The sequence below is a fragment of the Macaca fascicularis genome, chromosome 9 (genome assembly GCF_037993035.2).
Source record: "Macaca fascicularis isolate 582-1 chromosome 9, T2T-MFA8v1.1".
NCBI lineage: Eukaryota > Metazoa > Chordata > Mammalia > Primates > Cercopithecidae > Macaca > Macaca fascicularis.
Genome location: NC_088383.1, coordinates 9402388 through 9546566, shown reverse-complemented (window position 1 = coordinate 9546566; position 144179 = coordinate 9402388). Strand labels below are relative to the sequence as shown.

The 144179-nt window shown below is 39.5% G+C and overlaps 1 long non-coding RNA gene and 1 pseudogene across 1 annotated transcript; one reads left to right on the top strand and one right to left on the bottom strand.

Annotated features, from left to right (window-relative positions):
* Positions 1 to 42605: 42605 nt before the first annotated feature.
* Positions 42606 to 66330, bottom strand: LOC102120182 (MICOS complex subunit MIC19-like; annotated as a pseudogene).
* Positions 66331 to 69068: 2738 nt separating this feature from the next.
* LOC135964927 (uncharacterized) lies at positions 69069 to 91706 on the top strand. The gene is made up of 2 exons (XR_010577670.1): positions 69069 to 69152; positions 91059 to 91706. It is a non-coding gene; the product is annotated as an uncharacterized lncRNA (long non-coding RNA).
* Positions 91707 to 144179: the final 52473 nt, after the last annotated feature.

Genomic DNA, 144179 nt, shown 5'->3' with positions numbered 1-144179 from the left:
TGCCATAGGTGTGGAAATCCATTTTGCTATGCTATCCAATTGCAGTCGTATTTTGTAATCAGTGCTTTTGGCCAAACTCACGGTGTAAATTATCTGGAAAAATGAGAAGACGTGTTCTGTCTCATGCTGTTGTCAGGTATGTTTCATATGTAGGTATAAACAGTGAGAGAAATTCAAATTTCACAACAGCTGAGTCATTTCTGCCACTAGGAACACTTGTAGTTTATTTGTAGTTTCTCATGATTTTTATTAATAGCAAAGCTGTTGTACGGTCTGGGATCATTTCTGCACTTACATTATTATGCTCTCACCAAGTTGCCGGCGCTTATTTCAGTCAGTACTAAGCAGTAATTCAACTGCTTTTCCCAGGGAGCAACTCGAACCTCACATGCTGATTGAATGACCATTCTGCACAAAGCAAGGAGTTACGCGGGGAAAATACCACAGTATAAGACATGATCACCAAGTTACTGATATCTTATGCATCTCACATCTAACATGAAAGTTTCCTGATTTTAATTAATATCTATAAGGTGTAAGAGTTTGATACCCTAAATGCTCCCAACTGAGACATCCTGATCAAAACTCTGTTGCAGAGGTGTCTAGAAACCTATCAGAAAGCCAAATGTTTCTCTTTGCTTTGTGATGACTTTATGGAGATGAAATCTTACAATGAATTTAGGATGATATCTAGCTAAGTGGAAAGAGTTTCTAACAGTCCAGCAGAATTTTCCAAGTGCCTACATTCATGTACTTGAACACATGGGACAGAAATGTCTACCACATGATAAATACAACATGGAGAAAATGTTTTAAGGTTATATTCAATTTGGCCATACCTATTTTTTCCAGCCGTTGTTTCCTACACTGATATATTGCTGTCTAAATCTTTGAGGAAAAGGCATTACATGAAATTAAAATTATTAATACCCATAAAATAATTATCAACAGTTTAATTCAGCATATCCAACTGAAGTTCCCATGTGTGTAAACACATCTTCTGAACACCATTATGGAAATAGTCAATCACGGGTGCTGATATAAAAGATTGACATTTTATATGGATTTTTCTCCTACTTTATTCTGCAGCTCTTTCTAGTCTAGAAAATGTATCTATTAATACACAATCTTTTAAATTGCATTCTTAGTTTAATAATAATCACAAATTAATGGTGTGTAGTCACGTGTCCACTCTCTTGGAGGGAAATAACCATATGCTTCAATAACTAAAACTTCTATTTCCACAAACTAATTAAAAGGCCTTGTGGCACAGTAATCAGAGAAACAGGTGTTTCATTTAGTTTCTCTCCCTTCAAGGTTGAATAGTTGCAATTCAAACTTCCCTGCGATTCCTTTAAAGTCAAAGGAAGTCACATAGTCCTATACTGCCTATCAGAGGACAACATCCTCCTGTCCCGCCCCAGGATTTGGCAGAATATAAATCAGGAAGAGAAAGAAAACAGTTTTACAGCACAATACGTTAAATTATGAGTGAGCTTTTTTGCCGCAGATTTTGGGAAATTTAGCTCCTCAAAAGAAAAAAAATTGGCCGGGCACGGTGTCTCATGCTTGTAATCCCAGCACTTTGGAAGGCTGAGGCGGGCGGATCACGAGGTCAGTAGACCGAGACCATCCTGGCTAACACGGTGAAACCCCGTCTCTACTAAAAATACAAAAAATTAGCCGGGCGAGGTGGTGGGCGCCTGTAGTCCCAGCTACTCGGGAGGCTGAGGCAGGAGAATGGCGGGAACCCGGGAGGCGGAGCTTGCAGTGAGCTGAGATCCGGCCACTGCACTCCAGCCTGGGCGACAGAGGGAGACTCCGTCTCAAAAAAAAAAAAAAAAAAAAAAAGTTTCCAATCCTGTTTACTTTTCTCTTTGCTATATATTGTGTGTCTGTGTGTGTGTGTGTATGTGTGTATATGTATGTGTGTATGTATGTATGTGTGTCTATGTATATATGTGTGCGTGTGTGTACATATATACACACACATATGTGTAAATACACAGGTTGATTCCATATCTTTGCTATTGTGAATAGTGCTGCAATAAACATAGAAGAGCAGGTATCTTTTTGATGTAATGACTTATTTTCCTTTGGGTGTATGCCCAGGAGTGGGATTGCCAGATTTAACGGTGGTTCTATTTTTAGTTCTTTGAGAAATCTCCATACTGTTTTCCATAGAGGTTGAACTAATTTGCATTCTCTCCAACAATGTATAAGCCTTTCCTTTTCTCTACATCCTCACCAACATCTGTTGCTTTTGACTTTTTAGTAATAACCGCTCTGACTGGTGTAAGATGGTACCTCATTGTGATTTTAATTTATATATATATATAATTTACATGTACATGCATATGTACACAGACTCACACATATATATTAAAAACCTGAATACATATGTGTATATATGCATACACACACATATACATAGACAGACACACATACATACATATATACACACACATATATACATATATGAAAAGATGTGGCCCTCTCTAAGAGATAGAATCCATTCTTCTTCTCCCAAATGTAATTGGCTAATCAAAATCACACCTCCTGAGACCCCTTCTTGTGAGTACAGGGCGCATTACATACTTTTTTATAATACACGCAGTAACTTTGGAAGGCTTCAGCCTCATTCCTGCTATTATTTAAACTCTGACATACTGCAATAAAACATTTCATCAGGCACTCCAGTTCAGGGAACGATAGGCATCAACACTGTATTGGTAATGCAAAATAAATGGATCGGGGTTGAAAATAATGAGTTTGGTGGATTACATCTGTCACCATGAATTATTATCGTTGAACAGAATAGGGCAAAGCACTACAAAAATAAAGCTTGTCTTCTCTGGTTGAAGGTGAGACAACTACCTCTAATGAGATGCAGAAATTCAAGTGTGAGTTATTAATTATGCACACAAAAGGTTTATCTGCTTGCTCAATCTTACTTTTTTAATGTATATTACTACAGAACAAAAGGTCCCTGTTGCTAAAGCTGGTGATAGTTCATAGTGCTTCCTTGCCAGAAACCAGAAAAGACATTCCGTTTGGCCACATTAGACCATGAATAAAGAATAAAAAAATAAAAACTTGGATATGTGACTAGGCACCCGCAACAGCAGACCCCGATTCAGGCACTGATTCTTCCGCCAGCCTCCTCTGCCATAAAACCTTCCTTCTTTTGGAATTCAGGTTCATTGTCTGTAAAAGTAAGGCCTTGAACTAAACCGTCTTCAACTCCAGCTTCAAAACATTTCTGGACTCTACATAAAATGAATATGTGTATCATTGGGTTATAATTGGGATAACTTGGTAGCTTTTTCTTTTTGTAAGCCGAAAACTTGAAGGAGAACTTATCTGAGTAATAACCTAAGTTGCTTCTCTTAGTAAGGCCTCTGTTAGTGAGTAAAGAGGATATCCACTGCTCAAAAGAAAGTCCTCGGTAGAATATTTTATTTTTCTAGGCGATGTTGCCTAATCAGAGCAGGGAAAGTGCTGCTGGGTGTGACTATATCTTTTACAAAAATGTGATCACATTACTTTGTTTGCTTAGCAAATTGTTATAAACCTTACCATGTATTTAACTGTTCTGTAAAATGACTACAATATGAAATTTTATATCCCATGACATGGTTTGTCATCATTTGTTGAACATTTTTTATTGTTAGACATTCAAATTCTTTCCAGTTTTCTAAATGTCCCTAAAATGAATATCCTCGCACCTGCTTCTTTAAGCATATATCTGATTCTTCCATTGAAATGGAATTGTAGGATTAGAATGTAATATTTCGTAACTTGCAACAAGAAAATGTAATCGTTGTTTTCTCTCTGTATGAGAAGAGTTCCTGTGGTACCATGCAGTTCTAGTATATGAATCTGCTGTGTGCACCTACTCAGAGGTGCGTCAAAAAAGGTCAACAGCCATTGAGAAAGGAATGTGGTCCCTTTGAAATGAACCAGGTTGTGATGTTTATAAGGGAGCCAGAGATTATTTGAAGCATTTATGTACAAACTACGAATAACCAGGGTTGAGGAGTTGTCAGAATGGCAGAAGAAATGCACAGTGGTTCAAGCCTGTAATCTGAGCACTTTGGGAGGCTGAAGTGGGCAGATCACACTAGAGGTCAGGAGTTCGAGACCAGCCTGGCCAACATGGAGAAAACCTGTCTCTACCAAACATTCAACAATTAGCCGGACATGGTGGCACAAATCTGTAATCCCAGCTACTCAGGAGGCTGAGGCAGGAGAATCATTTCAACCCGGGAGGCGGAGGTTGCAAGCAGTGAGCTGAGACAGTGCCACTGCACTCCAACCTGGGTGACAGAGTGAGACTCTGTCTCAAGGAAAAAAAAAAAAAGACAGAAAAAAAAAAGAAAAGAAAAGAAAAGAAATACACATGGAGGAAAGTAGAGACAATCAGATAGAAAAGTAGAAATACTTGTACCCTGGTGGGAAATGTAAAATCGTGGAATCTACATCGCTTACATGGAATCTAATAATCTAACTTTTTCTTTCTGCTGCTTCTCATAGATGAAAAATCCTGAAAACAATGGAAACCAATGAGTCAGAATGAAGGTCAATGCCGTTGTTTTCAATAAGCCTCAGAAATCAAGCATGGAAAAGAGATTGCTGGTGATTATAAACCTGATGTAAAGAGGAACTACTGATAAAGTGTAAAAAGTTTTTTGGAAGAGTGTTTCACGCTAAGGTTCTCAGAAGCTTTGAAGCCTTCCATAGCTTTTTCTGCTTCCCAATATAGTGTGATCACTAGGTAACATGTGGAGTGACTTTTCTCAAATCGTAGAGAAAATCTGTGTTCCATTAAGGAGGTAATGAACAGTTATAAAGTAGCAAGTAAATAGTGTAATTTTATAATGAAACTAATTGTGTTTATGTCTTCAAATGGCAATCAAAATTATAACCTTACATAAGTATAACGTTTACATTAATTCTGCTTGTATTAAGTTATGCAAATTAAGTTGTAGTTTATAGGTGGAAAAGCATGTTGTAATTCATCACATGGAAAGGCGCACCTAACTGAAGACTTGCTGCTGGGCCAATGATCTCATCATATCTTGTGGTTGTACCATGGTAATACATGTGGATAAAACAACAACAATAACAATGTATTGGCTACGATAAAACAAATTGCATTTATATCATTAACATTTAGTTTTATTTATTATTTTTAACAAGAGAAACTTTCCTATTACAACAGAGGAAATGTTAAAAGATTCGGCAGGAATATTATTCCAATGCTGAAATGTAAGACATCCCCAGAAAAACTGTCTCTTCACGTTACTCAATGATATGGCTACAAGTTTCTTGTTTAGAGTTAAGTTTACAGGGATTTATTATTTTCAGTCTCATAGACCAAAGAAAAATAAAGTTCTAGCTGGAAGAAAGTCAAAGGATAGGACTTTTCTCTTGACTAACCTCGACTTCATTCGGTTTAAAAAAAAAAAAAAAAAAAAAAAGCATTAAACAATCTTCCTCCTCCTCTCTCTAAAAGAAAAAGAAACCCTCAAAACCATATCATTGCTATGAATTCACAGATAACCTCTGAAGCCAGAATAATACTCCTTGTCCACAATAAATCCTATATATTGTTTTCAATATACTCCCCTCATCACCCCACACCCCTCCACACACACAAACACAATCACAGCTATTATGTGCCATCATCCCATATTCCTAGCAAAAAAAAAAATGTCCGGAAAGAAAAAGCAAGTTGCCACAAGAATTATATGCTAGATGGGAGTAGGGGTCTGGGGAAAAGCTCAGATTCCCTTGACTCCAACTTTGCGCATCTTGAGACAATGGTGCAGCACTTAGGATGTTCTGAAGGAAAGAAAGTTTAAGGGAAAGGTAGAATTATCCAGCCAAATTGTCTTTTAAAAGTAAAGATAATAGCAGATATGCTTACGTAAGAATATGCCCAGGGGTGCCTTAGAGCCCTTTTGGACAAAAACTCAGTGATTAAACATTGCTAACCAAAAAAAAATCAAAACAAGAAATACAAAAACACAAAGCAAGAGAAGACTAGATATTTTAAAGTTAAAAAATAGTTTTTGAGACTAAACCCCTGGGGAAATTTTTATTCAGACCAAAATATAAATTTTATATATATATACACACATACACATACATATAAAATGTTTATATATATAACATTTATATATATCTGCATAAATATTGTACATATATCTATGCTTCTATGTATAATGTAACTCAATGTAGTAAAATAATGTAAGCAATGAAATTACAAAGTCATTTATAGAAGATGGACCATCAGTGTACTTTAAAACTGAAACAGATAATTTTAACATATCATGGTTCTTAATGTTTTCATATTTATTTTTCATTTTCAAATGACATTATGGGTACTAATATCCTTTCGTGTGATAGCCTTTGTGAAATGAATCTTATTTTTAGAAATTTCTTTATCCAATTTGATTAAAGTAAAATTAAATACTTAACTCTTTTGAAAATAGCGTGCATACTATAATCCATTGATATCATATTATTTCTCAGTGTCTACTGATCTACTTCTCCTTTGGCAAGGTTTATAATATTTACATTCTGTTCTGCAGCAATCATTTTCCTAGCTGCAGAGAGTGGCAAGACTTGTGGCAAACAGAAAGATCAGATATAGATGCTTTTCAATACAAGGAATTTACGTACCTCTTGACGTTAATGCTTGCAGGTAGTTATCATATTTATTTCAACTCTATTTATGCCAAAACATAAATAACATTATCCCTTTGTGGTAAATGCATTTAAATGTTCATGAAGTCATAAGCTATACAACTGCAGTAAGCTTTTCATCATACACTTCTCTTGAGTAATACATATGTTCCTGAACTTCTTTCCAAAGTTGTAGAAACAGAGCTAGACAGACTTGAGGCAAGTCTGAGCTGCTTGGTTTTATCCATTGGTAACATGCAGCGCTACCTAGTGTCATGCCTCCTTATATTTGGAGATAGTGTTACCTGATTGCCAGGAATAGACCTAAACTAAGGCTTTTCTCATTCACAGAGACAAGGCAGGTGAATTCTCTTCAAAGTAGGCCATCTAAAAAGGTATATGTGACTTCAATATTAATTTAATAACAACCTACCCACAATAATTTCCTCTTTAGTTTCACATAAGTAACTTTCCTTGTCTAGACTTGGGCCAATGAGTATATTAAATCTGCTACAAAGACAATCTACTCAGTGTGGTACTAAAGACAAGGTGGAAGGAAGGAGCTTTTCTAGATAGTTGTATCCTGAAAAGATCAGCACAGGAGTGTGGCACTGAGAGCACACTGTACCCTCGATGGAAAGACTATAATAACCAGTAATGTTATGCATTTATTTAGAACTATATATGTATCAAAGAGTTTTCACATACACCATTTCATTCAGTTCACTCATCAAAAGGCCAGAAGGCATCCAAATAACCCTCTAGGTGCATCACACAGCATTTATGTTCTGCCTTTGGAAAAAAAAAAAAAAGTCCTCATGAGTTTTGTCTGCCTTAACAAGGGAAGAGAACTAGCAAATGAAAAATACAAAATCATCCTCCTGCCAACTGCTACATAAAGGCACCATTTCCTTCAGTTATCTTACAAAATACCACAAAGGGACAATTCAACCCAATTATTTCCTTGGGATAAAGAAATAAAGTATTGACAAATAAATGCATTACTACTATTTTGACTACAAGGTATTTGAATTAGTCAGGGAATATGTAGAACCATTCTTCTTTGACTCAGTTCCATCAATGGGTTTAACATTTGCTAAAAGAAATCTTTATTGAGTCATGTTTGTGTAGTAGACAAAGCATTTCACAGAGACCATTTATACTCATCAAAGAGCGTGGCTGCCGTGATTCTCAGAATAAATCTCTTTGTCTTACCAAAACATCTAATCATAAATTTTTTTGAATAGGAAACCATTTGAGTATCAAATTCTAAGACTTTAGGGGAAGAAGTTTTCTAGATGACAATGTCTTTTTCAGAAAGTTCTCATTTGGCCAGGCTCATGTGGTGGTTTGGGTCTGTAGTCCTGGCACTTTGGGAGGATGAGGCAGGAGGATTGCTTGAGTCCCAAGTTTGAGCCTGGGCAACATAGCAACACCCTCTCTTGCTATTTTTCTTAAAAATAAAGAGAGAAACACAGTTCTTACTAGTGCCGCATCTGAAATGGAAAGCACCGTAGAAAGAAATGCCATAACAAATGCCCAGGCCAATCGTTCACGCTGTGAAGGAACACTATGTGGTTTGCTGCCTATTTGCAGAGAGCATTTCTTCACTAGCAATATAAAGACTAGATTGCAAAACTTGGCTCCAGATGTTGGGCTCAGCCTCCAGGTCTAATGTAGTGGGAACTTTATCAGTCAAATCCCTGTACCGAGCACAGGCACAAAGCCATAGCTATGTTGCATAGCTGAGGTATTCTCTAAAAACAAAACAAAAAAACTGTGAACATCAAGCCCCATGGGCACCTGGGCAATCTTCAGGTGCACTGTGCCCCTCCCCTGGGTGTGAGCCTCTGGTTTCATTCCTTCCTGAGGCATCTTTTTATCTCCAGCTCATCTTTCATCAGTGCCTGACAGTGGAATATCACAATTCCAGATTGGGAAAACAATTCTTTTGGAGCTAGGGAAATAAAAAAAGATTTTGGTCATGGAAATCCCCTCTACTTTAAACCAATATTTTATTCATGTTTGGAAAATACCACTTTGTTGTTGTTTCCATTCTAATCTGTTTCAGTATTTCCTGTTTTAATTCCGAAACCAAATGTATGACAAACCGGGAGGGTCTTGGGCCAATTCCAAATCAATAAAACCAGAAAGTAACCACCAAGTAACCAAATTACTGCATATGCTGGATTTTGTACAAAATTGTAAAAGGCGGACATAAATTGCGTAAGATAATCAAACTCAGAGTTTCAGATATGACGTGTATCAAAGTTAACCAGAGACAGCCCAGTCCTTTCTGTACAGTGGATGACATTTACATGTAATCTGAGGGAGGTGATGAATGTATCATAGGGAAATATTTTATTGATTATAGCATAAAAGAGAGAGAAGAAATTGCCTTTCTGACTTGCATGTCTACTTTTTCTTTCTTTGTTTCTTCCCCCTTTACTTTGCAACTGGAGAAAAGGTTGGTCAAGTTTGAATTGGCGGAGCCAAAAATTCATTCTAGCCCTGAGATTCCGTAAGTCTGTAATAACAATAATCATAGAATTAGAGAATTGTTTTATATTGAAGGAAACTGCACTCAACATTCATTTATTACACGTCTATTCTGGGGGAGGGGGACTAGGCCGACGCCATTTTCCAAACATAAGAAGTGATCTGTAGACTTGATGATTGCTCTGAGATCACTCAACCCAACGAGTGTCGGAGTCAGGCTTCTTGAATCTAAGTTAGATTTTTTCACTCTGGGCCAAGCCTATTACTCTCTCACAGTCTTCTAACCATATTACATTCAGGGTCAATGTGCAGACATGACCCAAAATCATCAATATACTATTTGATATTTTTGGAGGGATCATTTGTAAACAAACAAACAAATTGCTTAATTGCTAGCCTGGACTAGGGACAGACATAAATTTAAAAAAAGAAAGCTATGAACCACAAACACTGTTATTAAAATTGGAACCAGGAAACATGACCCATTAAACTGTCAATTAAATAAATTATCAAATCAAATACAGGATCTTTGTCTGCAGACCATGGTAGGGAAAAGGCTGAAAGGACAACTGGCAAATGCATGCTCTTCTTAAGGCAATTAAGAGCTAGGCCCTCCAATTATGAGAATTTGCAAGAACTGTCTAAGAGAAATAGGATGCTTGTAAACATACCGTTCTTTAGATTCATAATGATCTAATGCCTTATGGTGAATTACGATATCACCACTTAAACTTCGAATGTATTTCCTTAAAATGAATGTGTTATTAATTGTATTTAATTTTCCAGGAAGACTACAGAATATTATTATTAAATATCTTATGCATTTCACGTATTTCCTGTTTATAAATTACTCCCCAAATTAGGTATCATGTTTCCATTATTGTTCTCAAAATTCAGCATTACTATCTCACTTTTTCCTCATTTTCAGAAATTAAAGTTAAGAAAAATTAATAATCTGTGGCAGAAGTTCTGCAATTTATAGCTACTCACACAAGAGCCTGCTGAAATACATTACCACCCTTTAATATTCTGGTGAGCCCAGCAAGAAAAATAGAGTCAACACCCACCTTGCCACAATGGTTTAAATAATGTACCAGTGAACTAACAGCACATTTTTAATCCTACCCTTGTCTCTTAACATGCCAATTTTCCTCGTGTCAGTTTACATTTATTCAGAAAGGCAAACTCACTTTGAAATGCACCTAAGTATAAAGGTAAGTGAGCTACTAATATCTTCATACTGCATTTAAAATCTAACTAAAAAGTCTTTTAATTTTTCAAGAAGATGTTCCATCCATAGCCATGGCTATTGACAAATTTATTGAAACATCAGAATACTCAGAAACAACTCATTGAACATATCACAGATTACAGCAGTTTTGGGAAACATGGAGAATAGAGGCCATATTTGGACAGGTTTATCATGGGGTTCCATATTTGCATATCTAGATAGGGTAGGTTTCCACACATAGGTTTGAGGCACAGTAATAGGGAGAGAGGAATGAAGGTAAACAAATTTACCTACATTTTACAAATTTACTTTCATTTTACAAAATAGATGTTCCAGTTGTCAGCTTGAAGGCTTGAAGACCAATTCCAAAGCTTCCACTGGTCTTCAAGCCTTCAAGCTGGTGACTGGAACATCTATTTTGGACTCCAGAAACACTACTGCTAGTGACCCGTACAACCACACATTGAATTACACCATGCAGCCTCCCAGTTGTATGGCCTAATCCTTCCATGGGTCATAATAAAAATGCTACACTGCCTTTAACTTTAGTGAAGTTAATTAATTTGTATTAATAAAAATGCCTTGGCAAACCCAGATGAAAAGTTTCATATAGATGTAATCAACTACTTTTCTCCAGATAATTGCCACTTGGCCTGAGAAATTGAAAGCATGCCAGCCTAAAATGCTTTTAAAGACTTCAATCAACTTTCTCTCCCCAAATGAAGAACTAAAAGTCAGAGGACAGACTGTAGGCTGCAGACTCCGTTCTCAACATCGCCCAGCAACATGTATTTATATTACCAGCATTGGTCCTCCAAATTTGACCTGGAGTTGGCCTTTGAATTGGTACAGGGAAGGAAAAGGACAGGGGCTGTAGAGCCCAGGAAAGCTAGAAACAAACAGTCTTCTTAAATTACCCAGATTTGTAACCAAGCCTAAAATAACACAGCCCTGCCAGACTTCAGCCCTAAGATCTGAAGCTCACTCTGAGAAATAATAAAACAATACTGTTGTCTTGGCCTTATTTGTTTTATTTCATTGTCTCTATGTCCATTTCCAAAGAAATGGATAAAAGCCCCTATCCCCTTTCTTAATTTGCTATAGAATCTTGTTTTAAAGCGAATGTACACTTCCCAGAAGAAAAAAATAAAGATTTTCTTTCAAGAAGCAGTGTTTGAACAGTTTCTAGTAACTTACAGAATAATTTTGAGTTAGTTAAATTAAAAAAAAAAAAAAACTAAGCATGTATTTATTTAGAAAACTTTGAGTCCTTAAAGTTTTAAAACACAACAACACAGGTGTGGAGAAGTAAAGATATTTGATATGAGATTTTAGGTTTCTTTACTTTCACAGTAAGTAGCTTTGGGTTTCTGTCTATATTACTGCCTCATGCGTGACCAACTTATTTCAGTAGTCAAATTGTATTGGATCATTCTGTTAATCAACATACAAAATGTACATAGCTTGACCCATTTGGTTATTTCATGTAGATATATCTTAATCTGTTTATTTTTTAAAGATGTTACTTGATTTAGTTAAGATCTCTTATTACAAGGAGAATAAGATCAAAGCTACATAACACTGGAGGCTTTAAATTATTCTATCCTAAGTATGCATTGTGTAGGATCCCTTACATGGTGATGAGTACATTTAATTGTGGGGAAAAGAGAGATCAGACTGTTACTGTGTCTATATAGAAAGAAGTAGACATAAGAGGCTCCATTTTGCTCTGTATTTGAGATGCTGTTAATCTGTGACCCTACCCCCAACCTTGTCCTTGCAAGAGACATGTGCTGTGGTGACTCAAGGTTTTTTTTCGGATTTTGGGCTGTGCAGGGTGTCCTTTGTTAAACAAGTGCCTGAAAGCAGTATGCTTGTGAAAAGTCATCACCATTCTCTTAATCTCAAGTACCCAGGTACACGTACATTGCCAACGGTCGCAGGGACCTCTGCCTAGGAAAGCTAGGTATTGTCCAAGGTTTCTCTCTGTGTGATAGTCTGAAATATGGCCTCGTGGGCAGGGAAAGACCTGATTGTCCCCCAGCCTGACACCCGTGAAGGGTCTGTGCTGAGGAGGACTAGTATAAGAGGAAAGAAGGCCTCTTGGCAGTTGAGATAGAGAAAAGCATCTGTCTCCTGCCCGTCCCTGGGCAATGGAACATCTCGGTGTAAAACCCGATTGTATGTTCTGTTTACTGAGAGGAGAAAACCGCCTTAGGGCTGAAGGTGGGACGTGCTAGCGGCAATGCTGCTTTTCGTGCACTAAAAAGGTTTATGGAGATGTTTGCATATGCATATCAAGGCACAGCACTTTTCCTTAAACTTATTCATGTCACAGAGATCTTTATTCACATGTCTTACTGCTGACCTTCTCCCTACATTGATCCTATTATCCTGCCACTTCCGTTTTTCTAAGGTGGTAAAGATAATGATCAATAAATACTGAGGGAACTCAGAGACCTGGGCCGGCGTGGGTCCTCTGTATGCTGAGCGCCGGTCCCCTGGGCCCAGTTTTTCTTTCTCTGTACTTTGTCTCTGTGTCTCATTTCTTTTCTCAAGTCTCTCATTCTACCTAATGAGAAACGCCCACAGGTGTGGAGGGGCAAGCCACCCCTTCATTTAATGACATCATTTTTGTATTCAAGAACTAAAAAACTTTAGACAAGGTCCAGGCGAGATGAAACTTAAATCTCACTTTCTAAAAAGTATAATAAAAAGCATATTAGGGAAAAAAAGTTGAAGCTAAGAATGATATTAACGATACTAAATCATGAAGTGTTTTTGCTGAATTGCTTAATAATCACAAATTATCTTATTATCTTGTCATAATTTAATAATCAATAGAACTAGGTATTTCAAATTGTGATAACATTACTTGGCTCATAGGCAGGAAATTACCATTGAGTTAAAAAATCACCTTAAGACTTGGAACCAACCCAAATGTCCATCAATGATAGACTGGATTAAGAAAATGTGGCACGTATACACCGTGGAATACTATGCAGCCATAAAAAAGGATGAGTTCATGTCCTTTATAAGGACATGGATGCAGCTAGGAACCATCATTCTGGGCAAACTATCGCAACAACAGAAAACCAAACACCTCATGTTCTCACTTATAGGTGGGAACTGAACAATGAGAGCACATGGACACAGGGTGGGGAACATCACCAGGGGATAGGTTGTAGGGGGAACATCACCAGGGGATAGGGGGAGGAGGGACAGGGGAGGGATAGCATTAGGAGATATACCCAACGTAAATGAGTTAACGAGTACAGCACACCAACATGGCACATGTATACATATGTACCAAACCTGCACGTTGTGCATATGTAACCTAGAACTTAAAGTAAAATAACAATTAAAAAAAACCTTAAAACTATATTATAGCAACATTAATAAAACAGTTTTGGGCTTATAAAAAACAGGCTCTTCTCCTAAAGAGGCTGTGAAGAGAGGATTTTTCCCATTTTACAAATCCTGTGTTTAAGGAACCTGCTCAAGCTCACCCAGCTAAGAAGAAAGCCTTACCAAGTTATATCTCTGCCTCTACACTGTTGAGATCTGTTCCCATAGCTACTTTTAAGTTTGGGGATGATTTTTATTGATCCTAAACATTTCTCATTTCCATCTTCACACACCCATACATCCTGGAGATAGGCACTCACTAGAGGCTTTGCGAACTTGCTTACTTGGGGAAATTACCTAACCCGCCGTGTTTCCGATTTCTCCTCTGTAAATCAAAAATAATAATAAAACCTACCTCCTATGGTTGATAGGAAAATTTTTAAAAACCTTACATATGTCAAGATCTTAGTCAGTCAACCAGCATTAGCAATAGAGGAAAGAGCAAATCGCGGGAAAACATCACCCTTGTAACTTTCCAATTTCCACCATTTTTCTCCCTGGGTTTGGCATGCACCTCACAGAATCTGCCACGCATGCAGTGCTTGCAAAAAAAAAAAAGGAACCCTCGGTTGACCTTGAGCAAGGGGTCAACCATTAACTGATCCAGAAGTGATAACCTTATGTAGGGACAGCCAATCTTCAGAGTGGGTTGGTATCTACTGAGGCAGTTTTGCATAATAATAATGATCGTAATCATTAGACCAGTTGGTCTCTGTCATTTAAATGAGAAAACAGGGTGAGTATGCCAGTTAATGGACGAATAAACCATTGGGGATTAAAAGCATGGGTTTTTAAGTTGAAGAAACCTAGAATCAAATTTGGTTTTGCCTAGCTGGGGTCCTTTGGGATGAACAGACTCGTTCATCCAGCTGAGCCTCAGTTTCCTCCCACATTCCCACTACCCAGCCTTAATTCAAGCCACTCTCTGCCCACCTAATTGGGCTCCACGTTTCCTGCCTAGAGTCCCCTGAACCCATCGCTCACACTGCCCTGGAACGGTGTGGTCAGATAAAATACCGGAAGTCTGGGTAAATTTGAAATTCAGATAAATAACAAACAAGATTTAATACTGTATAGGTATGTTTCATGCTGAAACGTTACTCCTTATTTATCTAAAATTCAAACTTGGACAGGTACCATGGCTGACATCTGTAATCCCAGAACTTTGGGAAGCCAAAGCGGAAGGATGGCTTGAGACTGGGAGTTGGAGACCAGCCTGGGCAACACAGGAAGACCTTGTCTCTAAAAAAAGAAAAAAGAATTCAAACTTAACTGAGCATCCCATTCTTTTATATTTTACTATAAGAAAAATTTACATCTTATAGTAAAATATAAAAGATATAAAGAATTTTACACTTCATAATAAAAGCATATCACAGTTGTATACCAGAGTTACATTACATGCAGAAAATATAAATGTGGCCAGGGTATTCCTGTCTTAAATTATCAAATGGCATCCTATAAGTATTCAATTCAAATGGCATCCTGTAGGTATTCAATCCATGCTTTAATCTATAAGTACATTTCACAAATGTCTTCATGATACAACCATTTTCTGTCTCTCTGACATCATGTTCCATCTCTTTCTACTATCTCATTTTCCTACTTATGTGACTTTCTTTGCTTAAGTTTTTCACTTCATCCAGAAAGCCTTAACTAATTAATTTGTCTCTTACTTATCTCAAACACATATCAGACACTCCCAGCTGTTCACGAACCTGGCTGGATTAAGTGTCTCTTCTCTATACTCCTAGAATCATATATATATATATATATATATATATATATATATATATATATATATATTTGTACTAAACATATATGTGTGTGTATGTGTGTTTGTGTGTATTATGCTAGGAGTAATATATATATGTGTTATATATATTATATATCACTCTTTAGTGATATATGTGTGCATATATATACATATATATAATTTATATATATATCACTTTTTCTTCACCAATCTCCTTCATAAGAATATACATTTTTTGACTTATAAAAAACAGGCTCTGTCATGCCTCATCTGAAAACAAAGCAGCAGTTTCTTTCATGCATGCTGTGAACTCATTTCACGCCTTTCCATAATGACAATAGAAAATTTGCAGAAAAGATTTTTGCAACTTTCAACAAAAGGTCACCTATATTAATATACAAGAGTCCTTTTGCATTTAAAGATCTCCTTCTGTGATTCATTCATCCATTTAAGAAGCATCTGTAAAGGCCAGGCCCGATGCCTCATGCCTGTAATCCCAGCACTTTGTGAGGCCAATGTGGGTGGATTTCTTGAGCTCGGGAGGTCGAGACCAGCCTGGGTGACATGACGAAACCCCATCTCTACAAAAAAAATGCAAAAATTAGCCAGGCATGGTGTACCTGTAGTCCCAGCTACTCAGGAGGCTGAGGTGGGAGAATCGCTGAATCTGGGAGGCAGAGATTTCAGTGAGCCATGGTCACACCACTGCACTCCAGCCTGGATGAGAATGATACCCTGTCTTAAGAAAAAAAAAAAAAAAAAGAAGAGGGTGGGGGGAAGCACTCGTTCAGCAGATGTTAAAGTAGTACATTATCCAAAATGAATAGGGAGACGCAGTAGGAGTGTTATAGCAGAGATGAAGTGGTTTCCATAGTCAACAGGCCGAAAAACGAAGAGTAACAAAAGCCTCTTCTCTTCTTAAGTCAATTCTATTTTCCTAGTATACAAGGTACCTTGGAGGAACTATTCTTAGAGATCCACAGCAGCACACTTGAAGACTGCCACTGGACTGAATTTTATTGTAGCAACTACTGCTCATCACTACAGACTTATCGAAAAGGAGCACCATGAATGAAGTTCTTGTTGAACTGGAACTCGTTCAGTGAAAAGGGGAGGCTCCAAGACTGGTAGAAAAGCATCAATCAACAGTTCTGCACATTTTAATTCACAAACGAGACTGAACCTAAGACAACAGATGTGGACAGACCTACAATGAAAAGGATGGAGGCAGCAAGAGATAGTGGGCTCTTGGTCTAGGCTATGGAAAGATTTACGCAGGTCCAAAGCCGTTAGGAATGAAACTGGTTTGCCCTATCCGCCTCCTTGGGCACCATCTATGCGCTGTGAAAGTCAGTCACCCCAGGAAACTAGTGTCACCAGTGTGATTTTTTCAGGAAAGTAAAATAGTCTGTGCTTAAAGAGACCCCCTTTTAGAATTTCATTCTAAAACAGTCCCCCAGAGCGGTCCGTTACGGAACGCTTGACACTTCCCAAATCGACTAGCAGCACTTTCTCTTCCTCTGAGATTTGCATTATGACCTGGACATGTAGGATAAGTCAAGAGAGCTGGTTATGGCTACACGTTTCTTTTTCTAATGAATTTACAGCCAGCACATAACATTTTTTTGGATTGTTAACTAAAGGCCCACAGCCTCTCCCCAGCCTCATTTATGCTATAATTATAAATCCACTGACGTCATTCATCCCACATTGCTTCCCTGTAGCTACCTTGTCTTTCAACACCGCTGACTATTTCTGTTGTCTTCTGGTAGATCTTCCTGTCACTAGACCAATTACCACCATCTATTCAGCTTTTCCTTCCGACCCAATGGACTCCTTGTTCTCCCATCGATGACAGTCTTAGAAGGCAACAGCCAAACTGGCCGTTAGCTTCTGACCTCTCTATAGACAACCTTATTACGGTAATTGCAAGGCTGGAAACAGCAGACACTAGGCCAATTACACCTGTCCCTGTCCCAATTCAGCCTGGGTTTAAATTACTCAGATGGGGTGGAGAGCATAATTTGGCTCAGCTGCATAACAACTTTTTCTCTATTCTTGTGAAATTTGGAGACAGACATTTCTCATTAGGCTTGTCATTAGGACATAATGGCCCAGTATTTCTTTAAATGACATAATTCTTTATCAAACAAACCAATGCACTATATTCATAGATAACTTTACCATGGTATTTTAAAGCAAGCCAATCTTTAAAATGTTACTCCTCAAAATATAGCAAGACATAAACTGAAAACAACATACTCAATGTTTTCCTCTGCAGTCATTTTTATACGAATGATATACATAGATGTATGTATCTAAAATGAATAAGTCTTTATAAATGTTATATTTGTATATGCTTAAATTTTTAAAATTATACATAGTTAAATCTATAAATGGATAGCTGTGGCATACACGCATAATTATATTAAAAATATATATGTGCACATTATAGCTAAATGAATTCTTTTTTTAATTGCATTATATAAAACGTTAAGAGACGGAAGCTTTTACATTCATTGTAAAACTAAATGTTGTTCGTGTTGAGTATCCTAGTAATACCAAAGTCTTATAATATGCCCCTATTAATTTAAATTGAAATTAACGGAATATATTCCTGTATTAATTTTAGTTAATTCTTAATAGAATGTCTTTATTTGCTTTCAAGTCCTATATTTCCAGAAGGGTTTCCCTACTTAAATTATCCTTGAAAAGAAATTTGAGATGCAGAGATGTTAGAGTTCTGAATTGGTTCAGTAATCCCGTGAGTCTTATAGAGCTCTCTGAGGATGCTCCGAGTCCTGAAGCACATTCCTTCTAGACATAGGAATTCCTGGGACCCTAAATCAAAAAGCTTCTCCATTCTCGGTCCCGGAATCACTATTGGTTTTTCAGTCAGTCTTTTCTGCACTGAAAGTAGCCACTTAAGTTACGCTGAAAAGAACAGTACCATGCTGCATAAACCCTCTGCTATCTTGAGTGGAAAGGCTTAGTCTCCATCATCCCAATGAGATATTAAAGTCAGAGTCCTTTTCTGGGCTACAGAAATCTTTCCAGGATGAGCTAAGTAAGGTCTCCCCCAACCAAGAAATCAGAGCACAGCCTCATAATTTCACCATGGAGCATCTTTCCTCCGGGGCATGTGGTTCCCCCTTTACTGAGGTCCGCCATTGCTTTTACATCTACTGGAGCTCTCATTCCTCGACTAAATCAGAGGTGAAGGTGGAAGCCACAGGGCTCTGTTCCCCTAACTCCGTTACTGTTTCCTGGCTCTCAGGCTGTTTCCTAAATTGGGGGTGATAATCACGCCAAAAAGAGAGAGTCATTGTGAAATTGTGAGAAGTAAGTATTTACAATTCTTAGAGCTCCATGCCTCACTTATAATGGGAATCTGATACATTTTGGCATTCTACAGGGTTTGGAGTCAATCAGACCTAAGCTCGACTCGTGACTGCAAAATGGACAGATGGTAGAAACTTTGAGTCAGTCACCTAACTCTCTTTAGGAGTCAGTATTAAATGAGATACTGTATACAAAGTTGTTAGGACTCCCTTGATCCGCCCCAAGTTACCTCCCATTGGTTCCCACACTTTTATTTGTTTCCTCTTCCCTTTCATTCCTTCCTTAGATAATCAAGTCATAAACCTATCCATTGTGTAAGGACCACACATAGTCATATGGTTGCTGTATGATAAACGTGTCTGATAGCAATAGCTTAAGCATACCCTCAGAATGACCCTGAATATGTACGGCAGATGTACCTGAATGTGTGTTCCAAGCCAGGGAATCCTGGAGTGGCCAACCCTGAATGAAATGTTCTTCATTCCTTGTCTGTGAAGAACATTTGAGCCCTTCTGCCTATCCAGTGGAACATAGGCCATACAGGGGATTGAGGCCCTGAGTTTTGGGTTGGATGAAGGTTGCCAGGTGGAGGTCACTAAGGGGAGGATGTTAAATGAAAATGTTACATAGACTGCATGCTGTTTGCAAGTGGCGATGGTTTTCCTTCCCAGCCTGCTGCCACTGGACCGTACGCAAGGTGGTTCTCCTATGCAGCCCGCTGCCACTGGACTCTCTGCCCTGTGTGTTAGCCCCTGATAAAGCTCTATGTCTCATTTGTTGGCTCTGGGTCTCTTCTTTCGTGTCTTGAACCTGTGCCTTCTCTATGCAAGTTAGTAGAGACTCAAACAACAGTTGCATTTCCATTTCTTGGAGGAATGTCAGGTCTTCCTGCTCCCCTTGGTCGGTCTTTGATATGGTTTACCTGTGTCCCCACCCAAATCTCGTCTTGAATTGTAGCTCCCATAATTCCCATGTGTTGTGAGAGGAGCCCAGTGGGAGATCATTGAAACGTGGGGACAAGTCTTTCCCGTGCTGTTCTCATGATAGTGAGTAAGTCTCATGAGATCTGATGGTTTTATAAAGAGGAGTTCGCCTGCACACGCTCTCTCTCTTTGCCTGCTGCCATCCATGTAAGACACGACTTGCTCCTCCTTGCCTTCAGCAATGATTGTGAGGCCTCCCCAGCCATGTGGAACTGTGAGTCCATTAAACCTCTTTCTTTTGTAAATTGCCCAGTCTCAGGTATGTCTTTATCAGCAGCGTGAAAGTGGGCTAACAGTCTTGCTCTGTGCTGCCTTGGCCATCTCTTTTTCCACATCTAAGATGTCCAACTTTGCAACTCCTGGTACCAGGTCCTGGCAAGCAATCGTCTCCTACAGCCGAGGTAATTTTCACTCACAAGGTCATCACTGATGAATCATTAGGTCACTTGGGTGAACACACTGACAGTGGCTTTTGTACTTTACAAACTTCCAGTGGAACTAAAGACATCATAGAAGATCACAGGGACTTCTATCCCTGTATTCACTCTCAGATTCTTCCAGAGCAAACTGGGGTCCCCCTAGGAAACAAGACTCTTCCAAAGGCCTCTGGCCTCTCCCCCTTCTCACAAATTTCATTCAGTCCTTCCTTGTTAATGTCCTAAATCTGCTTGTTTTGAGTTTATGGAGATGCCTTTTCAACTCCAGTCAAACGACATTCTAGGAGCATGTCTGCTTTGGGATTTGTATACCAGTAGGCACCAAATAGGAGCAGTGACAGAGCTGTCTCAAAACCTCTGTGATTGTGGAGCATACAAAGCAGCGATTCTCAGTCACAGGGCACAAGCAGCTATTCTCAGCCAGAGAGCACCTCAGCATCACTGGCGGGGCTCTTCAAAGCCCAAGTGGTTGAGTCCCATTGCAAGTCCTGGTTCGGTCCATGTGAAGTGGGGCCTGAAGATGCACATTTCTAAAAGTTTCCAGATGGTGTCAGTGCTGTGGTTCAGGAGTTGTTGTTGGAGAACCACTGATATAAAGCATGAGGGATCTTTGTTACCCTCCCTTCGTTATATGGTTTCTCCTCTGAGTCTCTCTGCTGCTTTGGTGCTTCAGAACATAAGGAAGGCCAAAACCTTGTTGCTATGAAAAGGCTATTTCTTGGATACCACTTGTTTCTGCTTTGAGTGGCATTAAGTCCTGCTCAAGGCCTGGGGTGTACAAGAAGAAAGGAAGGGAGAGAACAGCAAAAATTATGAAATGTGCCTCGGACTTTATAAAGCAGTGGATAAGACTTCATGGATAGCAACATTTACGCAAATTCAAACTTATTTCCCTAAACCCAGACTGAAAATAAACACAAAGGATTGGAGGAGAGAAAAAGTCATTTTTCCTTTAACCCAACAAAGTACACTATGTTTTTTAAATCCTCTCTGTCTTTTAGATGAACAACACAGGATTGCCTGGCCAGAGCTTGTCATCTGTGCTTATCTCATCTGGGCTGTCTATAATTAGATTGCAAGCCCCTTTGGGCAGTAGCTGTGGAGCTATAATCAGATTTTGTACAGTGCCTGGCACAGTCTCTTAACCAGAAAGAGGGTGTTCAATAAATATTTATTGATGATGATTATCTTTACTTCTTCAGGAAACTCAGGCAATTCTAGGCCACTCTACTTAGTTGAATGATAATGGAATTGATAAACTATCATGGGAGGAGAAGCAGGTCTGGTAGATTTCTGAAAGCCAACCCACCATCAGATATTCAAAATAGGGAGGTATCATTTAGTACCCTAGGGGAATTAGAGGTTTAATGCACTACTTTATGCCAAATGTTTAAGAGTGACCTGAGCACTGGAAAAGAGGAAATACCATAAACCAGGACTTACAAATGACCTGTCCGGCACTTCCCTTTAGGGATGCTGAAGTTTCTAATATTAGAGATTTTTCTCTTCCTCTATCCAAATTTCCAGTAAGTTGAATAAATTGATCTACACGGTAAACATTACTTTGATTTTTGTCAACCATGGTCATCCACCAGATGACTTTTCTTTGTTAAAAATCATGCAACTGACATAACTTGAAACATGATACATGTTTGGCTGCCACAGTCAAAATCAAGGCTGACACAAGCAGTGAAGTAATTGGGGATTTTTTTTTTTTTACATTCAAAAAGAGAAAAAAAGTTTAAGGCCGGGCGCGGTGGCTCAAGCCTGTAATCCCAGCACTTTGGGAGGCCGAGGCGGGCGGATCACAAGGTCAGGAGATCGAGACCACAGTGAAACCCCGTCTCTACTAAAAATACAAAAAATTAGCCGGGCGCGGTGGCGGGCGCCTGTAGTCCTAGCTACTCAGGAGGCTGAGGCAGGAGAATGGCGTGAACCCAGGAGGCGGAGCTTGCAGTGAGCCGAGATCGCGCCACTGCACTCCAGCCTGGGCAACAGCGTGAGACTCCGTCTCAAAAAAAAAAAAAAAAAAGAAAAAAAGTTTAATGGCTCCTGAAATGCCTCCAAAAGACATGTGTCTAATTAAAAACACACGTACAACCAGTAAAAGAGCAGGTGCTATGTCACTTACTGGGGGAAGTGAGACAAGAAATTCCAGGATACAGAAAAACCTGGAAGACTTCTTTTTTCTAGGCATACTTAGGTGCAAAAGAAGGCTGCACCTAAAAGGTACACCCAGGAAAGATAACAACTGCATCGAGGCATACACTCTTGATTGTTAGGTCAGCTCAGCCACTGAGAATATTTGGCTGTCTTCCTGATACTCTATTGGCAAGACCTCCGGTAAGCAGCAGATTTTGTGAGCCTTTACCCTACTCTTCAATGCAAATATGGGGTTAAAGAAATACATTGTGTAAGAGGTAAAAGGGTGAGAGACAGAGAATAAGGAGTTCAATAAGAAAGCAGTTAGATTGCCCAACGTGAGCTTGTCTGTTCAATACATTGTTTGGAGAAGACATAATTCATTGTTTCTTGCAGATGATTCCTCTGGAATTCTTTTCTTGGCTTCTAAGCCTCCGTCACCTCATGACCTTAAATATTTCACTTACCGCCTCGTTCCTTTGCCTTTGTGCCTTGCTCCCCTCTTCCATACATGGAGCTTCTGTTGATTGAAAAATGGAGCTATGTGGCCATTCAGACAATGATGACACTTCACCTGGATCTGTCTCACCAGAGCTAAGGTTCAAGCGTCCGTTACCTTTCATCTATTTAGCACAAAGAAAGGTTTGCTCCCATAGTTAGGGACGTGGTGTTCTGGCGATTTTTCTCTTGTGTTTGATCTCTTCCTGTACATTTGGAACAAGAGAGTTAAAAGTCCATCCAATGACTTATATGGGAATGGAATTTTGGCTTTCATACACTGCCTTGAGTTTCTGGGAAGTGGAGTTTAACACCCTAGGGGCTAAACTTCTCTTTCTTTCTTTCTTTCTTTCTTTCTTTCTTTCTTTCTTTCTTTCTTTCTTTCTTTCTTTCTTTCTTTCTTTCTTTCCTTTCTTTTTCTTTCTTTCTTGTTTCTTTTTCTTCTTTCTTTCTTTTCTTTCTTTCTTTCTCTTTCTTTCTTTCTTTCTTTCTTTCTTTCTTTCTTTCTTTCTTTCTTTCTTTCCTTCTTTCCTTCCTTCCTTCCTTCCTTCCTTCCTTCCTTCCTTCCTTCTTTCTCTTTCTTTCTTTCTTTTTCAAAGCCCTGCCCTGTAGCCCAGGCTAGAGTGCAGTGGCATGATCTCAGCTCACTGCAACCTTCTGCCTCCCATTTTCAGGTGATTCTCCTGCCTCAGCCTCCCAAGTAGCTGGAATTACAGATAATCACCACTGCACCTGCTAATTGTTCATATTTTTTAGTAGAGACAGGGTTTCACCGTGTTGGCCATGCTGGTCTTGAACTCCCAACCTCAGATAATCCATCCACCTCGGCCTCCCGAAGTGCTAGGATTACAGGAGTGAGCCACTGCACCCAGCTGAACTGTACTTTTCCTAGATGAATTCCTAGCATGTGAAAAATAAAGGAAATATGAGAAGTTGTGTGTGTGTCATGGAGGATGATCCAAGAAAATGATGTAAGAAATGATGTAAAACTGTTCCTCTGAAAGAAATTGCCCAAGGTTCAGAAACTCCTTTCTGCTTCCTGCAACTGGAGCCCTGCTCAACTGAAGGAACCCCGTGCTGCTAGCCAGGAGATTTGGATGTTAGGCATGGCCGTCGACCGACTCTATTTCCTTTGGCAAATTGCTTGAGGTCTCTGATTCTCAATTGCCCCTTTTATAAAACAAGCAATTTGGAAAAGATGACTGCTAGGATCCCCTCTAACTCTAACAGTCCAGGAAAGCCGTAAATGTTCATTATGGTTCCCAAGAGTAAGGATTCTGCTCAAAAGATCTGTTCTGAATCCCAGCTGCCCTGCTCATGAGCTGTGTAAACTTGGCCTTGGGCAGGTTTATCACCTCTCTAAGTCCCAGTTTCCTCACCTAAGAAGCAGAGATAATCATAGTATCTTCCTCAAAGGATTATTAAGGGGATTAACTAGGATGACCCATGGTTGGTGCCTGGCACCTTGGTCATTTGCATTACGATTATTCTGGGATCCTAGAAGCACTCTTTCAGATACCGTCAGTTGGGAGCAGTGCCGCAAAGGATTAGGAGCACAGATGATGAACAGTCTGCCTGGGTTGGCATTCCATCTCGGTCACTGAGATGGCGACACGGTTTCTGGTATTACGTTGACAATGCCCTTTCCCTATTATCAGTCTCTTATCACTAAAGATACACTTGTCCTCGGAAGGGGCAGGATGGATTTGCAGATTTTTCATTTCCATCTTTGCACTTTGTATATTCCAAATTTTCTACAATTACTTTTAAAACAGAAAATAAGGCCCCTTTTGGTTGACTTTAAATATCATAATCAACTAGATCAGGGCCTCATCACTAATGCATGCATAAACTTCTATCTTATGGACACTAATCATTTCTTTGATTGAAGTAAAAGTTTGACGTCTCATTCAAATTCTTATCATGAGAGAAAGTCTGGCTTCATGAATCACTGCAGCAGGAATCAAACATCTGCTGTTTATGGAAATATTCTGAGGCCTCCAGGCCACACAGTATGTTTTCTCCCAGCAACATGAAATTTCTCCCCAGCACTTAATTGCTATGGGGTAAGAACTTGTCAGCAAACGATGACAAATAAATTTCCCCGGAGAGTCCATGGGGGAATCCTAACAATTGTGAGTTCAGTTAGAGGCTCTCGGAGCAGATACTGTGGCCTGCAAAACAGGGAGTCTCCTGTGTCTTCTGCCTGAGCTTATGACCAACTCTACTTGACACAGATGCAAGCGCATCTCCCCGCTACAGGCTGAGATAAAGGGCCTCACATAATACCTCTCAGCGCTCCAGATTATTCTCTACAGTGTTTTTTGTTTTTGGTTTTGGTTTTCTAATTTTTGAGACAGAGTCTCACTCCAGTCGCTCAGACTGGAGTGCAGTGGCGTGATCTCAGCTCACTGCAGCAAGGACCTCTCAGGCTCGGGCAACCATCCCACCTCAGCCCCTGGTAGCTGAAGTACAGGCAAGCACCGCCATTTTGTACTTTTAGTAGAGACGGGCTTTCACTGTGTTGCCCAGTTTGTACAACAAAGGATTCTTAAAGAAGAAGGGAGAAAAAACTTCTAGGAAGAAAGCCAGAAAGAGGAAGTGTCCCAGAGGATAAGGGAAGAGATGCCAGTGGGTGCGAGTGTGGAGTGACAGAGCACAGCAGAAAGACGGGGAGGAATTATTTACCCCAGGGAAGGACACTTTTCATTAAAACTTTCCTATTAATTTATATACATACAACTTGACAGTTTGTAAAAATACTAACCTATATCAATATTTTCCCCACCAAAGTGTTCCCAAGGGCAAAGGTAAGTGAATACGTGTTTCCATGCTTGTGTCGGGGGCGCACAGCAAGGGAAGACGGAATGGGCATGGCCTAGATTAGACCCTGGAAGCTTTCAAATTCCTTTTGAGACTCGGGACTGTATCTTAAAATAATATTGATTTTTTTTCCTCGATAATAAAAGAATGGAACGAAATTCTGGTTGTCTGATTCTTTGCCCAGTGCTCTTTCTTATGTCTAACACTGCCTCTTCTTATGAATAACTCCGACATTACAGAGAAAGACTATTATCTGTTCCATTCAACACTCAATTCCATAGGTACCAGCAATGATGAAAAAGGTTGTAAGTATCCAGCGGGGAAAGCAAAGGATCTGTAGGTGGTAACACTCTACCGAGAGCAGAGGGGGATGAATACATACAGTTTTGCAGAAGCACGTTGGGAATTCCACCATCTTCCCATAGCACCGACGCAAGCTACGGCAGACAACCTGCCAGGACTAATCAGACGATGATCACTACCCACCTCTGCTGATTCATGTAGGAACACATGATACAGTCATTAAAAATCTACCATGTATCTCTGGAGACTTTGAAGCTCAGGTCAAGAAACAGAGACCTGAGGGCACAAGTAATGTCTGAATTCCTCTTTCATCGTAAGACTTGATTTCAGAAAAGATGATAGAGTTTTTAACAATCAGTTCAGTCGATGGTAGAGTAATAATCAACATTTTTTTCCTAAATTAAGCCCTTGTGACTTATAGTCAATGAAAAAAAAGTACAGTATATATAGGGAGAGAATCCTTTCTCATGTTAGAGTTACGGTTTAATGGCAAGCATACTGACTGAGAAGAGGTATTTATTTTACAAAGAACGGGTGGGAAGTTTTTTGTCAGAGGCTCCGAGATGCCATCAAGAAAGGACACTGAATTCAAGGAACAGAGAGTAAGAAATCCAGAAAGAAAAAAAAACTAAAGATAAATTGTAGGGACAGTATGACTGCAACAAAGTGGATGAGCAGCTTCCAAAGCAGTGACTCACTTAGGAAACTTGTCAGGAACAATCTATGTATGCATATTATAAACAAAGTAAATACAGAATTTAGGTTTCTAAAATGGGAACTAAATGTTACTATTTGTTTAAAAGAAAAAGATCGACCAGGAAGCAAAGCATAGTGGGTACTAGCATGATGAACGTGTACACTTGTGTGGAATCTACCATTCTGAAAGTGAAAGACAATTGAGATTAGAATGAAAAATTAGAGACACACTGTCATGGTGGGAGAATAATCCAGGCAGCCCAGATTTATGAAGTCAATGCATCATGCTTACTTTAATTTTATTCTAAAATATGAGATCCTTGAAACATATATAAGTGTATCCCACCCCAGTAGGAGGCAGGGCTAAGATGTTCCTTCAGAGATGTCCTCAGCAGGGACAAGAGGTCAGATTCTGTCATCTCACATATTGGGGACAGGCCACCTCAGGAAGGGAGGGTAACTTCAGGTAAGGCAGCTGTCTGCAGACAGGTGATTCCCCAAAGCAGCTCAGAGTCTTAGGCCTACAGTACTCTCCACACCAGGAGGAGGGGATCCCTCTATCCTGCACACGGCCTGGGCAGTACATCACAGGGGCTGCTGCAATGGCTAAAATGATTTGCCAAGCATGATACATTTTCTCAACACTCCCATGGAGGAGTACTGTGATAAATGGTAATTTACAAAGGAAGAAACTGAGGCACAGAGTGATTAAGCAACTTACCTATCCAAGGTGACCCTGTCAGTGAGGTGGCAGCTCCAGGATTTGAATGGAGGCCATCTGACTCTGAGGCCTTTGCACTTCTCTATATGTGATGGTGCCTTCGGTCATGGCCTGCTGTCATCGTCAGTCCATGCAGGAGCTGTTATTATTATTTTACTTTATTAGTTTTTTTAGCCCAATCCCTATTCCTATTCTCTTCTTCTCTACATGGTTTTGTGCTAGAGGGTTCACATTCTTCTTCTTCTTTGTTGAATTCAGCACTCTTTTTAACACCTTTCCCTGTTAGCATATATGCCTCTACTTCATGGCTTCAAACTGCTTAATAATTCATCTCTTTAAAAAATGTTTATTTTATAGTCTCTTTCAGATTTGGTTTTACTATGCCAAGTTTTGGGGGTTAAGGGCAGTATTCTGATTTGTTGAATTATAGACTTTTGATTGTGAGGAATTTGTTCCTGGCATCTCTTTAAATGTTGGATTGTGAGCTCATCTTCAGTGGGATTTTGTTCTATGGTAAGTCCTAACTGCCTAGGTTGAGGGAAAGTCCCTCTGCAGCAACTTTGCGTGTGATGCTTCCAGATATCTCAGGAATAGCACTGGGTTTTGACCAAGTGTATGTTAATTTCTTAGCTAGAAATTCAGACTCCAAACCTACTTAAGGAACAAGACTTGGGTTCTGATTTCTTATAAGAAAATTTTGCTCTGCCTGGAAATCAGCAAGAAATAAGATTTTTTTAATTTTTTTTTTTTTTTTGTCTCTCTCAGGTGGCAAGTAGATTTTTTTCCATTTTCCATTTGCTGAGTGTGTAGCCCTCGCTGTAAGCTGGGGTTTCCATAACAGCTCCCTCTTCACAAGGTCTTGTCTGCCACTTGAGCATAGTTGGTAAAAAAGAAAAAGAAAAAAAAAACAGTCTCTTGCTTTGTATTGGAACCAACCTGTCGCCTCCCAATTTGTTCACCTACTTAAACAGTACTTGTAGTTCCAATATCTGACACCTATAAAACCCATCTTTCATGCAGGCTTAGGTGGTGTCTTAAACTTTTTTGTGATGTTTTACTCAGTATTTCTAGATATGGTTACTGGAATGTGTGTCTTAGTTTAGACAATCACATTGCCAAAAGCGAAGTCCTCTCGTCTGAATCATGCATTCTTCCTCGATGGGTTCAATGGGGCGGGAATGGAAAGGTTCACCTATGTGCCGATGGCCTTTTGCTTTCAACAGCTCTATCGAGAAATATTTCACATACCATAAAATTTACCCTTTAGAGGAAATAATTTCATGGGTTTTAGCCCATTTATAGAGTTGTACAACAATGACCACAGTCAATTTTAAAACATTTTTATCACCACAGAAAAGCCAAACCCATTAGTATTCACTCCCCACTTTTTCCTACCCAACCCAGCCTTAGGCAATCACTAATCTACTTTCTGTCTCTGAGTTGGCCTATGTGGGACATTTCATATAAATGGAATCATACCTTTTATGCCCAGCTTCTTTCACTTAGCACTGCGTTTCCAAGGTCCATCTATGTTGTAGAATATATCAGTACTTCATTCCCTTTTATTATTGAATAATATTCCAATATTCCAATATTGAATAATATTGAATAGCTAGACCACATTTTGTTTATCCATGTTCATGGACATGTGCATTGTTTTCACTTTTTTATTATGAATAATGTTGCTATCAACATTTGTGTGCAAGACTTCATGTAAATACATGTTTTCATTTCTCTTGGGGATACATGAGAAAGGGAACTTTTAGATCATATAGCAACCCTATTTTAACTTTCTGAGGAACTGGCAAACTGTTTTCCAAAATAGTGGCACCATTTTACATTCTCACCTGCCACGTAGTATGAAGGTTCCGGGCCTTTCTTTTGATGCTAAGATGAAACGCATCTTACAGAATCTTGTGTTAGGTTCATTCTATAGAGTCTTGTGTTAGGTAGAACATAAGTGTTCTGATGCTTAGATCCTCCCGCTTACTGGATCATTCTCCTTGGATGTTCTACAAACACCTCACATCCAACAAGTTCTAATAGAAATAATCATTTCTCCCTTTCTCTAAATGTGCTTCTCTTGTGTTCACTATCTCGCTCAGTACAGAAATCTGGGAATTATTCTAGATGCCCAAATTTCACTCATGCCCCCACTTTTAACTAGTTGGTAAGGCCTGCCTTTTCTTTCTTAAAAAAAAAGTTCACAAACTCATCATCCTTCCCTGTGTCACAACCTCAATTTTTTTTCTCACTTAAACCATTGCCATGACCAGTGTACACATCCCCCTGTCTGTCCTTACCTCCCGGCCACCCACCAACCAACCCATTGTGCATGTGGTCATTGTGCATTGCAGAATGCAAATCCAATCATATCTTTCCCCTGTTTAATCGTTTTCATGCTTCCCTCTAACTTACAAGATAATAAGCAAACTCCACAGTGGAGTATCCAGAGCACTTTGAGATCTGGCTTGCTTCCTTCTCTCCAATTGTACAGCTTGCCATTCCCATCACACAACCTCTGCCCCTAACACACCCAGCTCCTTCCACTCCCTAAGCTAACTCTGCTAACTCAGACTACAGTTTTTGGAGTACATTTACCCAACTTGATCACCATGTTTGAAGGACGGCCAACTTTTTTTCTTATTTTACCAATGATGAAAGAGGCTTGATGAAGAGGTCTGCCCAAAGTTATACAAATGCTAAAGAAAAAAACCTGGTGCTCATTTCCAGGTTTTCTGACTTTAAGGCATTTAGTGTTTCCCCACACTAAGCATACAGCAATCACTGAGCGTTGCTCCCTCCTGAATCTCACTGTGTTCTCTCTTACCTGGGGTGCTTTAACATGACACCCTCATTCCCTCCACCTGTGCCCTCTCTATATTCCCTTGACTACCACATCACCAGACTTTACCATGCTAGTTTATTTTTAATTATATGTTACTTCGTGCTTTTTCATAGTCCTATGCCATTATTCCCACCTAGTTGAGGCCTGGCCTTCGGTTTGTGCACAGTGCTAGGACTTGGTAGGAACTCAATTACTATTGTTTGACTGATTGTTAGCTTTTTCCCTGAGCAGGCTTCTAGCCTTTAGCTATAAGGGTTCCCTATAAAGCACAACACCATATGTCATCTCGTATTAGGACATTTCTACAGTTTCCACTCAACGTATTACAATATACTAGTACTTTATATTACTAAATATGTTGAGGTTTTAGGCCTTAATGCATACTACTAATTATTATTTTATTTATTTATGGACATCAAGAAGTATTTATTGATTCTTAATGCACACAATTTTTTAAAGGATGTCAAGGAATTACAGTGACAATTAAAGTGGACTTCCATACTTTGAGTGCACACACCATTTTAGCAACCCCAGAAGCAGATGGTTCTTGGTTTTCTTTAAAGAACTCTTGGCTTGGCATCCTCTGATAGTATCTTAAGCCTCACTGGGGTATAAGTCAGAGGCAAAACTTCTCATTTCATCAGTCACTGCTTTTCTGTTGTCTTGTATAGGACTTTTATTTGTGTCAATTGCTTTAATATTTTGGGGCTTTGTTCTCTTTACCAAAAGCTCCATGAAATAGCACAGTTTATCAATGTGTTATAGAAAAGAAAAATAATCATCTAGTCATCTACCATCAGACTGTGGATTAACATGGAGTCAGAATTAGAATCTGTAGCTCCCAAAAGCTTTACATGGCCCAGTACGTTATGATTTTATGTTATATATGTTTTCTCTTTTTTTATTTTTCTTGACATCCGTATCAAAGGTTTTAATCACTTTCCAGTTACTATAACTTCCGTTCAAAAAATATTGGGAAGTTTATGAAAAAAGGTCACTATTAAATCTCTAAACCGGGTACCAAATAAAAATTTATATTGGATTGTTTATTATTAAACTTCCGGAAATTCTATGGAATATAACTGAGCTGTAGCAGAATTTACTCAAGGGTATTTGAATGATGCAGAACAAAAGATCTTGACTAGTTTATTCTCTGCTTTGGTACATGAAAAGAAACTTGAACAATAAAGTCTGTACTAACCTAAAATCATTGTCATATCTTATACATTCTTGCCCATAATACAGGTCTGACATCATTTGATTGATTAGCACTCCAAATTTAGGTACTATGCATTAATTGCATCAATGTTGAAACTGTGGTTCTACAACCCAAATGTCCATCAATGATAGATTTGATTAAGAAAATGTGGCACATATACACCATGGAATACTATGCAGCCATAAAAAAGGATGAGTTCATGTCCTTTGTAGGGACATGGATGAAGCTGGAAACCATCATTCTGAGCAAATTTTGCAAGGACAGAAAACCAAACACTGCATGCTCTCACTCATAGGTGGGAACTGAACAATGAGAACACTTGGACACAGGAAGGGGAACATCACACACAGGGGCCTGTCGTGGGGTAGGGATGGGGGGAGGAATAGCATTAGGAGATATACCTAATGTAAATGATGAGTTAGTGGGTGCAGTACACCAACATGGTACATGTATACATATGTAACAAACCTGCATGTTGTGCACATGTACCCTAGAACTTAAAGTATAATAATAAAAAATTTAAAAGAAAGAAAGCATGGTTCTAGTTAGCTGCTCAACCTCTTGGTTATCTATTAGTTGAAGAGACAAATACGTGTTAATTCAAAAATTATTTCAGGCCTCACATGGTGTCTCATGCCTGTAATCCTAGCATTTTTGGAGGTCAAGACAAGAGGATTGCTTGAACCCAGAAGTTTGAGACCAGTCTCGACAACAAAGTGAGACCCCATCTCTATATTATATAATTAAACTTTTTTTTCTTTTTGAGACAGAATCTTGCTGTGTCGCCCAGGCTGGCGTGCAGTGGCAAGATCTTGGCTCACTGCAAACTCTGCCTCCTGCCTCAGCCTCCCAAGTAGCTGGGATTATAGGTGCATGCTAATTTTTGTATTTTTAGTAGAGACAGGGTTTCACCATGTTGACCAGGCTGGTCTCCAACTCCTCACCTCATGATCCACCTGTCTCAGCCTCCAAAAGTGCTGGGATTACAGGAGGGAGCCACCACACCCAGCCTAAATATTTGTTAATAATTTTAAAATAATGCAATCTAAGTAGTAGATGACTAGCTAATTTAAGTTGTCTGATTATTGAAATCTTAACTTTCAAATGCATCCTTAATTATTCCTCTTTGTATCACTTTGAAAAATTCCTTTTAGCACCAAGACCTGTATGAAATTCCCTAATTTTTGATCTGTGAAATATTTATAAGAATTGCTCAGAAACACCTGTGTTCTCTCTCCTCTCTCTCTCTCTCTCTCTCTCTCAGTCTCTCTCTGTCTCTCTCTCTCTTTCTCTCTCTCTCCCCCTCCCACCTCTCTCCCTCTCTTTCACACACATTGAATTCATCATTGTCTCATCATTGCCTACAAACACTCCTCTTACCCACGAGCAAATGGCATCATGTCCGGTAGAACTCATATCTTCAAGAAACAGAACTATGCTGCCTCCAGAACTTTAACTTTTAAAAAAGAAGTCTTTGTAATTAGGTACATATTCAACAACTGACATTGGGAAAATGGGAGGCAATTAATTTCACCAAATAAGTCCATTAGAGTAAGTTTTTTTGTTCCCTTCCAACGACAAGAATACAAATAATGTTGACTTGTGGTTATGGTGAAAAAGGTGCTTTGGTACTTGATCCAGCAGTGAATGCTAACTTGAAACTTTGAACTGTTGAATCAGATGATTTTGGTCAGTGCCATCCAATAGGAACATAATGCAAGCTGCAAGTGCAAACCCCAAGTGTAATTTTACATTTTCTAATGGCCACAATTAAAAAACCATTCTACTATTAAGACACATGCATATGTATGTTTATTGCAGCACTACTTACAATAGCAAAGACTTGGAACCAACTCAAATGCCTATCAATGATAGACAGGATAAAGAAAAGGTGGCACAAATACACCATGAAGTACTGTGCAGCCATAAAAAAGGATGAGTTCATGTCCTTTGCAGGGACATGGATAAAGCCAGAAACCATCATCCTCAGCAAACTATCACAGGAACAGAAAACCAAACACTGCGTGTTCTCACTCATAAGTGGGAATTGGACAGTGAGAACACATGGACACAGGGAGGGGAACATCACACAGCGGGGCCTATGTAAGGGTAGGGGACTGGGGGAGGGTGAGCATTAGAACAAATAGCTAATGCACGCGGGGCTTAACACCTAGATGACAGGTTGACAGGTACAGCAAACCACCATAGCACAAGCATACCTATGTAACAAACCTGCACGTTCAGCACGTGTATCCCAGAACTTAAAGTAAAATAAAAAATAATAATAAATTTTAAAAAATAGATAACATTGGTTTTAAAAATTCATTTTATTTAACGAACTATATCCAAAATATTGTCATTTCAACATACAATAAACTTAAAACATATTGAGTTATCTTTCATTTGAAGTCTGTGAAATCTTGTGTGTAATTTAGACTTACAACACATTTCAGTCAGACTAGCCACATTTCAAATGCTTCATAGTCACCTGTTGCTAGCAGCACTGCACAGGACAGCACAAATATAGATCTTCTCTTGCCAGCCTTCTATGGAGTAGCAACCAAAAGCATTCGTTAGATAAGATTTGTAATGTATTTAATTTGTCCACAAGTCTCATTACAAAGAGATGCACAGTCATAAATCAACCAGTTAGCAGCTGCAATAACAAACCAAAAAGAGGCCAGCGCCGTGGCTCACGCCTGTAATCCCAGCCCTTTGGGAGGCTGAGGTGGGCGGATCACAAGGTCAGGAGATTGAGACTATCTTGGCCAACATGGTGAAACCCCGTCTCTGCTAAAAATACAAATGTTAGCTGGGCGTGGTGGCATGCACCTGTAGTCCCAGCTACTCAGGAGGCTGAGGCAGGAGAATCTCTTGAACTCAAAAGGCAGAGGTTGCAGTGAGCCGAGATTCCACCACTGCCTCCAGCCTGGCGACAGAGCAAGACTGTTTAAAAAAAAAATTTTTTTTTTGCTTGTCTCTCTCTTTTTGCTTCTAATAATAAGGTTTTATCCTCCATACCAGCCAAAGTACTTAGCTAAAAGGATACCCATCAAATGATTCATTTCATCTGTTTCCCTCCTCCCAAACAAACAACAACAATGGCAGAAACCGCTCTCTGTTGTCTTGCAACCACCACCTGGGTATCTCCCTTTTGTCATAGAGATGCACGTCAACAACTTGAATGACAGCCACGTAGAAGTGGGGAAGAGTGGAGTGTGATTCACCAAGCTCAGCGCCCAGGGCCAGAGATTGAAACCCATGATAGGAGCTAGCACAGAAACTGCATTGGAAGGTTGATTCCTTAAGTATGTTCCACGTTCCATCCTTCGTCCCATTCAGAAACGTTACTCCCCAGATACACCTAACTGTGCAATCCAATATTCTGTGGAGGGAAAAATACTTCCTGATTTCATGCTCTACCGCATTCAGATTGATAGGCCTGTAATTTTACCCAAAGTGGAGCAACCACAAATGCTCTTTTTTTTTTCATATATAAATATTTAATCCCTGCTAGAAACATCTATGCTGCAAGCCAGAGTGATATCTCACCATCATGGGCTCCACAGGTTAATTAAACACTGCTGAAAAAAGAAAGAAAGAAAAAAAAAAGCCTAATTTGTTAAGTCATGAGTATAAGACACTTCCAAGAAAAAAAAAAAAATTCCGTATTCCTATTCCTAAGTAAGGAGATAATAGAACACTTAAAAGTGTTTGGGTGGTTGTGATCAGACATAAATTTGGGATGTGGCGCAATTTTCATATAAGTGGGTTGTTGTATCTGATTTGAGTTAGTGTTAGGCAAGTCATTTATCTTCACTGATCATTCCAAACATATAAGAAAGACAAAGGAAAGAGGCATAGGAGAAATAAATTGTAAAAGAAACTTGTGAGTTAAAGAAATGGGCTGTAGTGCATTGAAATCTAATAGAATGGTGCAGTGGCATTTGGTTTGCTCTGTTTGCAGTTCGTACTTCTATTGCTTTAGAAATATAGCCTATGAGTTACTCTGCTCATGTCAGTTTCCTGGAGTGGTAATACATTTGTCTGTTGTCTATTCTGATGAGATGGGGAGGTATGGTCTCAAATATTTTTTTTTAGTAGTATAAAAGTGATCAGAATGCACCCATGCCTTCTTGAACAATAAGTGCGATACATCATGCTTCAATGAAATTTTAGGGCCAGGTGCAGTGGCTCACACCTGTAATCCCAGCACTTTGGGAGGCGGAGGTGGGCGGATCCCTTGAGTTCAGGAGTTTGAGACCAGCCTGGGCAACATGGTAAACCCACTCTCGACTAAAAATATGAAAATTAGCTGGGCGTGGTGGCACACGCCTATAATCCCAGCTACTTGGGAGGCTGAGGCGAAAGAATCACTTGAGCCCGGGAGGCAGAGGTTGCAGTGAACTGAGATCACACCACTGTACTCCTGCCTGGGGGATAGAGAGAGACCCTGTCTCAAAAATAAAATAAAAAAAAAATAAAATAAATAAAATAAAATAATGAAATGAAATGAAATTTTAGGTGGTTTTAATTATGTCTGACCTTGGTCCTTTTCATCTTAATACAAGAGTTGAAAACAAAAACCAATTTTTTTATAGAAAGATGTCTTAATGAGTCTGAACTCAGAATCAAGACACTTGGTTCGACAAAGGATTAGTTTCTGATTAGTGAAAACAGAGATGAAATTGGGATTGCCTAGAAATGATAATAGCAAACAGTTATGTAAGCACATGCATTTGGCATTTACTATTATGCTAGGTGCTTTGCATTACATTAGCTTTAATTCTTACAATAGCCCTCCGATGTAGGTACTCTCTCTTTTTCCTTCTTCCTTTACAGATGAGAAAATGTAGGAACAGAGAGGTTAAGTAATTTTTCAAGGTTACTCGGTTTTTAACTTGGAGCTGAGATTCAAAATCCAGGCTGGAACCAGAGGCTGACCCTCAACTGCCTCTGTGATGCGTGGTCATTATGTCCATGAGTGGATAGAATGGTATTTCTACAAAGTCCTTGGGTTGAAAGTTATATTGCTCTTTAGAATACCGTCTTCTGTTTGCCCCAAATTTGTATTAGTAGAGTCCGTCCTTCCAATAAACAATTACCAAGGATTTCCTAATTAAGTGCAAATGGTGTCAGACAGACATTAATGTTTCTATAGCTTACATGGTAGCCCAAAATATTTAGTCGTTTGATGACAATTTTTAAATATTTCTTAACTCTATGGCATAAAATCCTGAGGAAGTTCAATACAGGAGAGAGAAGTTTATTGGATCAAAAGAAGGGGATGGAGAAAAATATGGAATCAACCTGGGAATATCAGGAAAGAAAAGAATATGTAAGAAACAAAGCAAGAAAGCAAAAAATAATACATGACCCTGGTGTATTTATATTCAGCCAAAAGTGAACCCTGTCCAAAGCCCAATGAGGTATTAAAAACTCTGACCCAATGAAGATTAAACAAAAATTGAAAGCTAGCTGTTAATATAAGCATCCCATTTTTACATTTCTCAATTGATTACTCTGCAGATATAATTATAATAATAATAATAGCAAATATATTTCAAACATATGGACCAGGCTGTATTCTAAACATTTTGTTAGGATTACTGTATTAAATGCTCATATAACCCACACTGTACAAAAGTTAGTATTAGTGTCATCATTTTAAAGATAAGAATATTGAATATTTATTTATTTATTTTGAGACAGAGTCCTGCTCTGTTGCCCAGGCTGGAGTGCAGTGGCATGATCTCAGCTCACTGCAATCTCTGCCTCTTGGGTTCAAGTGATTCTCATACCTCAGTCTCCTGAGCCACCACCATACCCAGCTAATTTTTGTATTTTTAGTAGAGAGGGGGTTTCACCATGTTGGCCAGGCTGGTCTTGAACTGCTGACCTGAGGTGATCCACCTGCCTCAGACTTCCAAAGTGCTGGGATTACAGATGTGAGCCACCATGTCTGGCTTGAATTATAATATTATATGATAGTATGATATATATTGATTTTTATCATAATCAAAATTCTGTGTGGCATGCAAGATGACTTAAAGTGAAACAGTAGACTCAGTAAATAATAGGAAAACATTTTAAGGGATCATTAAGATTCCCCATTTCTCTTCAATATCTTTCTAATATTTGGTCTCTTTATAAACAAGTCACTAGCCTGCACTTGTAACTATAGCATTACTTTTAAAATAAATAATCTTTTTATTGGAAAGTTTTATAATGTAGAGAGGGATAGAGGAAATTTGCATGTGTTATATATTTTCAGTATCCACCTTCTCTCTCCCTATCCTTAAATGTTGATCAATAGTCACAACGCATTTAAAAGTTTGTACTTTAATATTGAGTGTGAGAATTAACTCTAACTAAACACCCCACAACTGGTTTATGTAGATGATCACAGAACGCAGCTCACAGATAGACGGCCCCTTAGGCTCGAAGGACAGAGGTCATCTTGTATTTCCTTCTAAAATAAGTTCACCTGAAAAGAAACAACCTCCCCTTTTAAGTTTAACTTCCTATGTAAATTAACTCTGAGTCCCCTGGAAAAATACTACTGTTGCAATGCAGGATTAATTTTTTATATTCCAACATATGGGAGCATTACTTCAATGGTTCTTAATCTTTTTGGTATCATACACTCCATGGAGAAATTCACGCAAGCTTAGAAAGATCTCCTTCAAAAAAGCACGTAGACACATACACAAATTCCATAGACCCAATGAAGCTTCTATCTGCTGTGCCCTCTGTAAAAGGCCATAGGCCCAGATTAAGAACAATCGAGTTCAATCCAAAGGCTAAGAGATATTAAATGTCAGGAGTGGGGTGGGGGCTTGTATCTTTGAAACATCTACATTCATGGAATGAGAACGTCCTTAGCTCCTACTTGGATGCTGGATTCTATCATCAGACACATTTATTTTAAAAACCACCTAAAACAATAGAAGAGAATTATCTTTCAAGCACTTCACCATTGGCCTTCTCTTTATTTTATAGTGATGTGTCCTTTTGCAGTGAGTCTCTCTCTTAGGAATATATACAAGAGAATGAATCAGGTTCACCTGTAATATAAGGGGAAAGGGATGTTGTTAATTAACAGCAGGGCAATTCAAACTTCTTCTTAGCCCTCGGGAGGAATACCCAGGTGTGCCGAGACAGATATGCTTGGAGAAAGAAAAGAGATGCTCTGTAGTCAAACACACAGCACCAGGCCTTCTTTCATGAATTGATTTTCCCACTGGGTGACATCCTGGCAATTGCTGTTACCCAACCAATGATATAACTAAGTAGATGAAGCTGAAAGCTGGGTCAGATAAAAAAAGAATGTTTAATCTAACAAAAGCAGCCTCAGTTTTTGCCGTGAAGGGAAGCTGATTTAACAGACAGTAGCAGATTAAATAGAAAGCAGAAACAGGGAGAAAAAAAATCATATTAAACCATTAAGAAATGAAGATAGAAGAATGTCACAATGCCAATTATTTGGAGAAAAAGCACAACATTGCCATAGAACTTTCAACAATAAGATAAATGATATCTGCTTAAGATGTACAAAAATAGGTCTTTTGTTCACAGTATATATTTTAAATTAAATGCTATTGTTTAATTAATAGACTGTAACTTTATGTATTAAAGAAAAGCATAAGGTCATATGACTCTTTTAGGTCACAAAGTTACTTACTCTGAATCTCAAAAACAGGAACAGTCAATGTGCTTCAAATTATGGAACATGAACCACCTATACTCAAATTATCAGCAGTATGTTTTTTGAAATTCAGATTCTTGGGCCCCATTGACCTATCCAAAACTGAATTAAAAACTTTATGGGTAAAGTTTGGGAATCTTCATTTTAACAACCTCCCAGGTAAGAAATGTGCTAAAATATGAGAACCATTAATTTGTACCCTCATTTGGAAGGCTCCAGGAAACACCATCATAAGAAAGTAGCTCTCCAGGCTGGATGTGGTGGCTCACACCTGGAATTCTAGCACTTTGGGAGGCTAAGGCGGGCAGATCACCTGAGCTCAGGAGTTCAAGACCAGCCTGGCCAACACAGTAAAACTCTGTCTGTATTAAAAATACAAAAACTAGCCAAGCCTGGTAGTGAGCACCTGTAATCCCAGCTACTCAGGAGACTGAGGCAGGAGAATTGCTTGAACCTGGGAGGCAGAGGTTGCAGTGAGCTGAGATCACATCACTGCACTCTAGTCTGGGTGACAGAGCAAGACTTCATGTCAAGAAAAAAAAAAGTAAGTAGTTCCAAACAGGAAAACCCTCTTTTCCCCCATTGCTATAGAATGGGATTCGTCTCACTTGTTCATTCTCCTTCATTCCCACCACTAAAAGCTCCTTTATTATTTGGTAGGTCTCACCCTTATCTTATTCTTCACCCTAGTGACAGCCCAGAATGGTTTCTGGAGGACTCTTCATCCCCTCTACACTCTTATCTTTTCTTTACTGCTTCTAATTGGTGAGATATTTCTCTCTGGTTCACTCCTGCTTCTAATTGGTGAGATATTTCTCTCTGGTTCACTCCATCCCAGCTCCCAGGTTCCTATGGCAGAGCTCTCTCTCATCCCCACTGTTAAAACAGCTGGCCTGATGACATTGAAGTAAAAGGAATTTTATTTTCATCTTTTTTATTTCCAAAGACCCACCCATCTTTCCCCCATATATCTTTTACCTTCTAAATCTAAGTGGAAAAATAAGAAGGGAAAGGGCAGGGTTGTAGAAATGAATCCTTTTTAAAAAAAAAAAAAAATCTGTTTAGTTTATTATTAAGACTATGGTCAAATTCCCAAGGGTGAGAAAGAGATTGAAAGCAAAGGACATAACAAAGTCAAGGGAAAACAGGAGGTCAAATTCTTGTATCACTCAGAATAAAAGTCTTGCTGGATCAAGAACAGCCATTCAGGACTTCTCTTGGTAAGAGTTCCCTCACCTCCACATCCGTCCCTCAATTTCTGGCTTCAGAGCCCCAGCCCTCGATTCCTGCTCATCCCATCACAGCATCACCCAACTCCAAGCTTCAGTTTGCAAGTTGACTTGGAAGAATTTGGAGCCATCCAACTCATTGCTCAATAGAGAATAGCAAGTTAGAGGAAGGAATAAGCCTTCTTTCAAGTAGAAATGCTCTATTGTCACAAGATGAATGTTAAACCTTTTCCTAGAGACTCTTCACTGACATTCTAGAATTTCATTTGTGGCATGTCACAGTCACATTCAATCTAAGCTTAACAATCTTGTGTTAGCCAACTTGAAACATAACCATTGTTTATTCATTTAATCGATTAGATTTTTTTTTACAAAATTAAGACCAGTTCTCTGAATAATCACACTGTTTTATCATAACCAATTTGTATGTGTTCAGTTGCCTCCAAACATAGAGGCCAATAGTGGCTTCTTGAAAACCAATGGGCTTTGCATTCAAATAAATCTTAGTTTAATTTAATCTCTGCCACCCACTCACTGCATAACTTGGAAGATGTTTTTCAGCCTTTACTATGTTCATGTTTCTATATCCATAAAGCGAGGATGATAATATATACCTTGAACGGGTTCTTGTGAAGATTTAACTGACAAATATTAATTGAATTTTTCTATATGTCAAGCACTAGTGACACATAGACCATGCCCTTAAGCAACATGAAGTCTGTCTGGGAAGACTCACAGGAAAGCAAGCAATTCAATTACCCTGCAGTAAGTGCCCTGGAGATGGTGGAGGTGGTGGTGATTAAAGAACAGAAACATCTTAGAACAAAACCTGAATTGTTCTTGGGGAGAAGAAATGTTCGGGGCAGGTGTTGTGAAGGTGATGATATCTAAAGAAGAAGCTGGTATTTGGAAAGAGGGATGGGACTGGGGGTGGGGTGGGAGGGTGGTTTGTCAACACAGAGAGGACATCAAGAGCAAGTCTGAGAGGCAAGCCAGACACCATCCACCAAAGATTTGCAAGCAGGCAGTCTGACCAGGGAAGAGAGGTGCAGTGAGAGTGTGAGGAGCAGGGAGGAAGAGTTCAACTCCAGACAGTGGAGAGGTAGGAAGCCATCAGATCCAGAAGAGCATTTCCTGTGCCAGAATGGGCTAGACTCATGTCCCAAAGACATGGGCAGCCATTGCATGGCATTAAGCAGGAAAATGGCACCCTCAGATTCTCTGCTTAGGAAGATCACTCTAACAAAAGTGAAGATGAGCTGTCAGAGGCAGCGTCTGGCACTTAGTGGGTTCCAATGGTGGACAGTGGCGCTGTTTATTAAATCAGTTGCCTCTTGTTGATTGGGATAACACATTTGTTCTCTTTAGGGAGTACTTTTTAAATGTTCTTTATCAGAAAATATATTTTTTATTGGTAATGAGTGAAGTAAAGATGTCAATATTCACGATAGAGATTATATAAGCCAAGGTTGCCTTTATATTGACAAAAATACCTTATTTCACTTCTGATCATACACATTAGTTCTGTAAAGGAGGTACATCGTCTCTCCTTTTTGTTTCCTTGCTTGCATGAGCACCAAAAGTTATAATGAAATCACTTTTATGTAATCAAAGGAAAAAAGAAAAAGCAAGAAAACCAACATGCCACAGCCTAGACTATTCCACCCAGCACTGCTGCCCGAGAGCTATGTTTTCTGGCTCTCTCCTCTCCACACTCCAATTACTTTAGCCCCACACCCCCAACCCACCCCATCCCACTTCGTTAGGGTGGTGGTTCACCAAATGATGGGGCTTGCTTAGAAGAGAAACATTTTATGGTAGGTAGAAGTTGAATAGAAAGTACCAAAAGGTGGAGAGGGCTGTCCTTCTCTTTTAATCATCATAAGAAGGGTTTACTAACACTGAAGAGCATCTGCATCCGTTGATGACTGATCCAGATCTAGGTTTTGGCCACCCTTCAAATTGCTGCCAATCAAAATGTGATATGATTCTGTTGAATCCATTCTTCGCTGTCTCTCCTGCATGGTCTTCTCATTAGTGCTCGTCTCTTTAAATGGGTTATTTTCTTACTAGGAAAAAACATATTCCCTCTCTGAAATTAAGGTTGAAGGTGTTTTGCTTGTTCTAAAAGTTTTTAATACTTTTTCCTCAAGCATGCTCTGTTTGGCATGATTGACATAGTGTATATACTGGTTGACCAGAGTGGAGCATTTGAAGGTCTGGTGGGTGTTCTTGTAGTAACGCTGAAGAATTTTGGCCTGCAAGTCAACACAGACTGGATGAGACTCATACACTTGAATTGTGCTTCCACCTCTTCAGCAATTTTCTGATATTGTTCAGTGGTAAATTTGCAGAACTATGAGTTCCTCTCCTCCAGTCTAGCCAGCTCCACTTTGCAGGATGCAACCCGCTTCATTAGCACTAGGTCTTTCTCTTCCAGCTGCCTAGCCAGGTGCATTGCCTTAGCACCTTCCTCCTGGCTTGATATCCTCTCTCGAAGGATGGGTCTGGTTAATTGCCCATTGGCAGCAGCCCTCTCTTTCTCCAGTTCTGTGGTTTGCTTTAGTCATTTCTGATCTTCAGTTTGTTCCTTGACTTGCTCCCATGTCAGCTGATCAGCTACTCTTCTTTTCAATTCTTCATCAGAAACCAAGGCATTATAAGCACCAGAACACCACTGAGACTTTGAACCAGATGGAGAGGATTCCTTCATGAAATCGATCACATGTTCTGAAAGCCCAATGCCCTTCACCACGGTGATGGGTGATGTTCTCATTCTTGTCCACCTCGAAGGTGACCCAATGGGTGCTCAAGGTCCCACCCGTGGCTCCTGTTCCTGCCCCTGCGGAGACCTAGAGCAGAACCATGAGCACTTCAGTTCCCCTGTGCCCACACTCACATGAAGGGGCCTGGATTATTTTCCCACAGAGCAGGAGCAAGGCCACGACCTAGGAGATACTTTTCAAGTGAGCTTTGTCTTCCTGAGGCAGTGTGTACGTTGTGTAATGCATTGTAAATTATGTTATTGGCATTCTACTCATCCAATTCTGAATAATGTCAAAATTTAACATCTGAGAAACAGCCCATGACCATTGATGTTGCTATAAACACACCTGGGGTTAAGGCATTGTGAGTCTGGTTCCTTGCTAAGTCTATGGTGGTGAAGACTGTCTGCAATTCAGATTGGCATTTTAAGTATTCGACTGTTTTTAGGAAGAGGGAGGACAGTTGACTAATCACCGTCATTACACATGATGGTAACCTAAACTTGTCACCTTCCTCCTGCCAGTCACAAGAGTAACACCTGAGGCACAGGCCTGAAGCAGAACAAACCCACACAGACCCAACTCCAGGTGGAAGCCGACGGCCTAGAAATGCCACAGTTATTTTTTTGTCTCCTGGTGACGCTACACAGCTTTGCTTTGCTATTAATAAAAGAGAATTGCTTTTGGTTGCCACTTTTTGAAATTTTAAGATTAAAATTGAATTCCATCTGCCAGACCTTTGCTTATAGTACAGGAGAGACAAGTGTGGTAAGGTCATTTGTTTTTCCTAATGTTCATGAGACATGAGTTTACAGCGCTGAGCATCTTGATCACCAATTAGCTTGAAAACATTCATCATATTTTACCAATAATCTCTCCAAGAGAGACATGTACTCTGATCCATAGATGAGTCACTGGCCATCTCTGATACACAAATAAGAAAGTCAAACATGAATGCTACCTGTTTCCTTGTGAATCACTCCACAATCAAGTAACTGCTAGTGTGAAAAAACCACAACACACTCGAGATCCTTCCACCTATGACATAAGATTTATTTGTGCAAGTCTGCTTAATTTTTATAATGTACCCATGCCTTAATACCAATCATGACATTATTTTGAAAGTTCTCATTTTCTGGTCTTTGTTTCTTTTTTCTCTTTTTTTTTTCTTACTTTGATTATCATTTAAAAGTGACCACATTTATTCAGAGGCATTCTGCAAATGTGTATCAAGTGTTTTTAAAAATATTTTAGCACTGTGATAAGTATTATAAATGCAGCAAATAAATGCAAAATTTTTAATGAAAAAAGATACCTATGCATGTTGAAAAGATCCAAAAGAGATGTGAAAAGATCTGTATGTGCTTTTGTTTGGCTCACTCTATTATTATTATTATTATTATTATAATATAGTAATGAGTACTACTACTAATGAGAATATTTATTGAGTGCTTCCAGTGTCCTATAAATGTACAAATGCCTTACATCTATTATGTTAATATTCCCAACAAATCTGTGAAGTACTGAGTATTATTAGCCAGAGTTTACAGATAAGGAAACTACAATGTAAAGAAACAATATGAGTTGTTCATGGCCACAAAACTCAGACGTGGGAGAGCCTCTGATTCACGGACTCCGTGTTCTGTTCACTTACCCCTTTTGTGCTGCCACAGTGAATACGAAAATAAATGAAATACATATGCTGACCTCAAGAAAAGAAAATTCCAATTGTAGAGAGAAAACTATACATGCATAAAATACTGATACGTGATATGAGAAACTATAAGAGCTGCCACTAAGCCACTGCCGGGTGAATAGAGCAGAGTCAATAAAAATTCAAAGGTGGGCACGATTCCACAAGCTGGAGAAGCCCAAAAATCTTGACGGCTTTGGAGATTTTGAATTGGTTATACATGGGTATAAAAGGATGGAGAATCCTGCAGGTCCTGGGAGGAAGAGGGCATGGCGTGAGAATGCCTGTGAAGAGCATTAAGAGAGTGAGTCAGCCAGTTTGGCTGGGGAACAAGGGCAAGGATTGATAGACACAGGTCAGTTTGCAGAAGGTCTCTCATGTCAGGGCATTTGCCTTCAGCCAATGGGAAAGCCAAATGGACACAGAAAGGCTTTCTGATGTCATTGAATGGGCAAGGGTTTCAGAGCGAAAAAGGCATAGACCCAATCCCATACTCTAGGTGTGACCTCAGGCAAATGACTTACTGTCTCAACACTTCAGTTTCTATACAATAGAAATCAAAATCAAAATATTTATCTTGCAGGGTATTTTGTGGATTAGAGATCATTTGCAGGCAGTATATAACGCTATGCTTGGCACATAGGAACTTGTCAGTAAACAGCAGCTCTCTCACTCATTTTATTAACACATTTGTCACATTGATTCCATTGTTTAAAACACTTTTGATCTTCTCATTGATTATTTCCCTCAGGCAGAGACTATGTATTCATTGCAAAAGAAAATCTGATTTGTTATTTTTTTTTAAATGTGAATTTACTTTTTCCTACTATAAATGTACCAAAAAATCATTCATAATCCAAGTACCCTCACATTAGCATTTGGTATGTTTTCTTTCATTTGCTTTTCAGTGGGTATTACACATTGTTCTATTACCCATGATCATAGTATTTCAATCATGAATACTCATCAATACGTATTTCATATGTATCATACGTACAAATCAATACCTATTTCTTGTCATTAACTTTTATTGATCTATTGGTTTTGTTAAATAATATTACAAGGATTGATAATGTATTTTACCAGATTCAATTCCAAATGAGTTTTAGTTGTTACAAAATATCAAATTTAACTCAGAGATTTTTCATATGAATGCAAAATAACCCACACATTTTTAAAAAATCCTATAAAGCACAAGTCACTGTTCTATTCCTCAAAGGGAGTTTCTAGACTAAAAAGGTACAGTTCCTGCCTTCACTCTCACAGAGCTTCCCACAGAAGATAAAACAAAGTTACAAATAAGGTTTAAAATAGTATAAAATGATGTCCTAGGGGACCTGAACACAATTTCAAGATGTTTCCAAAGCTGTTATTGCACCATTTTGCACATTATTGAATATCTTGTAGAGCATCCCAAAGTTATCTTAACTGAGGGGATCATACTCAATTGAGTGTATAAATCCAAGCGGATATGCTAGAAACCTGTTACTTTTTTTTATAGTCATTCTCCCTCCTTCTCGAATGAGAAAATATACGCACTTTCCCACTCATCCACTTTGCCTGTCATTTCTGGCCACTCCGTGAACATTTTGTAACCTGTGAGAGTAAAAAAGCTTTGAAAAACAGGACCAAGTTCTTTTTTTAGGGATATACAATGTTGACAGAAATATACTCCAGAGGAATTTAATGCAGTTTTTTTTTGGTTCCGGGCACAGCTCCTTTAGTGTATCAGTAAATGAAAAATGAGCACGGGAAGCTCCTGACAGTAGGAGAGGACTGCAGAGAGCCCTCGCCTCCAAACCAACGATTGGATTCTACTGTACAAACAGAGAAACGTCTGTGAACTCCTCACCTTTGAAAGGTAAACACTGAGAAGGAAATACTCCTCCCACGTGCTTTGAAGCATTCACCTTGTAAAAGGAAAAAGGACTTATTTAAAGAGTTCTTCATGCAGAGAAAAGAGGAAGTTCTTTGAAGTCCGGGCTAATTTTGGGTCACCATGAAACCAGCCATCCTTCTATCTACAAGATCCCCTGACCCTGTGGACCAAAACAATAGAAACACAACCAGGTTATTTCATTAGTGTGGACAAAAACTAAGAATAAAAATCTCCAGGAAACGTTCAAAAACTATAACCCCCAAGAAGCAGTTGTCTTTCACCCTTCTCTCTTCCCTTCTCATTCCTTACCTAAAAGGTAAGCCATCCACTGGGGACAGAGTAATAAATAGATTTGTATGATAGGAAAGGTATACATATGCCACTACAGTGGCTCACCCCTGTAATCCCAGCACTTTGGGAGGCCAAGATGGAGGATCACTTGAGCCCAGGAGTTTGAGACCAGTCTGGGCAATATAACGAAACACCGTCTTGTCCAAAACTAGAAAAGACAAAAATAGACCAGACGCAGTGGCCCGCGCCTGTAATCCCAACACTTTGGGAGCCTGAGGCAGGCGGATCACGAAGTCAGAAGTTTGAGACCAGCCTGACCAACATGGTGAAACCCTGTCTCTACTAAAAATACGAAAATTAGCCAGGTGTGGTGACACCTGCCTGTAATCCCAGCTACTCAGGAGGCTGAGACAGGAAATTGCTTGAACCCAGGAGACAGAGGTTGCAGCGAGATCGTGCCACTGCTCTCCAACCTGGGCAACAGAGCAAGACTCCATATATATATATATATATATATATATATATATATATATATATATATATATATCTCTTTGTCAATGTAAGAGATACATATAATGTAACATCTCTTTGTTGTTTTTGATTAATTTAGTACTCAAAGCCAGGATCCAAGCATTAAGTAGACGTCTGATTTAACTTCAGATAATAAATAGCTATATTGAAGGCTCTCTGGGAAGAGCTCCAGGGAGACAACTGCGAATTTCTCAGAAGAATGGGCCACTTGGAATATCCTGTTGATTCCTCGATTTCTCTGAATGGTTCACCAGACCGCAGCCCATAGCTTCTGAGCTAATTCAATCCCTGCTGTTATATGTCCTGCAGAGATACTGAGCTACAATACTGTTACAGTTCTTCCACGCGGTTGCAGCAAGGAGGAAAGGAACTTAGGCCATCTCCATGACCAATGAATCGGTGTTGAATAGGTGTAGGTTATTTGCACCGGGAACTTTGAAATAGAAGTTTTGGAAGAATATAAAAGCTAAACATTTTTATTTTGTGACATCTAGTTATGCAATTGCCATGCTTGCTAGAAAGGATATGTTTATTGTGACAAATAGGGTATCGGTGTGGCTCCCTCCCCTGCTTTTCTATGTCTATGGCAAAACCAATTGGTCGGGCTGGCATGGAGCTACCGAGGACAAGATCGTGGAACTGTTTGCCATGTGGACCCACAGCTGTGACTCCCGTGGAATGACTGGCAATATCCAGCATACCCCCTAAGTCATGGCTAGGAGGTTCTCAATGCACATAAATCTGGGCAAATAGAATTGAAAACTGACACGATTTTTTTTATTAGTTTGTAGAGACTTAGGCTATAAAGTCCATAATTAGTTAACATCTCTTTATTAAAAAAAAACAAATACTATATATAAATAATTCATTAGATATATCATAGGTTGCCTCATGCTTGAGAACAATGCACAATATAGCCTCATGCACAATATAGTTATGGGACAAATAAAAGTACGTACTTTAGGTAGCAGATAGGGAGGGTGTATACAGATCATTCCATGTCAAGATGCGGTTCAGATTGTAGATAGAAAGATTCAAGTAGAGTTAACCAAATTCAACAAACATTTTGTTCTTGACTAAATGCCAGACACTTATCTCTGCCTTTGTGGAAATTACAGGGGAAGAGTTCAGATGAAAATATACATATCAAGTCACAAAAGCTGCCAAAAGGTAAGTACAAAGTACTCCGTGGATGTTTTCTGAGCCTTTAAAGATAACAGAAAGGGATTTGGTTATAAGGCAGTTGCTCAGAATATTTCCCCTCTGAGGAATGCCAGCTAACCACAGCAATGACTTAGTCCCGTATGACATTCTCGTTTGTCTGTCTTCATCTCTTATATCTAATTTTGTTTTTGCTGTTGTGAATTTGAAATCTTGATTTCACACATTTATTTGACATTTTATATCATTTTCACACCATGACATCTATGGGGGATAGGTATTTTTACCAGATTTTATAATTTAGGAATCTGGTTTCATAATTTTCTCTCAGTAAAGTAACTAATAATGAGTAGAACCAAAACTTGAGCCTGGTTAGTCAGAATCTAAATCCCGACAATTCAACTGTATGTCATACCAGTCACTGTATAGGCATTCCCAAAATGACAAATAGATCATATTCACATATTTTATTTCAAAATCTGAATTTAATCCCTACAGAAACCACTTTTAAATGACGGTGGAGTTCCTGACTAGTTTAGGAAGGATGACTTAACTCATAATGTAAAGGCATTACTGTAGACGTGTTAGAACTCTGGGAAAGGGGAACAAGAGATTTGTGATGACAGTCCTTCAAACAACCAGAGGCATTTACCTTTTTCCAAAAGGTGATTAACGTGCAGAATGAAACTATAATTGGTGAAATTGCACATTATATTTCAGAAGAAAGTAGAAAGAAACAGCCAGTGTGGGGAAAAGATCCTTTAAGATAAAGTCAGGCTTACCTAGAAATCTACCACTGAGGTCACTCCCACTAGAGACACTTTTGATTTTCATAGCTTCTTTTATCCCTCCACCTAAAAAAAAAAAAAAAAAAAAAAAAAAAAAAAAAAAATTGTGAAAGATAATGCATGTATAATAAAGTATGCAACATATCAATATAGAACTCAGTGAATTACCATAAATTGAAAACCAGTGTAAACACCTGAATGTTCAAGAAATAAAACGGTGACAGCAATCTACAGCACTCTCTTTCAGCTGCATCTCACTCGAAGTCCCTGCTGACCTGCATTGGAAAAAATACTCTGCCTATTTTTGTAGTATTGACTTTCTTGCTCTTTATAGCTTTACTACCTATGCATATATCCCTAAATTCTTTAATAAAGTTTTGCCTATTTGTTAAATTTTCTATAAATAGGATCACACAACAAGCATTTTTAAATGTCTAGCTTCTTTCACTCAACACTGTTTGTGACATTCAACTATGTTTTTGAGCAGAGCATTGATTCATTTATTTCCATTGCAATATAAATGTCACTGGACAAGCACATCTACTATCATGTTGATGGTTTGGGGGTCGTTTTCAGTTTGGGACAAGGAAAAATAATACTGAAGTGGTCATTCTTGTTTATGACAGTCACACATTTTCATTGGGTATATACCAAGAAATGGAACTGCAGATCACAATGCTTGATTTAAGTGCTCAATTTAAATTAATGTAATATAACAAATTTACATTGATTAATGTAAATGTTTAATTTAAATAGATGAGGCCAAAATGCTTTTCAGTGTGTTCTACCAATTTTTATTCCCACAAGCAATGTGTTAGAGGTTAGTTCCAGTGTTTCTATCATTGGCAATACTTGGTAGTTGCTGTTTTCACTATTGCTATTCTGGTGAATGAGTAGTGTTATATCATTGTGGTTTTACACAGCATTTCCCTGGTTACTAATAATATTATAAAATGGAGAAGTTTACTGCCCAGTTGGGCAGCCTCTTTATAAGAGTGCCAATTAAAGCTTTTTGCCCATTTAGCTATTGGATCCTATGTCTTTTGCATTCTTGATTTGTTGGAGCTCATTATATTTTGGATATTTGTCAGTTACATGTGCTGAAAAATCTTTCTGCTCCTTGACTTGCATTTTCACTTTCTTGTGTCTTTTGATGAGCAGAAGTTTTTACATTTAATGTAATCTAAATTCTCAATCTCTTCCTTTATGAATAATAATTTTCATATAGTTTAAGAAATCTTTATATAACATAAAAATATTTATATATATATGATCTTCCAGAATTTATAGCTTAATACAATCCACCTGCAATAAATTATTTGCATAAGGTGAACGATTGGGTCAATTGTGATTTTTTTATTGACACAGTATCATTTATCAAAAAGACCCCCACTGCTCTACTACTCAACATTGTCAAGAACAAATGTCCAAATACTCATACATTTATTTCTGAACTCTCTATTCTCTTCCAATGGTATAGCCTTGATATGGTTTGACTGTGTCCACAGCCAAATCTCATCTTGAATTGTAGCTCCCATAATTCCCTTGTATTGTGTGAAGGACCCAGGGGGAGTTAATTGAATCATGGGGGCAGGTCTTTCCCATGCAGTTCTTGCAATAGTTGATAAGTCGCATGAGATCTGATGGTTTTAAAATTGGGAATTTCCCTGCACAAGCTCTCTCTCTTTGCCTGTTGCCATCCATGTAAGATGTGACTTGCTCTTCCTTGCCTTCCACCAGGACTGTGAGGCCTCCCCAGCCACGTGGAACTATAAGTCCATTAAACCTCTTTCTTTCGTAAATTGCCCAGTCTCAGGTATGTCTTTATTAGCAGCATGAAAACGAACTAATACAAGCCTTTTGGCAATATTATACTGTCTTAACTACTGTGTTTTTATAAAGATGTCTTGATATTTACTAGAGCAAATTCTCCCATCTGGCACTTCTTCAGATAGTTCAATTCTTGATCTTTCTTTTATTTTTACAATCCATTTAGAATCTCTCTGTCTCTCCCTCTCTCTCTCTCTCTCTCTCTCTCTCTCTCTCTCTCTGTCACACACACACACATACTCACAAACACAGAGTTTGTGGTTTGATTAAAATTGGAGACAGTTGACATTTTTGACATCTTTTGATATGTCCCACTATGTATTGTATCTTTAATTTTTCTCAATAGATTTTTTAAAGTTTCCAGTGAGAACTTTCACATATTTGATCAAACTTACTTTGATATATTTCATGTTATTTAATGCTATTGTAAACTGTATATTTTTAAAATTTTATATTCCATTTCTCATATATTGACTTTTAATAGTTTTATTAAAGTGTATTTTACATACAGTAAAGTACACATATTTAAAATGTACAATTTGATTAGTATTGACATACATATACACCCAAGAGACCATCACAAAATCAAGATAGTGAACACATCCATCACACCCAAAAGTTTCCTTGTGACCTTTTGTAACCCTCCAACCTTTCCCCATGACCCTCTGCTCCCAGTCAAGTACTGAATTGCTTTTTGAACTACAGATTAGCTTTCATTTTCTAGAATTCTATTATGAATGGAGTCATACAGTATGTACATTTTTGTCTGACTTCTTTCACTCATCATAATTATTTTGAGATTCTTCCATGCTATTGCACGTGTTAAAGATTGCTCATTTTGTCATTAAGGGGTATTCTGTTGTCTGGATGTATCACAATTTCACTATCCATTATCTGTTGATATGCATTTGAGTTGTTTCCAGTTTGACAGTATTACAGATAAAGCTGCTATGAACATTTGTGGACAGTCTTTCTTTGGACATATGATTTAATTTGTTCATGTATAAACACCTGTAAGTGGAATGGCTAGAGTACACGATAGGTATATGTTTAACTTTTTAAAAACATCATCAAACTGTTTTTGCATATTATTATCCTTTTGTATTTCCACAAGCAGTGCACCAGGGTTTTCACTGATTCGAGTTCATGCACTGTCTTCTTTTATTCATTTATTTTTGAGACAGATGTCTGTCTGTCATCCAGGCTGGAGTACAGTGGTATAATCATGGCTCACTGCAGCCTCAACCTCCCAGGCCCAAGTGATCCTCCTACTTCAGTCTCCTGAGTAGTTGGGATCACAGGTGTGCACCACCACACCTAACTAGGAATCCCTGTCTCTAGGGATGGTCTTAAACTCCTGGGCTCAACAATCCTCCTGCCTCAGCTTTGAGTTTGCTGGGATTACAGGCATGATCTACTGTACCTAGCCGATTTTAGATACTGTAATAGGTCTAATCAGTGGAGTTGTATCTATTAATAATTGAGGCTTTACTTTCCAATTCTCTAATAATTAATAATGTGGAGCATCCTTTCCTTTTTTTAATTTCCCATCTGTATATCTTCTTTGGTGAAATAGCTGTTCAAGTCATTTGCCTATTTTGTTTTATTGGATGCTTTAGTTTCTTATTATTGAATTTTGATAGTTTTTTTATATATTCTAAATATAAGTCTTTTGTCAGAAACATGATTTGAAAAATCTCCTTTTCCAATCTGTGGCTTGTTTTTTTCCTTTTTTTAAATTTTTTTTTTTTAATTATACTTCAAGTTCTGGGATACATATGCAGAACGTGCAGGTTTGTTACCTAGGTATCCATGTGCCGTGGTGGCTTGCTGCACCCATCAACCCCTCATCTACGTTAGGTATTTCTCCTAATGCTTTCCCTCCCTCGCCCCCCATCCCCTGACAGACCCTACTGTGTGATGTTCCCCTCCCTGTGTCCATGTGTTCCCATTGTTCCTCTCCCACTTATGAGGGAGAACATGCCGTGTTTGGTTTTCTGTTTTTGTGTTACCTTGCTGAGAATGATGGTTTCCAGCTTCATCCATTTCCCTGCAAAGGACATGAACTCATCCTTTTTCATGGCTGCATAGTATTCCATGGTGTATATGTGCCACATTTTCTTTATCCAGTCTATCATTGATAGGCATCTGGGTTGGTTGCAAGTCCTTGCTATTGTGAACAGTGCCTCAACAAACCTACGTGTGCATGTGTCTTTACAGTAGAATGATTTATAATCCTTTGGGTATATACAGGGTAATGGAATTGCTGGGTCAAGTGGGATTTCTGGTTCTAGATCCTTGATAGTTTATGGCTTATTCTTTTTTTAATATATCATGTTCTTGGCATTGTAGCTAATACATTTTGTCTAACCCTAGGTGCTATGGACTAAATTGTGTCTCTCCCCAAACCCCACCAAATTTATGTGCTGAAACTCTAACTTCAAATGTGACTATATTTGCAGGTAATTAACGTTAAATGAGGTCATGCAGGTGGCATCCTGATCCAATAAAATTAGTGCCCTTATAAGAACAGTTACTGGCGTCCTCTCTGTTTCTCTCTACCAAAGGAATGCTTTTCCCTTTTCTTGCCTATTGCATTGACTAGAACCTCCATTACGATGTTGAATCAAGGTGTTAAGAGTGGAAGTCTTTGCCTTGTTCTTAATCTTTGGGGGAAACAAAATCAGTGTTTTACCACTAAACATGATGTTGTCCATAGGATTTTTAAAGGTGAAGATTTTTTAACCACAAAATAAATTTATTTAACAAATAAAGGCCTATAGAGATTATATCTTTATTAGTGAACTTTGGTAGTTTATGTTTTGCAAGGACTTGTTTCTTTCATCTAAGAGGTCAAAATTAATGTTTCATAAGGTTTTCTTATTTTTCTTTTAATGTATGTAGAACCTAAAGAGATGTCACTTTTGTTATTCATTATATTGATATTTTGTGTCTTCTCTCTTTATTTCCTAATCAGTACAAATAGAGGTTTATATAAGTGTTATTAATCTTCTCAAAGGACCAGCATTTGGTTTTATTCATTTTTCTCTATTGCTTTTTTCTTTTTTTTTTTTTTTTTTGTTTCATTGATTTATTTTTTATTTTGAGCTTACTTTAAGTTTTTTTCCTTTTCCTTTTCTAGTTTCTTAATTTAGAAGCTAAGGTCACTGATCTGTGATCTTTCCTCTTTTCTAGTGTGTTGCTCAGTGCTATAAATTTCCCTCTAAATTATGCTTTGGTAGCATCCCACAAATTTTTGTATCTTGTGTTGTCATTTTAATTAAATTCAATGTTTTTTCTATTTCCTTTTTGATTTTCTATTTGACCCAAGAGCAATTTAGGAGTGTATTCTTTGGTTTCTTAATATTTGAGAATTTTCCAAAGATCTTTCTGTTCATTTTAGTTTCAATGCTGTCAGAAAATATACTTTGTATGACTGCAATCCTTGTACACTTTTAAAAGTGTGTTTATTCCCAGCATATGATCTATTTGGTAAATATGTTCTAGGCCCCTTGGAAAAAAAAAATGTGTATTCTCTTGTTATTTGATGGAGTTTTCTGAAAATGTCATTAGGTTGATTAGTTGACTGTAGAAATATAGTCGACTTTATATAAATATAAAGTAGATTGGTTGACTGTGAAAGTGGATTGGTAGTACTATTAAAGTCTTCAATTTTATTCATTTTTTCCACTTATTCTACCAATAATTGATATATCTAAATAAAATTTATGAACTTATCTATTTATTTTTACAGGTTTATTTATTTGTACTTTATATAGTTTGAAGCAGTTTCAATAGGTTCAAAAATGTTTATAATGTTATATCTTCATAAATTGATCCTTATGTCATTATAAAACTATTCTTTAAATCTTTAGTCTTTTCTGGATTTTGTTTTTTCTGATATTAATATCATCATTTTCATTTTCTTCTGACTAATGTTAATGTTGAATTTTTTCCATTATTTTACTTTTAACTTATTTGTGTTTTTATATTAAAAGTTGGCTTCACATAGGCAGAATATAGTTGAGTCTTGCTTTTTAAACTCTTACTTAATAGTCACTGCCTTTTAATTGGGGTATTTATAACATTTACATTTCATGTGGTTATTGCTATGGGAGGATTAAGTCTCCTGGTTTTTGATTTGTTTTCTACTTGTATAATCTATTCTTTGTTCTCTTTTTCTTTCTTTTTTTTTTCTTTTGCCTTTTTTTGATTTTTGGTTTTTGTTTTTGAGATGGAGTCTAGCTTTGTTGCCCAGGTTGGAGTGCAATGATGTGCACTTGGCTCACTGCAACCTCCACCTCCCAGGTTTAAGCAATTCTCCTGACTCAGCCTCCCAAGTAGCTGAGATTACAGGCATGCACCACCATACCCGGCTAATTTTTTTTTTTTTTTTTTTTGAGATGGAGACGCCCAGGCTGGAGTGCAGTGACATGATCACAGCTCACCTCAAATTCTCGGGTTTAAGTAATCCTCCCACCTCAGCCTCCCAAGTAGCTTAAATTACGGGCACATGCCACCACCCAGCTAATTTTTGATCTTTTTGTTGAGATGGAGTCTTGTTATATAGCCCAGGCTAGTCTTGAACTCCTGACCTCAAACAGTCCTCCTGCCTCAGCTTCCCAAAGTTCTGGGATTACAGGTGTGAGCCACTATGCTCAGCCTGCCTTCTTTTAGATTGAATACTTCTTAATTCTTCAATTTTATTATCTTTGTTGACTAATTAGCTAAAATTCTTTGATGTTTTATTTTTGTGATTGCCCTACAGTGTATAGCATGGCTCTTCAGCTTATCACAGTCTAATTTCAAGTAATATTATACTACTGCCTTTAAAATACAAGAACATTACAAGCGTCCTCTTTCTTGTTTCTTTGTACCCTTTTTACTGTTGTTGCCATTTGTTTTACTTCTATATATGCTATCAACCATACAACACATTTTTATTTCTTCCTTGCTCAATTATATTTTAAAGACATTAAAATAATAGGAAAAATATTTTTAAATTTATCCTCATAGTTATCATTTCTGTTGCTATTTGGGTGTGTGTGTGTGTGTATATGTGTGTGTGTGTGTGTGTGTGTGTGTGTGTGTGTGTGTGTGTGTAATACAGATCCAGAGTTTTGACTGGTATCATTTTCCTTTTGCTTGAAGTATTACCTTTAGCATTCACCAAATAGTATTAAAGTCTTACAGATTTTCTATGTCTGGAAGAAAACTTAATTTTGCCTTTGTTTTTGAAGTATAATTTTGCTGAATGTGGAATTCTAAAATGGAAGATTTTTATTAATTTGAAGACGTTGCTCCACTGTCTTCTCACTTGGATTGTTTCTAAGCAGAAATTTGTCATCATTCTTATCATAGATTCTTTGTAATTATATATTTTTTCCTCCTATCACTTTTAAGATTTTCTCTTTATCAGTGGTTTCCAGCAACTTGAATGTGATATGATTAGGGGTTGTTTTCTTAATGTTTCTCATAATTAGGATTTCTTACATTTCTTGAGTTTCTGTTTATAGTTTTTATCAAATTAGAAAAATTTTCTACTTTTATATTTCACATAGTTTTCCCCCACTCTCTTCTCCTTCATAAGAGACTCTGATTGTGTGTATATTAGCCTCTTTTAACTGTCCCACTGACTATTGATCCTTTATGCTTTCTTTTTCAGCTTTATCTCTGTGTTTTATTTTTGATCATTTCCATTGCTGTGTTTTCAAGTTCACCAAGATATACTGTCTTTTACACATCTTCTGTTGGTTACATTAAACATTCTACTATGCATGGTTGACTTTTCAAAGTCTAACATAATTGATACTTTTACAATTCTTTCTAGACAATGCAATGGCCGGAAAACTTTATCACCTCCCCAACTTAAATGACATTGCTATCATGTAATTGATTTCCACATACATTTTAATACTCATAAGGCATAACTATTATTTCAATCAGCCAATGTTGAATATATACTCCCATTGGCTCCCTTGTTTTCTCTCTGTTTCTTCCTTAATTTCTTACCTCACTCTAGAGTCAATTTCTACCTAATTAGAGAAAAACGTTTAGTATTTTCATTACTGCTGGTCAACAAATAATGAATTATTATCATTTTTGTCTCAAAATATGTTTCATTCCTAAAGGATAATTTCACTAGGTATAAAAGTCTGAATTGTCAGGGTTTTTTTTTTTTTCTTCAGCAATTTAAATATATTATTCTATCGTCTTCTGACTTTCTTTTCTATTGAGAAGTCAGTCATTAGCCCATTATTACTCCTTTAAAAGCAATATGCCTTTTTTCCCCCTTCTGGCTTCTGGTGGTAAGATTTTTTATAATGTACTTAGGTGTGGTTTTCTTTTCAGTCACACTGCTTGGAGTTCATAGGGCTTCTTGATTCATAACCTTTTTAATCTTTCTTTAGCTGCATCTTATCTTCTATTTAACCTAAATCTAACTTGTTATTAAAACCATGTATACACATTTTCAACTACTTTATTTCAACTCTAGAATTTTCATGTGAGTTCATTTTCATGTGAATTTTCATGTGAAGCATTAATACTGCAGGAAACCCTTACTCTAATATTAAGGGTTGCAATGGTAAAAAGCTGCGCTTTTCTAGTTGTAAGGCCTACTCTTTGTTTATTCGTATTCTTAGGACACAACTCTCAGAGTCTCAACGAAAGTAAGAGCGGTTCACTCATACCTATAGCTTCAGCGAGTCCTGCTAACCAATACCTGTTGCCTTAGCACTAAAAGATGGTCAAAAGCACCACTCAATCTCTCCATACTTGGAAGGGAAGAGAAGAAAACATCAGGGTTAAAGGAAAGCCCCCAAATACTCTAGTTATTGCCCTAAACATCCATCCTCCTCAAGGTCCTGGTTTAGTAATTTATCTCTAATTTGTCATCTCTTCAACATATTCAAACAGACTTTTTAGAATATTTTTCCAGCTAGTCTAATTTTTCTCAGCCAGGGGGTTGGTTTGAGCTATTTAATGTGTCATTTAAAAAAAAAAAAAAAGCAGTAGCATTTTTTCACTTGCCTTCATTTTTTAAAGTAATTGCCATGGCAATGAGGATTAAGATTATTGGCAAACAAAGTTTGTGGCTGGTAGTGAACAATCATTGGAATATGGGGTCATTTATAATTTGAGTGTATGTTGTTTTGATTCTATCCAAGTGATTAAACCCTGAGATGTTTCTTACTTCATTGTTAATTTAAATAACATAGATAAACCCAACCTCAAAGATTGGTCTCTCTGAACTCCCAGACACGCTTCTCTGAAAGACTTATTTGGGCTTTAGCCAAAATACTTATATTGCAATTCAATTGTTTTATGTCTGTAAGTTCTCACTCCTTGAGTGGTTTGCAAGGCACTTTGGGGTTAAGAATATATCCTAAATTTCTTTGTATCTTCTGATCCTTAAGGTAATCTATCTCATTAAAATGATAGGTACTAAAGAAAAAATTCACTGAATGAGGTTTGAATGCCTCCTATGCATTCAAGAAGAAGCCTACACTTATTTTGTTGGCATTGAAGAACTTCATGAGCACCCGCTGCCATATTCTCCAGCTCTATTACAGGCCTGCCTATCCAGTGTCTGACGTAAGAAGTCTGTCTCTAGTCCTGCTGAACTGCCGTGCTCTCCCCTAACGCATGTCACTCTCACAGCTATACCTTTGTTGATGCTGTTCTCTCTGCTTGAAACGCCTTACTTTCTGTCTCGCCCTCTCTCTCCAGCACTTTCCATATCTGGCTTCTGCTAACTTGTACTTAGCCAAGAAAACTCAGTTTACACATCAACTCCTCTGGGAAGCCTTCCCTGATGTCCTCAAGATTGGGGTAAATTCCTGTTCTAGGTGTTCCATCTTACTCACCCCATTACAGTCCTTTCAACACTGTATCATAGTCATCTCTTTAATTTGTATGTCTCCCACACTTAACTATTAGTTTCACAAGAGACTTATTAATTCATTGTTTATCTGATCATTGTTTTCCCAGCTCCTAGGTTCTCAGTAAATGTTGACTAAGTGACTAAATAGAGGGGTAGAGGAAATGAATGAAAACAGGCTAAAATAAGCCAATTTTTGAAAATTAATCAAATAACAGATTATAAAAAATATGCAAATGAATTTTTGGAACATAGCATCAGACCTCAAGCAATTATAATAAAGAAATAAAAAAGGCATGCACATCAGGAAAAATCCCTAAAGAAGAGGAAATAAAGCAAATACAATGTCAATCTTTGAAAGAAAGGAAAAGAAATATTGGTCAGCCTAAAACACAGTGCCAAGGAAGTTACAAAGATAAATCAACAAAATGATCAATTTGCAATCACCCAGAAGAACATAACAGACTGGGTAGCAACCAACATGGCTTTTAGAGGAACAAATCATGCCAGACCAATTTAATTTCCTTCTATGATAGAGTGACAGGCCTCGTAGATAAAAAGGATGCAATAGATGTAATCTCTCTAGACTTCTGTAAGCCTTTGATTCTGTCCTACCTGACATTCTCATCAACAAACTGGGGAGATCTAATCTAAACCACACAACTATTCAGGGGATGCACAGCCCACCATACAGAGGCATCCGGAGAGCACTTGTCAATGGCTTAGCATTTACCCAGGAGAACATTACTGGGAATAGCCTTGTCATGGAGCCTAGGATCATTTGACTCTTTTACAGCCAAATGAAAGGTTGAAGTATGAACAGAGGTGTGTATATAATAAAAGATATGTTTACACAGCAACATCTGCAAATGTATTTGAAGTTGGAGGAGTGTTTCTGCATAGAACTACTGGCATACAAGAAATGGATCAGTAAAGGAATAGGTGCTTTAAGAGTGACTAATGTTCATACTGAAGAGATTGTTTTATCTAAAAATTGCAGCCCTAGGTCCATCATGGTACCCTGAGAAGCACTGTAACAACACCACCAGCCGCTCTGCCTATACTGTTTGCTTCAGTGAAGTCTCTGCTAATCAATACTCTGATATCTCCTTCTATCATGTTTGTCCTGCATCATGTGGATTGCTGTTCCATCTTCTGCCGTCCTCTTCCCAGCATCCTCTGCTGTCCAAATGATCATTTCAGCCTGACCTTCCCCCTTCCCATTCTATCTCACAGTATCTACCTTCGCCCGTAACATCTGCCCATCCATTCTTACCCATGTTTTCTTCCCCTGCTCAATATCCTGTAGGTACAGGTAGATGAGATAGAATGAATGGAAACTCAAGCTAATAAAGAAGTTAATAAAATTTAGAGATGAGATAGACCAGAGACCATCAGGGTTACCTAAGATTTTTTTTTTTTTTTTAGATGGAGTCTCACTCTGTCACTCAGGCTGGAGTGCAGTGGCGCAATCTCGGCTCACTGCAACCTCCGCCTCTCTGGTTCAAGTGATTCTCGTGCCTCAGCCTCCCAAGTAGCTGGGATTACCGGCATGCACCATCATGCCCAGCTAATTTTTGTAGTTTTAGTAGAGATGGGGTTTCACCATGTTGGCCAGGCTGGTCTTGAACTCCTGACCTCAGGTGATCCACCCGCCTCAGCCTCCCGAAGTGCTGGGATTGCAGGCGTGAGCCAGCGCACCTGGCTGGGATTATTATTATTTTTTAAAATTAAAAAGTAAACTTTAATGTCAAAAATGCAAACTTGGGGAAGTCAGAAAGATCACACACAAGGCTGTCACTTCACACTTGGAGGGTTGCACGGCCATTACTTTCAATGGCAAAAACTGCAATTACTTTTGCACCAACCTAATACAAGAAGCATGATGCCAGCATCTGATTGGCTTTTGGGAGGGCCTCTGACTGCTTCTGCTCAGGGCAGAAAGTAGAAGGGGAGTGGGCATGTCCAGAGATGACATCTCAAGAGAGAGAAACAGAGGAAGCCAGAGTCTTTAACAACCTGCTCTCAAAAACTAATCCATTCTCTGGCAAGGGAGAACTCCTCCACGGGAGCGTACTAATTTATTCATGAGGATCCTGTCCCCATGACCCAGAAACCTCCATCTAGGCCCCACCTCCCAACACTGCCACACTGGGAAACAAATTTCAACATCAGTTTTGGCAGAGACACCACATCGAAGCTACAGTGCACAGTAAACTAAAGCAGTATTCAGCTGTTAGATGATACTGTTATTATCACTATTGTATAGAGATGACTTCCCTTTAAGGGTCATAAAAGGCCTCAGAGCAGCTGTACTACTGCGATTTTATGATTTTGTGCAACTGGTGGACTAAAGATTAAGCAAGGGCTGCTCTGCCCTCTGGGGAAAGAATCTTAACTCTAAAAGGGCCAATTAGATTAAACATCCTTTCTTGAAAGAATAAACTAACAACTAAATGGAATTTGTATTTTGTAAAGAAAAGCAAGTTAGATTCTGCTTAAAATGAACTCAGAATCCACTTCCAGGTCTTTTTCTTCGGAGAAACCATTAAGCTAGACTCTAGAAGTAAATGTAACAGGTGGTAATAGTGTCTATGAGGTAAAGTAGACAACTGTGGTTTTGTCGAGAAAATACAAGCCAGAAATAGTTCTCAAGCACGTCTTCATTCTAGACATCTAATCAATATTTCGGATGGCAGAATGGCAGAAAAAAATCCTTTCATATGTTCAATTTGTGTTGTGTATGTAGATTATAACAGGAGATCATAATACCTGTCATAGGCTCACTGGTTTCTAAGTTGCAAAGTTCCATCCACATACTTTATCTCCTTGGATTCACACTATTTCTGAAAAAGTAAATAGAAGTAATATTATTCTCAATTCACAGGGGAGGAAAGTGGGATAAGAGATACAAAGTCACAGAACTGAATACTGGTTGAACTTGTACCTAAACCAAGTCCTTTGATTTGTAAGGAGATGAGTATTTATTATAATTTTTATACAGCTCTTGGTATATTTTGAATACATACTCTCCGTCAAGGTTGTGAGTATCGCTCTCATGAGGCTGTTTGCAAATTCTAAAAGTTCATTTGTAATGAATTGGATATTTATTTGTACTTAATAAAATCAATTTGAGGGTGTGGAAACAGTGGTTTCCTGCCATTCAATTAGATGACTCAACCAGCCCGTTGTTAGCGAAGTCTGAGCAAATGAGGTCTTGAGATGATGACAGGATGAGTCAAAGATGGAAGCTGAAAAGGTGTCTGCAAAGTCCAGGACCTGAAATTATCAGCTATGGATTAACGTGCTTTGGAGGAAGAGTTCCAGTTCATGTCGTAAATAGGGCGATGCTTTTATTCTAAGTATATTTTAAGTGGTTCACTTGAATTCAATGAGGAAGCCGGGGCACAGAGAGTGATACGGTTTGGCTGCGTCCCCACCCAAATCTCATCTTGAATTATAACTCCCATAATCCCCACATGTCATGGGAGGGACCTGGCAGGAGGTAATTGAATCATGGGGACGGGTCTGTCCTATGCTGTTCTCATGATAGTGAATAAGTCTTATGAGATCTGATGGTTTTATAAAGCGCAGTTCTCCTGCACATGCCCTCTTGCCTGTGTCATGTAAGATGTGCCTTTTCTCTTCCTTCACCTTCCACCGTGATGGTGACGTATCCCCAGCCTCGCAGTGGAACTGTGAGTTCATTTAACCTCTTTCCTTTGTAAATTACCCAGTCTTGGGCACATCTTTATTAGTAGCGTGAGAACAGACTAATACAGGGAGGTTAAGTTGCCCATAGCCTCCCAGCTAGTAAATGGATGAACCAGGATTCCAGCCCTGGGTGAAGAACCCAGGCCCTTAAAATAGTTTTAACAATAATACCAACCTCACGAAGTTTCTAGCAACATCAAAATGAGTTGATAAATATAAAATGCCTAGCACTGTACCTGGCACATAGTAAGCATTTAATAAATACTTAAGAAATATTTTATTATTACTAATAATATTACAGTCTGCTGTCTCTCAAAATGTAGAATATGAAGCCAGTGACAAATGAAACCAACACAATCCATGTTCCAGAAAAATTTCATTAAAAGAGAATGAGGAACATTTACTAAAATGGGGGTTTTGCAAGGAAAACTAAACTTAGAATTGAGCACCAAAGAGTTTTAATGCTCAGAAGAAATGCCTAGAAGATACTGGGGCATAAAATGAAAAAGAATGATTGACCAGAAGAAAACCAAACTGACTACTGACTCGCACAGTAGGAAAACCAACATATCCAAGTTGGTGTATGTGGTTGTATGCAGAAAGCAAAGCAACGCAGCACATTCCTGGTCCTTCTCTCCCCATCACTCTCCAGTATCCTCATCTTGTCTTCCAAGTTCCCAGGTATGACAGACAATCAGAAGGCCTTTGTTCTTTTTTGACCCTATTTGAATTTATTCATTTGTTTTCTGAGACAAGGTCTTGCTTGGGAACCGAGGCTGGAGTGAAGTGGCACAATCTTGCCTCACTGCAGCCTCCACCTCCTGAGCTCAAGCGATTCTCCCACCTCAGCCTCCCAAGAAGCTGGAACTACAGGCAAGTACCACCACGCCCAGCTAATTTTTGTATTTTTTGTAGAGACGGGGGTCTCACCATGTTGCCCAGGCTGGTCTCGAACTCCTAGGCTCAAGCAATCTGCCCGCCTCAGCCTCCTAAAGTGCTGGGATTACAGGTGTGAGCCACCGCATCTGGCTTTGACCTTGTTATTATTATTATTATTATTAGAAGGAGTTTTGCTCTTGTTGCCAAGACCTGAGTGCAATGGCACAATCTCAGCTCACTGCAATCTCTGCCTCCCAGGTTCAGGCAATCCTCCTGACTCAGCCTCCCGAGTAGCTGGGATTACAGGTGCCTACCACCATGCCTGGCTAATTTTTTTTGTATTTTTAGTAGAGACGGGGTTTCACCATGTTGACCAGGCTGGTCTTGAACTCCTGACCTCAGATAATCCGCCCACCTTGGCCTCCCAAAGTGCAGGAATTACAGGCATGAGCCACCGTGCCTGGCTGGCCTTGACCCTATTATTAACAAAGAGGAAAAATCAAGCCATCCAGTGCAGAAAACCTACAGGATGAGCAGGAAGGTCAAATCAGCTGGGTCCCTGCTCAAGTTCCCACTGGCATATGTGAGTGTCAATGTATCCTTCCTGATGAATATCAGTTTTGTTTTCCTGGTTTGGACTTCCAGCAAGATGGGGGATAGGCGATCTCTCAGCCCAAGCATCACAGAGCAGAGAACTCCTGTTTGATATTTTGACCTTGCTTCATCCTCACAGATGGAATTGTGTCGACAGCAAGACTGGATGAGCTTGCAACCTGTGCAATCCCAGCAGATCCCCAGGCTCAGAGGATCCGACGCTTGATGTAGTGCTCTGCTATCACTGCCTTGAAATTCTTAATAATTTTATCTTTTTCTAATGTTTTATAAATCACATCCAATGAGACAATGAGGAATAGGCATAAGCAGCAAAAATACACATAATGTGTGTTTCCTCTGTTCCTTGTCGCCTTATTCACGTTGAACATCTGTGATGCCCCATGACCCACGGTGTGTAGGAATTCAGAGAGACTCGAGAGCACAAGATCAGTGCATTGTGTTGTTAGAAGGTGCATGTATCAAGAAGTGAAATTGTAATCCCAGCACTTTGGGAGGCCAAGGTGGGTGGATCACGAAGTCAGGAGATAGAGACCATCCTGGCCAACATGGTGGAACCCCATCTCTACTAAAAATGCAAAAATTAGCCGGGTGTTGTGGCATGTGCCTGTAGTCTCAGTTTCTCGAGAAGCTGAGGCAGGAGAATCACTTGAACCCAGGAGGGGGAGGTTGCAGTGAGCCGAGATGGAGCCACTGCACTCCAGCCTGGGCGACAGAGTGAGACTCCATCTCAAAAAATAAAAAAAGAAAATGGTCAGTTATTTCTGTGCAGTGCTTCCTCTGTTCTGGTAACAATAACTGCATATGCATACACGAGCTACAAAACAGGCATTGTGTAATTATAGTCGTTTTGCATACTAGTTAAATGCTCTTATAATTTCAAGGAAAACTAGTATTGTACAATAAAAAAATGAGTGGTGAAATCCATACTGATAATCAACATTTTTAAATTTTCTTTACCAAGAATGGTATCAAACAGCAAATGCAAATAGAAAACACTCTCGAGAGAGGGGGAGTTCCTTGAGGGAAGGAAAAAGCTTTGTCTCTTTTTTCACATGGAGTCTTGCTGTGTCGCCCAGACTGGAGCGCAGGGCCGCGACCTTGGCTCACTGCAAGATCCGCTTCCCGGGTTCATGCCATTCTCCTGCCTCAGCCTCCTGAGTAGCCGTGACTACTGGTGCCCATCACCACGCCCAGCTAATTTTTTTTTTTTTTTTTTTGTATTTTTAGTAGAGACAGGGTTTCACCATGTTAGCCAGGGTGGTCTTGATCACCTGACCTTGTGATTCGCTCGCCTCGGCCTCCCAAAAAGCTTTGTCTTATAAAGCCTTTCACAGCACTTTTCTCCTGCCTTTTTGAACAAGAGGCCCTGCATTTTTAGTGTGCTCTGGGTCTCCAAATCATGTGGCCATCCCTGGTTGGCACATTCTACGTGCCTATGAGCAATGTGTTTCTGAGGTACCCCTTTCTTGTTGGAGTTTATTCCCACGTGTCCTGAGTCACTGCTTGGCACAGGGGACTTACGTGTTTGGGAAGCCAGGCCACTTATATTCTCACTGCGCTAGAGCCTCGGATCTATCACACCTGTTACCTCATTCCCTAGACATCCCTCACCTTGGCTGGGCTAAGTCCACTTCCTCTGTGTTCGCCATGATCTCGGTGAGCTTCACTAAAAAGCACTCTTTATTCCATTTGGCTTTGTTCCTACATTTTCTCTTCCTCACTGGACTATTAAGTAGCTCTTGGATGATGAAGACAAGGAGCTGCATCCTTCCTCTTATGTCCAGACTCTGAACACAGGCCTCTGCAGATGACAGTCACTCACAGACTAAATGACATCTCATCCTCCCAGTGCCCACCTCCTCCCACCCTTCACACACCTCCTTACACGTGTACTATAAATAAAATCCTTTTTCCTCTAGGCCCTAATTGTAGAAGATAGAACTCTTTGGTTGTCTTTTCATTATCCCATTGGACTAAGCACAACGGCAAATAATCTAATTCTACCTGACATGCCCTGGCAACTGACAAGCCTCTTCTTCCTTCTCATAGTGTTCTTCTTCTATGATGCCACTTATATCAAAGGGAAATGCAGCATATAAATGACAGCATCAAGTTTTACAGACCTGAATCTGAGTTCCAGTTTGGCTTCTAACAAATGCCTCCAGCCAAACCATTCAAGGTATCTGAGCTTTAATGCCTTCATTTTATTAAATATGTGTAATAATAATACCCTTGATGTGAAATATGCATGTCATTTTTGTGACATCTTCCATACAGTTTGTTGATTCATAATACATAACTGACTTTATCATTTTTATCCCTGTCTTCAGGGAGGTTAATATATTTTAGGTTCTACATTGGTGTTACATCCTCTGAATGAGTAGATTAGAAGCAACAAAGACCAGAGAAGGTTGTCAAGCACCAGCTCCTGAACCTGAGCCAAGGAAATCAGTGGGTCAAAGCACTATTATGATGTACCCTGCTTCTCGGATTGAGAAGAGTCCATGGATGAGCTGGACCCTGAAATAAATAAATACCACTGGTCTTTTATGAGAAGTAAGGGGTAGGTGTTCCAGGTTAGAAGGAAAGCATAGGCAAGAGTTTGCACATGACCGTGTTTATCCATCCCTATGACAATCTATGCACAAGGGCAGGCAGTGGGCAAAGGGGGCAAAAGGATAGGTGACCCAGGAACATGTATTAAGTGCCAGCTTTGAGAGCACATGTTCAACTCCTATGCTTTTGGAGTTGAACAAAACAGTTACTACTAACCGTTGGCCAGTGAATCCTACTAACTGTGCATATATCAGTAGAGAATGTCCAGTGTATTTGCTTAGACTCTGTGGTCTGAATCTGAGCACAGGTCACTCACAGGTAGAGATTTCACCTCCTTTAGGGAAGGTTTCCTTTCTATAGATCAGGCCAAAAGCCACTTACTTAATTGCATCAAGGACTAACAAACGTCAGTGTCCAGTGAGACCCTGATCTCCAGGCACTCACCTTCTCTTAGTAGAAAATAATAGTTTTCAGAAGGGCATTTTTAGGAGGGATCCTTTCTTCCTCAATATTTAGTGGACACCAGCTTTGAGAGCAGAAGGATAAGCAAGGCATCGTCCCTGCCCATAAGAAAACTCAACTCACAGTCTTTCACATAGTATCAGAACAAGACACCAATTGTATTCACCAACTAGAGGGTGGACTTCTTAAACTCAACACTGGGACTTATGTTACCAAACTAAGCGCTGTTTGTATATGTACATGTGTGTGTATGCATGTGTGTATGCATGTGTGTGTGCATGTGTGTATACATGTGTGTGTGCATGTGTGTATGCATGTGTGTGCATGTGTGTGCACATGTGTGTATGCATGTGTGTGCATGTGTATGCATGTTTGTGTGCATGTGCATATGCATGTGCGTATGCATGTGTGTGTGCATGTGTGTGTGCATGTGTGTGCATGTGTGTGCGTGTGTGTGTATGCATGTGTGTGTATGCATGTGTGTGTGCATGTGTGTGTTCATGTGTGTGTACGCATACATATGCAGATGAGAACAGATGAGGGAAGAGTGATCAGAGATTGAGTAGAGATGAAGTGATAATGACAGTTCATGAATCAACCAGTGGCTGGTGGTGGCAATAGCTTCAAGGACTGAACGCAGAAGCAGAAACTATATTTAGGTTATGCCTTTTTTTGTAGATGCTTTGCAAAAAGCATAGATTTCCTTCATACATCACTGGCCTTTTTCTCTGGCTTTTCTCTTCCTTATCTGTAAGTAATCTTTGGAACAACAAATATTTAAGACCCATCTCAAAGTTTTTCCAAGACTGAGCTTTGATGTGATTGGCCTGCTACTTACAAACACAAGGAAGCTCCTTATTTCATCAGCCATTTATTTGATCTTCTTTCTTAGTCCTCTCCAGGACAGTACCCATAAGGAGACAGTATTCCTGAAGGCCCTTTATGGCCATATGAAGAGAAATTTCTCTGCAGACTCGGTTCTGCGTACACACATCGTTCCTAAAATGGAATGCCAGCAATGTTGCCTAAAGCAACCCGACACACACAACAATATGTGTATTCATTGGAACATTAAACAGTAAGACAATCCTACAGCACAGCCTTTCAATCTGTAGATTACAAGCCCTTAGAGCCTAGCTTCGGCCCTCTCCGCACATCACCCTCTACCCCCAGAAAATGCATTTTACTGCACATTTTGTGGCAAAGCGTATGACAATTATCACCCAAATCCATAATTAGCAAGTGGTAACACATAGGCAGATAGATCCACTTACGGTGACATCTCTGACAGATTGACATCCCCCCCCCACCCACTCACCTTCAAAAACCCCTGCAAGGCTCTTCATTTTAAATGTGACCACGCTCAAACACAATGCTGGCAAGCCTAGTCTCGTGTTCGTGGAGCGGGGAGGGGGTTATAAAAGCAACATGTTCACACAAGCATGCAGAGCCCATGCATAAACCATTTGGTTTTGCAATTAAAAACAGGTTTGACTTCCTTCTGCAACAGTAAGACAACGTCAAAGCAACCATCATCCCGAAAATTTCCCCTTGTGAATTCAAATGAACTGTGAGTGTTGGGGTTCTCTTTGTTTGCATGTGCATGCCTTGAGAATGAGTTTTTGGAAGGGTTCAACATGTTTCTTTTTGGGGTAGTGCCGCTAAGGTGTGTGTTGAATCACGGCTACCAGATGGGTCTCAGTGACACTCACCATTCCGGGTTCCTTAGATACAGGGTTAGCGCGTTTGGATTTATCCCATCAGGCTTATTACTGCAGGAAAACTAACTCTGCAAGATCCATCCCTTTGCCCTAGAAAATAATCACTCGTCTGGAAGATCTGTGTGCAATCCACCCTTATAGACTGGACCTCAGTTTCACAGGGACTAAAAACACAGATGTGCTTCCTACTGGGAAATGTAGTAAACTTGACTACAATGACGGCTAATTATATCTTTATTGTTGTCATTCTTGAATGATGCATTGAATGATTAGATCCTATGATATTGACAGAAATCTCTACCTTAAAGCCAAAATCCTACACTGTACAAGGAAGGGCTGAGGAGGATGTTGTAAAAGCCGATCCTAGTTCCAGGGAACTCACCCATTTTCTACAAGGTCGAAGATTACTTCCATTTTCCTTTTTCTCATTCTTTTTCCATTCAATGAAATCTAAAGAAATATTGCCCCTCATTTCAGTGTTTATTGTCAAAATATTAGTTCGAATTTTCTGCCATATTAAAAAAAATGCAAAGTAGCCAGTCCTTATGCATGTGTCAAAACTGTCAGAGCCTGGGTGACTCTGCGTTTGAAGAGATCGGAGGAATAGAATTGGTCGACAGCACCCTCAACCCATCCTTTGATGTACAAGGAAAGTTCTGTGAAAAGACAATGTATTAGGAATGTCAAATTTTGAATGATGATGATGATAATTAAAATTAATTAAAAGAGAGGCAGACAAAAAAGAACAATTAATCTCAGTGCAGTATACTTGTTCTAAAAGTTATAGTGGAATGAATTTGCCTCTATTTAATTTATTAAAGCCTCACCAACTTCCTCTTAAGAAAGTTTAGTTTATTGGTGTTTCTCCGGAATTATCTTATCTTACAATATCACCATCAAAAGTTATTCAGTAAAATAATTTCTAAAATGTAGGTCAGCTTTTATTGCATCATTCTGAAATTCATTATTTGAGATAAATATAAAATCTTCATGATGTGTGAAGTAAGTAAAAATATTATTGACACAAAGTAAGATACACTAATACATATTAATAATACGTGTAGTTGCATTTAAAAATTCAAAAATTCCTTTAACCTATTTTGTCCTACATTTTACCTTTATATAAAAGCAAAATTCATATACATAATTGTATATTTCCCCAAAATACATGTTTTGATTGCTTTTGATCTATGGACTAGATGAATAGGAAAAGAGAAATGAAATTTTTCTAAATATGAATTTTTATTTTTGCTCTGATAAATAAAATTGATTTTCTCAATTAACAAGTTATTAACAATAAAAGTATTTTCAATAGTTATTAGTTATACATATTGGAGACTTTTTATTGACATTGAACTCTCATTTGCTGGACTATTTGTTTTCTAACCTTCTACATAAAAAGCAAATAATGAAAAGCAGTTTTAGATTTAGTTTAACTAAGGCAGAAATAAATTTAACTTTTAACATCACAAAAATAACATAATTCTATAACAAAGTCAGACTTCTAAAAATAAATGTATATGATAATGAAAACAATTTTACAAAGCTTTATGTAATTTGAATTTTTTCCTCCATTTATCAAAACATTGCTTCTTATTGAAAACATTTTTTAATAGGTAAAAAACTACTATCACTTAATTCAAATATTTATTGGAGAAGACAGACTCTCTGTGCCTTCTACAAACTTATAAATTTTACTAGAAGAGCTACTTATTTAGGTTTTTTTAAAAAAACTAATTTAGAGTTAATAACTCCGCTTCCTAACAACTATGTATCTGAAGTGTTGTAAAAGAAAGAGGGGAATGAAGGGGTTATTAGGTCTTTAAACTCAAGTTTTCAAATGCCCAATAAGTGATGCAATTGTGACTAAAGAAAATTTTAAGTTGGAGATGGTTAAATAAAGAAATATTCAGAACTCACATAGAATTGTGATGAATAGTTTTTGCGAGAGCTTAAATAGGCCAAACGTAAAGGATTGCTTCTAGGAAGGGGGCTGAAGAATCAGAAAGTTATTAAAGAAAATTCTTAGATCTTAATCACAAGCTTGTATTTCAGTAAATTAAACACCTTTCGTGTAAAGAATAGATGTACACAAGTCATTATATCATTATGTTAATTTGTCACCTATCCATACTGAGAAATCATATTGTGGGATTTATTCCCTACAACCAGAATTACATGGTAGTTTTTTAAAGTTTGGTGTTGTTTAGCTTAGCTTTTAAGCAATACATTCATCCTTATGAGTTGTAGAATCGACTTTCCCAAATTTTCCATCAATTGCATTTCTGAGGAGGTTTTTCAATAGAAACAGAATGAAATGAAAGCACCTGCCTGTTGAAACCACATCGCTGAAGCTGCTCATAGCACATGAAACATGAAGGAGCAGGCAAGTCCTCCTTTTCTCCCTGTGGGTTAAAGTAAGGCACTGAGCTTAAAAGTGGGATTCTGGCTCTCCTCTTTGCGTTTCTGCTCATACACGTCCCATAAAAACATGATTGAGAGCACAGACCCACTCCACAGGCGTGTCGTGGAAGCCGCTAGTAAAAAAAGATTTTAAAACATTTGGAAACTGCCAAGCTCTTGAGAAAATGCTTATTAAAGACCAATAAAATTGTGAAAATTGAGGAGAAAACATACAGTAAACTTTTTCGGTGTGCTTTAAAGAAGGCAGTTTCGTCTCCAGCCACGTGAGCTTGGCTGTGGTAAACCCAGGCAAGAAAAACAAGCTTGTCCATGATTTCCTAATGAAGGGCTGGAGCGTTGAGAACAACAGTTCCATATTCACTAAGTCACCTATGGAGATATAGCCATTTTCACCCGTAGCCACCATAATCCAGAATTTTACAAGTGATTGAAAATTCTGAAAACACTCCCAGAGAGTGTCTATATTATCAATAATAAACGAAGTAGGAGTACTAGCAACTGAAATTAAAAATGGTCATTGGGTCTATTTCTGCCAAGCACCTGGACCATGAGGCAAGTGAAAGAGCGAATTTGGTCATTTTAACAACCAGTCTGGAATTGTTTCATCAATAGCAACTGTAAGGAGAATCAGCGTTGCACGGTCTTATAGTTCCTAATACTGCAGATTGACAATATGCTCCTAAAAACACACAGTTCTGCAAGGACCAAAAGGAAAGATGAATTTTCTTCCAATGTTATGGCATTTGTGTAGGGTGTTTCATTCTTTATTTTAAACATTATTTTTTGCCCAACTCAGTTGATTTGTACATTCTTGGAAATGAGATCATCATGCAGAATTAGCTGATCCTGGGCTTTCCTCAATGACACTATTTGCAAATCTGCTTGATCCTAACTATCTCCTGTGTACTGCCTTAGACCTAAAGAACAAATTCTCGAATGAAAATTCTGAACATAGGCCTTTGTTAAGCACTCCATTTTTTAAAGACACCCCAGGTGAGGATCAAACAAGTTTGGGAAATCCAGCTGAAGTTTGTGACTCCCCACTTAACTGAAACAAATTCAATGCTGACAACACAAAATACCCAAGAAGAATAGAGAAAAGAGTCTTCATTGCATAGCTCCAAGAAGCGTGGTGTTCTTTCTCCTTAGAGACTTTCTGAGCTCTGTTATGTAGATATAGATGAGCACAATAACCAGCAGTTGGTGTTCCATTTAAACACTCAAGGACTATACAAACTCTCTTTTTTTGTGTGACAGAGTCTTGCTCTGTCACCAAGGCTGGAGTGTAATGGTGCGATCTCGGTTCACTACAACCTATACCTCCTGGGTTCAAGTGATTCTCCTGGGTCAGTCTCCCGAGTAGCAGGGACTACAGGTGTGTGCCACCAGGCCGGGTTAATTTTTGTATTTTTAGTAGAGACAAGATTTCACCATGTTGGCCAGGCTGCTCTCAAACTCCTGACCTCAAATGATCCACCTGCCTCAGCCTCCCAAAGTGCTGGGATTACAGGTGTGAGCCACCGTACCTGGTTCACAAACATTTTTAAAAGCCATCTCAAAAGTTTTAGAGGAGTATCTAGGTTAAAAATTGTAACTCAAGAACTTCAAACATAGCAGTCAAAAAATTGTTAAATAATGTTAAGCTAAAGGAAAAACATTATCTTCTAATGATATGTAATTATCCAATAACTATTTGACATTTTTTAGTATCAATCCCAACATAATGAATTGAATATGTCATATGGATTTGAGTCTAAGCAAAGTGTGCATTCTTGTAGAATAGCCTTGCAAGAACAGAACTTCTAAAGATAAGAGCTTATAACATAGGTTGCTTTGAGGGAGATGAAATAGCCCAGAGTCACAAAAATACAGTGCTTTGTTTTCTGAATTACTGTTTTATATTGAAAATAATATTCATTATAGAGCCAAAAATGCCTAAAAATAGCATATAAAAATTACTTTGTTTCACTCTTTGATTGAGAAAACTGCAACCAGCTACACCACACACCATGGTGATTAATAACTCTGATTTATTATAGAGAACATGAAATCATCCAGGCCTTCTATCCACTAGTTTCCATAATAAACAAGTTTAAAAAACAGCATCAGTACAAGGAGGAGGTCGGTTCATAAAAATTTCACGTAATACAAGTTTCTCTAAACTAATAGGTCTCATAAGTCAAATGTAGCTTCTCATTCCCCATCTCTACCAAATAGGCATAAAGTGGAAGTAGTGGGGTGTAGATGAATAGATTTTTCTCTCAATATGGAATTAATATTCTACATATTTTGCCCAGGGAAGTCTTCTGAATACATTGTTACTAGCACTCCTCATAGTAATTCTCTGTTTTTATGAATAAAAAAGATAGTAATATTTAATAAATCAATAGTTTCACATCACCTTCTTCCAAATGGAGAAACCGAGGCCCAGGGAGCTGACTCTGGTCACAGCAGCTGTCAGGTATTTTCAGATGAATGAAGCTGATCGGTATCACAGAAAGACCTAGGAACGATTATGCAGAGAATAGAAATTACTAGAGTTTTATCTGCATATCCGAATAAATAGTTGTCGTTTTCATAAAACTTCACAAGGGAAAAGCCATTATGAATGATTTTTTTTTTTTTTTTGAGATGTTGTCTCGCTCTGTTGCCCAGGTTGGAGTACAGTGGCGCGATCTCTGCTCACTGCAAGCTCAGCCTCCTGGGTTCGCGTTATCCTCCTGCCTCAGAGTAGCTGGGACTACAGGTGCCCACCACCACACCTGGCTAATTTTTTGAATTTTTAGTAGAGATGGGGTTTCACCACTTTAGCCAGGATGGTCTCGATCTCGGGACCTCGTGATCCGCCCGCCTCGGCCTCCCAAAGTGCTGGGACTACAGGCGTGAACCACCGCGCCCGGCCCATTATGAATGATTTAATGCAAAAGAAATGAAATAAAAATTTCATCTCTGGAAATTTTAGTGACTTTGACTGCAGTGGTAGCCTGTGCAGTAGATCATTTCTTGTCCTTTGACTTAGCTTAAATGCCCCAAAGGAGATCCTAAGAGCTATACGATATTTCACTTTGGAATCAGATCTATTTGCTTTGGAATCAGATACTTGGAACGGTGAGCAGGTGACCTGAAAACTCGGGGATAAATTCAACCTTGGCCGTTGGCTTCTATGTCACCTGTATGTCATCACTGAGCATTTCCAAACACTGGCTTTAAAATTAAGAGCCTGGAAAAATGTACATATGATATTCATGGGTTGAAGTCAATTGCATTGATTGAACTCTGTTTCCAAACGGGGAATAAAAGAAGACATAGCTGCCGCTCTAATGTTTCCCCCTCTCTCTAGACAGAGGGTTACATTTTTAGACCTCCCGAGAGCCTCATTCATTGTGAACATAAATGTTCACCCTTGAGCTATGCCTGCCTCTTTCTCCTTTGCCGGGATTTGGCTGTGGGAGAGAGGGAAGAGAGACCAGACCACAATCCAAGAATCTTCTTCTCTTCTCATCTTTCTAGCCTCAGCCCTACCATGTCCTGGTGTGAACAAGGTCATGTGTAACTCGGTGAGAATTTACAGACAAGAGTGTCACTTCTCCTGGGTTCCCAAGAAAAACAAACCTAGGGTTGCTCCTTGTGTGAATGTGTGAATAGCCCAGTTTATGACACATCACATTATTAGCACAAGAGGAGGGCTGAATCCCAAACAGGGCCGGCACTGCCTCCTCCTTTTGTTGACAGAAAAAAAGTATAGTTACTGGCAACCACTCAGCCCCTGCCAATGGGAAGCTGTCCTGATGTTGCTGGGCACAGACTCACGTGAGAAAGAGGTCAAGGCGTACAGAGACCTATTGAGAAGCCTGTTATGATATGTAGGAGACTGTTGCAAGGAGAAACATCAGCATAAGATACAGTCCAGACTGCTCATCTCACAAGTAAATAAGATTTACACATGAGAAAGTCTTTGCCCCAAAAGCAAAAAAAAAAAAAAAAAAAAACCCTGACATGCGAGGGTTATGTGTCTTAAGTAATAACTAAAGCAATAAATGCATCCTGTGTGATTGCTCAGAAAGTAAGATCGCAAGTTCCTAAGATGACTAGGATAGAAATAAATCAGATTTTGAACAGTTCAACATCTGAGGGAGTTTGGAGGTGGGTAAATAATTACTTCTGATGTAAGAATTTGCTCTGACATCTCGTTTGTGACTCTCCTTAATTCATTTAAAATACTTTCTAACCGAGGAAAACCTGAGAGGTGAGATCATCATAGAGGAAAGGGCAACAGAAACAAACATTAAAAGATATTTTCTTGTGTTAGGTTTTTAAATTTTGTTTGGTTTGATTTATTTCTTCCCTGTCAGAATGTTCGATGCTGAATTTGCTGACTTCTAGAGAAAGAAACGAAGCGGGATGTCTCAGGAGTCTCTGAGTGCATGAATAATTACACTCTGTTTTTCTTACTGTACCATTCCAATATTACAGCAATGGTAATTCTAACAAGTCGGCACAGATTCATCAAAACAAAGTTAATGAAGAAGTGGAGACTACATTCAACTTGTCATTTTTTTAATGTTTCTTTGTTATGTGCAGCCATTTTAGCCCAAACTTTCTCCACTATTCTCTACGTGTTACTTACATTGATTTAATGCATTTAGACAATTTATCTACCATACATTTTTCACAATTCAGGGCTGACAGGAATTATCGGGTTAAAGCTGACAATTGAAAAGTTAAAGCTCTTTAACCTTTGTGGCACATGAACACCTACACATTTGTCGCTGCCTATAATGCCTGTGTTACCAAAGTTGTTTCGATGGCTATTTATTTTAAGAAAATAGAAGAGCTGATTATCCAAAATTCAAAAGAGGAGTGGAGGAAATGAAGAAGTGAAGGAGGAAGGAATGGGAAGAAGGGGGAGGTAAGAAGGGAGAGAAGAGGGAGAAATGGAAAGAGAGATAAAGAGAGGAAGGAAGGAAGGAAGGAAAAAGAGAAGGAAGGAGAAAAAGAGAAAAGAAAGAGAGAGAGAGAAAGAAAGAAGGAAAGAGAGAAAGAAAGAAAGAAAGAAAGAAAGAAAGAAAGAAAGAAAGAAAGAAAGAAAGAAAGAGAAAGAAAGAAAGGGAAGGAGGGAAGGAGGGAGGGAAGGAAGGAAGGAAGGAAGGAAGGAAGGAAGGAAGGAAGGAAGGAAGGAAGGAAGGAAGGAAGGAAGGAAGGAAGGAAGGGGAGAGAAAGAATGAAAGAGAAAGAATGAACGAACAGAACAGTAAGCGTCTGTTGTTGCAGAGCTCTGTCTTGGCTTGTCATGGAGATATTTCACTTGACTGAAATAAGCTTGCAATAAAGTTATAACATCAGTTACCTCAACAACAAGCCTGCCACCCACACAACCTTGCCATTCAAATGTCTTGCTCATTTTTCTCCTTACATTATTATGATCAGCCTCTTAGTCAAGTCTCAGTTTGACTAACCTATTGCCATGGGCTACTAGTTGGTCAATTTTCATCGTATTTAACAAAAGCAATGAAATGGCCCTGGAAGCTCCTGTTGTTTCCACTCCTCTCACAACCTTGACGAGATAATCCAGCTAATCAGCTGTCTGAGATTGGGGGGCCCTTTAGGACCACAGGCTCTTTTTCTTTAGTACTTCCTTTTATAACGAAGGGATATGTTCTCAATGGCAACTGAACATTCAAAATGCAACAAGGCATGTATTAAAGAATGTATTTTCCCTTGTTCACATTTACATTTGGAAGAGGGACATTCCAGTAGCTTGGAAGGAACTGGGGAACCAAGCCTGTGAATTAAAGTAAAAATAACCTACTTAACATGTTGCTTACCATATACCAAATGCAGTTCTGAGAACGTGGCTCACATGGACTCGTTTCACCCTCATCACAGTTCATTGAGGAGGGTGCTAGCCATAATTTCCCATTTTATAGACCAGACCATGAAAGCACAGAGAAATTAGTTGCTGTGTCCCAGTTCACAGAGCAGAGAAGTGGCATGGTCAGAATTGAAAGCCAGGAAGTTGGATTCTAGAGATCCACACTCTTAATCCCATGCTCCACTGAAAACAATAAAGGTACATTGTGTAGTAAAATTTTGGTGCATTCAGCACACTTGTAAAATCGGATCCAATAGAAATTCTAAATACAAAAGAGTTGTGGGAAAAACAGACTCGAGGAATGATTTTCCAAAATCCACATTAAACTCTGAGAATCTGAATCCATGTATCAAATTTTCTATGTCTAAAGCCTCCTTTGAAAAAAATATGGGCCAGGCGCGGTGGCTCACGCCTGTAATCCCAGCACATTGGGAGGCCGAGGCAGGCGGATGATCCGAGGTCAGGAGTTCGAGACCAGCCTGGCCAACATGGTGAAACCCCATCTCTGCCAAAAATACAAAAACTGGCCAGGAGTGCTGGAGCGCACCTGCAATCCCAGCTACTCAGGAGGCTGAGTAGGGAGAATGGCTTGAACCTGGGAGGCAGAGGTTGCAGTGAGCCAAGATCACGCCACTGCAATCCAGCCTAGGCAACAGAGTGAGACTCTGTCTCAAAAAAAAAAGAAAACAAAAAATACGTTTCATAGCCAAGAAGGATTGAGTCCTGGTTTCCTCATCCATATAGTGGAAACAACACAACCTTCCTTATACAGTCTTTGGGATGATTACGATAATGTATGCAAAGCCCCCGGCATAGAGTTCGATGTATGGTAGATGATCGATAAATAGCAACTACTATTTATAACTGTTATTGGAGCGCTTCCCCCCGTGTTCCCCAATATCAGATGTATCTTGCATTTAGGTGCCTCCTCTCACTTCACAAAGCAAATAAATGTTCCCACTCTCCCATCAAAACAAACCGCAATGCTATGAAATGATATCTTGAACAGAACTCCAGTTGGAAAATAGCGAATACATCAGCTAGTGCTCCGTGGACTTAATTATCAGGTTTCAAAGTGAACATTTGCATGTGATGGTGAAAGTTATTTTAGAAAGATCTGTTAGAGCAGATACAGAGATGGAAACTTGGATAGGCACACTGGCTGAAAGAAGACAGTTACAGCCATGTAGTTATAATTAGATAAGGCACCTCCAAATACATGCATGAATCAGCCACTGAACTCCTGAAGGTTGGGAACCATCCGAGCATGTGTCTACAGAGGATTCCTCTCCTGCAGGCTGATTCTCTCTCTCTCTCTCTCTCTCTCTCTCTCTCTCTCTCTCTCTCTCTCTCTCTCCTAACTTCAGAGAAGGAGAGCAGGTAGACAAAGCACGTGATGGAATGCGGTTCCCAGGCTTGCACAGGAAGTGGCCTGGACTGGTCTAAGTGCTGCTGTACCCAAGTATCTGCCCCATTGCTCTGGCCAGGACTTCCTGTTCTGGTTTGTTAACAGATTTGAAGTCCCACCGCCAGGAGTCACAGAGCAGAAGCCCTAGATTCCAGGGACAATGAGAGAGGGTGTTTTACATACTGTTGATACATGGAATATAAAATTAATTACAGTGCAAATGGCAAATGGTTACACATAACCTAATTCACACATCCTGATTTCTGTTTGCTACTACCATTGACCACAACCGAGACAGACAAAATTTGCATGTAAATAGTCAGTGACCACCAGAGATCTAATACAGTGGGTACACATGTATGTATGTGTTTGTAAAGACATGTACAAATTCAGACACATGCATTCATACATGTGGACACACGCATATATGTATGTATGCGTATGTGATCAAATAAATGCTCTACTGGAAATCTTTGCAAAATTGTAACACCAGTAAATGAAGTCTAAAGAAATACGCATTACTGATGCAAAATGTTGATTTGCCAAAATGAAACCTTGCAGAGTTGCAAACTTAAATGAAATTTTTATCAACAGCAATAATTATCCTGTGCAGTAGAGATCTTCTGAGCTATTCATAAAAGCTTCTGAGGAAATTTTTTTTTTGAAATAGACCTTACTCAGAGCAGTTTTGGGGTCACAACAAACAGGGGACACAGAGATTTCCCATATGCTCCCTGATCCCTTACACCCGCAGTCTCCCCAGTTAACAATATCTACCACTAGAGTGGTCTGTTTGTTACATGGATGAACTGACACTGACATACCGTCATCATCCAGAGTCCACAGTGCACATGAGGGCTCTCTCTTCGTGTCATACATTCTGTAGGTTTGGGCAAATGTGCAACGGCACGTGTCCATCACTGTAGTATCATACAGAATAGTTTCACTACCTGAAAGTCCCCTGTGCTCCACCTGTTCCTCCCTTCCTCCCCCAACCCCTGGCAACCACTGATCTTTTGACTGTCTCCATAGTTTTGCCTTTCCCAAAATGTCACATAGAGTGCAACCTTTTCAGATGCATTTCTTTCACTTAGTAATATGCACTTAAGGTTTTTCAGTGTCTTTTGGTGGCTTGATAGCTTATTTCTTGTTAGCGCTGAATGATATCCTGTTGTATGGATGGATCACTATTGACTTACCCATTCATCTACTGAAGGGTATCTTGATTGCTTCCAAGTTTTGGCAATTATGAATAAAACTTCTGTAAACATCTGTGTGCAGGTTTTTGTGTGGACTTAATTTTTCAACTCCTTTGGACAAATACCAAGGTGCATGAGTGCTGGATCCATGGTAAGGATATATTTGGTTTTAGCCAGTCATAGTGGCTCATTCCTATAATCCCAGCGCTTTAGGAGGCTGAGGTGGGAGGATCGCTTGAGCCCGGGAGTTTGAGACCAGCCTGGGCAACAAAGCAAGACCTCATCTTTTAAAAAAAAAAAAAAAAAAAAAAAATTTAAGAGTGTGTGTAGATTTGTAAGAAACCACCCAACCGTCTTCCTAAGTGGCTGCAAATGGACCACTTTACATTTCCATACGCAGTGAATGAGGGCTCAGGGTTTTGGATTTTAGCATCTCTAACAGGTGTGTAGTGGTTTATCATGGTTGTTTTAATTTGCATTCCCTGAGGACAGATGACATGGGCCGCCTTTTATATGCTTATTTGCCATCTGTAGATCTTTGGTGAGGTGTCTGTTCAGAACTGCAGGCTATACCATTTACTTTATCGCTGACAAGTAAGTGTATAGGGTTGACACAGTAAAGCAGACACTTAAGACAACCCCTGCTGAGACAACCTCAGAAGAGGGAGAAGTCCTGATGCAAATCCTGCCTTTACTTTTTAAAATTTGATTAAAAAAAAATAAGGTAGTAATTTGAGGGGTCTTCAATCACAAGGCTTTGGAAAAGACTGGAAAGTTGTAATTGACTGCTGATAAATGTTTGATTAGAAATATCCTCTTAAAAATGTTTAAATTTACTCACCTAATCAAAACTTTTACACACTGATTTTGGCTTCTCATTATGAAGCTAATCCTCAGGATGATTTCTCCTGGTATTTTCTTTCTCACATTTTCATTGGTCATTTTGCAAAGAGCAGAATTCCAAACAGCCAAAATCCCATCTAATCCTTTACTCACCTGTAGTGAAAAGCACTATAACGTGGTATAAAGAGAGAGTGAGGGGGGATATTAGGTGATTTGACAGATAACTTTGGGGAGTTTGTAAACCAGCATGATTGTGTATTGTGTGTGTGTGTTTGTGTGCATATGTGTGTGTGTGTGTTTGTGTGTGTGTAGTGACACCGGATTTAGACATCAAGGCACAGTTTACAACTCCTAGGCTGATAATCTCATCTGGCCTGAATTCTCATCTTTACACTTCACTGATTTCTGATTTCCTGATTGGCCTCAGGCAAGCCACTTCCAGTTGCCCACAGTGGTTACGATGGCCCTGCTCAACCAGGCTGTGTGGATTTGAGCTCTCTCTCAACTACTTATGAACCGTGTAACTTTGGGCAAGTTAGTTAACCTTCTCGTGCCTCTGTTTTCTCATCTGTGAAATGAGCGTAGCAATCTCTAGTCCACAGAGCTGTGATGGCAGGGAGGGGGGAGTGAATGAGATCATGCGTGTACAGTATTGCTTCGACCATCATAAGTACTCAATAAATATTGGCCATTGTTATTAGCTGAGTCATAGTTTCTCATATACTGCATGAGAGGGTCGGACCAAGTGACCTCATGAATTCTTTTGGTGGGTCTTCAGGAAAACCCTATCATATGGAATGCAACTGATTACCCAACCTCCCAAAATCCCTGCAGCCACAGAGCCCTCATCAGATTTTATTTACCAAATCTCATCCACCACACTGCTAGTTGCACAGGCTTCATTGATTCCTATTTTACATGCAATTCTAACAACCGCATTTACTCGATTTCTCAGACTACAGCAAATCAGATGCCCAAATTAGGAAGGAGAAAGAATGCTGGAAGAAAAAATGCGTTGGGAGCCAGAGTGATTGCAAGTTGTCCGGCATTAGGGAAAGACAGACTAAACAATTGCTATCACAGAATAATGTACCTGTGCACAACCAGGATGCCAAGTCACTAAAAACTTTTGAATTACATTTAGTGTATTGCTTAAGGCAGTGATCAATTTGAAAACTATTTGTATCAAAAATTATTAGCATGTGATAGGCTCGGGGATTATCAGTTTCTGGTTGCTTTTCTCATGGGAAAAATGTCCCTGGTTGTTGTTCAGGTCTCTCCCAGACTTGCTGGCCCTCTCTGGTCTCTCCTGGTGGGGCCTCCCTGCGCCACACCGACTGGGGTAGGGCTGTGCAAAACAGTTCTGTCCCAGTAGGAAAGCTGACACGGGATTACAGAGTAACAACCCAGGGAGCCAGCACTGATACAGCACTGCTGTTGTGTGTACGTCTCACTTCAAACTCCAGCCACATTCATGCTTACACCTCAATGGTAAGCGTGAGTTTACCATTAGAGTTTACTATCTATTATTTACTATCTATTTACTATTAGTGCCATTACATCTATTTACTATCTATTAGTGCCATTAGAGAGTAACAACTGTGTACTACCTATTGGTGTTATTAGAGAGTAACAACCCAGGTAGCCAGCACTGATTACAGCAGGGCTGTCCTATGTACATTTGACTTCAAACCCCAGCCACACTCACGGTTACCTCAATAATAGTGATCTCTTTCCTTGGCCCCCACATCACCTGCTTCTTTTCCAACCTAGGAGGTAATGGGTTCAATTAAGACTTTGGGAGACCTAGATGAAGGTCTGAATCCTGTCTCAATCACTTGCCTACTATGCAACTTTGGGCAAGATATTTGAACTTTGCACATCGTTTTCTCATTTATAAGATGTGGATAGTAATGCCTTACCTCCCAAGGCTGTTGAGGGGAGCAAATGAGACTGGGGAGGTCAAGCACGGAGCCGGGAGAGAGGAGGTGTTCAAGGTGTAATAGCAATTCCCGGTGCCCATTTTAATTGCATCTAGGATTTTGACAGGCCTTTCCAACCACAGCTCATCACACTACATAGGATGCATGGTGGGTGAAGTACAGGTTTGGAGTCAGATAGACCCAGATTGGAATGCTCTTTCTATTGGTTGCCATCTGGGTGGCCATGGGCAAAGTATTTAGGCTTTTTGAGGCTTAGTTTCTCCCACTTATATACTGGGGATACCACCACTCACCTGCAAGATTTGTTGTGATGATTTCATCAGAAACATATTTAAAGAGCCTGTCTCATAGGAGTGGGTGATTAACACTCAAAATATCTATATTGAGGCTGGGCACAGTGGCTCATGCCTGTAATCCCAGGACTTTGGGAGGCCAAGGTGAGCGGATCATGAGGTCAGAAGATCAAGACCATCCTGGCTAACACGGTGAAATCCCGTCTCTACTAAAAAAGTAAAAAAAAATTAGCTGGGCCTGGTGGTGGGCACCTGTAGTCCCAGCTACTTGGGAGGCTGAGTCAGGAGAAGGGCGTGAACCCGGGAGTCAAAGCTTGCAGTGAGTCGAGATCACGCCACTGTGCTCCAGCCTAGGCAACAAAGTGAGACTCCATCTCAAAAAAATATATATATAAAATATAAATTATATATTATATTTTATATATAATATACATTATATATTATATATAATATATGATATTTTATATTTTATATATTATATTTTATATTTTATATAATATATTTTATATTTTATATATTATATTTTATATAATATATTATATTTTATATATAATATATATTATATATTATATTTTATATATATTATATTTTATATATTATATATTATATTTATATATTATATATTTATATATTATATATATTTATATATTATATATTTATATATTATATATATTTATATATTATATATATACGTATATATTATATATAAATAAACATTATATATATATTAGAGAGAGAGAGAGACAGAGAGCCTATACTCTTCAAAGCAGTTTCACTGACATTATCCTATTTTATTCTTACAGAAACCCTATAAGGTAGTTGGGGCAGGTATTTTTATGCCCATTTAAAGAGAAAAAGAAAAAAAAGAAGCTAAGTGATGCTAAGTGTTTAATCCAACATCATAGAAAACACAAATATGCCGGGGCCCAAACTGGAATCCAGGCTTCTGCCTCCCGCACCAGTGCTTTTCTACATGGTTAAGATCACTCCTGCACTGCAGATTTCCATTGTACACACAGAGGAGAAGGCAAAACAAGTGGACACACCTTTCCTCACACTCTTCTAGCAGCTTTAGAATGTCTGCAATGGCCTTTTCAGCAGCAGGTGGTAGAAAGCTCCAACACCAACTAGCTTAAATCTCAAGGAAATTACTATTTCACATAACTGCAAATTCAGAGAGTGAAAGGAGGACTCCAGGCTCAGTATGATCGTCAGCACAATCATGTCAACAAAGACTGTGTTTCTTTCTGTCTTACCTCCCTACAGGCATCAATTTCACCTTAAGGTTGGTCACCCTCATGGTCATCAGGTGGCTGCCCATGGCAATTAGAACTACAAAGCTCTCTTGTTAATGTCTGGCTGGAGCAAGAGAGATAGCTCTCCCTCAAGCACTGGGTGTAGGTGCCCCCATCAGTCTGTTGGGTCTACTACTATAGACCTACCCCTGGGCCAATAAGAGAAAACAGAGAAGTGCCTGCACTTACTGTCCCAGATTAAGCATGATCTGCTCCCACAGTGTAGAAGGAAGTCATCTGCTCCTTAGTCATCAGAGGGAAGGGTGAATGTATAATTAGGTTCTTAATTAATGAGTACAGGAGCACAGGTGTTGGGTGGATAACCAACAGTATTCACAATGTGAATAATTCACTACGGAATTATTGCAGCGCATTTCCATTTTTAGTCCACCTGCATTCTCCTTCACCAAAGCATTGATTTCAGGCAATTACTGAAATAAAAATTGTGACGACAGCAGGCAAAGACATTTGCTCACACATTGTTTTTATGTCTTTTGTGACTTTATTATCTTAACTTAAAATCAAGCATGAAGCCCTTTCAACATTTCCTATGAAATAGAAGAAAGGCAATGAGCATTTTTATAAATCCAAGTTTTATTGAAAGAAATCAACCTGGAAAACAGATAGATTTGATTTTCCTAAAAACACAATTTAATGGTACAGAGCCATTTGATTGAGAAGAAATACATAAAATAAAATTGGGAGCATGATATGATGGGGAAAATTTAAGGCTAAAAATTAGGGGAACCTCTGTTGTTGATCTACCTCTGTCACCAACGAATTATATGTCCATGAGTAACTCACTTAGAACTAAATCAGTGGTTGCAAACTGGCAGCCCACAGATCAGAACTGGTCCAAGATGTGATTTTTTTTAGTTTTTTATTTTTTTTTTAATTTTAATTTTTATTTTTTATTTTGCTAGCACAAAAGATTCAGTTGTATCTCAGATAACCCTATTGTTAGTAGCATAAGAAAATTTCTGAAAATAGACACAGCCACCAAAACTCTAGAGGCCAGATACCAAAGGTTCAAAGTCACTTACAATGAAAATATACATACAAGTTATCCCAGAGCCAAGTGTGGCGATTCCTCAAGGATCTAGAACTAGAAATAACATTTGACCCAGCCATCCCATTACTGGGTATATACCCAAAGGATTATAAATCGCACATAAAGACACATGCACACGTATGTTTATTACGGCACTATTCACAATAGCAAAGACTTGGAACCAACCCAAGTGTCCATCAAGATAGACTGGATTAAGAAAATGTGGCACTTATACACCATGGAATACTATGCAGCCATGAAAAAGGATGAGTTCATGTCCTCTGTAGGGACATGGATGCAGCTGGAAACCATCATTCTCAGCAAACTATCACAAGGACAAAAAAACAAACACAGCACATTCTCACTCATAGGTGGGAATTGAACAATGAGAACACTTGGACACAGGGTGGGGAACATCACACACTGGGGCCTGTTGTGGGGTGGGGGAAAGGGGGAGGGATAGCATTAGGAGATATACCGAATGTAAATGACGAGTTAATGGGTGCAGCACACCAACATGGCACATGTATACGTATGTAACAAACCTGCGCATTGTGCACATGTACCCTAGAACTTAAAGTACAATAATAATAAAAATATATATATCAAGAAATAAATCTCTTCACTCAGAATTACTGTTGGTCCATTGTGGTTGAAAGATTGTTTATGTAGTTCAAGTCGAAATCTTTATATTACCTGTATTATAGGACCCAGATCTGTTAGAAGAAGAAGAAAAAAATAGTGTTTTAAAAAGACAGTTCCCCAGATTGGTTACTCTGGATGATTTAATTTAACTTCATGCTGGAGTAGAATGAAGTGTATCCTGCCAAAGAATTCACATGTGTTCTGAATGTGGAAATTAGCTCTTCCGTGGAATCAGAAGGATTTGCAATTTGTATAAATGAATGTTACTTTTACTCAGTTTACTTTCAAAACAGTGCCTGACTCAGTTGCACCAAGTAATAGTGAAACCTTTGTCTAGTTGGAAAGTACTCGCCTTTCCAAGAAGAACCACAGAGCTCTTTTGAGACCATGAAATGTGTTTCCTGATAAGCGTCTCAGGATCTATGCTAGCACAGGTAATGCATTTTTCTTTTCACTGCTCAGAACTCATTTATCCTGATTAGAAGTTTTTGGCACACGTCGAATATTACATAATCAGACGTCGGTACAGAAGCCTTTAGCCTCTTCTCACTGTTCAGGCTAAGCCATCGCCAATGTGGTAACATCACTGATATCTCCAGGAGATAACCCAAAGTTGTCTACTGGCTATATAATTTGTCAGACATGAATGGTGACTAGAGCTATCAGTAAACATACAGTATTTTTTGTCATCTTTTTCTGATAGTGGTTTTGATAAGATTTAAAGTAGCCTCAGCTTTAGCTTCCTTAAGTACTGGGATGTGTGTGTGCTTTAAACAGGTGGCTTAAAATGTCGGATGCCATCATCTTCTCTAACTGTAAGCCAAAGAATTGCCACATTTTCTGACTTCTTTTGTCAGTTTTTGACATTTGCTTTCCCTTGTTGGAAAAAGTTGTCTTTTTCAATGTGTTAGTACTTGATCCATTGAATGCAATGAGAGCTAACCTCAAGGAAATTCTCAGGAAAGTCCCCAAAGAAGAGAGGTTCTCCATTAGCAGATGAAACATTCTCCAAAGATCCTCAGCAGGTTGCTTTTTGAAAACCTCAGCAATTTAGTAGAAAATAGCACATCAATTCTATGTTTAACTTTTATTACTTAAATGCAGTTGATTTCTAATAGAGGGGGACGGAAGATTTTCCCTCATTGTGGTTAGGAAACTGAACAACAAAATGAGATTAATTTTTAACAAATGAATCAATCAGTACATGAAGTTTCAGAAATCTTCCACTGAATTAACCATGTGATTTTTTAAAAACTAATCTTGGCAAAGCATGGTGGCTTACGCCTGTAACCCCCAGCACTTTGGGAGGCCAAGGCGGGCAGATCGGTTGAGGTCAGGATTTCGAGACCAGCCTGGCCAATCTGATGAAACCTCATCTCTACTGAAAAATAAAAAAACTAGCCGAGTGTGGTGGTGCCCACTTGTAACCCTAGCTACTCTGGAGGCTGAGGCATGAGAATCGCTTGAGCCTGGGAGGCAGAGGTTGCAGTGAGCTGAGATCATGCCACTGCACTCCAGCCTGGGCAACAAAGCAAGACTCTGTCTCAAAAAAAAAAAAAAAAAAAAAGAATCTGATAAAACAACGCAGGTTAAAAAAAAAAAACTTTACTAACCCTCTTAGATTAATATTTCAAAGCTCTTTAACAACAGCCCACTTTACCTCTACAGAATTTTCAACATAACATCTTTGCATAAAACATCTGTTCCAACCAACCGGTTCTACTCCCTGTCAAGCAATCTTGATTGTCCCTTCTCATTGCCATTGTGCCCTGTGTGTCCTGGCCTTAGCTGCTTTCGTTTTTCTCTCTGATTATCTCCTAGGCTAAATTCAAGTCATGCTTCCTCCACGAAGTTTGTGCAAATGACTTTCTCTCTGAATCTATAGAGTACTGATGGTCCATCCCCAACATTTTAAGATGTCTTGGATTATTGCTATCATTTTATGTCTCTATTACTATTTGCAATTGATCAGACACTTTTATGTGCCTCAAGGAGATTTTCAGTTCCCAAAGATGTCTTGTACTTGTCATTGTGTCTCTCTAATACCTTACCCAATGGCTTGCGTGTGGCTGATTGTCTCATACATATGCTAATCTGAATAGTCCAGTTGATCTAGTTAAATCATTTAATCTGAATCCAAAGACTAAGTGATGGACTGTTATGGAATAATGGTAAAAACTGTAATCATATTTGTAGTCCAGATGCCTTAACTAGATATATTTCCAGATCTGCCACTTACTAGATGGTGACTTATCTTGGACAAGTCATTTCACCTCTTACAGCCCCAGTTTTCTCATCTGTAAAATTGAAAGAATAATAATGACTCTCTTGCCTATTTCACTAGATTACTGAGAGAATCCAATGATGTAATGTCTTTGAAGGTGTTTATACAATGTCAAGTACCTTACAAATATGAATGGTCCTAGTTGGGCAAATGAAACACTATTTTTAGAAATCCCATATCAAATGCAGTGAGGAACTCCTGAAATGATCAAGACTGGTGATCATTTTAAGGTATGTTATGATCAATTTTAAACGGTGCTGTGGGTCAGGCTGCTATCCTCACCTTACAGGTGGAAGTTTGATGTTATCTAGAAGCAAATGGCTTAAGTAAAATTACTGACAGCAACAATATGAGATGTCTTTCCTGTTCTAGTTTGTAGCTTTGAGTCTAATTAGCACCACTGCTTCCTCCTAAACTTTTCTTTAAGCCTCATTAAAGTTCTGATTCTTAGGGATTAATATAAGCAGACACTGATAATATCAACCTCTCCTCTCTGTAATTCCAAGAACTCTACATTAGCATAAATTACATTCCTGAATCCATCATTTGGTTCCATATCTCTTCAAAGTCTTTTCCGACCCTTCTCATCACTCTCAAATCCACGTCCCTTTCTCATAAGCTCAGCTCTTTGCCATTCCATCATTACTAACTTCCTGTAAGACATCTCCACATGAATATCTCACAAGAATCTTGAATTTAAGAAAATCAAGGGGCTAAGGCAAGCAGACTGCTTGAGGTCAGAAGTTCAAGATCAACCTGGGCAACATGGTGAAACCCTATCTCTACAAAAAATACAAAATTTAGCCAGGCATGGTGGTAAGCACCTGTAGTCCCAGCTACTTGGGAGGCTGAGACAGGAGGATCACTTGAGCTGGGGAGGTCAAGGCTGTAGTGAACATGTTCAGGCCTGGGTGACAGAGCAGGACCCTGTCTCCAAAAAAAAAAAGAAAAAGAAAAACTAAACAAGAAAAGAAAAGAAAAGCTAAGCTTCTTGCCTCTTCCTGTCTTACCCCTCCTGTTCTGAAACCCACAAGTCTTCCTGTGTTGTCCAGCTCAGGACACGCAGCGTCATCTATCCCATGGCCAAAACCCGAAACCTAGGAGTTAGTCTTGCCTCACTCTTTTACAAGCCTTATGCACTGCTGCGATTCTGTCTCCTGTCCATCTCATTAATTCGCACACACTCCTGTATCTCCATCGGGACAATGGCTTGGCTCGTTGATTGCTTAGATGACCGCAACAGTCTTCAAACTATCCATACCTTCAGTTTGTCTCTCTCCAATCCATTGTCTCTTCTGTAACCAGAGTAACGCCTTTAAGATGCAAACTTAATCCTATCAATTCCTGGCTTAGGATCTTTCACTGCGTCCCCATTTCCCTCTGTAAGGGGGATGTAAGATGAAATGTACATCCAAACTTTTCCACATGGCAGCCAGAGCCCCTGGTACCCAGGTTATCTCTTCCCTTCCTTTAAGCTTTAACTTAGTTGCCAATGTCTCCTAGAAGATTTTTCTATTAACTCACATCCAATAATCAACTGGTTAGTGCCCTACAATTGCTCAAACGAACATTCTCCCACTCTTATAATTGACTTCAACTTGCCTAGGCACCCCGTAAGATTGAAATCTCCTTCACGACAGGACCATTCCTTTCACCAACTTACCTCAGTTACTCTTGATCCCTAAACACCGTCTCCAGGGTTAGGTGCATGATATACTCTCAATAAATAAGAAAGAAAATGTACTCTCCCTTCCTCTTGCATATTTCCCTTTATCCCCAAATATTCTACCTCTTCTGTTCTGTTAGATTTCATGAATCACTGCCAGGCCTGGTGGCTCACTCCTGTAATCTCAGTACTTTGGGAAGCCGAGGCAGGCAGATCACCCGAGGTCAAGAGTTCAAGACTAGCCTGGCCAACATGGTGAAACCCCGTCTCTACTAAAAATACAAAAAAAAAAAAAAAAAAAAAATAGGCATGGTGGCAGGCGCCTGTAATGCCAGCTACTAGGGAGGCTGAGGCACAAGAATTGCTGGAACCCAGGAGACAGAGGTTGCAGCGAGCTAAGATCACACCACTGTACTCCAGCCTGGGTGACAGAGGAGGACTCCACCTCAAAAAAAAAAAAAAAAAAAAAAAAATTCATGAATCATGTTTGTTTCAGGAAATCTTCCTAATGAAGTCTGCTCCAGTCAGCCCTTATTCTGCCTCACCTTTGAATGTATTCATTGAATGCACCTCATGAAGCACTTTTTGGAATGCTATAGAAGAAGATTGTGAGGTTCAGGTCTGGGTATGTAGTGTATCCTAACATCAATGGTAAACTGCATGGGTAAGCAATCAGGGGTAATCTTCAGTTACCCCTGATCTCCTACCTTCATAGCAGTCATATGGTGCTTATTCAAGGCTCATTAGAATCAGCCATCCTCCCTTTCAGTGTTCACATCCCGAGCTCCTGTGATTCATGGTTCATTATGTGTCTTTCTCTCTTCACTCTCAGGTAACACCAACGGCTGGTTCATTACGTTGCCCTGTTGCAGAGATCCAGAGTGCTCATGGACAGGGCCAGAAAGCAGGGTAGATATGCCCTACTGAGAGCCAGCCTTGACTGTAAGAGCAAAGATGTGCTTTCTCGAAGATCTAGGGCTCTTGCTTTTATATTCGACAAGTTGTTTTCAACACTTCAGTCTTCTCAACTGTTAGGAGAAGTACTATCAGGTTCTCGCTAGCGCTACACAAGAAATATTGCAAAAGTGCTCATCACCAAAACAAATGACTGATCTGTCGATCTATGAGAGTCAAAATTAACTTTCACGATAAAGAAAAATGTCTTTAATAGGTTTAAAACATGTTCTGAAAGGGGACAGAAAGGATGGAGCCAGAGCACCCAATATTGTCTTTTCACTGTCACACAGCCTGTGCCCGCAGCATGAATTTTCCTAGGAAACGTCATTCTGATGCCTTCTATGTGGAAGAAACTTGAATTGTCAAATACTCACCAAACTAGCACAGTCTTCCAAAAACGGGGAAGACCTGGAACCAAACAGAAAGTGAATATTCAGCCGAGTATGAAACTTTCAAAGAAAATAAACTGCATCTATCCGTATTAAACTCTTTGTTCATTCTGAATAAAAACAATTTAATTAATTCACCTAGGCAATTCCACACCAAATGTCTAGCAATTGAGGGAAACCTAGATATGAGAAAAGAGGGAGTAAACAGATAAGGAGAGTGGCCTGAAAAACCTGTAAAGTTGATTCCATTTAATTTTAATTATATACAGATAGTCATGCCTCGGCCACAATATCAGACGGTGTGCTCTATGTTTTAGATATTCTTCTGTTCCAGCACCACTATCTACATAGCATCAGAATTACCATTTGATTGAGTAACTAACCTGCCACAGACAGATTTCTTTTTATCTTACTTTAGTAAAAATACTCTGTGTGTGTGTGTTTGTAATTTGGGGTAATGACTCTTCAAGATATATTTTACAAATTTTAAAAATGAATAGAAACTTACCAATCCTAATTTCTTATTTTCATATATTTGCATGTTACATCAGTCATGTTATTCTCATTTTTAATCTACATAGTATCCATTTATGCTGGAATATGTAGTTAGCTTCCATATTTCCTAATTTGGGAGTATTTGAATTGCTTAAAATGCGAGACTTTACAAATCGTTCTGCTATATATATCTTTACTCAGATTTCTCTTTTGCATACCTGCCTAGTAATTGAATGAATGGATCTAGGCCTAGAAGAGTGTCTATCTCCTTTTACATCATTGCAGGTTTGTGTCTAGCAAAATTAAACCAATTTATAAATTCCACCAATGGCAGTCATCTATGAATGTATGTCCCCTGGATCCTAGCATTCAGTGATTTTTTTTTAAAAATTGTCTATTGCTTTGCTAGGTTAATTGGCATCTATGGATATCTAAAATTTGAATAACTTTCATTTATTTTACTATTAATGAGTGTGTATATTGTTTGTCATGGTCCCTTACTACTTCATTTCTATGACGGAAATCGACAGACCACAACTGAGCATGAAGTGCTGTGTCAAGATCCTAAAGATGACCAGGGCATCACTGGTACCCTCAAAGGGCACATAGTATAAATGAGGGATACAAACATAAAAGGAAAACCACCACAAAAATTAAGTTACATCCATCACAATGAAATACTACATAGCAATAAAAACGAATGAGCTACTGACACGTGCAACATCAGATAAGAACTTCAGAAGCATGAGGCTAGGTAAAAGAACGAAGACTCAAAAACCATATATAGCACAATCAGCACAATGCCACTTATATAACATTCTGGGAAAGGCAAAACTATATTAACAAAAAACACAGGAGCAATTGCCAGGGACTGGGAAAAGGGAAGAGAGCTGACTAGGAGTGGGTGATTGTGTGACTGTATCTTGATTATGGTATGATGTCAAAATGCATAGAGCTGTACACCTTAAAAGGATGGATTTTACTAAATAAGAGTGATATTTCAACAAACCTGATGTTAAAAAGGGAGAAGTGAAATGGTTGAGGGTATCTGCTGAGAGTGAAGATTCTCAGATCAGGCTGCTGGAATTTGTACCCCTTTCCTATCCGTTACTGACTATGTGACTCTACATAATTATTTAACCTCTCTGTGCATCAACTTGTTCATCTTTAAAATGGGTATAATAGTGCCTGCTTCGTGGTATTATTAGGAGAGATAATCAGTGCAATGCATATGGAATATGATAAGAGCTCAACAGATTTTGTTTCTTTTATTTTTTTCAAGTGCTACAACGGAGTTTGTTTTTTTGTTTGTTTGTTTGTTTGTTTGTTTTAGAGGAAATCTCACTCTGTCATCCAGGCTGGAGTACAATGGCTTAATCTCGGCTCACTGCAACCTCTGCCTCCCAGGTTCAAGCGATTCTCCTATCTCAGCCCCCTGAGCAGCTGGGAGGGACCACAGGCGCCCACCACCACACCTGGCTAATTTTTGTATTTTTAGTAGAGACAGAGTTTCACCATATTGGTCAGGTTGGTCTCGAACTCCCGACTTCAGGTGATCCACCCACCTTGGTCTCCCAAAGTGCTGGGATTACAGGCTTGAGCCACTGTGCCCAGCCTGCAATAGAGTATTACACAATGTACAATGAAATATGGTAACAGTATGGCTGGGTACAGTGGTTCATGCCTGTAATGCCAGCACATTGGGAGGCCAAGGCAAGAGAATCACTTGAGGACAGGAGTTCAAGACCTGCCTAGGTAACAAACGAAGACCTTGCCTCTATAAAAAAATAAATAAAAATAAAAGAATTAGCTGGTGGTACATGTCTGTAGTCCCAGATACTCAGGAGACTGGTGTGAGAGGATTGCTTGAGCCCAGGAGTTCAAGGCCACAGTGAGCTATGATTATATCACTGCACTCCAACCTGGGCAACAGAGCGGGACCCCAGCTCTAAAAAAGAAAACTAAATGGGCAAATGGCCAGAAAAGCCAAATCATAGAAGAAGAAATACTGATACTTATAAGTAACAGAAAGATAACTTTAGCCTAAGTACTAATCAGAAAAATCTATATTAAATATAAACAGCACTTTTGTTTACAAAATAAGCAAAATTTTTCTTTTGCTTTCTTTCTTTTTTTTTTTTTTTTGGTTGAGAATGAGACCCAGGGTGGAGACAGATCCAACACTGAAACAGATAAACTTGTATAGAAAACAACATGGCATGTGTACTGAGGGCAGGAAAGTATTAAAACTCTTTATTCTTACCATTTCAAAAAAAAATTTGTCCTAGAAAAGCATCGGCAAAAATCAGAGGGATCTATGGGCGAGAACAATTATTGTGTTATGTTTATAGGAGAGAAAAAAAGTGGCAACTCCCTAAATATTACGGAAAAGGTTAAATAAATTTTGATATATGCATACTGTATTGTAACAAATATGTATCTGTTTTTCAGAAATTCCTAAATGGGCATAGGAAGATAGACAACCAAAACACAATCTTTCTGAAGTGGCAGAATCTGCCTCTTGAAGGAAAATAGAAGTTTCCCAGGTGCAGAAAAATGAGGACTTGGATTCCAGGCAGAAGAAGATTCTGTGCAATAGAGGCCAAAAAGCTAAGGACTCTCATGACCTAGGAAGGTCACCTAATCCAAAGCAGTTAGAGTATTGTAGTCCCAGGAGGAAGCAACAGATGCAAAGTGAAAACACTAGGCAGCTCCAGGTAGTAAAAGCCTGTATAGACAGGGCACGGTGGCTCACGCCTGTAATCCCAGCACCTTGGGAGGCTGAGGCAGGCGGATCACCTGAGGTCAGGAGTTCGAGACCAGCCTGGCCAACATGGTGGCCAGTCTTTACTAAAAATACAAAAATTAGCTGGGCATAATGGTGCACACCTGTAATCCCAGCTACTGGGGAGGCTGATGCAAGAGAATCACTTGAACAGCCCAGGAGGCAGAGGTTGCAGTGAGCCGAGATCATAACATTATTCTCCAGCCTGGGCAAGAAGAGCAAAATGCTGTCTGGAAAAAAACAAAAAAAACAAAAAAAAAAACAAAAAAAAAAAACTTGTACATCAGGCTACTATGTCTGAACTCTTTTTGCAATCACAAACCATTAGAGTTCATAAGAAAAGGCTTAACACAATTGTTTGACTTTAGAAAAGCAACTTTAGCAGGTAGGAACATCTCATTTTTCTCCTGTGGACATGTAACAAATGGAATGAGATGTTTTTAAAAGAAGCTTAAAAATGAATAGCAGGGTTTATCTACCAAGCTCAGTATACTAAGTAGGTGGTTACAAATGCAGCAAGAGGCACAGTGACTTAAAACACCTCCTCAGGAACTCACAAATATTTGTTGAACCCGTTGTTTTCAAAGAAAGGCAACTCCATTATTGCCAACACCCATGTTTGTTGTTTGGTTTGGATGATTTTCTAACGAAGACTTGCTTCCCCTGCTTTGATCTGTTTTTCTCCCCTTCTTGGTTCTTCTGTCCCACTTTTTGAGCCTAGTTTCACCTCTGGTATTTCTCAATCATATTTCTTTATTCTCGATAGGTTAATCAGCTACCACCTGTGCCGTGTGGTATCCCGGAACAGCAACCCAGTTAAACCGAGCCTTTCCCCTTTACTTTCCAATCTTTGAATCATCATTTTACAAAATGGCAGTCGCTGCTTCTAAACAGTGATCAAGGCTTGGGGTGGTTACACCCTGGACGAAATACAAGTCTCCTTGGCCAAACTTTTATCAGAAGGCGTTGCAGAAACTCATTAAGTCACTTGAGTCAAAGATCCAGGTGACTCATTCTAAACCTCCACCCAGTTCAACTTTCCCTCTGGTAACAATTAATTATGTTTTTCGCCTTTCCCACTCCCACCTCCACCAGCACTCAATCACACGTTCCACCTGGCCACACACTCCGTCTGAGTTGCAAACTCACCTGAGGTTCACTTGCTTGGCACTCACGGGAGAGAGATAAGAAAGAAAATGTCTATGGCTTGTCTATATCATGCCTGGCAGTAGGAAAAAAAAGTCTCAAAACCTAGCCCTAAGAGTCGTGCAGCGTGATCTGAAACAGCACATGCTATTCAGCTTCACCGTTCAATGCTCTAATAAGGAGAACGTAAGGAAAACACTTCACCTGAAAATATTCAAGTGATAGTGTGCTACCTTATTCATTATTCAAATACTTGTTCTAACTTGCATTATTAGGCCCGGTCTGAATACAGAATTGATGGATCTTAGAAGTGAAAGTATTCACAGAACATGCATGGGTTCTCCAGTTAATGAGACTGGATTTGAATACCTGCCCTCTCACCTATTAGCTGAGTGACCTTAAGCAAGTCCTTCTACTTCATAGAGCCATGATTCCATCTATTGGGACAAAAACCACGTCAGAGGATAGCCATGTGGATTGATTGTAGCAATCTATTCAATGCTACACAGGACTACCTCTTTCGGAAATAATCATGGCAACAATAAGCAAACAATCTGATAACATTTACCCTTCTAAACATTCTAGCTAAATCAGCTAACTCACTTGATCCTGTCAACAACTTCATGTGGGGGATACTACCAATATGCCTACTTTACAGATGGGGAAACGGAGACACAGAAAGGTGAATTTCTTCATTCAAGATCATGAAGATATGAATTGAATAACTTGGATCTGAACCCAGAATCCATCCATGACAATGCCTCTGAATTTATCCCCATCTCTTCTTCAAGAATAAGAAGGGGTAAACTAACAGTCTCAAAAACTCAAAGTCATACCGAAGGTCATTAATCGAATTAGAAGCTAGGACCTATGAGCCTAAGTCTGCCAATCCTATTCTAGTGCAATTCCCCTAAGAAACAAAACACAGATGAACAAGAGACGGAATAAAGCGCTGAATAAATGCAGAGAGTGGGTTTTGAATAATGAATGAGAACATTTCACTACTGCTCTGTGACTGTGAGGAGTCTGTTACAGTGACCAGTTAGCTGGTAATTACTTATTTTGAAATAATCATATCAAGTCCTTACCCTGCTTAAGGATCAAATCTATCATACTCTAGAAAGACCCCATCTCAGGAGCTCTGAAGAAGAGGAAATCGTCTTCCATACTGACACTGCGGCTTATACTTTCTTTTTTGCTTTTGTTTTTGTTTCGGAAAGGGTCTCTTCTGTCACCCAGACTGGAGTACAGTGGCACGATCATAACCCGCTGCAGCCTCTACCTCCTGGGCTCACGCAATCCTCTAGCCACAGCCTCCGGAGTAGCTGGGACTACAGGTGCATGCCACCATGCCTTTTTAATTTTTTGTAGAGTCGGGGTCTCACTATGTTCTCACTATGTTCCCCAGGCTCATCTCAAACTCATGAGCTCAAGTGATCCTCCTGTCTCAGCCTCCCAAATGGTTGGGATTGCAGGCATGAGCCACTGCACCTTGTCATAGCCCACCCTATCTTTATGCCATGCTGACATCATAATTGGAGTTGGCCCCTGCAACACTCTCAAGTAGGCAAGACTGGATTTCGGTGCCATGTCCCACTCTTCCTCCCAGTGTTCCCCACTCCCACTCCCATCCCTACCCCTGCCCTCATCATGCTGGTGAAGTAACAAATCCCTGAACGTAGAATGACAGCCAATGAAGTTTACATGACATAGTTCCTGACTAAGCCCCTTAGAGTCACCTCTTAGAAACAGCTGCCTACCGGGTGGATCATGAGGTCAAGAGATCAAGACCACCATGAACAACATGCTGAAACTCCATCTCTACTAAACATACAAAAATTAGCTGGGCGTGGTGGCACATGCCTGTAGTCCTAGCTACTTAGAAGGCTGAAGCAGGAGAATCCCTTGAAGGCGAAGGTTTCAGTAAGCTGAGATTGCACCACTGCACTCCAGCCTGGTGACAGAGCAAGACTCTGGAAAGAAGAAAGAAAGAGAAAGGAAGAAAGGAAGAAAGGAAGAAGGAAGGAAGGAAGGAAGGAAGGAAGGAAGGAAGGAAGGAAGGAAGGAAGGAAGGAAGGAAGGAAGGAAGGAAGGAAGGAGGGAAGGGAAGGGAAGGGAAGGGAAGGGAAGGGAAGGAAGGAAGGAAGGAAGGAAGGAAGGAAGGAAGGAAGGAAGGAAGGAAGGGGAAAAGGTGAAAAAAGGAGAAAAGGAAGGAAAGAAGGAGGGAAGGAAGGAAGAAAGGAAGGGGAAAAGGAGAAAAAAGGAGAAAAGGAAAGAAGGAAGGAAGGATGGAAGGAAGAAAGAAAGAGAAAGAAAGAAAGAAGAGAAGGAAGGAAGGAGAAAAGGAGAAAAAAGGAGAAAAAGAAGGAAGGAAAGAAGGAAGGAAGGAAGGAAGGAAGGAAGGAAGGAAGGAGGAAAGAAAGAAAGAAAGAAAGAAAGAAAGAAAGAAAGAAAGAAAGAAAGAAAGAAAAGAAGGAAGGAAGGAGAAAAGAAAAAAGGAGAAAGGAAGGAAGAAAGAAAGAAAGAAAGAAAGAAAGAAAGAAAGAAAGAAAGAAAGAAAGAAAGAAAGAAAGAAAGAAAGAAAGAAAAAGAGAAAGAAAGAACTACCTAACCCACTTGCCCGTGAGACAGCTCATTTCCTTCAGTGTTAAGGAAATGAGGCTTAGCCTGCTAAGTCTCCCAGCCTTTAGAGATCATGAACGCATTTACCAAGTCAGGCCTCAGTCTCCAAGTTCACAGGGTTTTTCCCATGCCCACCTGAATAGTTACACTGGCCCCAGGAGCCAGTGAGGAGAGAGCCAACTGTAGTTGAGCAGATGTAGTTGAGGACTTGGTATCTCTGCTTTGCCTGCTCCTGAGCCAAGAGAAGCCAGGGAAACCATTCTAGTTGTGCTAAGGGAAGAGGTAATGGAGGTCAAGAAGAGATGCATCTGACTTGATTGAACAATTCAGTGATGGAGCTACCAGGTGTTAACAAGTGCGATAAGCGCCTGTCATAGGAGAAACTTACTGGCATGATAAGGACAATTAGTTAACATGTGTGTATGCTCTGACCATGTGCCAGGCATTGTTCTGAACTCCTTACCAGATTATCTCATTTAATATCCTTACTGCAATCCTTTGAAGTTGGTGCTATTATCACCATTTTGCAGATGTGGAAACTGAAACGTAGAAAGGTTAAGCAACGTTTACCAAGCTTACATAGCAAGTGAGGGAGACAGAACACAATCCCAGCAGTCTCCCAGAAAGTAGAATCCCTGAAGGTAGAATGACAGGCAATGGAGTCGACATGGCATACTTCCTGACCAAGCCCCTTAGAATCGCCTCTTAGAAACAACTGCCTACCGGTGTATCATGAGATCAAAAGATCAAGACCACCCTGACCAACATGCTGAAACCCCACCTCTACTAAAAATACAAAATCTTTCTCCTTAAGTACTTTATTCTCAGAAATCAAAGCAAAGATTGGTAAGGTTTATCTGTGAACAATCAGACATTAGGCTTTGCACACCGTATAGTTCCTCTCACAACCACTCAACCCTTTCATTGTAAATCGAAAGCAGCTATCGACAATACTTAAATTAGTAGGCTTTTCTGTGTTGCAGTAAAACTTTACGTATAGATGAGAAAAATATTTTTACAATAGACTTTCTTCTTTATATTGTATTTACTTTTAAATATGAAAAAATAAAAATCTTTATGTGTAAACACTGAAATTTGAATGTCATACCATTTTCACATTTCTTCAAATATTCTTTTAATTTTTTTTTCAACCATTTAAAAACATACAAACAATTCTTAGCTCACAGTCCCTATGAAAACAGGGGTCAGGCCAGATTTAATCCATAAGCCATAGTCTGTGACCCTGGATCAAGAGGATTGAAAGAAAATAAAAGCAAAGACATGTGGAGGGAAATATTAATCATAATGTTATCTCTGCCACTTTTACACTGCATTTATTTCAATCTGAAAATTAAGCTGTCCATCCTTCCTTTTGATACCATCTGAACCCACACAGTCCAACTCCAGAACCTGGTTCAAATCTCCCTGTTTAGCAAGCTGTGTGGTGTTGGGCAGTTTACTTAAATCTAAGCCACAACTTCCTCCTTGCAACAACAGTAGTTATCCAACTTAATTGGTCGTTGTAGGTGATATGGTTTGGCTCTGTGTCCCCACCCGAATCTCATCTCAAATTGTAATCTCCACGTGTCAAGGAAGGGACCTGGTGGGAGGTGATTAGGTCATGGGAGCAGTTTCCCCCATGCTGTTATTGTGATAGGAGTGAGTTCTCATAAGCTCAGATGGTTTTAAAGTATTTGGTAGTTCCCAAACTCACTCTCTTTCTCTCTCCTGCCACCTTGTGAAGAAGGTGCCTGCTTCCCCTTCGCCTTCTGCCGCGATTGTAAGTTTCCTGAGGACTCCCTAGCCATGTGGAACTGTGAGTCAATTAAACTTCTTCTGTTTATAAGTTACCCAGTCTCAGGTAGTTCCTTATAGCAATGTAAAAATAGACTAATATAGTAGGCATTAAATTAAATAATAAATGTTAAACAGTTATCACAGCTCCCAAGCAGTGTAAATTCTCGATGAATATTAACTATTATTATTAGCAGTACTAGTATTATCACCCCAGACTTAAAAATCAAAAAGAGCGCATCCCCTGTCATGCACCTCTGCAATTTGCTCTTGACAAAATCTCTCCCTAGAAGGTGAATTTTAAAGGTCCTCTAAATCTCCTTTCCCTGGTCCCCACTATACTATCACTCTATCCCACCCCAAACACAGCCCCACAGAAAAAAAAAATCCACCTTACTCTATGCTCTCACCATTCTAGACAAACCATCTCCTATGTGTAGCACCTAACAGAGTTCTTGCTACTTTTCTCAAGCTTACTATCCTACAATAATCAGATGCGTTCCAATCTGCAATTCTGACTGACATTTCACTCACCAGTCTTTAGTGTTTTTGGTACTTATTTGCAATGCTCATGGATCACAGTAAGAGCAAGGAGATACAAGACCTCGGGAATCAGAGATACAAGATACCCTCTCTGAACAACCATGTTGATATCTCATTTGGCTATATGTGTGTAGAATGCTACTTCGGGTTGGTAGGAAAGGCAACACACCTCCTGAAGCACGTTGCTTAAATCACTGAGAAGAGCTCTCATCACCGCTATTAGCCTCATTCTCTAATATTTATTGAATGTTCACTGCATCTCCGGCACGGTTCCTCTAATCATTTCTGTTACGGCAGCATTTGCTGCTACAGATGAAATGGACAAATAGGATGTTGATGATGACAAGGAAGTTACTGCTATCAATGTGGGGGCCGAGGAAACCATGACTATGCTAAAAGTCATGAGGCTGCCTCATTATCTCTGACTCTGGTCCTTTTCTTCTCAAAAGAAACTTGTGGGCAGGGAGCCTCAGTAAAGTTCACCATTTATCAGCTGGCAAATCAGCTGAGCATGACCTGGTTATCTGATCCCCTATTTCAGAGGAGTGATGGGTTATGTTCTCAGAAAAGCATGACAATTCATCAAGGAAAGGAGCAAGTGGTGGTTCCCCGAAAATGCCTTACTTGTCATTTCAACGTTTCCATTTCACCGGAACCCAATGTTAGCTCTGGTGGTCTGGGACAGCAAGAGGGATCCTGGTCCTTTCTGAGAAGGAAATGGGCTTTTCATAATTTTGAAAGTGTGTTCATATAAAATCAAATAATCGTAGCCCAGATTATTGGAATCATTCAGTATCTCAATGGGAAATGTTTAGAGCAAACCCAGATTATTCAGTGTACATTAGCAGACAAACGCCCACCCTCCTCTCTAGGGCTAACCCCATCATTTCAAATATCTTCTCTATATTTGTTGTGTGAAGTAAGAGCTTTTCCTGCTTCCCAAACTTGTATATACACAAGTTTATACACAAACATATATATACATACACACACATATTACAATTCTGTTGATCAAATATTTTATTTTGTTTGTTTTCTAGAAGCACAAAATTATTCAATGAATTGAAGACTTGGTAATAAACCTAGTGGCCTAGTCAATGTCTTGATTTGATTGTAAAATTGAGCACCCTACGGAATGATCCGAGAGATGATTCGACAGAGTTCCATCTCTTTTTTCCCTAGGAGATCAATCTCAGGCAAAAATGTGAAGAGTTTTCCTGTCACACATTCCCATCTCTAAGCTTCTCTTCTCTCTCCTTTCCTCATAGTTACTTTCTTGGGAGTGGCTTTCATGCGTCCAGATTCCTCTTAGTTAACACAAATAAGATAATGCTGTGGTCTGCACTCTCCCTTCCAGTACAATCTGATATTTTATTGAAAACAACAATAATGATGAACACAAAAGAGGAAATATCTAATAACAGCACCTTACACATTTATAACAAGACAGTGGGGATGAAATTTATCGGTAGGACTCGTCCAAGGATCTCTCACCTCATACCAGTAGGCCATCTCCTGATTTACTTGGTCTATGTGCATGATGCCACTTGGTTCACAATCCATTACACAACTTTGGGGTCATGATAGGAGAGATTAGTGAGCACCATAAAGAAAGCTCTGAAATCTTCCAAGGAATTAACAGATAATTGAAATGCAACTTACCATTCCATGTCAGAAGATATAGATTTGTGGGAAAGTCTTCTTGTTTTCCTTCTCTCTCTCTCTCTCTCTCTCTCTGTCTGTCTCTCTGTCTCTCTCTCTCACACACACACACATACACACACACACACACACACACACACACACACACACACACACAGACTTTATGACAGAGTAATTGGAGTACAGAATACTGGTGCATACAGATAGCAAAGTATGTGTCATTATTTGTTCAGAAACATCCTTGTTCCTTACTTCGTTATCAAGAATAGTGTGTGAAAAAATGGCTAGCACATAGTAGCTGCTCAATTAATATTTGGTAAATGACTGAAAGGTGCTTGCATATACCAAGTACTTGAAAGCAGCCTGAAGACACACTTCTTTGCCCTGGGTGCCTAGTGAGTTAGGATCTAAGGAAACTGTCATCCAAAAAGTTTAAGTGTCAGGATACCCAGGATGTCAACAATGATTTCCTCTGTACATTGCTTCGTGTGTCATATTTATTCTTATTTCTCCACCTGAATATAAGTAAATTTTAAAAGTATAAGCCTACCCAAGAGAAATGAAAATTCATGTCCACACAACATGTCCACCTGTATGCAATGTTTATAGTGGCTTCATTTGCATTGACCAAAAACTAGAAAAAAAATCCAAACGTTCCTCACATGCAAAATCAATTAACTAACTGTGGTACCTCCCAACATTGCAAGTACACTACAAAAACATGCAACAACATGGATGAAATCAAAAGCATTCCACCAAGAGGAAGAAACCAGAGTTCAAAGGCTGCATATTATATGATGACATTTATAATTCTCTTGTCAAGGCAGAGCTATGGAGACAGAATTGCCTGTGATCGGGGGCAGGAGGAGGCATCGGCTAAAAGTGACGGGGGGATTTGGAGGGCGTCATGGACTTGTTCTATGTCTCGATTATGTGTGATGGTTGCTCAACTGTAACGTTTGTGAAAAGTCATGCCAAAGCATGCGCTAAAAAGGGTGACTTGTAACTCATACCTTAATTTATTCTAATGAAAGGAAAAGTGTAACACTTCTCGGCAGCTCAGTAAGGTAGATATTTTATAGGTATTCAATTTTTTATCTTGCTAAGATCCACGCTTTCTAAAATTTGGAGCCAGTAAAGGGAGTATCTCCTTTGAAACAGGAGTACCGTGGAAACCTGGTTACCACTGAAGGGATTTCCGTTTGGAGGCGTTATTGAGAAGACCGAGAATCTAAGATTTTAATAACTTCTGGATCCCCAAATATTCTAATCCACAGTGATTACACCTGTTACCTGACAAGAGTGTTATCAGGATAAATTAGTTAATGTATGCAAAGAACTGGGAAGATGAAAAGACCCAGACGAGTTTTTGAATGCCATTGTTAGCACTAAGACCAGACTTAACGCAAAAGCATTTTCGAAGCGGGTCCCTGGGCGGTTTTTCTATCGCTCAGCCTCATTTATTTTCAGCTGGCTTCTACAACAGCTTTAGAACTGCGAGAAACCTCTTGAAAAGGAAAGGGCCTGTGCAAATGCTGTAAGAACCATGGTGAGGTGGTAACTGGGCTAACAGGAAATTTCAAATGAAAGAACAAGAATCTAGAAGTCACTATTTTAGAAGTAAACAGAGCAAACCATATTTCCAGTGATGGAAACATCTCATCTCTTGGAGTTAATGTGTTTCCAAAATGCACAGCATACAGACTTATTCTACCAAGCGTTTAAGTGGTGAAATAAAGCATCTATCAGTAATCAAAATGAAAGTATGTGATTGGTTAAGTTCAGAGTTTATACATCAAATTATTTTTCAGATGGCCAGGGTCTTCATTGGTGAGATCTGTAGCTATGGATTGATGCATGCAGACGCCCGCATTTGTGTCTCCTTTTGCAGTAACCACAATTGAACACAGCTAACTGCAATCTGCAGATCATCCAAACCCCCATGGCATGCTTATCCTCCCACATGACTACACTTATGGTTTTGATCTTTATCGCTCTTTATTACCCCATTCTTCTCTGGTTGAGGTTCAAAGCCAAGGAGTTTAAGGAAAAAGGAGGTGAAAAAAGGGGTGTGGCTAAGTATGTGGTAGGATACCCTAGCCTCGAGTCACTGAGACTTTCCACTGTAAGAATGCTACAGATGGCTGGACATGGTGGCTCATGCCTGTAATCCCAGCACTTTGGGAGGCCGAGACGGGCGAATCACAAGGTCAGGAGATCGAGACCATCCTGGTTAACATGGTGAAACCCCGACTCTACTAAAAGTACAAAAAAAAAAAATTAGCCAGGTATGGTGGCGGGCGCCTGTAGTCCCAGCTACTCTGGAGGCTGAGGTGGGAGAATGGCATGAACCCGTAAGCAGAACTTGCAGTGAGCCCAGATCGCACCACTGCACTCCAGCCTGTGCAACAGAGCAAGACTCCATATCAAAAAAAAAAAAAAAAAGACTGCAGATGAACCTCAGGTAAACCTTTTAATTGAAAAAGAAGAGCATAAAAATCATCCTCATTTTTTTCTTCTTAAATGATTAACAAAATTATTGAACGAATGGGTATCTACACACTTCTAATGGGCAATATACAGTGCCAAATTATACTGGACCAAGTTTTATGAGACTTGAATTCTGGTCTCAGTTCTGCCGTGAAAAAAACTGTTGAGGACACTGGGTAAGGCATGGGGTCCCGCTGGAACTCACTTTCTTCATCTGTGAAATGAGGATATTGCCTGAGGTAAGCTCTAAGTTTTCTTCCAGTTCAGATTCTATTGTTCTTTTTTAAAGGCTAAAACAGCTATTTTTTGAATGTAGAAATAACTCGAAGATGTGTCTTTCCATTTTCCAACTTATGGAGCAAGGTAACAGGAAAGAATACCACTAGTGATACTGGGAATATTAGGTCTGTTCTTATTTAGAAAGGGAATCTCAGACTGAACTTAAACTACACCTATCATTGAAAGACATGCCTTAGTTTCTGAGTACACTTGCAGAAATAATAAAATGGCAAAGAATAAAAAATCTGTTTGCATAATGACTGAGGAGACTTTTGCAGGATGATTCTTCCTTGAGAATAGAATCATCATGAAAATACACTTGGCCCAATTACAAAGCCTTAGTGTTAGAGGAGCAAGTGATTCTGATGCAGCTTGGTGTCTGGTACTTGGATTCCCCTGCCATCTTTGCCCCTGTAAGACTCATAGTCAACCAATGGAATGTAGGATCTCAAGTAGAGAGAGGCATCCCATAGCATTGTGTGGTTTAAGCCCATTGAGAACGTAAGTAGATCCGCAGGGCTAGAGAAAGGGCAGGACTTGGTCGAACTGAGTGCCTGGAAGCCATATGCAGGCAGCCAACTGTCACGTTGAAACCCAGCCTTGGTACAAAACAGTATACAATGACTGATTCTACCAAGAGTTTAATTGGTGAAATAAAGCATCTATAAGTAAGCACAACTGAAAGTATGTGATAGTTAAGTTCAGAGTTTATAAATAAAACTTTTTAAGAGGGCCTTTATTGGTGAGGTCTGTGGCTGTAGATTATAACTGTAGCAGTGCCAGAGACCCAGCGAGCAAGATGTGTCCAGCCAAGCCACAGACTGAAGCTGAATTAAAGTAACCAATCTCCTGACTCCCAGGGAAGGGACACAGCTGAGTTATGTTGTGTGCACAGGTGCAATGTCCCCAGGAACTTCCAGTTATGGGGGGCAAGGGGGAGAAGGGGAGAGGAGAGTAATTGGTGCAGGGGGTTTTAAAGGAAACAGGAATACAACCCAACAAAATTCAGATTGTAGTTGTGATTTTGTTTCAATTTACAATATTGCCATAAAACTATCAGTTTCACAGAAGAAACCGTAGAGAAAAAGCTACAGGCGGCCGGGCGCGGTGGCTCACGCCTGTAATCCCAGCACTTTGGGAGGCCGAGGCGGGCGGATCACAAGGTCAGGAGATCGAGACCACGGTGAAACCCCGTCTCTACTAAAACTACAAAAAATTAGCCGGGCGCGGTGGCGGGCGCCTGTAGTCCCAGCTACTCAGGAGGCTGAGGCAGGAGAATGGCGGGAACCCGGGAGGCGGAGCTTGCAGTGAGCCCAGATCGCGCCACTGCACTCCAGCCTGGGCGACAGAGCGAGACTCCGTCTCAAAAAACAAAACAAAACAAAACAAAAGCTACAGGCCTTAATCAAATCCACTGCGTAAGTATTGGAAAGAGGGAGGCATGCTTCATGTAAGTAAAGACTTGAAAGAAAACTACAGAATGTCTTTTCTATTTCTCACATGAGGAAATATTGAATGCTAGGGATTCCCTTGTCTCTATTTAGAACCTGAGGACACTCTTAACTTTATTCTTTCTCCCCTAATTTTGCTTCTACCCATCTATAGCATCCAATATAATGGCATTTGAATTTTTTTCTCTCGCAAATGGTAAACACAACTGTCTCCCATTCAATTAGTATTTGGGGGATTGAGGAGTTGGGATAAACTTAGTTCCTCAATTCAAAACTCTTCTAAATCATCTACTGGGGGGCAAAAATCAGTGACCTATTTATTATAATTACAGAGTAAAGAATCAGAGAAAACCCACTGTGCTTGCTTAGAAGGAAAATTAAATCATAAAATTAGGATTGTCGTTCACAGAGCTGGTGTGTTGTTTTAGAACTATAGTTTCTGTGTGTGTGTGTGCATGTGTGTGTGCATGTGTGTGTGCATGTGTGTGTGCATGTGTGTGCATGTGTGTGTGCGTGTGTGTGTGCGCGTGTGTGTGTGCGTGTGTGTGTGCGTGTGTGTGCATGTGTGTGTGCGTGTGTGTGTGCTTGTGTGTGTGCATGTGTGTGCGTGTGTGCATATGTGTGTGTGTCTCTCTTTTGCTCTCTCCACATTCTTCTGCCCTCCCATTCTTTTATTCTCCTATATTCTATGTTTCTCTAGGAAAGTCTTTTCCTGATATCACCTGGCCACACTAAAGACGACTTCTCAACGATTCTGAGGCATCTGCGTGGCCCAAGCTACCTCTTTTATCCCTGCACTAAGTCACCTGGTGGCAAGAAACCCTCTGTCCTCAGGACCTGGAGTCAAAGTGCAACATAAATGCTCCCCCTCCTGCAGGGTCTTCCGAGATCCCCCATCCAGATGTCCCCAATCCTCTCTCTCATTCATTCCTTTGTACTTTATTCAATGTTTTTCCCAACAAATATTTTCAGCCCAACTGTTTGTGAGATGAAATGGAAGGCACTCCGTGGTTTTCTTGTGGTTTTCACCATGGTCTACTCTATTGTCCTGGCTGGCCTTTACTGAGGTGCTGCTGTGTGCCAGGAACTGGGCTGGGCACTTCATGTACGTTCATTTATTCCATCCTCACAACAAATCTATGAAGCCTGGGTGTTATCCACTTTAAATAGATAAGCAAACAAGCTCAGAAGGATTAAGCAGCACGATAGTAAATAGAAGAGATGTGTCTGACTCCAACACCTATTATTTTTCTAGTACATAAAATAGATAACATCAGAGCTACTCTGATTGAAGCAAGATTGTGGAATCCAGAAACCACACAGATTACCATCCCTCGCTCCTGAGGAAACTGTACCTTTTCTGGGTTCCACGATTTGAAAACAATTTTACTACTATACTCCTTTAATCCCTGCATAATTTGAATTTCCTCAAAGACAAGAACAATACCTTCTTAATTTTACTAATTTCAATAGCACTTTGTCCTGTGCCATGGACATGAAGAGTGCTCAGCAGAGATGAGCTGAATTCCTCAGCACTCCATCACATAGAACAATAAGCCAGAGAACAGCCAGCATCCTCTATGAATTCCCACAGCCACCATGTTTGTGTGTGTGTGTGTGTGTGTGTGTGTGTGTGTATTTTCAGTAGAGATGGGGTTTCACCATGTTAGCCAGGACGGTCTCGATCTCCTGACCTCGTGATCCACCCGTCTCAGCCTCCCAAAGTGCTGGGATTACAGGCGTGAGCCACCATGCCCGGCCGCCACCATGTTTTATCATTGCTGTCTATGAGCACAGGAAAACTCTCCTTCAGGTAAGACGTTAGGACATAACTTTCTTGGAGTAGGGCTTTACATCATTAGGGATTGCCAGGGAGTAAGTCCTTACAGGAATCTTTGTAATTATTCCAATAAATGGAATGTAGGAAGAGCTCCTCTCTACTACTGCTATTTTGTGGTCATCTGAAAGGCCAGTGGGCACACAGTCATGCTCCACTAATACCTATTAGGGAAAGGCAAGCTGGCATAAGAAGAAAAATAGCTATCAGCGTATGAGACAGAGGAAAAATTCAACCTGAATGGCTTTTGGAGTTTGGGAGAGTGTCTGAAGCCAGCTTGTGTAGGGCAGACATCTGGTTTCAGGCAGCACATAATTCAGTTACTGTCGTGGGGCAGGGTAGACAACATCAGAGACTCTAATCTCCCTGGGGAACACACCCTGGTAGGGTTGCTCAAAGTGTGTTCCAAGGAACCATAGTGTTCTGAAGATGGTAAGAGGCAGGAGTACAAGAAGGTTCTACGAACGAGCAGGTTTGGGAAATGCTGCCTCCTTCATCTTCTCTTTCACATTCTCAATGCATTTTAAAAATTGTAAGTCCAAGAAGTCTCACCTATATTTACCGAACTTGCTTAACCACAGACACCTTTTTCGAGGAACAGCAGTTGCCACCTTTCAGAACACAGGCTCCCATGGGACTCATTTTGATGACTGCTAAGTAGCAAAATGCCACTCTTTAGTTATGGCTACACTTTCGTCATCGGTCTCAGTCTAGGAACATGGAAGCAGGCACAGGTCTAGCTGAGGCTTGGTGTGAGGCCAGAGTAATCTAAGACTTGAGTGGGCAAACTATGGGCCACAGGCCAAATCCGGGCTGCTTCATAGCATTATAAATGAGGTTTCATTGGAACACACCCATGTCCAAGCATACTGACTACATCTATTTCAGTGCTACATTGGCAGAACTGAGTAGTTGTGACAGAGATCATAAGGCCTGCAAAGCCTAAAAACAAGTGAGTAGCTATCCCTACACAGAAAATGTTTGTCACTCTAGATATCTAGATATCAGGTCTAGGATATCTCATTCCTATTTAAATTGCATTACACACACACACACAAAAATTGAATTTTAAAAACCATGCTATGAACCTATTCTATCCTCTCTTTCTTAACTTCAAACTCTCACACATATTTATTTTTTGCCATATTTCCAATATGAAATCCCACACACAAGTACTATGAAAATACTGGCTCTTACAATCCACAGATTTAGCCTAAATAAATGACCCAATTCATAGTTTCTTATTCTCCCTTTTCCTATGTCTACTTTTGTTGAGTTCTTATTCTCCTTATTTCTAGTTAATACCCCTTACCTCCTAAGGCTTTTCAGTTCAAAGGAATATTCTAGAGAAACCTAGTGATTTCCACCAGACCTGACACAAATGACACCCTTTGCAGTGCCCTCCACCAACATGAAATGTGTGCTCCAAAGCCACTTTCTCAGTATGGGGAGAGAACGGCATGATAACGTCAGCCCAATGCTGGCACTACTTGTTTTAAATGTGCTGAGGCAAGACTTTAGCAAAATAAATACAAGTTGAATCCTAATGATGTTTTTTTTTTTTTTTTCCAATAGATCTCTTGGGACCATCTTTCTGTAGAAGAGAGTCTCAGGATGAGACTGTTCCTTTAAGGAAGTACATGTATTGTACTTTCTTTTTCCAATATTCAAAATTAAGCCCCTCCAAATGGCTTACAAACTGAAGTTTATAACCTCAGCCTACACAAGTTCAGTGCAAAAAGATCTACAGCCTGCAGGCAGAGCGAGGAAGCTCTTTAAAGATGAATCATTTTCATAAATGAGTGCAGAGGGAGGTCAGGCCAGGGGACAGGGAAGGTTACGTGTGTGCCTGAGATAAGGCCTCATCCATCCTCCTCTTACTGTCAGGCCTTGATGGGTGAACATTGCCTTGAGCTCCCATAAAACATGTTGTTTGCAGAAAACTTGCAGGTGGTTCATAAAAAAGTCCAAACTGTTACCATGAAATTTATCTCCCACTGTGGGATCTGTTTATAATAGAAACGAAGGATCTCAAATAGAAATTAAGTATCTCAGACTGACTTATATTGGCTGGGAGGATTGAAAAATTCAACCTGCTTCCCAATCATTGCACTAAAAACGTCAAGGTATTTGTATTGATGACATCTTGACAAGATACGAGTATGTTCAAAAGAAAAATAATGTCCATTGTGTGCACAGTCCTTATCCCTGGGGTAAGAATAGTCTAGGTGAGATTTTATGGGGAGAATTTAATCAGACAACTGAACTCTTCATCACATTTTATTTCTGAAGAGTGTCAAGGATCTGTTATTTACAATTTTTCCATCTGTATGGTCAAAGTGAAAAGGGCATCTCAATTTTTTTAAGTTGTTAGGAGATGTTTATTATCTCAAAGCCAAAAAGAGATTGGGGGCAGCAGTAATATTGGCCATAATTTGAGTTATCTCCATATAGAAATTGAAGGGGGGATGCTGGGACAATTCATGTAGATAATTCAGACCCTAAAGCTTCTAGAGCTTGAAATAAAGAGATAAGTGAGGAAGATGCAGTAAATTTTGCTTGTCTTTGTTTTTGCAGAATTGTGCTTATAATTGACTCAATTTATCACATCACATACGCATGCACCTGTGTGGTGGTGTAAAGTTGCTGAAAAGAGTTGTGGTCATAAATTTTCAACTGATGAACTTTAGTATCTACGTGGAAGAATGTTACACAGAAAACAATTTATAGAATCCAAGCATGTTCTAGCTGGGGGGACCTTGGATAGGACATAGCTCAGGATCTCAACCCCCAACCACAGACAAGAAAAACAGAAGTCGGCAAAAATAAGGAGGACTCACAAGTGCTTCCTCTACTGTGACAGTAGTTGTGATCCAGGTCTTCATTCCACCCAAACTTCTCTTCTCCATTCCTTCTCACCAGGGTGGATGTGTAAGGTCAGAGTACAATGTGGGCTGAGAAGCACTGTATCTAATCGAATACCTTCAATTTAAATGAGACCTGGCTTTAAAAAATAGTGACAAGTCAGAGATGTCCCACTTCAGTAGCTTCTTTGTCCCACTTTTTACCTGCCTCCAATCCTGCACCTCAGACATCCAAGCCACTCTTGGAAGAATCACTGCGGCTTTCCCTCATCAAAAGTCCTGTGTGCTCTACCCAAAAAGTATTCAACTCCTCCCCATTTAATTTAAAATTAGCACTTTATATCCATGCTCTCTTCCGCTCTCTCACTATCAAGAAAAAATGTGATATGGTTTGGCTCAGTGTCCCCACCCACGTCTCATCGCTAATTGTAATTCCCAGTGTCGGAGGAGGGACCTGGTGGGAAGTCACTGGGTCATGGGGGCCGTTTCTAATGGTCTAGCACCATCCCCCTAGTACTGTCTGGTGATGGAGTTCTCACAAAATCTGGTTGTTTAAAAGGTGTAGCATTAGCCAACAATGGGCACACACACACAAAAAGGTGTGGAGCACCTCTCCTCATTCCTCTCTTCCTCCTGCTCCGGCATAGGAAGTGCCAACTTCCCCTTCGCCTTCTGCCATGACTGAAGCTGGGCAGATGCTACCATGCTTCTTGTACAGCCTGCAGAACCGTGAGCCAATGAAACCTTTTTTCTTTGCAAATTACGCAGCCTCAGGTATTTCTTTATAGCAGTGTGAGAACAGACTAAGACAACACGTCTAAGGACTGAATAGTTCTAAGACTTAATGTTGGCCTGTTTGTGATAACAGCAAGTCAAAGTGGATAGATAATTCCAGTCAAGCATGTTGTTCGGAAAGAATGGATTTATAACAACGGAGTTTTAGGCATCACGACAAGCAGAAGAAGTGTATATTTGGAAATCAGGTGGTGTTACGGACTGAATGGTTGTGACCCTTCCCCGCAAAATTCGTATGTTGAACCCCTAGTCCCCACAATGGGAGGATATTAGGAGGTAGGACCTTCAGAAGGTAATTGGGTCATGAGAGTGGAGCCCTCATGACAGGATTAGTGTCCTTCTAAGATGAGATACCAGAGGGCTTGGCCCTTCTCTCTGCTCTCCACCATATGAGGATACAGCAAGAAGGCAGCCATCTGCAAACCAGGAAGAGAACCCTTGCTAGATGCAGGATCTGCCAGTACTTTGATTGCGGATTTCCAGGCTCCACGACTGTGAGAAATAAACATTTGTTGTTTAGCCCTCCAAGTTTAGGGTAATCTGGTACAGCAGCACTAAATGACTTAGGGAGCTTCTCAGCACTTTAGGGACCCATTTACATAAATAGCTTTCCACATATTTTTGTCAGTTCTTGTTTTATATTTCAGGTGTTGAAGTTAAGGAGTAGCTTGCAATTTAAAATATTGGGTTGGAGGAATTTAGCAAATGTCATGCCCCTAAGATTATTTAATTAATATTCTCTGAAGTAGACAGCCTGAATATAAATAATATGCTAAGAGGCATTGTCTATACTACTGGACCATTGTTATTTGCAGTTTTAAATCATGAAATAGAAATGACTTCATCTGCCCTTTAGTCTTCTCTACTATTCTAGCAGGATTCTATGATGACTCAGAAAAGTGAACTACTATCTTAATCCCAAAGACTTCAATGAACAGATTCACCCCATGTCTTTTCCTCTCATTTCAATGTTTAATATCACTTGCCATCATGGAATGATTTCTAATCTAAACCCTTCCCATGACAAGGTTTTAATAGTTACTAAGCACCACAGAAGGCCTCAATGTACTCATTTAATAAACAAAAATCATTTGAGCAATTTCAACATCTAAACAGTGTATTAAATGGTAGAGATAAGGTGTCTCATGCATGTAGCCTACAACCAAACAAAGAAATGAAAAGGCAAATGTAGCTACTCTTGTAAGTCATGGTATATATAATAGTTAAAACTTATATAATGCTGGTTATCATAACAAAAACTACTATACTAAGAACTTCACTAAATATAACTAATTTACTCCTACAACACTATAGAGTGTTATTATCCCTATTTTATAGACGAGAAAACTAAGACTTAGGTTAAGTTACTTACTCAAGGACACAGAAAGTGGTAGAGCTGAGAGTTTATCGATTAAGTGAACTTTTAAGCTTTCTAAAATATTTTCAATATTTCTCACTTCCGTGACCTCATGGAATCCATAACCTTGATTTAAAAGAAAAGAAATCTATTCTACATGTAAATGTGCCAAGCAAGTGTCTCCACTTGTTGTCAAACTATCTTGGTCTTAGCTCAACTTCCAAAGCGATAGTTTTAGAAAAATGAAGTTAAGAAGATCACTACCCTGGATTATAGTATCACTACACCAAGCACCTTAGTGTTTTTCCAGTTAAGCTTTAGTGTTCAATTGTTAATATACTAATCTTCTTTGACCTAAAACAAAACCATCAAAAAAAAAAAAAAAAAAAAAAAGAATCTCGAAAAGCTGTTCTTTCCTACTCAACCCAATGCACCCGGAGTTATATTTCCTCGCATGGTCACCAGTAGGCACCAGACCTAACATTCCTGAAATTTTTCATTCATTTAGAATTTTTTGGATAAAATTGGTTTAAGCAACTCTTTGTGCCCCTTTACTTACCATTCTCCAGGCTTTTGTTGAACACCAATTATTCAGTGCAAAGCAGAGTAGAAAATAGAAGAATAAGTCCTAAGCCTACCTGGCCCTCAAACTGTTGTATAGTCAATAAAGGAGATAAGATATATACATAAATAAAAATAGTATAAAGTAAAAAGTGGGAGGAGCCATAAGAGAATAAAACTTTCAATCTGAAGAGGATCAAATAAGGTGGCATGGGAAAGAGGCTTTTGAGTTAGAGCTTGGAAGTGAAAAAAAAAAAAAAAAGAATGCGCATTCTATTAAAGTTTAACAAAGCAAAGAGAATATTTGATGTACAGAGAGAACAAAAAGCTGTTTGATTTAACCAAAAAGGTACGTTGTATAAGATCTTATGACTGTCACACAAAGGCATTTGAATTTCGTTTTCTTAGAGGATGGAATTCGTGAAGGGATTTTTAACAGGAGGAGCAAACATTAAAGTTTTGGTTTAACATGATTGGTATATCCCGAGTCAGTTCTCAACACTTCTTGAAACAAGAACATATTCAATTCATGTTTGAGGACTTGTTGAGTGTATACAGGTTGTTGAGAGGAGAGACTCTTAGGGCAATTCAAGTGATATTTTATTAGAGCCTAAACTAGGAAGCAGAAGTGCAGAGGAGTAACAGATGAGAATAATTTTGTAAAAACACAGTTGATATAATTTGACATCGGGTGTCAAGATGATGGGGAAGAATGGGAAAGAATCAAATATAAATTCACCACTATCATGAGGTTAGTAGTAACATTATTCAAAGTATGAAATATTAGATATATTATTTCTAATTACTCAATAAATTTGTAAATATTGTTCTTAACCTTCTTGTTCACAATTTGCACACACATTCCACCTGTAATAAAACATCATATGATACAATGAGGTGAAATAGAGGCAAAGATGGCAGGACATGTTTTGCCAAGGACATTTTTACCGATCAGTATTAAAATTCTCCAGTGGTTAAGGATAATGATTTATGGAATGAGGTAAAGAAAAAGCTTACAGAACTATCAGCTTATTATTTAGAAAAATCACTTTGCTTTAGCAAGTTGCAGTCATGCTATTGAGGAAAAAAAAAAACAAAAAAAGTAAAAAAAAATTGTTAAAAAAATATAAGAAGATTGGGTAATTAAACTTAATTCTAGCCTAAGAATCATATATTCTAGAAGAATGTGGGAAATATAATTTCAAACCAAGATAACCTACTCAAGATGGAATAAAGGCATTCAAATTTCCTTCTCACCTAAAACAATCAAAAACTTGACAAAATATATGAAATAATGGTCCGTGAGACCTTGGATATAGGAAAATAAAGGAGAATTATTATTAAAAGATGGAGAACAAATAAAACGAGCCTTACAATTGTCCCAGCTTACTTCCTCGAGAGAGTTTGCAGGCCACAGTGGACGCAAAGGGTAACTCAGATCAAACTTGGCATGTTCCATGAGTTGTGAAGATGGAATTGAGGCTCTGGGGGTCAAGGCAGCTAGTATTTGAAGGATAAAGCATCAAATAGGAGATAGCTACACATAGAGTGAATGCCAGGATCTACAGTGTTTCCCTCTGCCATTCAACTTAGTTCTGATCAGCTTATGCATGTGAAGTCCAGGAAAAGACCACCTGAAACGATCAGGTCACAGTGCCTGGCACTCATCCAAGGCTGGGAATGGTGTCTATTTCCAAGAGCCAGATTGGAAAGCCTCGAGATTCACAGGGCCCTTAGTAGAGTACACAAATGGATCTTTCCTCAGTAGTAGAGAAGAATTAGTCCTAGAGTAACCACTGCTCCAGTTCACCTACCAAAACTGAAAAACAAGACCCAAAAAGGATCGAACTGTTTCTAAGTAACTTGTCTACATCTCAGAACAAAGCTTAAAAATACCCCTAGAAAAGAAAAATATCCAACACCTAATAAGGTGAGATTCACAATGTCTGGCATTCAATAAAAAAATATCAGGCATGAAAGAACACAGGAAAAAGCCATCAATCAGACCCATAACAGACACAGATAATAAAACTAGTAGCCAACAAGGACATTAAAAGCATTGTTACAAACCGATTTCATTCGTTTCAAAAGTTAAATAGAAAGGTGGACAGTATAGAAAAGACTTAAGGCCAACTACTAGAAATGAAAAATCAATGTGTGTGAAAAGGAAATCTCACTAGATGGGATTAACGGCAGATTAGATGTTATGGAAGAAAACAGTAATCAACTCGACAACATAACAATGGAAACTGTCCAAAAAAAAAAAATACAGAGAAAAAAGAATTTTAAAAAATGATGTATCACTGAGCTATGGGAAAATTTCGAGCAATCATATATATTAATATATATATTTATATATAGTAAATAAACATAAAATAACATAAACATAACATAAAATAAAATAAATATATATATTTATATATATGATTGCTTGAAATTTTCCCATATATTATATATAATATATATTTCATATATGTATAGTTATATATATTATATATATGTAATTGGAGTCTCCAAAAGAGAAGGGGAAGAAAATTAATTGAAGAAATAATGGCTGAAATTTTTGCACATTTAATGAAAACTATAAACCCAGAGATTGAAGAAGGTTAACAAATCCCAGATATTAGGAACATGTAGAAAACCACACCAAGGCACATGTATCAAATTGTTCAAAACCAGTGCTAAAGAAAAAATCTTTGAAACAGCCAGAGGAAAAAGACACATTTCATACAAACAAACAAAAAAAACCAAAGATACAGGTGACAGCGACTTCTTCTCAGAAACAATTCAGGTAAGAAGACAGACTGAAATATTGAAAGAAAACCAAAATTGTCAAGGTAGAATTATTCACCAAACAAAAAAATACCTCTCAAAAGCAAACGTAAAATGAATGAGTCTGCAGCAGATCCACATGACATGAAATGTTGAAGTATGTCCTTCAGACTGAAGGAAAATAAAACCAGATAGAAATATAAATATATACAAGAGAATCTAGGGCACTGGAAAGACAGGGCAGGTATATAAGATTTTTTTCTTATTATTTAAATTTCTATCAAAGATAATCAGCTAATTAAGCAAAAATAATATAAGAGTAACATAATAAACATAAAATACTATACAATTATAGCATAAAGATGGAGGAGAGAGAAAGAGAAGTCTACTATTGTGCATTCTTATACATGTGGAGTGGTACATGATCACTTAAAGATAGACTGCAATAAGTTAAAGATGCATACAATAAATCCTAAAACAACTACTGAACAAGCACAAATAAAGAGGTACGGTCTTATGTCCACATAAGATAAAATAGAATCATAAAAACAATTTAATTAACCCAAAAGAGGCAGAACAGGTGAGAGAGAGAGAGAGAGAGAGAGAGAGAGAGAGAAAGAGAGAGAACAGATGGGACAGATAGAAAACAAATTGCGAGGTGATGTATTTCAACCTAATCATATCGATAGTAACATGAAATTCAAATAGTGTAAATGTCCAATCTAAAGGTAGATAGTATAAGGTTAAATAAAAAACAAGACCCAACTATGTGCTGCTTACTTTAAATATGGATAAGAAGTAAAAGGGCTGAAAAAGATATTTTATTCTAACAGTAATAAAATGAAAGCTGGCTATATTAATATCAGACAAAGTGGATTTCAGAGAAAAGAATATTACTGGGGATAAAGAAGATGATTTCATAATGATAAAGGGATCAATTATTAAGAGGTTATAAAAATCCTAAATATTTATGCAGCTGAAAACAAGCAAAAGCTGATAGAACTGCAAGGAGAAAAAGACAAATCCATTAGTAAGATACTGACGAATTGTTAACAACATTCATTCAACAAAAATACACTAAAATCCTCCAAACACAAGACATTGTGCCAGATGCGAAGGGGACTACAAATGACTTTAGACTTCTCAGGTACATAATAAAAGATTTGTGTAATAATCTCTACTCACTCTTCCAATTCTTCTATCATTTTATTTTTTACAAGTTCACAAATCCTTATCGAAATAATAATAATAAATAATACCTCTCAAAGTTGGCATGATCTGGGTGCCCAGGTGTCATACTCAGTATTTTTTTGTTTGTTTCTTTGGTTTGGTTTTTGTTTTTGTCGTTCTTGAGACGGAGTCTTGCTCTGTCGCCCAGGCTGGAGTGCAGTGGTGCGATTTCGGCTCACTGCAAGCTCTGCCTCCCGGGTTCACGCCATTCTCCTGCCTCAGCCACCAGAGTAGCTGGGACTACAGGCGCTCGCCACCACGCCCGGCTAATTTTGTTTTGTATTTTTAGTAGAACGGGGTTTCACCATGTTAGCCAGGATGGTCTCGATCTCCTGACTTCGTGATCCACCCACCTCGGCCTCCCAAAGTGCTGGGATTACAGGCGCCCGGGCGATACTCAGTTTTATGTATCAGCTTTCCTGGGCTACAGGATGTCTAGAGAGCTGGTTAAACATTAGTTCTGGATGTGCCTACAAAGGTAGTTCCAGAAGAGATTACCATTTGAATTGGTGGACTCAGTACAGCAGATCACCCTCACCAATGTGGGTAGGCATCATCCAAGGGATTTAGCTCTTGAATAGGACAAAAACAGAAAATGGAGAAAGGGAAGAAATTCTGTGTGTGTGTGTGTGTGTGTGTGTGTGTGTGTGTGTGTGTGTGTTGTCTCTTTCCTGACTGCTTGAACTGGGGGATCAATCTCCTGCCATCATGTCTCTTAGGTCTTCAGCCCCAGACTGGAATCTATACCATAGTCTCCAGCTCTCAGGCCTTCAAACTACATCACCAGATTTCCCGGGTCTCCAACTTGCAGGTGGCAGATCTTGGGACTTCTCAGCCTCCGTAATCATGTGAGTCGATGTCTCACGATATATTCTAATGGTTCTGCTTCTCTGGAGAACCCTAATACACCAGGATACAAAATTCAAAGTACCAGATTTCTTTGCCTTAAATCTCTTTTGAATGTAGGCAACTACAAGTAAGTAACAATAAACAAAAACAGGGCCAGGTGGTAAGTACCCTAACATGGGTATGTTAAAAGACCCAACTCTGCCTAGGGAGGGGAGGTAAAACTACGGAGAAAAGGTGGCATAACCTGAATGTGGAGTTTGAGGGGAACCCGTCTCCATGGAAGAGGTCCTTGGAGGAAAGAAGGGCAGCACCTCCAGAGCTCAGGAGCACATAGAATATTCAGCAAATGTCAAGAATCCAAGTCCATCTTGGAAACTGGGGTATAAAGAAGTCTGAATTTCCAACAAGATCACCCATTCAATCATGAAGAGATTTCCAAGTCAGGCGAAGCAACTGTTTTTCCAATCCGTAGGTCATGGGGGACAATGAAAGGGTTTATTTTTATTATAAACATAACTTGTGCATTTATGAGAAATATTAAGTATAAAGTAATAGTTTCCCTTGCCTATCTACTCAAACTTCCTCCTCTCATGACAGCATTTTAAGCAGAGGAGTAATGAGCATTTATTACATTAGCATTGTAAACATATCACTAGGGTAGTCACATAGGTGGAGAGGGAAATCAAAACTGGAAAGATACTTGGGGTTGTAAAATCGAGAGAATCCCTGATTGCAAAAAATTAAAATCAATTAGAGGATATAGGGCCTATTTCTGATAACTTCTTGTGAAGGAAATCAAAGGAGACTCTTTGCGTATCAGAAATGACATTCAGCCGAGTTTGGCGGCTCACACCTGTAATCCTAGCACTTTGGGAGGCCGAGGTGAGAGGATTGTTTCAGCCTGGGAGTTTAAGACCAGCCTGGGCTACATAGTAAAACTCCATCTCTACAAAAAAAAAATAATAATAAATTAAATTAAATTAGCTGAGTGTGGTGGTATGCACCTGTAGTCTAAGCTAATCAAGAGGCTGAGCTGGGAGAATCACTTGAGCCAGGGAGGTCGAGGCTTCAATGAGGCATGATCCTGCCACTGCACTCCAGCCTGGGTGACAAAGCAAGATCCTGTCTCAAAAAAAGAATAAAAGGAAGAGAGAGAGAAAGAGAGAGAGAGACAAAGGAAGGGAGGAAAGAAGGAAGGGAGGGAGGGAGAGAAGGAAGGAAGGAAGGAAGGAAGGAAGGAAGGAAGGAAGGAAGGAAGGAAGGAAGGAAGGAAGGAAGGAAGGAAGGAAGGAAGGGAGGAAAGAAGGAAGGAAGGGAGGGAGAGGAAGGAAGGAAGGAAGGAAGGAAGGAAGGAAGGAAGGAAGGAGGGGAGGGAGGGAGGGAAGGAAGGAGAGAGAGAGAGAAAGAAAGAGAGAGAGAAAGAAAGAAAGAAGAAAGAAAGAAAGAAAGAAGAGACATTCAAAACATGTTCAAATGCTGAAATGGGAGAAAGAGTATTTTAGCTAAAAGGACGGGTATAAGAAATGATACAGAACAAGGAAGGTGCCACGCATCTCTCAAAAGCAGCAACCACTTCAGTGGGGCTTGAGTAAAGGGTCCTGGCTGGGCCATAATGAGAAGGAAGGCTGGGAAGGGGAATAGGAGGAAGTCCACAAAGAGCTTCAAACAGCAGTCTAAGCTGTAGGAATCCTTTGACCATGTCTGACCAGGAGATAGGACCTGTGCATAGGATGGATTAGAAAGGAGGAGAAGGAGCCCGGTTACAAAACTGCTCATCAATGAAGAACCGAGTTAGCATGGTAGCACTAGGAGCACACAGGTGCAAGAGACGTCATGGAACCAGTACGTTGGGAGAGGCGGAAGAAAAGTTGTAGAATTTCTGGAAAGCTGGAGAGCCTCAGGCTCCAAACTATTTAGGCCCTGTTCGAGTTTCCTCTTGTTATCCATGAATTCCAGACTGGAGTTAGTAATCTGGGCTTATTCATGCCAACATGTCCCATAAAGATACAAAAGGAGATACACACGTTCACAAATAGACATATACACAGATATAAAGATACACAGATAGACTGATACCAAGGTACATCAGCTCATAGATCCAGGTACAATGTATAATTGGAAGGATACCTGTTTGCTATTCCAGATCTCAACTGTGCTTCACAGAGAGCGAGAAAATGATCCAAAGTTTGGCTCCAAACATTTCTAAAAACTGCGTGATAGGTCAGAGAGTAAGTGGGAAGAACAAGAGTTCTCACTTTTTCCAAACCAGTTCTCCCATTTCTCTACCACATAACATTACCGGTATAACAGGCTGGCCGGTTGATTGAACATAAATGCACTCCTACTCCTTCCCAAAATGCCCCCAGTCTGTTGAAGTGCACACAGGACCCTTACATTTTAAGCTCTCTTCCTAAATACACACAAACAGTGCAGTGAGTGATATTATATTTGTCGAGCCAACCATGCTAGGGCTTTGAGCCTGGGTGAAGTTCCAGGTATTTCAAAACCTCAGGCTCAGGCCACTTAAATTAGCCCTAAGGCTTTTATAAGAGCTATAATCCCCAGTTAAACACAAGCAGCAAGAACTTGATTTTGCACATTTCATGAATGCTGATCACAAGTTAAGTCACCAGGCCCTGGGTGATGCAATGACTCTTGAATAACTAGGTAGCTGCTTTGGGTTTGTTAGTTAATGCTACATGATAGCATAGTAATAACAATTAACTCAATCACATTCTAAAGGAAGTGCTATAAGGATCCTACACTGTGGTTTAGAAAGCAGAGGTAATTACAGCTCTACCCTATAATTTTATGGTTTATCTAGCCCTGTAAGCATGCCACTTGATGAGAACAAAAGAGGTGCTGTGCAACTTTCATTGAGAAACCAGGGAGCCTTGTGAAACATTGAAGATTTACCCATAAAAATCTGAATTTTTAACTTGAAACAAGAAAGTTAAGATCTTATCCATCCCAGTTTTAATTAGAGAGATAAAAGGATGTGAAAAGAAAAGAAATAATGCAATTGGCAATTAAAGCTCATCTATGAATAAAATTCTTTGTTCTCCAAACGTGATTTAGAATTGAGTAAACAGCTTCCTGTTTAGAGACTCCCATACCGGAAGGCGGAGAAATGCCCTGTGGTCCAGTAGCCTCTGTCCCATGGTATCTGGCTATCCGCCAAAACAACCACCTCTCCTGTTTTGCAGTTCTCACACAGTGATGAAAGGTCTTGACTCTAGACTTAACAACCTGAGTTTGCAATCCACCTCCTTGCCAACTCTATTATGTTAAATAAATGACTTACCCCATCAACCTCAGGTTCCACACCTGTAAATTGGGACTAACAATTTACTTGAAAGATTATTGGAAAAGCATGTAAAAATGCTTTGCAGACTCTAAATACCAACCAAAAAAAATTATCACTATGCCATATATTTGTTACCTGATACACTCTGAGGGTGGAAATGCAACATATTATAGAAGAAACACTAAAATGTTTGTATTTAGAAGTTTGTGCAAATGAAAACACATATGTAATACTTTCTAAACCGGCATATTTTTTAAATGTGCTACTATCCTTACTAAAGTAGCAGTATTTCAGTTGGATAATAATGTAGATTCTATTAAGCAAGGACGTATGAAAAAAGAGTTGCATAGCTAAGTACAAAAATATTATGTAGTCAACCATGGTTACTGCCTAGATGATGAAACAAAATATGCCCAAACTGAAATAAAAACATCACTAGTGTTGTGTTCTATAATAACCTTTCATATCCCAGGAGAGGAAGTTAAATAGGATTCTGTCACTGATCTTAAAATATTTGTCTATCAGGTGGAAATATTTGTAATAATGTGTGGAATACTTTCTGAATGTCGTTTCCTGTTATAAAGAGACAAAACTAAGCCTTGATGTCCACTTTCCCCAAATATCTGACCAAAAAAAAAAAAAAAGATGATTTAAGTTTATTAACGGAAACATAAAATGAAAACTTCCAATAAAGAAAATAATGAGAGCTATCTGGGGCTGAGACCCTTTAGAAATTCTCTTAGGGTTTTGGAGACAGTACTACTTTCTGCTCAGTCCTGACTCCAAACTGAACCTCTCCCACTCCTAAGCCGACTTGGATGAAAACCAGCTCCACTTTAGGCCTGACTGTGTAAGAATCTGTATTGTCATTCCAGGGCATGTTTAAGTCCTTTTAATAGATTAGGTCAGGATGGTATCCTCATAATTTAGTGTTGTGAATAGTACAAATAAAGGCTTCAATGACATCTAATCAGAACATTTTCTTTCTCTTCTCTAAGACCCTTATTCCACAGAGGTCCAGATTTCCCCAGCCTGTCAGTCATTACAACGACAAGCTGTCTTAGCACATTTGAAAGCCATTGAGTAGCTAATTTGCCAATATAGATTTAAAAGACATGAGACAGCTTATGGCTGTGGTCTCTCTCTGGCTTCTCCCACACAATGAAGTCTGGAGCACATGGGGGATTTCTTTTGCTGAAGGCAGACCATTGTTTAAACATTGATTGCCTCTTTTTTCTATCATTCACTTTTTCTCTCCCCCGGTACACGGCCACCACCAGACACAGATTTCATTCGTGGCCCATCGGCTGAAAGTTACCTGCTCAACACACTGATAAATGAGTCATTTACAGGCGGGAGCGATGGGAGAAAAAAAAAATAACACTCATATATGTTAACTAAGCATTGAGTGAGTTTTTCTTACCTACTCAAAAGACTTACAAGCTTTTTATGCCAATGAACTCTGGTATGTACAACAGAAAATGAACTAACTCGTGTTAAAGTAATTTCATAATGCAAAAGGACTATGCAAAAGCAGGGCATTTGAGAAATATATGGCACATCTCATTTGGGACTAAGACACCCTGGGACAATTTTTCCCAGGTTACTTTACACAGAGCAAGTGTATGGTGATTCTGGTCCAGGGAAGAAGAACAGATTTTAGAATCAGACCTAAGGGCAAATCCCGACTTGAGTACTTATCAATGATCATGGAAAACTTATTTAATTTCTCTGGGTCTCAATTCCTTATTTGGGTAATGAGATACTATTACCTACCACACATGGTTGTATTCTGTGAAAATCAGAAGCAGAGGTTGTTTCTCTCGTAGTAAACAACACAGAAAGAACAAGGATAATATTAAACATGTATATAATATTGATAGGGTTTGGCTCCGTGTCCCCACCCAAATCTCATCTGGAATAGTAATCCCCATGTGTCAAAGGAGGGACTTGGTGGGAGGTAACTGGATCTTGGAGGCGGTTTCCCCCACCCCGTTCTCATGACAGGGAGGGAGGTCTCGCGAGATCTGATGGATTTAAAAGTGGCAGTTCCCCCTGCACTCTCTCTCTCTCTCTCCTGACACCTTGTGAAAAAGGCGCCTGCTTCCCCTTTGCTTTTTGCCATGATTGCAACTTTCCTGAGGCCTCCCCAGCCATGGGGAAGTGTGAGTCAATCAAACCTCTTTTCTTTATAAATTACCCAGTCTCAGGTAGTTCTTTATAGCAGTGTGAAAACGAACTAATACAAATATTAACCATGTGCCATGAAGCATTCTGTAATGAAACTGAGGCACAGAGAGGTAAAGTGATGTGCCCATGGTCACACAGATAATAAGTGTTGAATCCAGATTTAGACCCAGGCAGTTTGGCTGCATAGCCTGTGGTGCTCCTCATCACACTCTAAAGTGAATATTTACTAAGTTCAGGAATCCATTATACTGTAGCCCTCAGGAATATTAAAAAAAAAAAAAAAAAAAAAACACACACACACACACAAAAATATTTGAATTAACCTGAATAAGAAGAGTTGGTTGTAAGGCTAACAGAGACTCTTCGGGCCACGGAAGTTGGGTTCCCAGTCATGACTCTAAGGAGCAGAACTGGACAGTAGGTCTGAATTCCAGGCAATGGCTGGAGAACAGAAGGAGCTCTGGCTTTTCTTTAGGGCCAACCAGTCATGGAATAACCTTGCTCTGGGGACTCCACCCCTTTCTCCTGTTTCCATCTTCAGCTGGGAGTCCCCTACTTACTTTACTGAGTTTTTGTATTCTGTTCCCACAGTTCAATCCCTCCATAATTCAATCTGAAATTCCAAGGGAAAAAATCAGCTATGATGCCCTTGATGGGTGATCTCCATCCTGGAACCAGCCAAGTCTGCCTGAAGAGGCAGAATCCATGCCACAAAAAATACTGCCTGATTCCTCTTCAGTAGCAACTTGAGAGAGAGGAAGCATCAATAGGCACTTCAGAATAGACCTTCCCCATTGTGACCTTGCTGTCCTCTTATCCCTCCCATCCTGGGAGGCTGAGGAGTGCAGAGCTTGAACTCAGCCTTTAGAATCAGTGAGCCTAAAAAATAAATCCTGTCTCTCCCTTAACTGGCTGTGTGACATTAGACAAGTTACTAAGGCCTCTGCAGAACTGTTTCCCCTTGTGTAAAATGGCGATAATAATAACTCCTTCATACATTTATTTTGAGTATTAAATGAGATATTATACATAAAAATACTTTAACACAAATGTCGGCACATAGTAAGTGTTTAGTAAATGTTATTTATATTTTAGCACTGTTCACAGCTCAAGAGGCTTCATCCATGTACTTACCCTTTTGAGTTTTAAGGCCACCAACTCCTTTGTTCTCTTTCCTCCCAAATCTTTGCTTTTTCTTTAACACCCAAGTAGAAAAGGCATCCAGGTAATCAGAAACGACCAAGGGTAAAGGACCAGGCAGGGAAGCCACTAAGTAAGTAGGCATATGCAGTAGATACTGCTGCTCATCATCCAGTTTGGCTATTCCCTTAGTAACAGAATCTTGATATTATTTGTGTTGACATCACGCCCAACACTACAGCTGATCCTACATTTTCCTGCCTCCCTTGCAGCAAAGTATGGCCTCACCTCCAATGTCTGGCCAATGAACTGTAATGAGGTGCTTTGTGGGTTTCCAGAAAGCTGTTTCAAGGAGCTGGCTACAGGTGCATCTCATGGTCCACCCATCTTTCTTCCCAACCTACAACATGGACATTTGGCTCCCGGTCCCAGAGCCACTTTAGGATATGGAAGTTGTCTGCTGAGGACGATTTAGTGGCGAGGGGTGGGGAAATAGAAGTAGCCTAAGTTTCAGAAATCTATAGAAACTCCTACCAGCTCTAAACTACCTACCTCCAGACTTCTATTTTGTGAGAGAGAAACATGTATCTTGCTCAAGCCACTGTTACTTCAGGGTATTTGTTGCAGAATATAATCCTAACGGGCCACTTGCAACAACATGGATGAACCTGGAGGACATCATGCTAAGTGAAATAAGCCAGGCACAGAAAGACAAATACCGCGTGATCTCACTTCTATGGGGAATCTCATAGTCAAACTCATAGAAACAGAGTAGAACAGTGGTTACCAGGGGTGGGGAGGAGAAGGAAGAGGGGAGAAGTAGTCCAAGGGTACACACTTGCAGTTATGGAGGATGAGTCAGCCTAGAGTTCAGCCTGAGGACTAGAGTTAATAATAATGTACCGCGTACTGCAGATTTGCTCTAAGAGTGAATTTTAGGTGCTCTTACCCCACACAAAAAGGGTAACTGTGGAGGATGGGTGGATAAGGTCATTCGCTTAGCTGTGGTAACCACTTCACTCTCTACATGCATATCAAAAATATCATGTGGTACACCTTAAATATATACAATTTAAGTATATATGTGTACAATTCTAATGGATGTAATGAATCTGGAAGACCTCAATTAATATCAAATAATTAAAATATTAGAGATGATGCATTTATCAAGAGAGAATGAGTACACAGAAATGATACAAAAGAAGAAAAGATATATGGAATACTTGCAATCAGAAATAATATCCCTGAATAAAAACCTGTATACTACAGCAGAATTTGTTTTCTTTTTGAGCTGAGATCTCACTCTGTCGCCCAGGCTAGAGTACAGTGCCATTGACAATCATAGCTCACTGCAGCCTCAACGTCCTGGTCTAAAGCAATTCTCCCACCTCAGTCTCCCAAGTAGCTGGGACTACAGGAACGTAACATCATGCCTGGCTAATTTTTTTGTTATTTGTAGAGGTGGGGTCTTGCCATATTGCTCAGGCTGGTCTCAAACTTCTGGGCTCAAGCAATCCTCCTGCCTCAGCCTCCCAAAGTGCTGGGATTACAGGTGTGAGCCACTGCAGCCAGCCAAGAAAAATTATTATGACGTGGTACTCCACACTTGGATACTTAGATACCTACCTGATCCAGTAAATTTCTGAGTAACCCTGACTGAATGACTTGAACTTTCTCTGTCTTAAGATTTTACTTTTCTGGATGGACATCATAAGCCTTACCTTACAGAGGTAATCTAAGAATTACTTAGGACATAGCTAACAATATTTTACTAATGTAATCACACGTTTTCTTGGATCTCTGACCAACCAGCTTCTTTCAACCATAGCCACCAAATTCTCAGGTGAGTCTATACAAATGTATTAATCATAACTTTGGAGGATGCTGAGTCATTGATACCTGTACATAAAAGAAAGGACAATAGTCCACGACCTTATTAAAGAAGTAACAATAATACCAACCTATGCTTTTTGTGGTTTGAGATTTTCTTGGTCCACAATTGCAGGATGTGAGCCCCTAGATTCACTTCCAGCTGTAGACCTCATCTCAGTTGCTTCTCTGTCCACTCCAAGCTTGCCCAAGAGTGGCCCCTGCATAGGTGGCATTTGTCCTTTGGGTGATAAGTTCTTCCATATTATGTTATTCTCATTAGGCCACAGGAATGCCCAAGGCAGCACTGCCAGCTTGAACCAAAACCCTGGCAATTAACAGAAATCTGATGACAATGATAATCACATGAAGACAGACCACGGCATAACCCACTCTTTTAGGAGTTTTCAGATTATCATCTTTCAAAATTCTCAGGATACGTATGGTTTCATGCCATAAAGACAAAGGCTTTTGCTTTCCTTCTACAAAAATTGGAATGTTATTCTTACATCTGTTGGCTCTGCCTGGGGCCCTAATGCAAGTGTAGTCATTGAACATTAACGTCAAGCTCCTGACAGTGGGCCCAAAGGTGTACGAGGATTGCCTTGAGAAATATAAGCAGTGCCTCCAAGTATCCAATAGGTGTTGACTTGCCTTTCTAAGTCATAGGTTTCCATGATGTGTTTGGCCTAAATGGGAGGCTTACATGTATTACATTTTCTATATTTACTAAAGATCCTTTTCACTACAAACATCATTAGCATCGTATACAAATATTTATTGATGTTTACTTGCATCCAAGGCACTGAGACAAAATATAGAATTAATGGTTACTGCCTCTAATACGGTTACCGTATAGCTCAGAAGACCAGAGGGCGAAAGGACTCTGGTGATTTTTCCTAGTTCGCTTTCAAACTGGAGACTCTGACACCAGGATGGTTGATTTACCTAAACTTACAAAGGCAGGGAAAAGTATCAATTGAAAGAAATGAAAAGATCATGAAGAGCCTCCATGAGATTCTTGTTGCATTGGGAAGCTTTGGTAGCAACACATTGTCATTTCAGCGAAATAAATATAATGTTGCGTTACAGATTCTTTCCGTAGAGAGATGTTGTCATATATGTTACACACAATATTCGTTTTAAATTTGGCTTCCATTTTAAATATAGTTGAATATAAATTCCGGGCTCTTGGGTCGTGGAATTAGAGGAGGGCATGGGGAAAAGGTCTTTGATTCTTTCTGTTATATGTGTGAGGGCTCTCAACAATACCTTCTCATTATAGGGATTTCTTCATTTTATTTTAACAAAATGTTAAGTAGGGGAAGTCAAGGTGACCATGAAAACAGCTCTGCCTGCAGTGGAGTCTGTAAGTCAGCTTAAGTGTCACCAGTGAAAGAAAAGGGCTGAAAAAACTGACCAAACCTGACCTGATATTCCACAAAGACCTTGTCTTGGAAGAACAGACAGAATATCACACAAATCCTAATGTCCAGAATGCACTAAGTATTCAGAGAAGTTTCATAGAAGACAGTCCCATAGGCCCAAACGCCAAAAAGAATGGCATAAAATAGAAGAGAACAAAAAAGGGGCATTAAAGAAGATGCCACAGCAAAGCAAAGTTCAATCAGTGCTTCAGCCTCCCCAAGGGAATCTGATAACTTCTGATTCAACAATTATAAGAACTGTAAAAATGGCCTTAGAAGTAATAATCTTGTAAGTATTTGCACATGTGTACTTATGACACCTAGATTTTGAGTGTTAGTTGATAATTTATCCAAATCAACTTCTCTGAGATAAATTACAAGCATTTACCTTGTGTTGTTAACATTATTTTGCTCTTTACTTGTTTTACTCACTATTTTGGGGGATGTGCTTTTCATTTCTTTCTCTTTCTTTTTTGTTTTGATTTTGCTTCACACTTGATTCTGACGATATTCTGATCATCGTGTGGGTAATAGCGATAATAATACAGGAAGGACAAGCGGTGGTGGTGGGGGTGCTGGGGCCATTGGGAATTCTTCAGGAAGGAGGCTTTAGTATTTGGATGTGGCTTTATTTCATTGCCAATGGAAAGAGCAAATGAAAATTTGGCATCTTGCCCCATTCCCCAAAACGAAGCCATTCTTTTTTCTTTAAAAAAGAAAAGGAAAAAAAATCCACCTGCTTTACAGTTTGGAGATTTCTCAAAGAACCTAAAATAGAACTGCCATTCAATCCAGCAAGCCAATTACTGGTTACATACTCAAAGAAAAATAATCCATTCTATCAAAAAGACATATGTCCTTATATGTTCACTGCAGCACTATTCACAATAGCAAAGACGTAGAATCAACCTAAATCCCCATCAACAGTGGACTGGATAAACAAAGTGTGGTACATATATGCCATGAAATACTATGTAGCCATAAAAAAGAACAAAATCATGCCCTTTGCAGCAATGGAGCTAGGTGCCATTACCCTGAGAAATCTAATGTGAAAACAGAACACCAAACACGGCATGTTCTCGTGGCATATACTCACTAAACAACGAGGACACGTAGACATCAAGATGGGAACAACAGACATTCGGGGTCACTGGATGGGGGTGAAGGGGTTGAAGAACCACCTGTTGGGATCTATGCTCACCTCCTGGGTGACAGGATTGTTTGGACCCCAAACTTCAGCATCATGCAATTTCACATGTAACAAACCTATAAGGGCACCTTTAATCTATAATAAAATTTGAAATTAAAAATCTACCTGCTGTAATCAAATAGCTAGTATCTTTATCTAAAAGATGAATACCAGTGCTTATATTGTGGCTTTTGCTTATGATTTTTAGTCCCCTAAATATCAGATATTGTAGAGTAAACAGAGTTTCACACACTGGAGTTTAAAAGACACATGTCCACAACTTTAATATAAATATGGTATCGTGTAGCCACGAGCAAACATTCACCTGAAGCTGCCAACGCTTCACACGGTTCAGTCTGTCTCATTAACTCTCTCTGATCTGACACCTCCCTTGAACTGACTGACTTTCCTCCAACCCACGAAAAGAGGCCACCTAGCAATTGTCCGTGCTGTATGCCTCAATCAGCTGAAATGAATATCACTACTGGTAGCAGAGATACACATTAAATAGACAGAAAGGAGGTTTTCTTTGCACGACTTGTAAATTGCCACCACTATCCATGCTCCTTCTGCTCATTAAGTGGCTCTCCTTGGGTCGGTCCCTCCCGCTATGCAGTTTCTCTGGCAGTAAAACTATCTTCTCCTCTCACAGCTACCATTTGAAGGAACCTATTGGTCACCTGGGGCTTTATCTGCTCACCGATTCATTTTGGATCTTGCCTCCAAGGGCACTCTATTCCCCACTCTAATCATTTACTATTACCAAGATTCTTCTCTCACCTCTTCCTTGAAGCTGAATACAAAGTCCTGGTTCGTCCGCGCACCTGCAGGTGTGAAGCTGCAGGTGCTTATCTGAACGGAGGTTACCAGAAGTCAGTGCAAATCAGGGCTGTCCCTCTAGCAACAAAAATTAATATGTAGCCGAGTTCCAGGCCCAAGCAATGCTGCTTCCCAATTATGTTTACTCATTTTTATAAGGTGTGATTTTAATTCCCCATGTTTCATGATAAACTGTACCAACACCGCTCGGTGTTCAAATGCAATTTGTGATTCTCTTACGTGAAAAGACACTATATTAAATAAAAATTAGTCTTAATATCAGGCCCCTCTGTTCTCTAAGCGGGAAACTCATTGCCGAGCAATTCTCATTTACAGTAATACATCTTTGCTTTGAAAACCATGATAGCAGAAAAGTGCATAAGGGAGAAGGAAACTGTGCTTCAAAATGTCAAACAACATCTGTTTCCCATTTCTGAGAATTACGGAGCTTTCTCTAGCCCTTTAACCCCTTAGCCCACATTGTATCTGTCCCTTCATAGTTTATGGTCTTTATCTTCAGAAGCCTTTCAGTAAGTGAAACCTGATATAGAAAGTGAATCTCTTCTTTAGGTTCTCTCTGAGGATTAGGGACGAGATTTATTAGAACAACACTGCTCGTGCTACGATGCTTTAGGGTTGTGTCAACATTTCAATTATAAACCCCTGCTTCCAGGGGTGTGCACACCATCCATTAGAAAAATAATTATCTAGCTTCAAATTTGGAAAGTGGGGTAGTGATCTGAAGATCCACGTTCAGCTTGTGAGACTTTAGAAGACGCGTGGGATTGTCTTTTCTAGGTGTAGAAAAGTCTATCCCAGAGACTACGTTTTATACTTCAGACTGTGCCCCACGGCCCAAGCTGAGATTGTAAGTAAAATAGTCAGAGCTAAAAATCCATATACGATCATGCGAGGAAAAGGCAAAATGGGTCGATGCTTCCACATGTCTTCTGAGAACAAGGCAGGAGTTCTTCTGTCGTGCGTAGCAGTAGGTTGGCCACATTCTTCTTTTGAATGTAACGTTAGATCAACCGCTCATCTCGGGTTTCTTTTAAGTGATATGCACCAAACCTTTCTGCCATCTAGACGAAAGCAATGGCCGACAGGTCACGCCGAAAAGCATTGGGGAATCAAGGACAGTCGGCAACAAAGCTGGGAACGTATTTGAAATTATCTCATTTATCTTCCTCCTCAGTCCTGTCTCCCTTCTCCCTCTGCTCCGTGCCTTCTGGCCGCCCTCCTCATGCTGTGGCCTCAGTCTGTCCTCCTCATTCACTGCCTTGGTGCTAAGACTCCCATCTCTTCACCATCCCTACCACCTGGCATCACCCTGCATCCTGAGCACCTGACTGGTCCAGAACCACATATCACGTTATAAAGAACCTGCCGGGTTCTTAGTGATTTCCTAGCAGCTGCTAATTTTTGCATGTTTGTCTGTCTCAAAGATGTTTCTAATGTTTTCAAGGAGCAAAGCTGGAATTTAGGGCATCCTACAGGCACAAGAAAGAGAAGTTTTTAAGTAAAGGTCCTGAAAGTATTCTTCAAAGAGCATCATATATGAACAGTCATGAAAAGGTTTAAAGAATTTCTCAATTGTTCTATACCCACGTGGAGACTCAGTCATAAACTACAAGTTCCATAAGAGCAGGGTTTTGTAGTTTTGTTTTCCACTAAACTCCTGGCATATAAAACATTGTATATACTCAATGAATATCCAGTGAATAAAGGGATAAATTAATTAATGAACATATCAAATACCTCTTGATCAACTAACTCAAAGACGTCATTGTAAGTCACCTACAGATACCTTTCCTCAATGCAAAAAAAAAAAAAAAATCAATTGCAATAAAGAAATGACTGCGGATATGTTGGCATCTCGGGTGAGGTGATACAAAAGATAATCTCATAAGAAATAAGTGAGTAACTAAGAGAAATAGCCCAGAGTAATAATCACCCTTTTTTCTGGCTTTTAAGTACCACTCAAACCTTTACTATGTAGAATTTGAAACTGAAAGAAAATCTAACTTTTCTGTCACCCTGAGTGTCTCTCCTGTTTCTCAAATATGAAAAACATCTCAAATCGGTATTTTTTAAATATGCAGTGCTTTGCCAATGTAGCCAAATAGATTGTAAGCGCTATGAAGGCAAGCCGATATCATTTTTTTTATATACCTACAAAGGTCCTGATGGTGGGCTGTCCCCAGAATGTGTGAAATAAAGGCATATTATGTTGGATTGTGTCTTAAGAACCAAGGCTCTCTCTCTTCCCCCCTCCTCTGTAGCCAGCATTTTATCTAAACTGCTAATGAGCCCCAGAATCTGCTTTGAGTTTCATCTACTCTCCCTTCCTCTTCCAAGATTCGGAAAATGCAAGAAAAAGAGATAAAAGAAGATGACATAGAAAGAGAAACATCCTGACAGTCAGACCTTAGGTACTTAGATGACATAATAGGAGCATTTGAAGAAACTTCATGTATGGCTTATCTAAATTTTCTAACATAAACCAGTATTCCCTTCATGAAGAAAATGTCATATGTATTTGTTATAATGAAGTCTCATGCCACAGTTGGCTGAGAAACGTATCTTGGCCACTGAGCCACTTCTGGTCTGTTCCTTTGCTCCCTGTCCCTTGGAATAACTGGATCAGAAGGTCCCAAAGGCATTTCCACAGCTGATATTCCAAGCTATTGCACCTTTTTTTTTTTTTTTCAGACGGAGTCTTGATCTGTTGCCAGGTTGGAGTGCACTGGCATGATCTGGGCTCACTGCAACCTCCGCCTCCCTGGTTCAAATGATTCTCCTGCCTCAGCCTCCCAAGTAGCTGAGACTACAGATGCATGCTACCACATCCAGTTAATTTTTGTGTTTTTCAGTAGAGATGGGGTTTCACTATGTTGGCCAGGATTGTCTCAATCTCTTGACCTCGTGATACGCCAGCCTTGGCCTCCCAAAGTGCTGGGATTACAGGTGTAAGCCACTATGCCCGGCCTCTTCTGTTATTTCTACGTGGCCTTTCTGCAGAACTAAAAATACACTGAAGTTCCCCACTTCAACTCTCTAATTCTGTTTCAATTAGCAGACAGAGTTCTGATTCCTTCCATGGAAACTAAGGGTGTTCATCTCTTGGAAGTTGCATTCTGCTAGTAAATTGCAAAGAGGGACACCCTCTAAGCAGTACAAAAAAAAAATGCATTGTGCTCCTAAGTGTTTGTGTCTTTAGTATTAATAGCAATTTGTTCATAAGAACAAGAAAAAAATCTCCACACACTGGCACAACCAGAGTCTGATTTCATTCCAGCAACTAACAACGACAACGACAACAACAACAAAAGCAAAGCCCTTTTTTTTGGTTTAATTAAATTCTTTCAAGCCGTGTGGAGCAATACTGCTGGGTAGATCTTGTAAGAAGAGATAATTAAAACACAAACAAACTAGTTCTTTCATTTGGAATAGCAGCGACTGCACATGCTCAGGACAGCTAGCCCTAACAAAATCCCAAAGGATTCTTAGTATGCAAACCCAGTCGGCTTTAGAAACAGGTTCAGCAGTTTGTTATAGAGCTAGAAACCCCTTCACACTGGGAATCGGGTGGGATATCTCTGGAAAGTCAGACTTTTTCTGAGACATCGCCAAGGAGCTGGGCAAATGAAATGATGCCTTTGGCAACGGGCTCTCAGCCGACTCATGGATCTCAAACAAGAGCTTTTTCACTCTGCCGTCTTGGGCTGAAGTCAGGCAATGAGGAATCTCTAGGCCTTTTCAAAGGAGAATTAACGTGAAAGGAGAGAAAAATGTTTTTATACTCATAAATGTGTTTTCCCCAAAATGCTAGTAGAAGCTGTTTTCAGAATCCAAGTGTTATATGTTCTGATTGGAAGTGATATCTAAATCTCACCATACTATCTGTGATGTTTCCAGGGGACTGTCCGTAGAGTTGACAACCTTATTAAATGTAGTAAAGTGTACTGACCTTGTGAATTCTCTGTGATAAACTTTGAGATAACACTGCATTTGGAGTGAGATCCACCAAAATTAGAACTATGCCTTCTCATGAGAGCTTGGCAAAGGCACAATACTTTCTGAGCATTCGTCTTCTCTTGATGGTAAGGACAAAGATAGCTGATCTTACAGCAGATGTTTGTCATGCCAAACTCCCGTGGTCCAACTGACTTCAGCGTAGCCATGATGGACAGTTCTTGACTTATTTAAAAGTGTTCTACTTTGAGCCTGGCAAGGTGGCTCACACCTATAATCCCAACACTTTAAGGGACAGAGTTGGGAGGATAGCTTGAGGCCAAGAGTTTGAGACCAGCCTGGACAACATAGTGAGACCCGCCCCCCATCTCAAAAAAAAAAAAAAAAAAAGCCAGGCATGATGGTTCACACCTGTAGTCCCACTCAGTTTGGAGGCTGAGGGGGAAGATCCCTTGAGCCCAGGAGTTGAAGGCTGCAGTGAGCCATGATCACACCGCTGCACCCCAGCCTGGGTAACAGTGTGAGATCCTATCTTGAAAAAAAAAAAAAAAGGGTGTTCATCCTTGTAAGCCCCGGTATCTGTGGCTTCTCTGCCTCCTGGCTTTCTCTGAAGGCTTTGGAGGTTACTCAGTTCACGCACAAGCACAGCCTATTCTCCCTGTAGGAGAAATAAGGACCCCTCCCTGGGCAACCCTGAACCAGCGCAGGACAGAAATCAGGGGACAAATGCCCTGCCTCCCAGTTCTCCAGTAGGACAATTCTGACATGGTTTTTCAGTGGCCTTTTTCCTGTACCTGTTCTGTTCTACACTCCCTCACTTCCAATGCTTGCGATCAATTCCCAAGAGAATAAACTACTGGCACCCGAGGGTCTTGCTTTGTCACCCAGACCCAAGTGAGTTCTGTCACCCAGGCTGCAGTGGTGCCAACCTGGTTCATTGCAGCCTCAAACCCCTGGGTTCAAGTGGTCCTGCCACCTTGGCCTCTTGTTTCAGGTTCTACTTTAGAGGAGACAAACTGAGATGTTTCTTATTCCTTTCTCCATGTCTGTTGCATGGGTTAAATATGATAACAGATGGAAAGGCTTCTTTGCAGACTCTAAATGTATGGGCAAATGTTAGTTACAAATATTAAAAGTGTTTCTAGCTATTATTGGGATCTAAGTTTAAACTGAAAACGTTGATTGTTACTATTTTGTGAGTTACTTCTATTACAAACACGTTGTACTTGTCAGATTTATAATAAACACGTTTGGGGCACCAAAGTATGTGGCACTAGAGAAAAAAATCAGTGAACAACTTTGGTGGATGGAATTACCCACATCCGATAAGGCTTCTGTAACTTCATTCTTGTTTGTTGTTTTTTGTTTTGTTTTGTTTGTTTGTTTGTTGAGATGGAGTTTCACTCTTGTCACCCAGGCTGAAGTGCAATGACATGATCTCAGCTCACTGCAACCTCCACCTCCCAGGTTCAAGCGATTCTCCTGCCTCAGCCTCCTGAGTAACTGAGATTACAGTCACCCCTCACCAAGTCTGGCTAATTTTTGTATTTTTAGTAGAGGGTTTCACCACATTGGCCAGGCTGGTCTTGAACTCCTGACCTCAGGGGATCCGCCTGCCTCCGCCTCCCAGACTGCTGGGATTACAGGCACAAGCCACTGCACCCGGCCCTGTAACTTCATTCTTGTGTGGCAGGTCCCTGGAAAGTCTGTCCTGGCATCATTCTGCCATCTAATTCCTACTTATCCTTCAACTCTCAACTCATTCATTCATTCATTCATTCATTCATTCATTCATTCATTCACCAGTGTTTCTTGAGCATTGCTATATGCCAAATTTAGGTATGCTTGAGCTGGAGTGCAACAGCACAATCTCGGCTCACTGCAACCTTCACCTCCTAGGTTCAACTGATTCTCCTGTCTCAGCCTCCCAAGTAGCTGGGATTACAGGAAAGGGCCACCATGCCTGGCTAATTTTTTGTATTTTTAATAGAGACAGGTTTTCACCATGTTACTTGGACTGGTCTTGAACTCCTGACCTCAGATGATCTGCCCCCTTCGGCCTCCCAAAGTGCTGGGATTACAGACGTGAGTCACCGTGCCCGGCCAAGTCATTTTTCTAGCAGCTTTATTGTGAACCCATCTAAACCATGCTTTTGGTGTACTATCCTCATGTTTTTTTTTGGCACATAACAGAAGCCACCAAAATTTTTTTTTTCTTTTTCTTTTTTTTTGAGAGAGTCTCGCTCTGCCGCCCAGGCTGGAGTGCAGTGGCGCGATCTCGGCTCACTGCAAGCTCCGCCTCCCGGGTTCCCGCCATTCTCCTGCCTCAGCCTCCCGAGTAGCTGGGACTACAGGCGCCCGCCACCTCGCCTGGCTAGTTTTTTTGTATTTTTAGTAGAGAGGGGATTTCACCGTATTAGCCAGGATGGTCTCAATCTCCTGACCTCGTGATCTGCCTCGGCCTCCCAAAGTGCTGGGATTACAGGCTTGAGCCACCGCGCGGCCCCAAAATTTTTAAGGTGAGTAATTTTAGCTATTACCTACAGCCTCACTCCTAGGCTAAAATTAAAGTATGTCTGAGGCCACAATCTTCCATATATATGGTTACTTATTACATAATTTTTATTAGCAAGTATATTGGTTTACAGGGGCTACCATCACAAAGTAACACAGACTGGATGGCTTAAACAACAGACATTTATTTTCTCACTGTTCTGGAGGATGGAAGTTTGATTTTAAGGTGTCTTCAGGCTTGAATTCACTCTGAGTTCTCTCTGGCTTGGGGATGGCCACCTTTTCTCTGTGTCCTCAGAGGGTTGCCTCTGTGTCCTAATCTCTTCTTACAAGGGCATCAGTCCTATTTTTTATTTGGATATGACCTCACTTTGCCTTAATTACTTTTTACAAGCCTAATCTCTAAATACAGGCACATTCTGAATTCCTGGAGGTTAGGACTTCAATATATAATTTTGGGGGAGGGACACAATTTAGCCCAACACAGCAAGTAGACCAGTGTGGACACTCTATTGTGTAAGCTTGCTGAGGACCTAGCTCTCCATCCTTCTAGATACTCTGACATCACTGCTTGAAAGATCCGTTCAGGGCTGACACAGGAACATTTCAAAGGCAGCCTGCTGTCACTCTTGTTGGCATCAGACCACCAGAAATCCTTTTAAGGAGTGGAGCCTTAGAGAATGATTTAGAAACTTGAGGAGAATATTCCTAATGATAAAGTCTAGGCTTCATTGGATTCTATAACCTATTCTCATAAGCGTGAAGGGTATCTAAAGTATTTTGGCCAATCCACATAACTTTAGTTTCACCAATGAGCCTGTCTCTAACATCTATCATGCTAATTACAAAGCTACTCATTTCCCAATAAAACCCATCCCTGCTGTTTATTTGGCTCAATAGCAGAGCTCAGGTCCTAAGATTTTTTTTTTGAAGACAGGGTCTTACTCTGTTGCCCAGGCAGGAGTGCAGTAGTTCTACCATAGCTCACTGCAGCCTTAAACCCCTGGGTTCAAGCAATCCTCCTGCCACAGTCTCCCAAGTAGCTGGGACTCTAGGCATGGGCCACCATGCCCAGCTAATTTTTTTTATTTTTATTTTTTGTAGAGACAAGGACTCACTCTGTTGCCCAGGCTGACTAAGATATTGATGGCTGAAGTACATCACACTGGCTTCCCGTAGAGTGTAGCTTTTCTGATTCTATAACCAGATTTCTGATTCTATAACCAATTCTAGATAACCAGCCCCAAAGTGTGAATGTTTAATTTCAGTGACCAACAGCTGCCAGAGTTGAAGTTTAAATGAACCAGTGCGTTCATAAGACCAAGTAGGCACATCCATGCATAGGTGCATCACAGAACACCACTCTTCAGGCATTTTTTCCATCCTAAATTCTACCAACCTGCTGCATATCTTGTCATTTTTGACCATGCTGTCCCTGAACCTGGCAGACTCAGCTTTCCGCTGGTACCTACTCACTCCTACACACCTTCCCAATCCCAGCTAAAATATCTCTGAGTCAGAGATTCCATTCCTGAGTCCGCGGCTAAATCAATTTGCCTATTGTCCTCATTCATGGTACCCTGCACTTTTTCTCAGCATGCATAAGACAACTTCCATCAGTTATTTGTTTGTTAAATGTCAGTCAACCATGAGGGTTCATGAGAGCAGAAGCTATGTCAGTTTTTCTCACCATTGTAATCCCAGGGCCTGACATTGATTAATTCCCTTAGTCGTCCACTAAATCAATAGATGTTACTTGAGCACCTACTATGTGCCAAAAGTGAAAAGACATGTCTCTGTCTTCATGGAACTTACTGTCTGCTAGAGAAGAGGACATGTAGACATGTATGAAGACTGCCTCTGACCTCAGCCCATGGGGTGGTGAGTCCCCTGACCCTCTTATTTAAATCATATCGATCACACTGTCTGGTGTTTATTTACTTGCCTCTCTCCTCCACTGGACAATAAGTTTGAAAGGGGAGACATTTTGGGGTTTGCTTCTTTGTCCCCACTATTTGGCTTGAATGTTAGACACATGGTAGGTACTCAGTAGGTGTTTGTTAGATAAAGTCCAAAGTCACATATCACAGTGCTGGGATATCTGGTCACTGCGATAAATCTATCAAGAAAACACTGAATTGGTGGGTACAGTGGCTCATGCCTATAATCCCAGCACTTTGGATCACTTGAGGTCAGGATTTCAAGACCAGCCTGGCCAACATGGTGAAACCCTGTCTCTACAAAAAAATACAACAATTAGCCAGGCATGGTGGCGGGCACCTGTAATCCCAGCTACTCAGGAGGCTGAGGCAGGAGATTCACTGGAACCAAGGAGGCAGAGGTTGCAGTGAGCCGAGATCATGACACTGCACTCCAGCCTTGGTGACAGAGTGAATCTCAAATAAATAAATAAATAAAAGCACTGAATTTAGGAATGATATGTCTCACCATCTTTTTTTTTCTTTTTATTGACCTTTTTTTTTTTTTTTTTTACATTTCCACTGGCAGTGTCCATTCACCAATGCAGACATAAGGAATAAATTAATTTAAGTGAACCAAGACACTAACATTTGCAAAAGGCTTCCAAAAGTATCTGTTTCCATTGGCAAATGCGTCCTGACAGACTCTGAATGAAAAATTTGGACTGGGACGTACCTAACTTCAACTGGAAAGAATGTCTCCTCTTAACTAATACATGGATTTCAACTAACGTTTGTGGACTTTCTGGAAAAACTGGCACCAGGCCTCGGAGACGCAACCTGTTCACAGCTTCAATCCACCATACAGACGTGAAGCCATATTTTTAAATTATTAGGGAAACATTTATGCACTTACAGAGATATTCATATTTCCTTCCTTCCTTCCTTCCTTCCTTCCTTCCTTCTTTCCTTCCTTCCTTCCTTCCTTCTTTCCTTCCTTCCTTCCCTCCCTCTTTCCTTCCTTCCTTCCTTCTCTCCCTTTCTTTCTCTTTCTTTTTCTTTCTTTCTTTCCTTCCTTCCTTCCTTCTCTCCATCTCTTTCTTTCTCTTTCTTTCTTTTTCTTTCTTTCTTTCTTTCCTTCCTTCCTTCCTTCTCTCCGTCTCTTTCTTTCTTTCTTTCCTTCCTTCCTTCCTTCCTTCCTTCCTTCCTTCCTTCCTTCCTTCCTTCCTTCCTTCCTTCCTTCTATCTTTCAAAGACGGGGCCTCACTATGTTGCACAGTGGCTATTCACAGGCACAATAACAGTGCATTACAGCCTTCAACTCCTGGGCTTAAGTGATCCTCTTGCCTCAGCCTCCTAAGTAAGTGGAATGACAGGCACTCATATTTTTTGAATCTCTAGCTGGAAAACATAATCTAAGAGTGGACTTTTGTCTCTTTGATATAGCTTTATTATAAGGCTTTGCACTTTAATTAATTTGATTGCAGTTTTTTAAAATGAGAAATTCCTAGACACTGAGACTCTTTAAGAAAGAAATTAGATTGAACATTTAAGTAAATTCTGACTTGGAAAATAATGGCTTAAGTAGTCACTATGACTTTAAACCACTAAGTGAATCCCTCACTATAATTTTTTGTACCATCATAAATTTTGCAAATACTTTTATTTTAATTTCAGGATGGCTTAGCAAATAGATCTGGAGTGGTTTTAGGGATAGGCAGTTTGCCCAACTGCCAAAACTTACCACCCAGATCATTTGTTAATGCCTGAAATTATACTATTAAAAAGTTATCCCTTTGGCCTAAGGCTCAGTTCCCTGCTAAAATGCAAATGTCCCTGGGAAAGACAATACTTAAAATAGTGATGGTCATTTATCCCTAACCCTTGTCTCAATGTTTAAATAGAGAAAGGAAAAGATGTGATACTTAAACTACATGAAAGAAAAGGCTCTAGTAAAAATAAATAAATAAATAATAAAAAAATAAAAAATCTAGATGTGCTAAATCGACAGGACACCTTTTCCTAAACTTTGCCCTGAAGGAGATTTGGAACATGTGATTGAGCTGGGCAATGCAATCTTACTGGCCTACATGTAGAGTATAGGAAAAAAAAAGAAAAAAAGAAAATCTTTCTTGAAACACTTCTTGATGTTTCTCTCATTACTGACCCAATCATAATAAACAGCTGATAATCTCAAAGTAAACTGCTTTGATGTCTGTTGTTTAATATTAAGCTGCTGTATTTAGCATTACTAGATAAATCAATTTGTTCCTGGCCAACACTGAAATTACAGAACCCAAAAGGGCTATAGGAAATTCTCCTAGGTAATTGATACATTTAGATGAGTCAGTGCTGAATTAAATACTTGATGATGGGATATAAAACCTAGGAGCCAACCAACCGCGTATGACCAAAAGAGAATCACCCGTGATTGCCTCACAAAATCAAGGTACCGAATATCCTATTCAAATTGCATCTTGAGGCTTGAAGAAGAAAGTTGAGTATAAAGTCACGAAGGGCTGGGCGCAATGACTCATGCTTGTAATCCTAGAACTTTGGGAGGCCAAGGTGGGAGAATCACTTGAGCTTAGAAAATTAGAGTCAAGCTTGGGCAAAACAGTGAGATATCATCTCCAAAACATGAAAAAATCAAAAAAATAGCCTGGCATGGTGACATGCCTCTGTAATCCCAGCTACTCGGGAAGTCAATGCAAGAGGATTGCATGAGCCTAGGAGTGAAAGACAAGCCTTGGCAACAGAGTGAGACCCCATTTCTGTTTATTAAAAAAAAATTAATAAAGCCACTAAGGTGATTAGAAAGCAAGTTACCTGTAACCTCATTAGAGGACTTTCCCTCAATTCCATTTCCTGCCCTGGCTACAAAAGGACAATGTCATATTCCTACTCTTCCTATGCGTGCGTCTTTTCCTTCCCTTGCAGAGAGAGATGGCCACCATGAACGCTGGGCACTCTGCTGAACCTGCTCAGCACCCAGTCTTCTCCAACTGAGGCCAAGTCTCCAGACTAAGGCTTCCCAGGGCACGACCATATGTCTGTGCCACAAGGTGATGGTTAAACGGAGTATAGGCCACACAAGGTATCAGCAGCACGGAACACGAGCACTAGATAGCCACTCTGCACCCTCAGTCTCTCTTGAACAAGAAATGCTTACTGTGGCGATGCCTCACAGTAAGGTAATATAGTTTTAAATTTTCTGCTCTCAAGACAAATTGATTGTTAGTGTAAAAGCTCCAGACTTTGAGGAGGCCATATTTGTGAAAATCTATTATTTAAGGAACAAGCCTGAGAAACTATATTTCTGTATCATAAAAACCTTGATTAAGACAAAGCTATTACTTACACAAATAGCTTAGAGAATAGAAAAGTTAATATACACATTAGTGTTATTAATACACAGCAACCTGAGACTAAGCCTTCATAGCAGCGAATGAATTACGTCAGGTCAAAGTGATCCAATTTGCCAGTTTGCTATCATAAAGACAAGAGGATAGCAGGTCTCATGCTTCTAGGTGCCCACTAGGTATTTTGAACACTTATTTAAGCCAGTCACAAATTAGACCACTTAATTTCTCAGTCAAGTTTGATTTAACTACAGATGAATGGGAATGATCTTAATTTCTTACTTACCAAAACCATCAGGTCTAATAACATTCATAAATTGACTTTTTTACCCTTTGTTAGTAAATTCAGGCAACAGCCACTTATAAATGACATCGTAGCATTTTTAGGTGGTAAGATCACTCTGTTCCAAAAGAAAAATAAAACAGTAGCCCTCCTCCAGGTCCCAGTGGCCTTTCCTTCTGCCTTCTAATCCGGAGTAGTTCTACTTTCTAATGCCCAAGGCACCCCCTTCTCACCTTCCTCCCATGGCCTCACCTCCCCACTGATATTTTCATATTACCCCTGCCCTCTCCAATCAAAAGGAGAAACTTTAATAACCCAGGACTATTTTAGACCAAGACTAAGGTATGTGTGCCTTAATATGCCACTCCCTCTAGAATGTTTGTAGTTGAAAACACTCTGGACCCCACTGGCCATCTCCTGGTGGAAACTGGGGGGATTGATGGATACACAGGAATCCCATCACATGGCAGGAATTGCTAGAGGAGTGATATGGTTTGGCTGTGTCCCCACCCAAATCTCATCTTGAATTGTAGTCCCCATAATCCCCACATGTCTTGAGAGGGACCAGGTAGAGATAATTGAATCATGGGGGCAGTTTCCCCCATCCTGTTCTCATGATAGAGAGTAAGTTATCCTGAGATCTGATGGTTTTATAAGGGGCTTCCCTCTTCACTGAGCTCTCGTTCTTCTCCTTCCTACCACCACGTGAAGAAGTACATGTTTGCTTCCCTTTCTGCCATGATTGTAAGTTTCCTGAGGCCTTCCCAGCCATGCTGAACTGTGAGTCAATTAAACCTCTTTCCTTTATAAATTACCCAATCTCAGGTATGTCTTTATTAGCAATGTGAGAACAGACTAATACAAGGGGTTTTCACAGAGATCACTTCATCTAATACTCAAAGTGACTCTTTTCAGTCACCCTGAACATCTCTCTTTCCGGAGGTTAAATAAATTTGCTAAAACCACATATCCAATAAACACCAGTTTCAGGACTCCAACCTGAGTCTACCTGACTCTCACTCTACCGCTTATAGACTTTTTGCTATGCCACGCTTAACTCAAATGAATCTCTAATGGGAGA